Raw genomic sequence first — 131,770 nt, 5'->3', positions numbered from 1 at the left:
CATCCATCTTGCCTGGCATCAACGGAAGCTTTGGCATCGAATGGGACGTGGAAGACGGGACCGGGCGTGAAGGAGCCACTGGACTGGTGGAAAGTAGACTGGTGCATGATTTATAAAGTGAATGCTAGTATAATGAACACTTCAGCAATATGATAGTTTTACCTGTAGTCAAAACGTTGGGAAAGGTCATTCGACGTCGAACGAGTTGAAGCTGATGCTTGCTGGAAAATAGCTGGAAGTGTTAAATAAATATAATGATGTTTAAGGGTTGTTTGTGCAATCGGAAGAGCAATCCGTTTGTTACTCACGAACTTGAGTTTAAAGGCCATTTTATTGAGTATTTCAAAGATTTCCCTATTGACGTATCTAATTTAAGTTTGATGCTATTACTACGGGATTGAAAGGAATTGAGTGTATAACTTTGCGTAATTTTTTTATAGAATAAAATGCTTCAAAATTCTTAAAAAAAGAAGAGTAAAAGATATCGATTGAATTCATGGGCATGTTTAAAGACCCATATTTGACAAGAGTCAATGCTATAAAAAGTTCCCTGTGAATGAATTATAGCAAGTTAATAAAACCAATGTAAATAGAGCAGAACCACAAAGGACAAAAAATGGATTATAATCATGCTATTAATCTGCATAGACCAGTAAAAAAAACCAAATGTGTAAATTTACAACAAAACTAGCAATAAATTGCGAGTAGAACAGAGAGTATTAATGTAGCTGTTATTTAGTTAATTTATAGCAAAGGATTTATAAGAATGAACTACAAGAAGAGACCTAATTATTGTTAGTAAAAACATTAGCAAAAGAATTATAGGCTTTTTGCTATGGAAATAAATTACAATTTAAAATAAAGAGTTCCTCACAAAAAAGAGAATTCAAAACCCCCTCTTACAGAACCATCGTGTAAGACAGCTAAAGAGGAAAACAAAAATTGAGCTTACAATGGAAAGGAAAACAAAATTGAGCTGTCGTTTCATATTCAAATTAAACCCCTCATTTATTATTTTCTCTACACTTTTACTATGGACTTGCATCTACTTAGACTCCCAGCGCGTTACGTTGAAGGGTTCCCCCCGATGGGCAAAAAATGAACACAGTTTTCATCACACTTTTCTACACTTCCACCTAACAATCATAAAGCAGCAGCAGCAACAACATCATCATCATCAGGGGAGCAATAGTTACCAGCTCCCACCGGTGTACTGTACGCGGCACAGCCGGCATAAACAACATTGGGGCGTGTGTTGTGTGGCATTTTCCGTGTGGCCGGTATGTTGTCCTTGCATTGCCGTGTGTGTCTGTCGGTATGGTATTATTTGAATAATCTTCTCACCAGCTGTCAGCACCAGCGGGGTCTCGCACACACACCCACACACACGTACGCACACACCCTAGCCAGTCGTACCGGGCGGGGTCGGTACACGTAAAACTCGCACCGACAGCTTTGCACCTTAATCATTTATGAAAGCTTATGAGTGGCTGCTCGTCGCGCAAAGCGGCTCTCGAGCAGCCTCGCATTGAAATGTCTTAAGACAATGCGGCGGATCATGTGAAGACGCCGGGGTGCATAATGACGATACACTTCAGCCGGGCTCTCCCGGGTGCTGTATGTACACATGCTTGGGCGCACCTATTAGCGCAGACAAAAACCCGGAGCCAAACAAAAATGTGTGCAAAAATCCGTCCCCAGGGACACGGGCAGGACACGGGCAGGACACGGACAGGCCGTGTCGCAACCTGGTGAAACATTAGTCCTTCTTTTGCTTTATCGTGCCGGTCCTTCCTTCGCCCGAAGGAAGCGCACGAACATTAACCGGTGGAGAGCATCAGGATTATGTATTGTTCTGCCGGAGCAGCTGTTTTTCCTCATTTAACGATGATTTCCGGAGAAAATGCGCCAATGGAAGAGATCATGTTGGCATGTTCTGGTTATTCCGTCGCAGCATCACGAAGCTTCATAGCAAGGGAACGGGGTACGTTAAAAACAGTGCTCGGCAAAGAAAACAAAAGCAAAACCAAATGCCACCCATACTTGCTCATCCATCGATCTTGCGCTTGATCCACTGTGGTGCAAATCATCTCAAGCGTTCCGTGCGAGCGAATAAAAAGGGCTAACACATTGGCACGCAATCATGGCAAAAAGCTAAAAATCACCACGCAAAAGAAAGACAAAAAAGAACGCACACGGAACTGCCGACTGCCGGGTTTTTTGGCAGCCCCGGGTACAGATCCTTCCTATTCGTTCATTGTTCGACATAAAGGAACTCTGCACGGTGCACTGAGCACGAAAAGTCGTGATGCTGCCTGCTCATTTGACACACTGCTGGAAGGGATTTTATGATGTTTACAGTGCTGGGTATAAAGTTAGGTGTTGTACACATTTTATATGGATCAAGCTACTTCCGATAGAGTAAGGCAGGCTTCAGGAATGAATGCCGGAAAACTCGTTATAAGAATTTTTGACTTCGCTGTTCCACTCTCTCTCTCTTTCGAGGAAGCTCTCTCCTCTTTTTATATTTTTTTGTTGCTTCAAATTTGCCTGTTCCGCATTAATTACATCCTTCACCCTGTTTTTGCCATTTTTGTGAATTGTTTTTGTTAAGCCAGCTTTCTACTTTGATTTTCTTCTCTTTTTTCTTATTTATGTTTTTTCTTTCATTTTTATAATTTAGGTCTTATTTGTTTTCTATACGAGAAATCCTTCCTTTATTTCTGTTAGTCTTATTTTTATGTTTTTATTTTCTTTGCTATTGTTTTATCTTGTCACGCTTCCTTGTCAATAAGGTCAGTTATGTTTTACCTGATTTTGTTTCTTTTTAAGTTTCGCGATTTATACTATTATTTTTCTTATTTTCAATGCGAGCAGAGTGGCTATAAAATTCATTAAGAATTAATATAAAATGGTAAAAAAAATATATTTTATTAATTTTATTCAGTGAAGCTGAAACCCGATTTGAAATACAAATATGAAAAAGTGTTTAAGACCACCATAAAATTATTTAAATGTCATATTTACATATGTTTCGTAGCAAACCCATCCTCAAACATTTTTTCTCCTCCAAAGCCGTTCAGCAGCAACCTTACCTTATTGTTTACAATTCCGTTCAAACAAGAACATTTATTTCCGGTAGTGTATTTGCTTATCATCGGGGAATAGTTTAGCTCACATGCCTCTCTACAAGTTTCCCCAAAATCGTTCCAACACACAAGCGTTCAGAAGACTTGCATTTCCACCCGAACATCATTCTCATTGTTCCTTTGCTCCGGACAAATATCACGGCCGTCCTCAGTACGTCAATACGGAATATTCCAATTTCAAATATCGGGCGGGAAAAAGAAGAGAGGGAAAAATGAAAGACGAAAATCCTTCCTTGGTCCGGGGTTGATAACGGTCGATTTGGGAGCCGATTGGGAAGCAGGGAAAAGAAAAGTCTATCAAAATAAAAACATTACGCCCGATCGTGAAGAACGAGCTGGTTGTGGCTTCGACAGGTTTGACTTTCTTCGAAGACACTTGTGCACACACACATCAATTGCTTGGCCTCGGTACCCCAAAACGGCAAAGATCTGCTGGAAGGATGCTTTTGCTCCAAAAAAAAAACAAAGATTGGAATATTTTTCGCATATGAGCACAGAGTTCCTCGCGGTTGGTGAAGACTTTTCCCCAAAAACATGCCGCACGTTTCTTTTGCAACACACATAGACACCCTACCAGAGGGCTGCATTTTACTGCCGTTTGGCCTTTGATAAGCGGCGGAATGTGAGTGTGCTGCTGGTGTCGAGAAACGAACCCGAGGCTGCGAAATAGCATAACCGCCCAATGTTTATGGTGTTTATGGAGAGGTGGATGGGTGGCCCGTGGGTGGGTTGGGAGCAAAACAAAAAATCCGGCAACGGGTGTGCACGCGCGGCTACATGTCGGAAGTTCGCAAAGCACCGGAAGCTAGACGTGACTGGCGAACAAAACGCTTCACTTCCGGACCGTGGGTTATAGGGCACACAAACGTGTTGAGGCGTTCGCGCAACCAGCTGACTCAAACACACACACACACTCGCATGCTGCCGACAAACAAACACCTTCCAAACACACACACACACACACACTCACACCCACGTGTGAGGATGGTCTTTGCATCCTTGACGTACCAGTACACCAACTTTTAGTGAAGTTATCCTTTCTTCTTTGCTAACTCCTATCTGCTCTGCTGGTGTTTTTGTTGCTGCTGTGTTTGTCTTCTTCTTCCAGTGCACTTCTTGTTTCGTTCCTTTGTTGCCAACACTCTCAAGCTTGCTTGCCTCACGACGATGAACTGAAAGGGGGGGGGGGGGGGGGGGGGCGAAGATAAAAAAAGAAAAAAGCCGAAGGAACGATACTTCCAAAGCATGCTGAGAGCGAAGGTTGCCATGGTGAAAGTTGAGCTCAAAGTGCCTACATTGTTGAAGTTTTAATCGACGTAATAGTTCGCTTTTCTTTGGAATTCTGCACATAAACAAGCCTTTCTCGCACGGAGATCAGCGTCGGCTGCTTTGATCTTGCTCCTTGTGTTTGTACGTGTTGTTTTTCACCCACAGGCTTCGAGCGAGCGAGATGCAGGATGTTAAGGTTTTAAAGCCACACGCACGCATGCACGCACACCAAGAGCATAACTTTGATGGTCGTGGTAAGCTGAGCTGATGCTGAGAAGCGGGGCGAAAAGTTTGTTTTGCTGTTTAGTAGCAGAAGGATTAAACTATATTTTAACGTTTGCCGAGTTGATGATGGGTTAATAGAGAACAACAGCACGGATGTGCGGCGTATGTGGGATAAGATGAGGTGAGTAAATTTTCATGTTTTGAATTAAGCTTGTTATCCGTTTAATAATTTTGTGAGATTAAAGGATAGGTTTTTCTTAGGAGAGATGGCTACAAATGCAAAGTAATGTTCTTCGGGACTTGTTACATTCAACTCCCAGGAATGCGCTCAGTTTACATGGCAGTATTCGCCGAACGACGGTGGATGAAGTTTCTTCTCGAGTGGACCAATGGACTATGATGGAGGTCTTTATCAAATCTTCTTCAGGTACAAAGTTTTCAAAATATTTCGGAAGGAGTTAAAGAACTGGACTATGAGCTATAATATGTTGAAGTCGCCTATGCCTTGGTTAGTTCATGTAACCTATCGAAGAACCATTATCTACGGGTCAATCCAATAAGTTCGTATCCGACTAGTTCTGTCCTACGTTCGTTCTGACATCCTGACCAGTGGCTCTCGAGCTAAGCTACTGGGGAAAAGTTGAAGTACACCATGAGGTTCAGGTATCAATCTTCAGATAATCTTGTGAGATCTCAAAATGTAGCTTTATGTTTCTGAACCTTTGCCCTTGGCGAGATTATTCCAAATAAAGAAAGAATATCTTCGATCAAATCCCATTCGGACCGTTCCCGGGGTGAAGTAAGGTTCGAATCCCATTCAGGCCGTCTGTCCGTAGTGAGAAATGACTTTCCAACTATGTGGTATTTATAAGTCTAGTAAGCCAGAGAGGAGTTTCGTTAAGCCAAAAAGAAGAGGAAGATTCACCCTACAAAAAAATGAATAATATTTACAGATACTTGAAGCAATTCAAAATGATTAAGTAACCATTCATGCCGTTAAAAAAATCAAATGAGATAGTCACAATTTATTACTATGCTGATTGTACATCTATAATTTCGTTTCGAAATCAGATAACTTTTCCAATCAAACATCCTCCCTCCGTTTGGTACCATCTAATTTGCTTGTACACTGCACAACTACCTCCCATGCAATTATCATAAGCAAATGCACTTGTTCCACCCTTTCCAAAAAATCCCACCCTTCGGACAAAAGGGACACCCGCGCGATACGAACGATAGCTAAACTATCCATCAATTCCCAGCGGAGAATGGGAAAATTGTCCAAACCGTTGCACAGTAGTAACGGGCAGTGAAGTAGGTAAATTAATATTTCTCATTCTATCCTGTTATCCTTCCGATTTTCCCAGCATGGTCTATAAAAGCGAGGAAACCGTCCCAAGAGCGGAGAAACACTGCTGGCTCTGTGGCTTTTGTCCCATTTCGGACTAGTGGCACTCCTGCTGCACTAGATAGCCCATCATTTGTCAACAGATAATATACACTTCTCCTTCTCCCTCTCCCTCGGTCTCTCTCTCTCTCACGTCGTGCCGGACTTACCCCAGTTGCATTCGATATCTTTCCACCCTGCTGAGTTAAGCTCAGCTTCGGCCAGGGCTGACCTCAAGAATTGCCAAATGAAGCAGAATGAGGCAGCAAACGTGGATTTTATTTTGCCGAACTCTCCATTCCAGGGACGTTTGCTTGTTTGCGTTGGAAAGTTGCAAGTGTCCACTCTGGGCCCCTCATCTCACCGACCAAGCTGTGTGGGAAGAAGTGGTTTTCCGATGAAAATTACCATCCAAACCAACGGAGAGTTTGAGAAGAGGAAGAGAAGTTTACCGCAAAACGATACCAGCCACCCAGTCCGCTGGCAAAACGGGTGAGGAAAGAAAAGGAATGAAACAACCAACACCGAAAAGGTTGCTGCTAAATGGCGACATATTTGCCCAATAAATCAGTGAGAATTTAAATTCCAAGCTTTGTTTACCATTACCGCCGGCCGCGAGGACCAGATGCCCGGGGAGGCTTTGGTGGATTTCGGTGACCATTTGCTATTCGGGGTGGGTTTTCGTTCCTGTGTTTTTTTTCTTCTATTGCTCTGGCGTATAGAGATGTGGATTTAGGGGTTTTTCCTTCTTTACATACATTTCCCCCAAATGATTGTAGAACGTTCAAATGTGAACTCTAGTCCACCGAGCGCCGGGAGTGATTTGCTTCGGGCAGCAGTTTTCGTTCCACTTGCTTACTCCTTCCTTTTTTTGCTTTCTTTTTTTTTTGTCAAACCAATCAAAGCTGTTGACTCTCTTTTTTTGTTGGACCTCGGTGCGGTTTTTTGGAAGATTTATATAGCACAGATTCAAGCACGGGATAGATGTGTTTTTGTCGATTCGTATGTGCTCTGGCGGATAGAGCCAGCAGAAGGTCAACCCTTTAATCGAAAGGGAGTGACGCCGCTCGGTGCTGAAGTTCATTTTTGGGGAAGCGCACCAAAAAAACAGCCAAGCAAACATATGAGAACGAGCCTTTACGCTAACGATAATTCAACGAACGTTAATGTGACGGCACACAGACAAAAAAAAAGTTCCAAAAAACCAACAAACCATGCCAGATAGCGATGTCCTCATTGTGCAGTGCTATCGGGATATGCTCATCGGCGGTGGAAACTTCGCAACCGAACGGGATCATCCGGCCACGACGCTCAATTAGCCACGTGTCGAACATATGTTAATGGTTGGGCGCGGGCAGTGTGGTTGGGAGGTGGATGGTTTATTAATTATCGTGTGCCCCGCAGGCGCAGGACCGTGTGTGTGTGTGTGGCCACGCTACCGATGATAAGAGATTTTCTGCCACAGAAAGTTTTGCCATTCGGCTTTGCGGAGGGTGTGGGGATTCCGAATTCGGGGAAATAGGCCGGGCCGGGTGCGTAATGCCACAAGACACAAGTTTTACGTTTGCTTCATACATTAATGGGTGCGATAAAAATGGTACTTTGGGAAGAATATCGTTATCATGGTGGAATGGGGGTGGCGCATTAAAGGCGTTTGCATCTATTTCTGTGAGTTTTTGGGGCGATATTTTAGATGACAGATATCGGTTGCTTAAGATGCTGTGTTTATTGGGTTCATTGCACTTGATTTGCTTCGTGATGTAGACGTTAGACATTTGAATGTGTCTTGTGGCATTGAAAATGAAATATGATTCCCGTGTGTATCTTGTAAATGTTTAAATGAGTCTTGAGATGCTTCAAGGCGTCGCATAAATTTTTAATATCAAATGTTTTTGATTCATTACTTTTTGTTTAGTAATTGAGTCTATTGAGCACATGTTTTATTATTTAATAGAGGGTATATTAAGATGATACCTTAAAACAGTTAAATCTAATGATTTTTCTTCTTCCTTGGCGCTACAACCTTGAAAGGTCTCGGCCTGCAAATTCTGGCTTTCTGTGACTTGATTTTACCCGTAGTATAGTAGTGAGCCCTTCCTTCCGGGAGGCGGTATGGATTTGAACCCCGGTCTAGCCGTGTGACGACCGGCGCCACTGTCACCTCGGTTGCCGGAACGCCCCTCTAGTGATTTTAACAAAATTTCGGTCGCCCCATAAAATCCTCTCCTGAAATAGAGGAGAAATAATGCAAAAAAGGAGAAATACTTAGCTTGATAGATCTTTGTGTAATTAATAAACCGCAACGTTTGTTTTTAATTTAAGTTTGATATTATACGGAAATAATTAAAACACCTTAAAAATATAAAGCGTTAAAATAAAAACAGAAAATATAAGAGGGCAAAGTTTGGATGTGGAGAAATGTCAGATAAAAACAAAATCGCTTGCACAAGTGCTGCCGAGTATCTATTTCATATTTATTGCTTTTATCAAACTCAAGATTCAGCAAGATTCTATCGAACAGTGCCATACTTTGCTGACTTGCTAATGAGTCTCACACATTCGTACAATAAATCAGAACATCATAAAATGTTGCTACAGCATGCAGTCTCCCTTCCCGATCGGGTCGCTTTCGGGTCGTTTTAGTTACGGACGGGCGCTGTGATTTGTAGTCGCTTCAAACAAATGGATGTTTATCTTGCATCTTCATGAGGCGTGAAAAATCAATTTCATTTGTAATTTTCCTCGGCGAACAACGAAGTTCGAAGCGGACCGAACAGGAAAGAACCCTTCGCACCGCGTCTGGCGACAATTTACGTTAATTTACATAAAAATCAAATAACCACCAAATGTGACGCCTTTCGGGTCATTCTGTGTGAGGGGTGGTTGTGTTTGTCCCGATGTAGGTGGGTTTTTTTTTATTCTACGAGGCACTGGACTGGACGCCACGCCAGATCGTAAGAACAAGAAACTTGCTCTTCTAAAGCGGAAAACGATAAAGAAGAACGAAAATTCGAGGGTCGGGATAGAAACGAATGTGCGTGTGTGTGTGTGATGCACACACTTTCACCCGGAGTAAAGAGACCGAGAAAAACCTTAATCCCAAGCCACGGGAAGTTGCACGGAACATAAACAGCGTGTTCAACAAGCTACTTGAAAATTGAATAATCGAAAAATAATACCATTCACGGGGCGCAAACGGTGGGACGTCCTCGTTTTCCAGCTTTCCTTTGCGTTCTTTTTGCGTTCCGAAATCGCCCCTTCGCCATAAATAGGCGGAGAAGCTCCGGGAGAAGAGGAATACAGCGAGCCCGGTGCCAACTGCGAACAAGGGAACGAAACACGGGTCAGGGTGCGGTCCCTTGGGGGACGGCAATAGGGAAATCGAAAATAAATATTCCCCTAGGCGTCGAGGGAATGAGTCCCGGCTGGGATGGTTTGTAGCAGCAGTACTTGGTGATTTGTTGCAATTGAATCCTGCAAGCGTACACGGGCCATAAGGGATGGTCGGTTGAAACGGATCTTTCACACCGTAATGGAGCCACGAAAGAGTCCCGGCACTCATTCATGTGTTTTCCCTTCGATCGAGGGTGCATTTGGTTGGCTTCTTCGGACACTTTTCCAACCATGGTTTCGATAAGGGGAAGGTAATGATAAATTGTTTACCTTGTTTCGCTAAGCGTTTATGTGACTACAATTATCGACGAAATCATGATGGATTAGGTCGCGCAGGGTTTTCCCGGGCTGTGAAATAATGTATGGCGTCTTGCCGCTGTTTGATTTTCGCAAACACTTGGGTCGTGTGTTTTTAAAGAAACAAGGGGCAAACATGTATTAGTTTGTCATTTTTTAACTTCTACTTTGATGATTAATTATAGTTAGGTCGAGGTTTACAAGAATCCCTTAAATCATTTGTTTTGTTGGTATGTTTCTGCACATGTGTTTGCTATTTGGCATATCATCTATCAAAGAAATTGAATATCCAGTCCAGTTTTTCCATTCTACTGTAATGCTTTAAACATTTTCTTTGAGTTTTATTTTAACTTATCACATCTTAGTTTGGTTATGTTTTGTATTTTTTATTCATTTCTAGTTTTTTCTTCCATTCTCGTGTATTTTTTTATTCTATTTTTTATATTTTGATTTAAATATTTACTTTATTTTAATATTTATAACCTCTTTATTGCATTATTTTATTAAAAGGATCAATTTTCTATTATTTGTTTATTTTTATATTCAATGTATTTATTCTTCCTTGGAGAGTTTATCTTTTTTGTGGTGTGTTTTATCATTGTCGTAAGTTTTGTTACCTTTAGTTTATATTTATAAATGGCTTACTGATTCTTCTGGTTTTGGTTTCTGTTTTTGCCAGTTTCTTTTCTGTTTATTTGTTATTCATTCTTTTTTGCTCCTTTGAAATTTTTTAATACTATTTCTACTTTTATTTCGTTTGTTTAGTCTTTGTCTCAGTTTCGCCTGTTATGTTCTTTATCATTAAATTTTCTTTTTTGAAGATTTTTTCATTTGTTGAGCAGTTAGACTTTTTTCTCTCATTATTTACGCCTTATACATTTAAATGGGGTAGATTAAGAAAAAAAGGAAAATGATGCAATCTCACTCTGCTGTTAAATAATCTATTAGATTCACGTTTCAGAAACTCATAAAATTGCACCTCAAGCACCATTTTTTTGCCGTTCGTGATCATCAATTACTTCAATAGACCCCGGGGCATAAATAATTGTAACCAAGCAATTACGAAATTGCATCCACTTTATTAAATCCAAACCGCTTCCCGTCCGATGACTAACGCATTTGTCCACGAATTGAGCGCAATCATAAATTCTTTTAGGCGTTGATGCGAAAAACGGCCAGGAAAATCCAGGAAAAACCTCAAAAAGGGAAAAGAAATTCCAAGGCGTCTTGGCATGAATGCAACCCACCCATTGCCGTAAGAAACCAAAAAAATGTAAGAAATAGCAAAAGAACCACACACAAAAAACGGACAAAAAAAAATAAATGAACTGAACGAAATGGAAAGCAAATAAAGAAACGGTTGTTGCTTACCAGTGAAAGGGAAATATTAAAACATTAATGAATCACGAAATAGGAAAATGGAAAGCAAGAAAATGGATGCGGAGACAGGCGGGGAAACAACAAAAAAAGGGAAAGTGCAGCTCAATGGCCTGGCGTCCCGGAAGAAGCAAAACGTCGTCCTTCGTTGCGTCAAGGCCGGTCCGGTGACGTTGAATGGCAGCTCGGAAGGACGGCGGACTGACGACGATGCACAAAATCAGAACTGTCAGCTCTGGCTTTTCAATTTTGCACCCCTTGCGAGTGTTCCTTATCCGGGAGGGGTTGCGAATTTCCTTCCCGTTCAAACCCCCGCTTTTCACGCACCCAAATCCCAAAATGCGTATGAGTGTGCGTGTGTGTGTGGATCATGTTTCGACCCTCAACCGAATCGAGCGGGAAAGGATGATTTGTTTTGACGTGAGGGATAATGCGAACCGAGCGATTGTAGGAGAAATAGTTGTTCCAGCTGATATGGAGCGTATCGAGACCGTCTCGCTGGTTCGGGTTGAAATTGAAATTTATGATCGAATGTATGACAGTTTTATGCGTTCTTTGACGGAAATGTACCGGAAAGATGGTTGAGAAATTGTACCGGCGCCGGACGGTACGGTACGACGGGCATGCGACCGGGGCCAAACCGGGGCCGTTTCATCCCGTGCTGCCGTTTGGAAGCAGCAGCTACAGCAACAGCGACAACCGTTGGGAGATTCGATGCGGTAATTGATTGTTTATATATGGTTTGTAAAATTGTTATGAATTAGCAATGCCAGCATCCATGGGGATGGATATTTAAATTAGTTTGCTAGTACTTACGGGAAGAATACAATAAAGATTGAAGCCCTAGTAGTAAAGTTTACCGTAAAAGAGGTTCAATTTGTTACGAGAGTTGATCGAAATGGAGAGTTTATTTATTGTGCGCAGACACAGTGCGTAGAACCATTCATCATGTCTGGGCAAAAATGTCTCGCCAGTCATTTGTTCCAGTACGTAAATAAGTATCGAACAGGAGATGAGTCATTGTTCGAGGAGAATCGATAAACCTTTTGGCAAAGAAGTCGTATCTACTTTGTCCATCTCTTAAGGGAGTTTCCGGCAATCACATTACTACAAAAAAAGTTACACTCACGTATCATTTATTTCCCCCGTCTACAGTAGGTCTGTAAATCGATTTATTTTCTTGATGCTTATGAGATTGATTGAACTTCGTTAGCGTTTTATAAATCCTGAAGTATTTGTCCGCCTGGATGGGAATTGAACCACGGCCCTGTCGTGTGAAAACCGGTGCTGCTGTCGCATCGGCCACTGACCCTTTAGCATCGAAATGTAAGGTAAATTTCACAGCCGCAAAAAACCGTTGAATATATTCAAATTTATCTAAGACAACAACCCATGCCTGTCTAGCGCCATCTATTGGAATACAGTTGAAGCAAACGCACTTAGCAATGCGCATGCGCTACTAAATGGAGGGGAAGTTCCGGTGTTGAATGCTTTGTAGTTTACAGTTTAATTGCTGTTCGTTAATTATGGACCAGGAGTTCGAAAGGTAATTATCGAATAACGACTAATCGTAAAAATATACTTGTTTTTTATAATGCTTCGTTAAAAAATAATAAAAATATAACATTTGTGTTATTATACTGATGATCCCATCAAGGTTCGTAGCTCGAAAATACAATTTTAATTCTACTTTTGTAAAGAAGTAAAGTATCGGAATAATTTGATATGAGTCATCTAATGAGTTATTTTCTCAATGATCTTTTTCTATAAGCCTAAATATTATTATAAAAGTTGATTTATCTCTCTAACTAGCAACCATAACCGTAATCATGTCTCTGCCACATCAACAAGTTATATTAAACATTGCTCACCAAAATAAGACCACGGAACCATCTTCCTAAGCTTGTGATGCATGTTGATTGAAGCAAAAAATTCGCAAAGGCTACATCTGGCCACCGCCTGGCGATCGACCACTGACCCGTTAAAGAACACCATAATTTAACATCATTACCCGGCCCGGCTCTCCTCCCCCTTTCACGCTCCGCTCAGGTTTGTTGGTTATAATAATAATAATCGTTAATGTTTCGAACAAAGCGTATACGCGACTGTTCTACTCGTTGCATCTCGTAAAAGCGCAAATTATCCCGCCAAATACCTTCCAGTGTGTCTGGGTGTGTGTTGTTGCGAGAAAAAAAGGAAAAACAACAGGTCACAAAACAGCAACTGCAGCAGCCAGCAAATGAGCTTTCTCGGGAATCGAGGGGGATTTTTTGTTGTTGTTGCTGCTGTTCTGGCGGAAACAACCCAACACAGACCTGCTACCAGACGAGACCGCTCATGCCGCTTCCCCGGAAAATCCCCGGCAACGATTAATCATTTTCGCTACCATTTGTTATAAACACCTGGTGTCACTTCTGGGGGCCACGGTTACGGATCGGGTCCGGATCCAACACTCTCGCGCCGCGTGATGATGTTGCTTGTTAGCATTAACGGGTCCCGGTCTGGTTGTTTTTTGTTTGCCCTTACCTTTACCGGGTAACAAAGGCGGGAAAAAGGTAAACCACTCGAACCCTTTTTTCCACCTTGTGTCCCGTGTCCAGCTTTGTGGGGTCTAAAAGTCACTGCTACTTCATCCGAACCCCCATCCTCTCATGGACTCCGCATTTTAGGGGATGTTTGTTGGTCATCGGTTGGTTGTCGGATGGGACAGGCTTGGCCCGTGGAACGGTAGCAGCTTGTCGAGTGGGTACGATTAATTGGACAATTTACGTACCAACACTGGACCGGTGCTAAGCACCGTCGGGACCTAGGTGTCAAAACATTTTCGGCTTTCCCGTTGTCGAGCGACCGATTGCAGGTGCTCGCCAGTGCATTAGTAGTGAACCACGGAATAACCACAGCGCCCGAAGTGTGTGTGTGTTAGTGACAAGCTTGTTTCCCAGCTACACAAAATGCAAACACAATCAAGAACAAATTTTGAAGCGAGAAATGGAGTTGAAAGCGCCATGCTTAAACATGGCCAAATCGAGCCCGCCAGCTTCTTCGATCGATGGGCAAGAAAACAAATGCAAATCGCGCTTCCCAAACTCTTAAGCACAAGAATAGATCTGGACACTGAAAATGGCGCATTGTTTGTCCTCCCGTTTTATTGTCCCCCCTTTTGTTCCCCAAGAAGTTGCATCCATTCTTAACGAGTTACACTTTTCCCAGGCACCCTAGGTACTGGCGGGCGGGGGGTTTTGTCCCCCGAAAGGGTGGTGTGTAACGGGACAAATATTTGCCAAACGTTGCTTTATCCTTGGGAGTTTCTCCGGCTTGCTTTGTTTTTGTTGTCCTACCGGGTCCTACCGGCACAGCCCATATTTGTGCTGCGCAGTGTGTGTTTGCCTGTGTTTGCATGCTTATTTGATCACTGTTCACTAGCAAACTATGATGCCATTTTGATTGGACACAAAACCCAACCCGATGGAAGCGCTGGCTGAAGGGATCGGGAGGGCCGTCGAGGGTGAGGCTGGCTAGTAACACGGGATGTAGTAATATGCGGGGCCATCGTCGTTGTCGGTACGTCGCTGTCGAATTTCTCGGCTCAAAGACTTCTGAAGCGGAGCGAGAGAGAGAGAAAGAGAGCGAGAGCGAGCGAGAAGGACTCTTCGGGTGGCGCAGGATGTTTTATTGAATCAGGCAAAAATTCTTGGCTTTGAAATGCTGCCATGCAGGAAAATTTGAGCGATGCACAAGCGCCTGGTCGAGTGCGGTGTGAAGAAAAAGGGTAGAAAAATGGGCAAAGGGAGAGCGAGAAAAAGGTTCGAAACGATATGAAGCGGCTCAAGAAAATTCAGGAACTCGGTTCGGATCTGAACGGGAAAGCCGAGGCGAAGTGCTAAGGAAAGAAACGACCGTGTCCGTAAAAGGTGACACGCGGAGGTTGGTCGTATAACGAATGGAGTGATTTTCATCCGGAATGTGCCCTGGTCCCGGGGTTTCCGGGCTCTTTTTTTGTTGTTGTGTTCTCTCTCGCTTTTTCTCCGGCAAGGAAACCCCGTAGTGTGTAAGTGCATTTTGTCGGAGTTGCACACACTTCAACCAATCCGGCCCAGCAGCACATTACTACACGACATCAGCTGGTTCGGTAGCTTTTTTGTGCTGCACTTGTGACAAGTGAACTGCACCCTACTGCTGCGACTACTACTACCTACGGTAGCTTCAGCAACAAGCACCCTTCTGGAGGCGTCGGGAAAGCTATTGCGAACGCGTTCTGAGGCAGCAGTGGAGTGGTTGGAAAAATTCCTTTTTACCGTTTCGTGGGAAAAAAAAACCTTCCTCCTGTACCTGTACCTCCAAAACTGCACCGTGCGCCTGGCTGGCCATGAGGCGCAACTAACTGCTCGACTGCTCGGCTTCGGAAGTGTTGGAGCGGAAAAATCAAATTTTTCAAAAACCACCCCTTCCCCGTGGTTCACCGACCTCTTTCTTTCTCTCTCGCCACGGTTTGGTGGGCCATGGGCAAAGAAAACAAGAAGAAAGGGCGCAAAGTTTTCTTATTCTGATGACATTTCATTTTCGCCTTAGGTCGAAAGCTCATTTCCTATCGCTCGGGCGATCTTTCATTGCAACGCGCGCGTGTGTGTGTAGGAGTGTTTTTTTGCTTTTAAAGTTTTCTTAAACTCTTTTGTAAGGGTTTCCTTGAGAACGAAAAAAAAGAATGGCGGCAGGGAACATTAGATTTGGTTTATTTTAATATTTTGCCATAAAAGAGTTTTCTTTCGGTGATTTTTCCTCCGCTTCCGTATTCATGTGGGAAGTCAGTTTGCTGTGTGGGTAATGGTTGCAGGAATGGTATGGGAATGGCACTAAGGAGCTCCCCAGGACAAAACACAACAAAAAATAGCTTTTTAGTTTGTTTATTGTTGAAAGGTTTACTGAATTTTCGATTCACGTTTCAACTGATGATCATTGCTTATTTAAATGAAGTACTGGGCGCCTCCATACACTATTTTGCTGCAAGTGTCTATGGTATAATAAGCCAGCTTTTTATGGAATGAGTTTTGCCTTTTGGCTGATGAGATATTGTTAGCTGTTCACACACAATGACAGAACAAAAATTAGCCACCACTATAAAGTTCAAGCCTAATTTTTGTTTTGAAGTCTAAATCCAAAAATTATATTGGAGTAGGTGCTCAAAATCAACCAAACAAATTATTCTGCAAGCTCCTTGGAAAGTAATAATATCTTTGTAAAATATTGAAGAGTTTAAGGAACGATTACAATTAGAATTAAATTCAAAACACATTTATTATGTCATATTCAATCTGCAATTAACAAAATAAATTAGCACACACTGTCGGAATCGTATTTTCTTACTATTCGAGCTTATTTATTTTGCTTTAACTGCTGTTTATTTGGCCTTATATTTAACAGAAGCTAGCTATTTTTTCATATTTTCTAACTGAGGTCATCATAGACCTCAACTAATGATCATTTGAGTGAAGTACTGGGCGCCTCCAGCAAGTATTAGATAGACAAAATGTGTAAAAACTTTCTCAACTGAATGTTGCTTAAAAATCAATCCAAAATGAATTGCGTTTAATATAAGCGAGTATATCAAATAATAGAAATTAAAATACAAGAAAGTTGTCCACTCTTATCCTATAGTGACAAACTACGCGTGTAGCCACCGCTGTCACCACCACCGGCCAGGAATTCCAGCATCGTTGGAAAAATGCACCCATTTCACTGCACAATGCGCTTTGACGCCGACGCCGATATGCGCGAGGTGCTGGCCGCATTGCACGAACTTAATTAGCAAAGCGCACACTTGTATTAAAGCATAATTTCCTACTCTTGCAACAACATTTCAACCACAATTTCCACTGAGACATTTCCGGGCGGGGTTTTGGAGCGCGAAAGGGAGGAAAAAGCAGTACACACTCGTGGGTTTTTGCATCCACAGAATGCGTCGAGAACCGTCAAGAGAACTCGTGCTCTGAAAAGGGGAAAAAAGAAAACAAATCATAAAGATGGCACCATCTGCTGCTGGTGGTGCTGCTGCTTGCCGGCGCGTAACGCGGAACAACTCCGGGCTTGCCTTGGGACGGGCGAAAACTAGTGTAATATTCCCATTCAAATGTAGGTGATATTTCATCCACGGACCGACCAACCGACCGACCGACGGACCAACCGACTGGGCTTCAATGTTGCGGTTGTGAAGATTCAGTTGGAAAGTCCCTTCAGGGATGAGGGAAAAAGCACGGCAAAAGCACGAAAATAGGGGGGAGAGAGAGAGAACACGCGCAAAAACACAAGAAGTGAACCCATTTTCTATTCACTGCACTAGAAAAATGTCTTTTGCGTAAACTTGTCCACTTCTAATATTTTTCCCACCACCAAAGTGTGAGTGCGAATGTGTGTATGTGTGTGTGTCTTTATTTGTGGAGGAGTTCTTTTTTCCCGCCCTTCTTACTCGATGTCATCTCACCGCACTCACAATTCGGAGCAAAACGGTCTCTTTTCTATGCTGCCGAAGGCGGTGACAGCAGGACAGCTGGGCAGGCAGAGGCGTAGAATGTAATGCATCCTTCCACCCGGAAAGGGTCAAGGATTATACAAGTTTTGTAATAAATTTGCGGACGAAATGAGATGTTTTTTTTGCATCGCTCTCCCAGAACCACCGTTGATCTTTGGGAGTTGCAGTGCTTTTGTGGTTTTTGCAGAGTGTTGATGCACGAGCGCTTCGTTTCGTGGGCCTTCGGTTGGATGGGAGTTTGTGTGCAATTAATTATGTTCATTCCATTGCGTGTGGCTGTGCTTTGATGTGCTTTGGTTTGTGGATGGCATCAATTTTGAAGTTGGTTCCACTTTGAAGTTGATCCACTTGACGTTAAAGGTGAGCACAGCAACTTTGTGCACCGTGTGTTTGAAGGAAAAAAACGAGGATCATTCCGAATTATGCTAACCTCTGGGTGCTGGATTTGATGCTACAGCTGTTAGGAGGTTGAGCCAAATGACAAAGGATGATTAGAATGGAAGTTTCCCTATGGCAACGCCAACACATGACACGTGATTTGGGTGCGGGCTTTAAAGACGGTCACATATGGTGCAAAATGCTGGCAGCGTCGTGCTTGAAATATTACAAACATCACCTCTTCATGAACTTCTGTCGGGATTGGATATCATCGCCATGAATTGAATCAGGAAAACAAATCGCCAACAGTCCCTAAAGTTGTTCGATGTGTTTTCAAGAATATCTCAGCTTTTAGTATGATTTATCTGATTTTTTCACTGGAAGAATAAGGAACTCTCTCATATCAGGGAGATGACTTAAATGTCTCCAACTTATGATCAGTACATTCAACGATTTCAGGTCTTTTTGTCCACTTACTATCTAAGATAAGAATGGTCCTCTAGATCTAGATAGAGAACGCTGATTGTCGGTTAACAGTCAATTGACAGTAAACTCACTATTGTAGAGGTAATAGCTGAGACAATTCGGGATGCTCTGGTGGCAGGAAAACGATAACAGCACCAATCTTCACACGACAGGACCGAGGTTGAAATCCCATCCAGACCGCAAAAATGGCAGGCCGATACCTTTCGAGCTTGTACGAAGTTCCAAGGAAGAAATATGGCTGAGGCTTTTTTCAAAATGAAATAGTTTTGAGAAAGATATTGGAGTTGGAGTCCCCTGATTATCTCTTTAATGATCTGGCTACTCTCACTGAACTGTTTATCTTGCTTTTGCTCTAAAAACTGAAGAGGACTTTGCCTATGACTGGATAGCCAGTCTTGGCATGAGAAGGCTCTCCGGACAGGATTTGATACCCGATCCTGAATATTCTTGCGAAGACTGGCACAACAAGCATTGCAATCCTGAGTGATCCTTACCCGTCTGCAGCAAGGCACAGCAGATACCGGTCCAGGTGCTCAGCAGTTACTTGGGAGAAGAATGTCATTAATGGTGATTCCGGCTTCATAGTAGATCACCGTTGAAAACTGAAAGATTCTCATTAGCTCTTCAGTGACCGTGAAGCTAAGAAGCCGCCAACTCTCATCAAGTTGTTACAGCGCGACGCCGTAACGGATTGCTCATGTAAAAATCGTCTATACCATTCATTTCCTATTTCCTACCACCCCATATTTCCAATTTCAATCTGGGAATGTTTGCAGAAGTCTCGAGAAGTCAGTCAGTACGAATTTGGCAGTACCCAATCGGTGGCCCCATGGGTTTTTATGAAGATCACCTCGCAAATACAAAAGCACCTAACCTCCTCAACTTTAATAGGCTGTTTAAATCCCTATGGTGATAGCAAAGATCACATGCACAAATAGTCAATATCGGCCTTTCTTTCTACGATGGTTTGATTTCGGCATTAGATTCTTCAAGTTCTTAATCTTCTCTGTAGCTCTAAATTTTCATAGCTTTAACTAAGAAACTTAAACTCATATCTTTAACGTCCAATAAAGTCAAAAATGCATTATCGACACTGTTCTCAATCCTAATCCAGAAATCTTCAGGCTCAACTATCTAACCCGAAACCGCCCGCTAATGATAAAATAATCAGTCGCGTTTAATTAGTAGCCGTTAGTTCACCGAATTCACCGAAATTGCTTTCGATTTCCTCCCATCAAACTCCAAGCGTCGTTGAGCTCGCATCCAACCGAAAGCCGAAGCCATTATTATCAAACACAGTGCCAGCCTAGCCGACAAAGCCGGCAAATCATCGTCGTTTTTAATTATGTTTGAACGCTACTGGGATTACTTACGCGGGTGGTGGAAATTATTTTAAAATAATTGCTGTCCAGGCCGGGCGCATTCCGAAGGCCCGGAATTGAGTGAGTTTTTTCTCCCCTTTCCCTGTGTGTGTGTGTGTGTGTGTCGGCTGGTGCCGTATCTGTCTTCGAGTTATAATTTTTCATCCCTGCCTGCGTCTCGGGAAAGCGTATGCAGGGATTAATTTACTTGGCAAAGGATTTTTGTGACTTCCGCGTCTTTCAGCCTTGGCTTCGCGTTTAGTTTTGCCATGTTGATTTCGAATCTGCCTTTTTCATTATCTTTCCTCGTCGCTGTTTTTTTGTTTGTTTCGCTTTCCTTCTTTTGTCTTTCGTATTTTCGGTTGGAATTGCTTTCAAAACCTTTTCCTTTCTTCATCGATCATTTGTGATACTTTTTCGCCCTTTTTTCGGTTTGTGCCAGGTTTTTTGTTGTTGTATGAGGTTAATTTTTTTACACTCATCCCATTGAGCCGCGCGCACTTTCAATGGAGAGCGAAGGAAGAAAAAAGCGAAGAAGGAAAAAAGTGAAGTTTTCCATTTGCCTGCCCAGCCAACCCCGTCATACACATACATACATACGGAATGTTTTTTCGGGGAGAGTTTTCTTAAGAATTCTCCCTGCCCGCCTTGCTTTCTGTCGCCCTGTTTCTTCGTGTCCTTCACCGCTCACGCAACCCTTCACCTGACAGTCAGTTTTCCGGTGCCGCTCTTTTTGAGGGCTTATGCCAAAAACAATTTTCTTCAAATTTATTTGAAAAAGTTTTCCTCCCCACCTCGTCCAATGCAAGCCCGTACCAATCACCTTTTTCACACCGTCGCGCGCATTGCACGGTGGTGCCAGTCAGCAGACAGAAGGAGAGGGAGAGGGGAGGGGAGGGGGGAAACTGTGTCCCGTAACGGAGTGCCAAATGCAGGTTCGAGTTCCGGATTTCGACTTCACAAATGTTGGGGCGACTCTATTGCCTCGTGCGAACGGATTCCCTCAAAGCTCCAGTCGTCTTCCCGTATTCAGCCAGTCCCGACCGGCCCGATTCTTCGGGCGCCTTCTTTGCCTATGAATGGGCCTTTATTCGCCATAAGAATTTTTCGTTCGTTCGCATCATTTTTCCCTCATCCAAGCGCGGGGCGTTGGTGGCAGGTGAAGGGAACAGTTTTGCTCTATCAAAGTTATGAAGTTCGTCCGTTTCACTTACGGAATCTACCAATGAAAAGCGTTGCGAACGGTTTGGTCAGCTCGTGCGTTTTTTTTTGTGTGTGTGCCTGTTTTCTGTGTTGTTTTTCTTATCTCTCTCTGTGTCGGTACGCTTTGTCGAAGTTGGAAGTCTCTTCGGAAAGCTTTTTTTTTTGTCTTCGTTATTCACTTTCCACATTTTTTTGGATTGGAGAACCTACAGCATGCGCTTGGGAAACTCGGTGTGTGTGTGTGTGTGTGTGTGTGTGTGTGCAGGCCTGCAGGCAGCTCAAATAACAACCAGGCCCCGGAACCAAGGGCATGTGTTTGCCGGCACTCACTGTTCCATCGACACTGCTGTGGCACGTTGTAAAGGGTTTCCTTCCATCCTGGCATCCTAGGTACATGTGCATTTCCGTGCTTTCTTATCCTATGCCCTTCGTTTCTCCGGGCGCACAGTGGTCCTGCGCAGCCATTATGGACAGATGCATCATTTATTATATGGAAACATATTTAAGGCTTTTTACGGAGCCTCACATTCTTGGAGTTTATGGGTCATAATCAAATCATGTCCTGAGAGTCATCATGTACGTAAGTCTGAATCGTAATCAGTTATAGTGAAGTCTGGGAAGTAATGATAGGTCAAGATCTCTGAGAGTTCCAGAGGCAAAGAAAGAGAAGAAGTTATACGATTTAAGGTAGATCTGAATCATATTAAGCTTCTCTTGATTTGTTTCGATCGTCGAGACAGTTAAGTATCTCGAATGTCTGAACTCGTTCTATACAATTTTAACAGCTAATAAGGAAATATATAGGAATTTACATTCTCGCAAGAAACAAATAGACATAATCATGTGAATCTAACAGGTCTTTTTCTTCTTTCTTGGCACTAACAACCGGCGAGAGGTCTCGGCCTGCCATTTCTGGCTTTCTGTTACTTAATTTTACCCGTAGAAAAGTAGTCAGTCTTACGTACGGGGAGGCGGTCTTGATGGGATTTGAACCCCAGTCCTGCCGTGTGAAGGCCGGCGCCGCAGTTGCCTCGGCCACCGGACCGCCCCTCTAACAGGTGAGTAAGTGAAAAATGACTTCAAGAAGAGATATTCAAGGATTCGAGCGAGTATTCCTGAGTCCTGCCTCTTGAGAATGATCCATGAGCCATCATGGCCAATTTTCACCTGTTTCGATCATTGTCCAGCGTCCTGTCAGATCAGAAACTCGATAACTAAAATGGTTTATACATTACTTTTTCGGAGGTCCCAACACCGTGGATTTGCAACAGGATTGGAAACAAACACTGCTTCTTAAAATGGGAAAAGTCCTTGAACACAGCTATGACTTCAATTCAAAAGGCGATACCATTTCGGATAAAATTTGAAAATTCTAATAATGGAATAACTATCCCACCTTCAATTAATCGACCTGTTTCAACCAGCTTAGACTAGATTAAATTTTTCTATGTCCAGTGTCCACCTCATCGACCACTGTGCGTGGGTTCCGTTGATCCTGGTGAGGGATCGGTAACGACACGACTGACTAACTTTTACTCAAACATACGCATTGCCAAGCCAAAAGCATTCTTTGTCCTACTGGCCTTTCAGGCAGCATTTCCCCGCACTCGACCCCCGTTCTTTCCTCCTACTCCCACCTTGAGGATCTATCGTGGTCCATCGGCATTCTTTTTAACAAAACCTACGCCTGGAAAACTGTTTAAATGGTAGCGTTGAGCTGTTTGAACGAAGCGAAAGCAAATAAAGAGAGAAAAAAAACTTCCCGGAAAAAGTCAAACTACAGAGAGAGAGAGAGAGAGAGAGATAGAGGGAGAGAGAGTTTTCCTCGACGGTGGCACACCATCGTCTTCTTGCGTATGAGCTTTATCGACACTGGCGTAGGGTAAAAAGGATAACAATGAGGTAAAAAAGCCGTCTCCGGCAGGTGAACGGGTGGTTCCCGGGGCTGCGCTTGGTTGGGGAAAACTTTTTGAACTAACGCAACGATACCAAAGTCTAGTGATCGCTTTTACAATATTGAAGTTTTCGTTTCCGGTTTCCGGGGTAAGTTCTCGGTTTCCTTTTCCACCTCGCACTTCCCCGTCCTGCCATTTGAAAAACCAGTTGGCAACCAATTTTTCGACCCATTGTCGTGCGTACGCCGTGAAACAGGATGTGTGTGTGTGTGTGTGTGTGTGTGTGTGTGTGTGTGTGTGTGTGTTCGGCACTGTATCATCTGTTTTTTTTTGCTTCTCGTTTTTCTTTCCCTTTTTGAGAAATAGTACGAGTACGCCCAACACCCCAGTGCCCACCGTGGTGGCTTCGTGGTGATGCTTTGTTCAATTTTTAATTGATGGAACCCAGGTGAATGCGGCAGCAAATAAGAAAACGGAACTACCTCTCCCTCTCTCGCTTTTCTCTTCTCGCTGGAACCAACTTCTTGCGGAAAAAATCTTTCCACTTCCGTTGGCACGTTTAAGCTTTTCCTTTTCTTTTTTGTTAGTCGAAGACCGGGTTGAGTTTCCGGCCGTTTTCCCGAGACGTGACCGGGAGAGAGAGAGGGGTTGGGGGTGAGGCCGTGAGCACACTTTGCGCGGCCGGAAATGTAAGTTATGTGAATCATAAATTACGTCACCGTGAAATTACTCGCAGGTGAGATGGGATGCGAGGGACGATGGGGCCAACCAGACCAGACTTGTGTTGTGTTGCACGCCTTTGCAAGGGCTGCTGTCGTCGGGCGTAGGGTAGTAGTAAAAAGACAGAGTCCTCCGCTCCCGGTTTTTTTTTTTGCCAGCTTCTTCAACTCAACTCGCCCCGAAGAAATGAATGAACTTTCCCTTGTGCACCGAGATGATGATGCTCATCGGTTTCGAAGGATCCAAACGTTTCGAAGAAAAATTAATTTATCGCTGATGATTCAAGCCCGGTGTACGGGCGAGAGATAAAAGAAGTGTAAAAAACACACTGCCAAAGCAAAGGACGGACGGACGCGACGGATCGGTGGTGAAGCTGATGGAAAACAATTATTCTTAGCAGTAGCCGTGAAATATGAGCTGGGTTTTTTTTTGCCTGGTGGCTAGTTAGAGCGAATGTCTGCAATCGGACTTTACATGCAATTTAGTTAATCGTTCGTTTGACGTTATGATTTTGTGAAATTGGAAAAAAAGCGAGAGCCTCTTTTTCTACAAGATTTTTATTATTTTAATTAGCTAAAGGTTTTACTCGTGTAAAGAAAAATATATTCCAAAAACAAATACAGAACATTGGAGGGTTTTTTTTTTGCTGATGAAAACTCGCCCAGCTAGGACAGTTCCATTGAAACACTAATACGCAGTGCGCTGTTATGAATGTGATGGCACATACCGAGAAACACTAATAAATTTGATGTGTCCATGGAAGCAGGTATATAAGTCTGCTCTTTATGTGTGGTCGAAAAAAAAGTCGATGAAAAGCTCGTCGCAGTTCTGGAAATAAGATCACTGGAGGTGAGGTGTGTTCCCATTACTGGGTGCTGCCGTGATTTTAGTTTTAGGTAGGTCATGAGGGACGCTTTTTGTGTAGGACTTTGGTAGCAGAAATGGATTAAAATTACAAAAAGCCTTTCAGGTGTTAATTTCCGCTCTCACGTTGAGAAGCAAACCCTATAGCTAGGTTTAAAAATTGTGTTAGCTTGATTAATGTCTCTAATGGAAGCATTGACGGCAGATATTCAGTTCACAAAACTGGATAGTATGTTGGTCGAGTTTTACAGCAGTTGTTCCAGCTAAGAATATCTTCAAGTAGAACTGATGTCACAATCTTCGCCACAGTCAAAAAGCTTTCGCCGCCATTAAGAGATGTGAGAAAATCTAGACTTGAGCTCATAGAGGCTAATCGGGGATGCCAGAAAGAGATACATCTTGCATTTATTTTCTTGATACTGGAATGAGAAGGTTTAAGGAGAAAAGTTGCTCAAATGCTTTCCTCGAACTGTTGTGCTCTAAGCTACAAATATTTGTCAAGAGCACCACGATTTTTGCGCTAGTCGTCAAACTAAAGGACCCGTGTGGTGGTTGTGAATGCTTCGACGACAGATCACTACAGATGTAAATCCAATTCTACGGAATAGTAAGCGTGAGCTAAAACTATACAATTTATGACAGATGAGATCGTTGGAGGCATTCGCCGAACACATGGACAGTTGACACTGCTCCTCTTTCTTGAAGACATGGTCGATGACTTTCCCACGAGGAAATCGGTAGATGACTTTCTTGTGGAGGACATTGCAGATTTCCTCGATTTTGCAGTCTATTTTGAGTGCGACAAGGATTCATGACTTCAGGATATCTTCGTGGTTGAAATTATAATGATGTCTATCTTTAGCAGGACAAGTTTGAAAATGATTTCTCCTGCATATCGCGAATGATATCGTTCAGATTTAACGTGAGCTCTGCTGTGACGATATCTTACCATACGCTGCTTCTCTTGTCCTTGTTCTAGAACCACGTCTCCTCGAGTCTTGTGATCCACTGTTTTCATCATTGTTCGTAAATTATTTAATTAGTAACATTCAAATTATTGCGCACCTTTCAAAAAAACATTTATTCTTTCCTTTTCTAAATTTCAACAACAATTCCATGCGAATTTTCCTCCAACTTTTACACATCTATCAATGCCCAACCTCATCGCTTGTGTAATTTTTCATCCACAACACTCACCGAAAAAATTCAGCTTACTTCACAAACCAACCTTCGCATATTCTACCCCAAAACTGCATAGGTTAGCAGTTTCGGGTCCTTGGTTAACTTTCCTCGCTTTTCTTTCCTTGATCGTCGCTCGATTTATGTTTTTCCCCCTTAGCTGCTCGACTCACCGTCCTTTCAGCTCGGTTTACATCCCAACGGTTCAGGGATAATGCGCGCATTAATGAAAATAGCAAAGCGTTAACAATTTGTCGTAAATTTTCTACTAAACTACCTTCGCGAGGAACGCGCTGGCGCGAAGACCCCGGACCGCTGCTCAAGTCGTCGTCGTCGTCCTTCCTTCGGATGGGAAGCTGTCTTGTCGGAGGCTTACACACATTTCCATTTCACCGCACCGTACCAAATTTGTCACCGTTGAGAAATAAATCAAAATTCTACAGAGTACAATCCCGTGCAACCCCGTACCGAGCCAAATCCGGGTGGCGCCTTCATCTTGGCTCGTGCAGTCAAAGCGTTTAACTCACGCTTACGTGAGCGCTGGCAGTGATGAAAAGCTCGGGAAAAATTGTGCACTGTGCCTTAGCCCACGACCGGGGAGGATGGAAAACCATTCGGCTTGGTCTTGGCCCGCATGTGGGAAGGTCGCGGCGAACAACACCGGAACATGTCTGACAGAGAGAATAATGAATGAACAACCCCACCAAGCAGAGCCCCGGGCCCGACGGGTGGCCGACTCAAGCGCACGAGGGTAAATCTAAGATAGATCTAGCGCCGGCAAGCGCAAGAGACACAACACACGCCTTCGTTCGCCCGGGTTCGGTCCGTGGAGTGGAAATAAAGTGCCACATGCTAACACGCGGATGAAAATACATTTTGTGATTAATAATCGTCGACATTTTTCTTCATCTGCCGTGCAGTGGGAAAGCCTCGGGCCACCGGTCGGGGCAAAATTTTCTGCTTGCCGGGCACCCAACCGTGCCCGACCGGGATGCTGGAGGGACGCGTTTTTCGGGCTAAACGTTCAATCTGGGTTTGAGGGCGTTTTCGTCTTTCGGTGCTCGCTTTTTTTTCGGGAATGATAGCGTGACTTGAAGAAAGCTGGAGCCTGGATGGATTTTAGGGTCCTTCTTCTTTTTCGGCTTCTTCCTCTTGTAGGGTGGCTTGCTTGGTTCGTGTGGCTGTGTATTGCTCATGTCTCCATCAAACTCCGGGAGTGATCGGTGTTGTTGTTTATTGTGCGGTATATGTTACACCATTAGCTTCTTTCTTCGTGCGTCCTTGCCCAGTGCGCTGGATGGTCGTAGCTTATTGGTTGCTCAATTGATCCATTTTTCAGACGGATGCTTAATGCGGTGGTGAGATTTATTCGTGTCTTTAAGCACGGACGAACACACGAGCGTATGAGTTAAGCGAAGGTCTCTTTTTTCGGGATATACAGGCATGCAATTACAGGATATTAATAAAAGTTATGAATTTTGTGATTTTGTATAGTTTTATTCGGAGCTTTGAATGCTTTGAATGATTTCTTATGATTTATTATGATTTTATTGAATTATTTGATACTTATTATATTTAAGTTTAATTTTTCCGGATTAAATTCCTACATCATATGAGATTTCAGCTCATTAACACTTTTGTTTAAAGGTATTGGGGAATATTTTCCAGAAATTTTGTGACTATCGATCACTCAGTGAAAAATGCCTTGATTGAAATGTTTATGTTACGTCGAAAAATGTTGATACGCACATTGACTTTTGATTGTAATTGATTTTTAAGAAGGAGGTATTCCTTGTTTTTGTTTTTTGAGCATCCAGTATCGTGCAAATTGAAACTTGATGGACTACAGAACTTCGGTATCCCAATTCCTGGAAAGAAATGAAGGCATTACGATAACACTTTTCCAACAGCTCCAATGATGAGGCCCTCAGCGTCAATCGAAATTGGATTGTGATGGACAAGAATTTATTTTATTTTTATTTATACGCCCTATCCTTTGGCCTGGATTTTGCTCTTGATTATTTGTTGGTTTTTGTATTTTTTTTTATTCATAAAGAACGGCCTGGCCGTATTGCTATTGGTAATCAAAACAATTAATTCATCTAACGCAGAAACCCTCGAGTGACCTGTTATTATTAAGAACTTGATTGAAAGTTGCATTGAGTAAATTTATTACTTTTTTTTACAAAAATAAAGAAATGTCTCCTCATATACAGGTTTGAAGCTTCTGTAGCGTCTTAACGAGCTGTAAAGCAGCGTAGGGGTTCCATTTCTAGCTTTCCAGCTGTTCAGGTATAGCAACAGAAAACAATAGAGAAAGAAACAGATGCCAATCATGAAACTTAATGCATACATTTGTTTTACAGACCGTAAGAGCCGGTTTACGCAGACGAAAGCAGAAGATTTTCTTGCGATACATAAACTAAAAGAAAATAAATCCACTCGGCTAGCAAACGGAACGCTTCTAATACGCCTCGATTTAAGCGGAGTTCTCTGAAGAAAGTTTAACATTTCCTTCTTCTGCTATTTGCTCACTTGTCGTCCTCATTTTTCACTTCATCCCTTATTGTTTCACTTTGCCGGTTGGTTGTTGTTTTTTTTTTTGCACGGCTCGCTGCAAAATTAATGCTTGACAATGACAAGAACATGCCGGCTGACATTACATCAACCTTTGGAAGGCTAGTCTCTCCGCCGCTCCAACAAACACTCCAAACGTATTATTTTAGCGAAAAGTGAGCGACAGTTTTCGTTTTGTTGTTCCTCCCGCCGGCCAGTTGTTGCGTTCGGTAGCGTCGATAAATCTTCACCAGTGATAATATATCTTTCGCACCCGCGCGAAACCGACCGGCCGCCGCCGCCAGCCGGCACCATAAGGTACCGGAAGCTCATGTGGAGCCGGTCGGTGGCCGTAAATCAGCGATGGGTGGAACCCGTCACTTAGCTTTTGGGAGACCAGAAAATTCTGAACTCTTCATTGCGCGACAGCCGGGCAATTTCACTGTCTCCAGTGGCAAAAGCTGCAACTGCAGCAGCTTCCCCACAAAACTCAGGTTATATGCGACTGCTGTGTGTTTGTGTGTGTGAGAGAGTCTGCGAGAAAACTTTTCACACCGACACCTATTGACACCCGCACGACGGTACACAAGTTTATTAGTTTGCATATCTATGCGTCGATGCACCGGCCTTTCCCATTAACCACTGCTCCCGAAGTCCTGGAGTCTGTTGTGTTCTTGTGAAAATTGAGATGCTCCGATAAGTTGCAGATCCGCATATGAGTGTATCACGTGAGTGTGTGTGTGTTTGAAGGTTGTGGGGAAGGGAACGATTTTCCAACCGGCCAACCGAACCAACTTTTGCAATAAACTCCATCATATCCGTTCGAAGTCATCGTAAATTAATTCCCCAAAGCCGGGTTCTTGGCCCGGAGTTTCGGTATCGCTGCTCGTAATTTGGTGTGGCGAAACTTTTGCGCAATCGAGGGGTTCCCAAATTCCCAAGAATATTCACTTCACCGAAAGCCGGCGGAAGATGCACCCGCCCGGCACGATGAGAGGGGGGGATGGGAAGCAAATTTTCACACTCTCGTACACACTTTTGCTGGCCGGGTGGCAAAGGTATACATATGCTGGCTGACACACCCCACACGGGAGAGTCCCCGACCGGAACTCACCTAAACCGGTAAACACCGGTAGCATCCGTCTTGATTGAGGAAAGGAAAGGTTGGGAGGGGGAAAGACAGGTGGACGGGTGCTAAGACAGTCTGCTATCCTCTGGCCCCGCTTCCAACACACTATCTCCCTCCCAGCAATTTCTAAAAGATCCGGCGAGACTCCTTTACCCGGCACTCAAAGACGACGACATCCTCCATACGACGACGATGACGACGAACGAACGAAGCGGAGGAATTAGTTTTTCCGGCGCTCCATGGGCCGAAAATTTCGTACCAGTGAAAATTTATTCGTTGATGTTTTATAGTTTCGAAAATTGTTTTAATGCTGCCGTATAATTAAGTTTAATTATTATCCATAATTTATGCATGACGGAAACGAACGACTTTTGGGGCTTCGAAGGCTTTGGCGTTGAGGTTTGGAAGATAGATAGGGAGAGCGAGAGAGAGAGAGACACACACATAGAGAGAGAATTAAGAGATTTTCCCGCAGCTAAAGAGATTAGAAGTCGACCGGGAGGCATCCGGGAGTAGGAGAGTTCATAAAAGCAGACGTCGGATGCCTTCGGAAGAAACTTTCCTGACTTCCACCCCGGCCAGCGGTAAGGGTTGAAGGAGGCCTGGGAACATTCCTTTACCAGTGAGGTGAATCTTACCCATCCCATGTAAGGTTCGTCCATCACGCCATCCGGTGAAGAATTTGTGATGTAAAATAGGTGGTAAAAATATGCAAACACAACATTCGGGGGTGCCAAGGGAAGCCAGCGGAACGGCACCACCCGTGAAGGAGATTTATGATCCCTGGACAGGTTTTAATCCATGTACTGTGCCGGTAGGTGGTGGATAAAGTGGATTTGTATCATATCGGCACGATTTATCATCGCAGATCCATCGTCGGGTGGATTTTGTGCAGTGATTATGCGATGCATCGTTCAGAGTTGGAGGAACGATTTTGTAATTGTTTGGTGCTGGTTGTAGTGTTGTTAATACGAGGTTTTAAATATGTTGCAAGATTAATGTAAATTAAAATAACTTACTCTTAGCACAACTTCAATCGCCATCAACTGTCATCATGGGATATGATTTGCAGTCTCTTGCAGATCAACTGAAGAGATCGTTCGAATCCTTTGATTGAGCCATTGACAAAGTTGATATTTGCCAATTCTGAAGAGCATTGGGACATTGGGATTAACGATACAAGGTGTTGAACTTGGACTAGATTGCTTCATTGATATTGTGGTCAGTAAAGTAACTGGTTGAGGTCCGCCTTAAAAGAACAATTCCTTCTTAATAAAATTCTTCAAGATGAAGGACCCTGCTTCAAATTTTAAGTATCCAAATTGTTAATTGTGAGCCTCAGATAAATCCTTTGCAAAAACTTGGTGTTCAATAAGGATAGAAATGCTACTTGCTTCTATCACTAATAAGAAGTAGCCATATACCTTACAGTCTTTACCATCTAACACACGCAGGGATCGGCTTAGAAAGCGATCACTACACACATGCCTCGAAGCTACCTCTCTGACTTCCATGTCCCCTATTGAGTGTTCTTCAGTACATTTTCTTCATATTTTCCAGGATCTTCGTCACCATTTGCTCTCTTGCTCTAACACTCGGACCCTAGATTAATCCTCGTTTGAGTATTCTGTATATCAATGTCTTTCTAATGTCCAGGATCTTCTTCACCATTTGGACTGTTGCTCTAGCCTCAGGACCCAAGAAACGGCGTTGAAAGGAAACTAGAACCTTAGATTTCCTTAACCGTTTCTACGAAAGTTTAGGGTCTCAAAAGAAGTACTTCACAATGTAAAACTCATTCGTGAGAAAATACAGTTATTAATAGATCGCCTTACGAAGTCTTATGAGCTGTCATGATGCCTATTTCTATATCCAACCTCTAACAGGGCCTGACTTCTGAATCTCAAGAGCGAATTCAAACATGTTTCAGAGGACATGGTTTTACCGATAGACTTTAACTTCCCATCATTGATTGATTTCGATGAGGTTCTTCCATATCAGCATGGCTATTGTAACTATAGAAGCTACCTATTTGAGACTCACTATACTATTTCAACTTAGACTGATAGGAGCGATGCTCGCTTATCGAAAGAAGGAATAGGAAGAAGCACACAGTTTGAGAACTCCAGGATATTGACTGAAAGTGATGAAAACATGATCCCAAGATTTTTTGTGGGTATGACTCTACTGCTGAAGCAACCTTGAAGCTCTAGTTTTTCAGTGTTAATTCAAGCTCTGGAGACACCGATTAACTTAAATTAATCCTTAGCTACACTCAGGATAAGCTATAGTACAGCTTCATTGGATGCCATTTTTAATAAAATTGTCCTCAAAAATATTTTCTCCAATTGTAGAACTTATTTTCAAATGCAAATTTGATGTAAAATTCGTACCAAAGCTAATGTGAATAATTACTACCGAGAGTGTGTGTACCCACATCCTACCCAACATTATCCACTCCCGGTGTGTGTGTGGATTGCAATCCTTTTTCTTCCGCAACCATTAATCGTTCCCAAGGTTGTCATAATTTCTTGTCACACCAAAAACCAGTCCTCTTCTTCCACCTCCACCAGTATAAAAAGACTTCCTCCCCCCTCCGGCCGTGAACCCAGCTTCGAGGGAAAACATCTTGTTTTGTGTGTATGAAACGTGACACAGTTATCCTTCCACGGTGGCCATAATTCACTTTTCGCCTCACTGTGATCGAGGCGGAAAAAAAGCACAAACGCTCTATGTTGGACACCGGAAGGTGGGAACCAAGGAAATCAATTCCCTCGGGTCCTACAATCTCCGATTAGGTAATCATGTACGACCACATTTCGGTTGTAACCTGCAACAACCTGCCCACCATGGTTGCCGAAACAGGATGATGTTTCACATTCAACTACCTCCCCCCCCCAATTCCCGAGGGAGACTGGTGGGTAGTAGTCATCTTTTCTTCCCATCAAAGTGGTGGAGGGTTCTGTGGAGGAGGTGGAGGAGGCTTAAACTCACCCGTCATCTCCGTCGGCAGCTGCTTGTTTAACGTTCTGCCAAACTGTCACTCGCTCGGAACTGCAGCTCTAGTTTATTGTATTTGAAAAGGCCAGCCCCAAACACACACACACACGTAGGGTGGATTGTTATTCGGGGTGGCTCATCTGCGTTGCCTTTCTCCCCCCCCCCCCCTTTCTCTTTACCCTTCCACCCACTCCCCCTTGGGGGTCAGTATCGATGCCGTGTGGAGAGCAAATATCACTCCCCAGCATAATGCTACACTCATTATTTATGATTATGTCAGGCATGTTTATAACTTTTGCTGCTCCATCATCACACGGAGTCCCACACGGTACGGGCCCCTACCAGGCAGGCCGGCAGGCACATTGTTCGGCAGGCCGGCCATCAGACTGCCAGGGCGCACGGATTTGGCCTCGGTGGCCGTCGTACGGATGGGAGGAGTTGATGGAGGATGTTTGCTTAAATTTAAGACCATTTTAAAGTCACAGCGTTATCGGGCCCGGTCCCATCTGATGGGATCTCACTCAAAGCAGACGGCACAGATGGCTCATTTTAGAGTTGTAAAGGGATGTGTGTGTGTGTGTGTGTGTACGGTTTGGGGTGAGAGTTGGTGTGTCATTTGCCATGGGGATTAGGCAGAGGCAAAAGAAAAACTTCATCCAACGCCCCCAAATCAGGCACGAAGAAGCGAAATGGGAAGTAGGTTCCTTCACCAGACCAGACCAACGGGGGGGCTCTTGTGCATCCGTCCGATGCAGGTGACTTCACCCCAATCACAGCCCCATTCTCCCTGCACCGGGGCCGCTCCTTTTGTATGAGCGATTATGATTGTGTTTTGTGTGCTTCGCGGCAGCAATTTCGATTCCCTTTGTCCTGCCGGTCTTGGGGATTTTCCGCCCATCGACAAGAGGACTTGTTACACACACACCACCACCCAACTCCCTGCCCCAGTGTGGTATGCAAAAAAGCTTGTACTCCGGACAATGGGTTCCGGACTGCACTTCCGGGATGCGATGCGATCGAGCGGATGTTTTTAAAGCAGTTTTTTTCTTGCCTTCTCTCTCTCTCTCTCGCGCTCTCTCTCGCTTGTTATTCTGCTTTCGCTTCCGCTAAGCAAGCTTATCTGCTATCTTCGGGGTTTGGGTTTCGATTCGTCCGTTTTCCACTTACGGCAAAGGCGCTTCAAACCCATCACCATCAGCAGCAGCAGCGGGAACATGACGATGGCCGTTGCAATCATCATTCCCATGATTTGAGTAGCGGGCCCTGGCCCACCGGCACCGAAGTCATTTGCATTTTTGATTTATGTCACAATGCAGGCGGCGTTACTCGGCTGCTGCTGCTACAGTGCATAATGCACCGGCACTAAAACAACTTCCCCTGTCTTCCCCTCTTCCCCCCCCCTCGTCCTCCTCGTCCACTTACCAGCCTCTAGGGAGGGTCACCTTTTTAAAGTAGCTCGTTTGCGATGGCCGTACATCGACAAACCCCCACCGTACAGCGGTGGGTTAGTGGAAAGTTTCGCGAAGAAGGAAACGGTGTTTATGTTGCTGTTTTGATCCTGCTTCATACCGGGGCGGTGGGCGCACTGCAAAAACTTGCACCTTAAAGAACACGCGTTGCACGGACGCACAAGTTTGTCAAAAACATGAGTTTTCGGGGTAAGTAACTCGAGGGTTATGCTTTATTGTTTTTGATGTGGTTTTCGCTGGGCGTGGAGTAGCGGGGTTTTCCCACGCGGGTCGGTTTGATGCAACTGTTTTTGCACCATCGGTGAAAGAATCGATGCAAATCAGGTGGCCGGAAATGGGAGTTTAGTTGCAGGTGCAAACGTGGCTTCAGTCGGGTTGTAATAACAACTGTTGGGTCAATGATTTTAGGCTTTTAAAAAGGGTTGTAAAGCGCTTCAGTGGGAAAATTGTTGAAGAAGGGAGTACACTCTAATGTATTTGAAAGGTCACAGGGAAGTGGTCTTAAAGATGTTTGGTTGGGGAATAAATACTCAATTGCAAGTAAGAGAGAGATTTGTTAAGTCCTAGAAATATTACTCAAAGTAGAGTTTCTTCTTCATCTATCTTTGCCTAACGACCTCTTAGGTAATGTCTGCCATTTCTGGCTTACTAGACTCATTGATACCGGATTAGTTGAATAGTCAGTCCTCACTATGGTGGGATTTGAACCCCGGTCCTGCGGTGTGAAGACCAGTGCCGCCAGACGTCCCTTGAGTTTAGTTGTTTTATTACAGAACTAGAAGTGGTTTAATAGTTAAAAACTTGACAGCATCTGAGGGCCTAAGTCTTAGGGCTTAGGACCTACTTGGGATTAGCCAGATATGTTCCTGGATTATGTGCAGAATTTTGAAGAATTAGTTACTTGTCAGATCTACAATTAGCGAGAGGCTTCAATAGTAGTTGCTATCATGGGGTTGCCACCAAGCAATGATGAAGTCGGAAAAGCCATCAAGCCATGGTTCAAGCACAACAAGACAGTAGATGCTGACGAAACTGTACTACGATTCTGATTATAAATAGTGGCCCGCAGCTCCAAAACTAAGCCATGGGATAGTTGATGATCGTATGTATAACTTGGAGCCATACACAACATATCTTCAAAAATGGTAGCCCATAAATAGTTCTAATTGTTCTAGCAAAATTCCAATCCGAAAGGATCCATGGTTAGCAGGATTTTAAATTAACTACTGATCGATCGATCGATCGATGGATAACACTACGACTTTACTGTGCACTTTAAATATGGAATTGATTGAATTTTCTTCAGCCTTGCTCTACAAAGGATCATCCGATCATCAGAAGTTGTAGCTTCTGATTATTATTTTAATTTGAAATAATTTTGAAAATCCTCGAAACGAAGATCTCAATGGCTCTTATCAAGAATTCTGTGAGGAAAGATAGAGGACTGTATTCTTGAACATGTCTGTAATTTCTTCATTACCTTTGTCCTAATGTTAATACTAATAGCATTCAATCGATGATCAGGCTAAGGACATACAGATTTTTAGGAGTCCATAGTAATGAGGCTCTCTATCATAGATCATTAAACATATACCAAAGCTGGGGCAAACCATTTAGCCAAGAAAGACGCCTATATTATTAAAAAGTGAGTTAGGATGGTGACGATGAAGAAGAAGTAGTTATTTGTATGATCAAATAAAATGATATCAGAAAACACCGAGTGTGGAACCCTTTTAAGCATAGCCTTGCTTCAAAATAAGGCTCTAATTTCACTATGAGTTTTAAAGACTTTCCACCAGCACTCCAAACTAGAATCTCTTCATGTGTTATGTCTATTGCATGCTGTCAGTTCTGTCTGTTTTGTCAATTTGTTGTCCCAAAAGCGAATTGGTTTGACTTGGCGCAGAAATGAGTAAGCTCAAGAATTCTTTAAATTTATCAATTCTACTCCTTATTTGTATCAGAAAGTTCAATCAACAAAAATTTAAACCTACACCAAGCACACCCACACACTCATATACATTTGCCAAAGCGCTCCGGCCCTCGACTAACTTCCGAAAAACGAATGGGGGTTCGAAAATGGCGCGCCGTGCAGCTGCCATAAAACACATTCGCACACAATCGTAACCCGTAACGCAGCGTGACAGATGCTGCCTGATCAATTATTAATCAGTCTTATTAAAACCGCTGCCGGGACGCAGAAGCAGCCGTCTTGAAACATAAACCTTCCTTCGCTTGGAGCAGGCTGCTCGGTTGTTGATTGCATTTTCCACCGTCCAATCGTGCCACCGTGCTGACAAAAGCGTTCAGGAATTATTTTCCAGTCCGGTTGGCCGGGGTGACTCGGTGTAACTGTATCGCCCCGATTTTTCGACCGAACCATTGTCCAACGACGTCGAGCGAGAGAGAAAGCATTCCGTTTCCGGCGTCGTGTAAAAGCCATTTCGTTGCTCAATCCTTCTGGCAACCTGTAATTTTTGCGTGTTATTTAACTGACACGCTTTAGTGGGAATCGAAACGAACGGTTTTTTGCTGGGAAGGTCTTGGGAACCATCCCATTAAACGTCTTTATAGTCCGTGTACGTCAACGCGAACAAACACGCCATTTCTCAGGACGTGGCTCGTTGTTGGACCATCCCCCACACTCACGATTCGCCGTTATCTCAGGGTAAAGATGCGGAAGATACTTTACCATCGTTACTGTGCGCCAGCGGAGGAAAAAAAGAAACGCACGACGAGTTATAAAATAAAAACGTCGATGAGTTGGTTGACTTTAATGCGGTAATAATTCGCAACGGAATAGCACCGGCCTGAGAAGAGTTTTCTTCCCCTTTCGGAACGGCGAAACAGCGGAAAAACCCCATCACGTTTATGGTCCTAGTCCGAGGGTGGGAGAACTTGACGAAAGGGGGAACCGAATCGTTTCCGCCGTTCGTGCCGACCGACCTAGCACTGCCGGCTGGTGAGTTTGTAAATTATCATAAAACATACCCATCTCCTGCTTGGTTGGGATCTTAAATCCCAAGCACTTACTCAACTTCTTCCCAGCGCAGGAAGAGCTCGTGGGGGACGGAGGAGGTGCTTGTGGTTTTGGATGAAGGGAGGTTGGCAACACGGTCAGCAATGAGCACAAACAAAACAGACCATCACACAGAGAGAGAGAATAACGATTTTCGTTTCATTTTACTATCCTTGTTAGGTCATTCTCTGTCTGTGGGATACGGACAGGCCAGCTGTGCAGCGGCGTGCCAGTGACCATGCCGGCCCATGGAGACTGGCGGAAAACCGCTGAAAGTCGTTTATCGAGTTGTTGTCAAGCTCATCAAACGGGTGGTCAAGCTGGTGGCCATTGGGATGGGACAATATGACTTACTCTGGCAGCGGCAGTCAGAATGCTGAAAGTTCTACATTGTCATAGGGTAAGGCATTGAGCTTTAGGCAAATTTCGCAATAAATGTTGTATGCCATGCTATTGGACGAATGATTTAGTAAGAATTGCAAAAACATACTGTAAACTTATTATTTAAATGAAGCGCACAGGAAAAACAAATCTACCAGTTTATGGTTAAAGTTTTTTTCTTTCTTCGAATCAATTTCAGTGTTGGATGCTTTTGGTTCTAAGTAATTGACAGCACTGACAGCATGCATGCAATTGGTAGAAAAGGACAGCATCTTAGTATATGTTTAGAACGGTAGATCGATTTCTTCTCATCCCAATTTTGACCGGGTTTGCGTTAAACATTCTCTGAGGATCTCTTTGTGAATCCAAAATTATTAGACACGTGATGAAAATAAAACAGCAACGTTATTTATGAGTTTCAATGTCCACCATCCTATTCAAAGAGCTCATTAAATATTGGCCTTCTAAAACATCGAAGATAACTGAAAATCGAAGATCCTTGTTAACTTGAAATGCAACGTGGCTCAGCTCAAGGAATGGGTAGCTGATTAAGAGTTTATCGAGATTATCAGGAGCGTTGATCCAGATCAGACTCCTTGATAAAATAATTTTGACGATCTAAGAGATGTTTCACGCTGCCCAGGCGAGTAAAGATCAAACCTCAAGAAAAGTATTTCAAACTAGACCTACACAACTATCTGTCTAAAAAAGTAGAAAAACCGGAGAAGCTTTAAACAGGTTTTTTTGCGATCCTTTGCTTATAGAAGATCACTTCTTATTTCTATCTTCTGAAAAAGATTTCACTGACTAGAGTTGTACTTGACTTAACGATCTTATTGGCAATGCTGGACACATAATGGCTTACTAGACTTAATAATACCACGTAGTTAAATCGTCAGTCCTCTTTACAGGGAAAAGGCCCAGATGTGAATTAAACCCAGGGCCTGCCTTGTGAAGTTTTTGTGATGTTATTTTGATGTGTTAATCAACTGTAAGGTATGTCAGAGCTCATAATATTTTTCGTGACGATAAGTTGAGATTATAAAAATTGCTCAATGACTCAAGATTTTCTTCAATGGTCGCATCTTCTGAAGGTACTAATTCTAGATCCGTTCTCTGCAAGGTCTTTTGTAGGCAATCAGGAGTTTGATTATTTCAATATAAACAGTCGATGTCTTTGATATGATACAATACCTTTTCTTATCTTTTGCTACTGATGTCTAAATTACTGATGATGTCTTCGTTTAAAGCTTTCCGTCCAATTACTAACGCCAGGAATCAAATGTACCAATTCCATGTATTTATCCTCCCGAGATAAGGTTGAACATTGTAAACAGTAATGTTAAGGGACTTCCGCAACAAAACAACCTCTTTTTGAGCTTTTTTTTCAATCCACCAAAACCATTCACCGGAAATTCAAGCGAATGCTCCAATAAAACCTCCTGAAATAGTAATCTGTTCAGTTCTCATGTTTACACCCGTACCTCCCGGAAGCACCGTTTGGAGTCAAGTGCTCTGCTTTAACACACACACACACACACCCGCGCAGAGACCTGCTTGGAATGTAAATGATCCGAATTCGAAATCGAAATGACGAAATGAGGTGAGCGTACGCGCCAGGTAATCTTACACCACTCAATTTGTGGCCTGCACCGAATCACGTACCACCAGCCAGCCAACCAGCCAACCAACCAGCCAGCAGGGTACCGATGCACCACGAAAACCCCTTCCCAATGGAAGACTCCGGCCACACCGGTTGCAAGGGTGGCAGTCGCGTGGAAGTGTCTCTCGCTACCGCAACACCAACGCCGGGTGGTTTCGGCACGTGAATCCGTGACAAAACCACTCGGCACCGGCACCGACCAACACTAGGAAGTTCGAGGAAACGAGGATACCCGCTCAAAGATGCTGCTTCAGCAGCTCGTGGTTGTGCGTGCGTCCTCCGCTCTCCAAGCGGACTGTCTCCCCCTGGATGTCGTGCGGTGCGGTCGCTTCGAGACGACCTCATAAAAATGAATAATGGCGTCATATATCAGAAAACGATTTTATTTGCCATTGGCTTATGCGATGTGTGTGTGCGAGCGCGCGCTCCTTCTCGACGACGGTGGCCGGTATGCTCGTCGCCTTAATCGTCGTTTCCTTCCGCTCGATGGGCGAAAGTTGCTTCAGTGCGTCGGCTGGCACACCACGGGACCTTGCTTCCGGCCCACGGTCACATATTGGTGTCTGTATTTGTAGTGACATTTATTGCTTGGTTCCGGCGTGCGAACGTGACGCTGCGGCAACCGAAAGGGAAACGGGTCTGTGCTTGGCGGGCAGCACTGCCGGAATGCGGTTTCCGGTCGCAGCCGGCAGCAACAAGACCACGATCGCTAAGGTGATTTGGAAAATGGGTGGTCACTTTTCCGGCTGTACCTGGCCGGGAAGATGCACCACGGATTCGGAGGGAAATGCGAAAAGGAAGTCGAGCAAATGTTCATGCAAATGGATCGCTATTTTATGTGTGAGCGTAACGCTTCGATTTGTGATCTTGTGAGTATAATGTTTGGGATATAAATAAATACAAACTTATTCCAAGAATGTAAAGGAAAAGCATGTAGATTTGAAGCTGTCACTTTGACAGCTCTTAGTTACTCTACGATTACAGTGTACTAAAACAGTAAGAGACTAAAAAACTTATTAAGTGACAGATGTCACTTTGACAGCTACTTTTTTGTAAAAAAAATCTCGTAATGTAAAATTTAATTAAATCATTTTAAAAATTCAAAAAAGAAAAAAATAGGCTGCAAAATTCAAAAAAGAAAATAATAGTATTAAAACACTAACACCTTCAAAAATAAAATGAAAAGTGTCAGATGTCACTTTGACAGCTGCTTCTTCCCATATAAGAACCCCACAAAAAAAATAAAAAATAAAAATAAAGAATCAAAAAAATAGAGTTAAAACACTAAAAGCTAGGTGTTTTTAGTACAAAACATGAGAAACAAATAAAATTTGACAGATGTCACTTTGACAGCCACTCGTTACATCAGGCCAACAAATCTCTCAAAACAATCTAAATAAAAATATTTTTCAAACTTCAAAGTGAAATCCAGTAGCACTAAAACACTAATCTATTCGAATAAAAAAACAACAAGTGACATGTGTCCCTTTGACAGCTCTCAAAAGCGATTGTGGCTCAAACCTGCTTCTTAAAATCAAATCGACGAGCCGATCGTTCGAGCTGACGTGTACGCACAGCCTAACAGTATTTTGTTTGCCGAATGACGAGCAGCTTCAATTATTGGTTGTGAAAAGCTCGATTGATTGGGGATTAAATGATCGCGAGCGAGAGGGAGAAAGACGGAGCGTATTTATTTCGCTTGACAGGCACAAACAAAAATCAATCAAACTTTGTCATCCGGCCGTGCTAACGAAGGAATGAAACCGAAACCGGGGGCCGGCCAAGAATTGCTAATGATTGTACGATTGTTTATCAATCTTGCTCTAAGCCTTATTAAAGCTTGTCGCAAAGTAGCAATAGAACAAGTGCTCAAATCACAGCATCTCGCATCTGATATTCTGTCATTTAATAAGGGCGCCTTTTTGCCGAATGTGCTTTCATTTCTATTTTTCCACCGGAAGCGCGCACCGTTCTGTGCTTACCTTACAAACCCCCTCCGCCGCAGGAAACCCGGTCCACTGATCCAGTTTTGCTGCACACAAAACGTTTCCATAAATTATTTCCACCGGCGCACTTGCCGTCGAACATATTGCAGCACTTACGAGCTCGGTGTGGTTGTGCTGTACGTGAGAAGAAAAAAAAACAAACAAACAAACACACCGCCGGAAGTAGTTGGTGTATGATTGAACTTAAATATTTGATACGGGCACGCGACGGTGAATTATGCACTGGCACGGGCCAAAAATAAAAACGCCACCCGGTGACAAGGATGGTTTTTGCTCGCTTGCTTCACGTTTCCGTTTTCATGTGTTTCCACCGGTGTGGAAACGCTTGGACGGGGGTTTTCGATGGACCGGCGTGTTAATTCGAAAAGCGATTCAGAATCGGTGATAGGATTTTTCAACGTATCACGAATAAATTAATCAACTCATGATTTGTTTATTCGATGGCTTAGATGGGGAGGCTGGCGGTTGTATTTCGTGCTTTCTTGCACTTCCACACGTTCGGAAGCTACGTTCTGATTGATGGTGAAACATTGCCCGAAATCTGAAAGTTCCATCTAAGTTGATGAGTATTGATTGATTTGTCATCCGAGCTGTCCGGTGCTTTCGGGCCGTGTCGATCAACTCTATTAATTATCGAACCGGCCACACGAAGACAAGCCACACACGGATGGCTCAAAGTCGCAGCTGAAAAGTGGGAGGTAGTTGTCAAAGGGGATTGGTGTTTTGTGTGTTTAGTTTTCAAACATTGCACTTAGACTCCAATGTCCTTCAGCATTGGCTGGCAATTAAAATTTTAGTTTAGATCTTGTTTACTGTAGAAGAACTCTTTGAAATACTTTATGCCTCATATTGCTAACACTCGTATATTTTTTTAGAAAAGAGTTTTTGTCCTTAATAAGATGTTTTTAATCAAATTAATCGATTCTTCTTATCCTGAAGCCCATATGTGTAGTAACTGTTTTAAAGCCGTCCCCTTCTTCCAGTCGCGGGAGAAAATTTGAATAACGACAAGCCCTTCTCGACCTGTCTCTGTAGGCGATGTTTGTGTGACGCGAGCCACCGCGCTTGCTACGATTCGCGCCCAGATGATGATAAAGGTGGCTCAACTTTTCCCGCTGTCATCCGACGACTTCATAAAAGGGGGTAAGGGACACTCTCACATGATTTATGGGCGGTAAATTTTTCGTCCACATCGCTGGCCCGGCGTGAATGCACGAAGAAAAACATCTCCCATACTTAAAGTCCCAGCGTTTGAGCTTCCCACTGGAGAGCCTCTTTGCCAGCCCTCCCCGCCGAAAAAGGTTCGTATCATGGCAGCCGATAAGAGCCCATCTTGGAACCTGGAAAGCCTGACGACGGATATTGGTGTTTGCAGCTCAGGTTCGCTTGGCAGCGCTTGGCCATGCGATGGTTTGTTGTTTTATGGGCCCTGTTCGCTTGTTGTTTCGCTCGTAGGTCGGAAAAATTGAGTTTCCGCTCGAGCGTGCACCCGGTCGAGCTTCCGTTGATTTTCCGGTGACTTTTACATCGGTAAAAGGTTAAAAGGGGGGGTACCACCACCGCCACCATTTCCGATGGTCCACAGGGAAAAAGAAGGGGAGCGACGTCCAGACGAAACGCTGGGGAAAGCCACTCACACACACACACACACACACACACACACACACACACACACACAGACTGGCAGTTCCGGTGGAATTCGGGAAAACCCATTGAAACGACGGACGGATGGTTTGGAAGATAAACATCGTAAAATTTCATAAAACAATCATTTCTGGTGCGCGGCCCAGCGTGCTTCTTGGGAGTGTCCACGGGGAATTCGGCGTACTCGAGTTTGTTTCGGATTCGGTTTCGGTTTTTATCACCCTCCGGGCTTCCCGGCGATTGCGTGCATTCCCGTGACTGTCGGCGATAAGCTTGCTCGACGGCACCCGTTGCTCGCCGTAGGTTGTAGCTCTCTTCCGGGACTGGGAAAAGGTCGTCCAGGTCTCCAACTCCCGAGTGAATGAATACCGAGTGAGTGGTACTTCGGGTAAGGCCAAATTCCATGCATTTGTGTTGTGACGTGCAAGCATTTAATGGGGGGGAATTTGTCTCGAAACGTGGATAACGGGGTGGATGGATATGGAACGCATGGAAGGGTTACCAGGAAAAGTGGGTGTCACAATCATGTTTGGGTAAACAATCTGAACCTAGACGAGAGGAGTTTTGAAGTTTTTAAAAATCCAGCAACACATGCTGAGGTGTGTTTTAGCCTATGCTTCGATGGAACTGAAAAGCGAGGTGTAATTGACTTGTCTCAGTGGTGAAAGAGTAAGAGTTGATTGGATACTAAAGAAGGGATTTAAAATAAAGAAAGCGAGTCACTGATCATGCATGGGGTTACACAATCAATCAGTTTTCGTAAAGCGCCTGATTGTTTGATTTTAAATTGCCACCGAGGGAGGAATGAGAAAGAATTAAGAGAGAAATGATAGAAAATTAAGATAAAATCGAGAGCGAAATAAGGAAGAATCGAGATGAGAATGAGAGAGAATCGAGATGCAATCGAAATAAATGAGAAAGAAACGAGAGAGAGTCGAAAGCGAATTGAGAGATAAATTTTTCTCGCTCAATCTCTTATTTAAAAAAAATAAATAAAAATGAAGAAAAACAGGAGATAATCGAGAGAAAAATGAGAGAGAATCGATAGAGTATCTAGAGAAAAATGAGAGCAGATTGAGAGAGAATAATGATAGCAAATTCTAGAGAAAGAAAATGTTAGAGAAATGGGCGGTAATCGAAATAGAATTGAGAGGAATATTAGGTAAAATCGAGAAAATCCAGATGAAAATGAGAAAGAGATGAGAGAGAATCGAGAGGGAAATGGTAGAGAAAAATGAGGCAGAATCGAGCTGAAAACGAAAGAGGATTGAGAGAAAAATGAGTGAAAATCGCGAGAGTAAGAAGGGAGAATCGAGAGAGCAATCATTTATCTCATATCTTTTTCAATTCTCCTCGCAATTCTCCCTCATTTCTCTCGCGATTTTCGCTCATTTCTCTCAATTTTTACTCATTAATTTCTTCTTCTCTCTCATTCTCTCTCAATTCTCTCTCAATTTTCTCTCACTTCTTTGTTGATTTTCTCCTTACTCTCTCAGTTATCGCTCGAATCTCTCTCAGGATTTTCTCGTTTCTCTCGCAAGTTGTATTAATTTTTTTTCTCAGGCCTCGATTCCTTCTTATTTCCTTTTCGAACTGCTCACATCTCTCTCTCATTTATTTCTGTACTGTCTCAATTATCACTCATTTCTCTTTAATTTATCTTTAGATTCTCATTGATTCCTCTTTCCAAGCACTTTCATTTTTCTCTCGATTCTCTCTCATTCTGCAATCATTTATTTTCCCAATTCTTTCTCATTTCTCTCTGGAGTCTCTCGCTGTCTTCATTCAATTTTCTCTCGATTCTCTCGCTTTCATCACTCGATTATCTCTGAATTCTTTCATATTTCTCACCCATTTATCTTGATAAAAAATTGATCCTCTCTTGATTCTGTCTCAATTTTTGTTCAGTTATTTTTCGATTCTTTTTAATTTTTCGCTCAGTAGCAATGTGAAATTTTGTGAAAACATTCAGTCACTTTACGGTGACTCATTGCCTGTGTGAGTCCTGCAACATCCCTGATACCGTGATCTTCTATGCGGCTGCGACATCCCACAATTGCTATACATTAACAGCAGAGCGTTGAAGAAAAAATTTCATGTGATATCGTGCTAGTACCATGGCTAAAGTTTCTGAACTGAAGACGGTTGTGTCCGCCACAACGGATGAATACGTAAATCGATTTTATTACTCATTAAGTAATTCAACAATAGTTTTGCATGTTTCATAAGAAACCCATACAAATTAATTTTAACCACGAAAATACTTCTTCCACAAGAAATCACTTCTACAAACTGAACACATACAAAAAACATACATTCACAATCGATTATTTACCCAAAGGTTGGGCTTCGGCAAACCAGCTGCAGCTCAACTCACCGTTTGCAACAAAACAACCATTTGCGACCGATTTCACCGATCATTTGCCGATTACCTTGATAATTCATTGGGCCGCGCAACAACGGGATCAAACGGGGCCAAACCGGGCTATAATGTGCTGAAAATGTGCATCAAACATTTACAACGCCACATTTCAGCCATTTCCGGTCAGCCGTCTGCAATTCGAGGAACCAAAAAGCGAAAAAAAAAATGGAATCCGATAAATGTAATACGAAATTGTGCAACGGTGAAGTTAAACATGGTCCGAGCCGAGAGAGAGAGAGAAGAAGAAGGGGGTAGGCATGCGGTCAAACCACAACAGTTCGAAAAGCTCGTTCTTTAATTATTACCCGGTTGTTACATCAATTGAAATTATTTCTGATTAACCAAAAGCAATCATCCTTCGGTGCTGTGGAGTGCCAGCGGGACGGGAGGTATCGGTTGTTTTCGGTTACCGATATCCGGTGTGCTTAAATTGTTGTGACCCGTCCGACGGGATGATTGTGTCGCCATGGTACAAGCCTGGCCAATCAATTATGAATTTTTATTGGCATAATTTATCTAATTATTGAACACTGAGCGCTACCGAACGCGTTGGTCGCCGTGTGCTTAACTACGGATCAGGTGCATCAGAGAAGGCGGTGGTTTTGGTGTGGGTTGTCTGTGTGTGTGTGTGTGAGTGGTTTTTTTCTGGTCCTGCCCTTCTCGAATGCAATTTTATGTAAAATTTTATACCGCAGCCGCAGACTTCCTACGACGACCGATTCGTGGCTCAACCCTGCTACCCCTTGGGCGGTATTTATTTACAGTTATTAGCGTAACATAAAATTCATTTTATCACCGGGTAATCTTATGCTTCCTCGGTTAGCTGCTGCTGGGTGGGTTTTATTATGTGAATAAAACCGACTACAATCATTGCACTCGTTGCGGACGATGTTTTGTTGCGGTGATGTTCGACCCGGTTGGCATCAATTTTTCCGACATCAACAGCCGGTCCGGAACCGCTTCCCGAACCCAATGGCCGGCCAATGAAAATAATGGACCAGTGGCCAGAGCATCCCTCGAGATGATGCATGCTTTCTCTTGCTCGCACACAACGCCTAAAGCACCTTGCCATCAAAAATCTCATCGCTCGATCGTTTGCTTTCGTGCCGCCGGCGAATGCCGCTGTGGGAGGGAACAAGAAAAAGGCAGGCCAAACCCACCACCACCACCATGTTTGGAGGTGTTAGAAGCGCTTTGGTGCTTTATTTTGCGCTCATTTTCCACACCTATTAGCGTGTGCAAGCACCAGGCACCGCTGCTGGCAACTGAGCTTTAATTACACGGGACGTAATTTGCAAACCATAAATTATAGGCTGCAGGATAATCTACATCGTGTGGGCTGAGATGGGGTAAGGGAAGTCCTGTTGTTTTTTTTTCTTGCTCTAGATTTGCCACCGTGCGGCGGTTGACCGGTTCCGGCCGGGCCAATGGTGGCTAATCAACCCGGTAAGCTACACAAAATTACCTCCATCATCGCGTCATTGCCGGCAGGGCTGGGTTGAATACGAGCGCCAAGAGGATTTAATAGATACATCCCATTTTATGGGCTGGCCCGCCCAACTCACACACACACACATACACACACCCCCTCCGGAGCAAATGAATGTCATTAGGAAGTTTTTGAAAGCACAAACACCCAGACACAAAGCACCATGCGCCTCCATCCGGTGGGTAATCGGAGCGGTTTCGATCGGCAACGGCGAACCGGGTGGGCAAATGCGGTGCCGCGTGTCGATAGATGATGACTACATTGCTGCAACCTTTTGGGTGATGTGAATCTTTGCACGGGGCATATTAAAAACAAAACAGCATCCTAGCAAGGGGTGTTTTTTGTGTTGATGCTCTTGCCTCGCGAAACGAAGTTCGTAATAAAAATGGTAAAACATGGAGATTGGGTCCCGGGCGATATCTGCTCCCGTTTCGAAGGGATGAAGGGAGTGACTGGAAACCTTTGGTGGCATTGATTATTTTAGGAAACGGCAAAATGACGAAAAAACATTTTATTTTATTTTCAATTGACAGATATAAACAGTAAGGTCAGGCCGTTCTCTTTATCAAAACAAAAGAATATATGGAACTGATAGGGTTATAGATAAAACTACGGGGGAGTATACATTATAGCGTTACAGAATAAAACTTATTTATTAATATTTTTCTGTGGAAATCTACAAAAAGGATTAGCCTTAAATTGCCTGTATCGAACAACTTTAAATAAAAATAATCCATGCCTGTTTAAAAAAATATCGTTGATTATATTTACAAGTAATACATTTATCTAAAATTTTTTGCTAATTTGCGATTTTGCAAAATCTCGACCAACGCATAGGCGAATGGGCGGAATGCAGCATTGAATAGCCTACTTTCAGGCGTAATAAAAACTCGTTGTACAGAGAAACTTTTTATTTGGTATCAAAAATGAAATCCAATGCTCAAAAGGCTATATTTTTTTTGGAAGGCTTTTAAACTAAGCATTTCTTTTTTAAGGTTTTAAGGTTTATACTTTACTGTGTCTCTTTTGAAAAGCCATTCTTATTTGTGAACGAAAAAGAGACACAAATTTTTTTTTAAACGCCTAGAAGTATGCAAAGTTCTGTTCCATTACGGGATAAACTAACTAAATATTAATTTTAAATTAGCTTCCTTAGCGTGTTGTGAACTTATTGGATTATAAGTTAAATGAAAAAAGGAATCTACTTACCCGGTCCAACCCTGCCACAAGCTTTCTCCATCAAGTCGCCGGTGATATATTCTTGTAAGGACGTTGTTTCAGCCTTTCCCGTACATCAAAACCAATCGTTAGTATCTTCATTTATTTCTATTGGCTGTTACATTTTACACAAGTTTACGTTTACACCGGCTAGACGGGGTTTGGTTTTTTTTTATCCATCATTCACACTATAAGACTTTCGTCTTTTTTTTCTCTCACCATTCCTTTCCGATTTGCTTCTTTTTGTTTTGTCTTAACTTTCGCTTGACCTTTTCACCTTTCCAATGAGCGTTTCAATGAAGGCTAGCGCTACATTTAATATGTACAAAATTCTACCACCAACGATTCGGAATGGATCTCCGCTGCTCTTTTTCTCTATCTCTCTCTCTCTCTCTCTCTCTCTCTCTCTCTCTCTCTCTCGAATCGCTACACTACGAGACGTCTACTTACGTGTACTTACGGCTAAGTTCTAATGGTGCTGGTGATGGGGTTCGGGTAAAATCGCTGGTGCCTTACGATGGTTAGCAACGGGACAGGGAGATGAGATGATTCTACGATACTTGTTCTCACTTATGTACAGGCCGGCTGAGTCCTGAAACTGGACACAGTCCAATGTCAGCCACCACACACGCCGCCTTCTACTGGACTGGTTTCCTGGATGTGGATGAGTTCCACACTGAGCCAAATGTTTGATTTACGGCTTAGTGATGCCGGACGTACTAGCTTATGGTTGTAGTAAGTGGATCGTGTGTCCATGTATGTTCTTTTGAAGCGAGAAACGAGAAATTAGCCAATCTAATCTGCAAGCTGTTTTAGAAACTAGCTGGGCAAATTTAAGCTAACCAAACCATTGGAACTAAACACACTCCTCAAAAGCAGTTTTTCCCAACAATTTGACCGATAGAAATGATTCTGATCTCCACCATAAATGCTCTTGCCAACTCCGGATTCCCAGCCGAGCACCAATCACGAGTTGCCGCCGCCGCCACCACTGCCACCGACAAAAGCCATCTCGATCTATTCGTAGATAAGGCACTTTAGTGTTTTTAATCAAAGATTCATCATTTGCTTCGAGCATAAACTTTTGTCTCCGGCCGGGTTTGGGCAAGCGATTGGCTCCGGGGAATCCTCCAGCATTCTCTCCTTCCTTTTTCGCCCTTTTGAGCCGCTAAAGAAATGGAAAACAAAGCAAAAGAAGGATCCCGGATGGATTTTAAGATTTGACGAGGCCACATGGGTCTCAGCCGATCGGTAGCTTCGCTGGGAGAGGGCAAACACTTTAGCCAAAGCATTAACACTCTCACATTCACTTATCCCCTTTCTTTTTTTATGCCAGCGAGCTCTCTTCCTAGAACTCTGATTCTTTTCTTTCACCGTTTTTCACCCCCTAACCAACCACCCAACATCCTTGTGGAGGTTCCGGTGGCAGGTCACCACAACACCTATAGAAACTCCAAACTTTAGGCCCACCTCGACGTGTACGGTTCGGTAGCCATTTTTAAAAGCCTTCGAAGCGGGGGAAAAACTTTCGCCTCCAGAAAGCCATTTCCCCGCACAATGCCTTACGGCGGGACCAGGTGAAAAGAAGGTGGAAATCCATCATCCGGTTTTTTGGAAGAAGTTCGTCACAAACTCGTCTTCTCCTCCCGATCGACCACAACCCCGATGGCGGTGGGGTTCGTGGTTCGTGATATTGAACATCTTCGACCCGACCCGAACATTGGTGGTTGTAACTTTTGTTTTGTTCTGCCAGAGTTGGTTGTTGGCTTGTTCGCGCGCAAGGGTTACAACAACCATTCACCACCAGCGAACGCTCCGGTTAATAAAAGCTTCCGGACGTTGGGATTTTGATGATGAATTAAAAATTTACCTACACCTCGGGGACACCTTGGCACATCCATTACGGGATGCGAGCGCGCGCTTGCCACGTTGCCGATCCATCAAAGTCCATTAAGAAAGTCCACAGCCGAGGACTTTCTGAAGATCTGCGGATGGCCAGCAACGCGGGGCAAAAGGTTTAATAGCAGAAGCCACTAATGGATGCGCTCGGTCTTTTCCGTAAGGTCCGCTAATCACCTTCCCCAGCTTCAAAACCATCTATCGCGCATGATTTGGTATGAATGAAGTCTCTATGTACAGCTACTGTGGACAACGAAACAAACAAAAACAATCACTTGGCTTTCAGCTCACGCATTACATCCAATTCTAACGAGCTACAAGGATCGAATCCTTTCGAGTCCCTTCGGTTTTAGAAAACTTTTTTTCTCCCCACTGTCCCAATCGACATGGCCGCTTTTGCTATAATAATTCACAAAGATGAGTTTTTTTTCTCTTGTTTCTGCTCTCTCCTAAGGGATACGTTGATTATTCGTGGGCAATGAAGGAATTGGCTTCGATCTCCTCCTTCCGGTCTAGCTTATTTAGTAACGATACGCTCTCTTTCACATTGACTCACATAAAACACACGATACACCCGCTTACTGCTTTTTGTGTATACAGAGTTCATCCTACTTTCATACGAGTAATATTTTTTTTATCGAAGGGCTGCTTCACTGCTGAGAAGCCATACTTACTCGTTTACGCTATTCAAACTAATTTGCTTTGATGGACAAAAAGGGAGCCGGGACAATGGGGTAGGAATGGGGGTGGGGTCAAATCTAAACTCAGTGCATACGCTACTTAGCTTCCTATCGACTATATCACTTTTCTTTTCCTTTACTCGAGACGCATGATAGATTCCTTCGGCAAGATTTTCCATTTGTTAAAAGTGAAGGGAATCATTGTGATTCTAATTGTGGGTAATGATATCGCTTGTTTTTTACACATTTACGTTGAAAAACTATTTTACAGGTGCTTTTGGGTGGTTTTGAAGCCTTATACACGTACCGGGGTTGGGAAATTATTATAATTCACTAAGCTGGATGGAAACTGGTTGACAGACGACGGTCAACTTAACATCTTGCTAGGGAGAAACTTACGGCAATGAACGTAATGAAGCAAGTGAGAAGCATCTTCATGCTTGCCGGCTGGGAGAATGGTTTCCGGTGGCCACTGTTGGAGATGGAGCTCATCACGAATTCCAGCTCGTTCGGGGTTAGCTCAAAGTTGCGCGTGTAGAACTGATGGATGTCACTGATCTGGAAGATGGGAGAGAGGTAGACGTAAAATAATTTTTGGTAATATGGTATTTGATAGTTTATTCATCAAGCGATTCTGCACCAAACGATAGATCTCTTTTACTCTTTAGGTATTCTTAGGATATATATCCTTTTACTGGTGAGAGCCTGATAAAGGTATCTCATAAGTCATATTTTAGCTAAAGTTTTCTGATTTTTGCCTATCGCACACCTAAACAAATCCTTCCTGGAATCCATTTTTCAGCAAACAAATAGGTTAACGACGTCGTAGGAGGATTATTTTGAAGTCCTTCCAGAAATTCACTTCCGATCTTGTATGGAAGACTATACTTAGCAATTACAGTGATTTCTCGATTTTCAATTCCGCTTTCAAAACTTGTTGACTATTGTTGTATTCGTAGAAACCTAAAATTTTCGCTTGAAGAGCCAACATCAAAACATAGGCTAAAGCTCAAAGGCTCTTGGTAAGCAATTCGTTACTCAAAATGCTGTCAGTTTCCTTCAGAAGGAGCTGTCAGTATTGACAGCTTGTAGCGAGTACCTGCGGTCGTGCAGCTCTTGAACTAGCTCAAGCAACGGTTAATCAAGAACATAAGATTTTTTTAAACAATTTTATTTTATGTTATTATCTGCTATCAGAGAAAGCTGCCCTGCCCTAAAAGACTTCAAACAAATAGAGCTACTGAGCAAGCGTTTTGATAGTTTCACGGGAGTTTCAAAGTCTAATACAGTGACGAATCAACCTAAGAGCGGAACGAACGTCCGCTCGGAGCCTCATCGTCGACGAGGAAAGTCCTGTTGGTCTTACTCACAAACGAGTCATAATTGGAGGGCCTCAACTGCCATTCCGCTCGAACCCTCCCAAGACCTTGATCCGCCACTGGTTATATTAGACCAGGTCATCAGTATAAGTCTAATATAAGGACTGCAGAGAGAGAGCTCCTCCCAGAGAGAAAGTAGTGTCCTACGCGCCAAAAAAAAAAGGAAAAGGCTCTCCTAGTTCTTTGAGCCCCTTGAACCTACTCTGTGATTCATTTGACACAGCTCTCAATATGAACTCCTTTCCTGATGGACTCCAATAAAAAATCCCAACCCCCCAACAAAAGTTGACAAATGAGCTCACTACCACTGCAAAATCTTGATTGATGTACTTGAGTAGACGAGAACGACAGCCGAATAAAAAAAAAAACATTCCTCTCAACCCACATTCCCATTTGCCATACATAATCAACCGACTAATGGGCAAGGGGCACAAACGAACGGCCAATGAATCAACGAGTTAAAGATTCGATTAAGCGCGAGCTGGATCACACTCACCGCAACGATTCTAGTGGGACGCGTATGTGTGTATGTGTGTCGGCAGGGCAAAAGCGCACGCAAATCCGATTGTCGCTGGTGGCACGTCGGAGGCGAAATCGAATTAATCAATCCAATATACATATCGTTTATAATAGATATTTCACGCCTGTCTGAGAAACCATTATGCTCTACTTCTTCTGCCGTTTTCCTCTCGCAAGCCACTCTTCAGCAAACCCCACCGCCCCCACAACCGAACTTGGATTAATGCCAGACACGGCCTACTCCGATGATGGTGATGAGCAGAAATAATTAATTCAAGAGGATACTATTTCCAGCCCACCAGCCAACCGACCGGCCTCTTCTCCTGCTGCTGCGTATGCTGAGCAAATTCTGGCCCGCGGCACATCGACAGTACGGCGATTCGGATCGGATCGGATCGAGTTCGGTGGAAAACGGGAACCGCCACACCGAACCCAACCGAACTTCGGTGCTCGGCAAGGAGCTTCCCTTCCGGCAAAAGCTGTTTAGCCGGGCCGGGGCCGGTCGAGGCCTCCTAATGATAATCGGTTTAATAGTTGTTTAGCAGTGAACAATACGATTTAATCTATTGTGATGATGGAACAAGTTGAAATTAATGATCAGCTCCCAAAATTAAGTCTATTGTCGGCTCGGGGGCAGCAAAATGGTGTCTTGCGATAAGGCGGCCTCGACCCGGCTCTAGCTTTGGCGCTGAATATCCCACTGCCGTGAGCCGTACGTGGCAAACTTTTGCAAATAGTTTATCGCAGGGCAAATGCATTATGGATAATCTATTATTGGGTAGCGGTGGCATCAAGCTTAAAGCGCTGCTGGGAGGTCACCTTATACTTCGTTCGTGCACAAAAGATTTAGAAGGCTTGAAGCTGCATCAAACGAGCGGCTCTATAATTAGCTCTGCCAAGCACTTCCGAGCATGAACTTCATGTTCATGCCGCGGGAGAAACACCGAGCCATGGCGCATTAATCCATTAGACGGACCTATCCCAAGAACTGACAACTTCAAGAGGAAGCTGTTCTGTTCATTATTCCACACATTACAGCGCTATATTTAGATGGAAATGTATCTAGGTTTTTGTTTGTCTTTCCATTTTCCTTGCTACACTGATGGAGCCGCACGTACCCAAAAAGTCATTGGAGTCTGTTTTGGTATTCAACTCGCTTCCGCTTGTCGTGCTCCGAGACTGTGTAGAAATTTGAATTTTTCTTACAGTGAAAATTAATGAAAGTTTGTCTTGCGGACAACCTATTTTCGGTCCGTTTCACACCCCCCCAAAAAAAAGGTGGAATTGTTTTTATTCGTACAAGAAAACACTACGAACGAACGCAAAACTTGTTGGCCGGCATCTTAACGTGCTTAAGCTGTTCTTTGGCGAGAGAGCGAAAGAGCGAGCGAGAGAGAGAGAGAGAGAGAAGTGCCCTAACTTTTGAACTTTGACACCCGACGACTTCTTCCATCCGTGGCGTGGTATCAATCGGACGGAATGTTTATTATGATAATAAGCATTAGTAAACCATAAGCCACGCTGACCCACGATGCCCGTGGAGCGAACTGAGCAAAAGCTTGCCGGTTTATTTTTCTTGCCCCATGCTTGGTGGAGATGTTGAGCATCTTTAAGGGTGCTTAAATAATTTGTTACTCGAACTGAAACAGGCTCCATCTTACTTGTGAGTGATTCGCAACGTGTTCCTCGGCATTTCGGCCGGCCTCATTATGGAGTCCATTTTCCATTGTTTGAAATGACTCCACGATGAAATCTAATTTCAGCTAAAGCGATCCGGTTTGCCAAAAGCGAACCGTATAAATCAAACGCAACAAGCGAAAAGGGGGATACAGATCGCACAACTGGCAAGATTTATCGAACGAATTCGCACACGGGAAAAGAATGTGAAAACTCATGCTTATAAATCACGATGACGGGAAGGGTGCTGGCATTACTGGACTCGGCCTTGCCTCAAGCAAACAAACGCCATCGTCACTAAAATCTCCACACACACGCCAGAGATTCATTGCATCGCAGGAGAAATGAGCAACAAATGACCGTGCGGAAAAGCTGCCACCACATTCGGTTTCGGGGACGCCAAAACTCCACAAGAGGGTAGGAATATAATTTATACCTCAGAGCAGTACGCTTGCACATATTTAATGGAGTCTGACAAATGAAGCCGGTTGATGAATGAAATATAAGGCTGGCTGGTGTTTGATTTGATGAGCATTAAAAACTAATTTGCCCAAATGCATCACCATCGCGCGTTGGAGAAACGGTGATGCTCAGAGTTAGAGGCATGACACGTGGGTTCGCTTGACAAATCTTGGCGAGAACTTTGCGATTAAGTGACGCAGGGAATTCAATTTTAGCTCTTTTAGCAAGGGAAAGTGTTCTCCGCTGAATAACAGCGTTGACTTTAACAATTGTCTTTCTTGTCTGTCGTATTTAGACTCAGCAGGTAAGTTGTCAGTGACTTTGAAGAAGCTATCGAGCGAAAGAACTCGAACTGAATTATATTTGAAAAAAAGCTCTCACTTACTTACTTACTTACTCTCGTGAAGAAGTGAAAATTCATGTACCTCCTCCTCCTGGTACATCCTGATCATAAGTGCTGCTTCATTTGGGTGTAACTATATCCTGTCACTTCTGGAGGGAGATCAGATTTTCTAATAAGAACAAGAATCCTAAGGTAGTTCTTAGACTTTATTGCTCCACATATTGCGCTTACGAGTCAGATATCGTCTGAGGCATGATCAGCTATGGTTGTTTGTCGTCGTGGTCAGCACAGACCCAGAAATTGTTTTGGTAGCGTGAAGTGACCTTCCTCTTTGACTTCGACTTATAATACAAGCCTTGCCGTTTAATCATTCGGCCTCACAAAGTTCCTGGAGAAGATTTTCTCTGGGTTGTATTTTCTTTTCTCCTCAGGCCCTGATGTCCTACAGAGACAATTCTCGGAAGATGTAGTTTTCATATTGACTTCCTGTCTTCGCATCTTTTATCAGTAAACTTACACAACATTTTGATGAACATTTTATAAGAAAATCTTCTCCTCAAAAATATCCAAAAAGATCGCATCCATCATAAACAGTTGACTATAATAAAGAAGGACTACAATTTCAAAATCCAAACTTGAGAACAGACATCACTTTAGAAAAACATATTTAAAGTCTGTCCCAAACATTACTTCAATATTATCGCTGTTTATGCTCAGGCTGAAGCTTACGAGGAATCCCCGGTTCCAGTGATATGATTCTCAGAAAGTTCTACAGCAAACAACGAACTAATAATCTTAAGGAGCTGAGGGGTCATTGTTCTATATCGTACACAACAGTACATCCATGGAGTATAGATTTAGCCGAAGCATTGACAGCATCCTAATGGAACGTACATTAACTTTTAAATCCTTCTAGTCGAGTGTATCCAACACCTCGAAAACACACAACCCTCCAACGATGGATAGTTTCTTCCGCTGTATGTTGGCAGCAGTGGAACAACAATTTGCTTCCCGCCTGTCGATTAAGCTCCCAGGCAAAAACGCGAGCAAAACAGAGGAAGCATCTCAACTATTAAAAGCCACAGAAAAGCTTTTTCGCCTTCTAGACTTCAATGCCTTAATTTAACCATCCATCGCTACTACCTCTGCGAGCACTGGATTCCTTTCCTTTCCTTTGTTGTGCCGAGTCACCTATGTAGCTATGTGCCAGCTGTGTGAAGCTGTTTTCCCTTTCCCATTAGCCAGCGTCGGTAGATTATGGAGGACGATGTGACATATCTCACAAGCTGCTCGCAGAAGGGGACTGTGTGACGCAGCACGGAGAGTTTTGCAGCACGTGTAATGAAACAATTCATCAAAAGCAAACCGGAAGGATGAGGCTTTCAGCTCGAGCTCGTAAATCGCAAACGCTGAGATTTTAACCCCCCCCCCCCCCGCCCCGCGAAGCCGAGAGAGTAACAACGAGTACGACGACGGAGGAAAAAACCAGTATATAAATATATGGTTGACTGTGTGTGGGAAGCGAATGGAAAGAAAATGGCAGCGGAGGCTCGCTCAGGAAGCGTCCTGCCATTCACGTGCATTATACTGTGGCAGCGTGCCAGTTTTGTAATGGATCAACGGGAAAAACGTGGCAAGAGGCAGGCAAGCGGCAGCATTTTACATTGACAAAAGGCGACAACACTTACCTCGTTCCAGCCGTGCACGTTCCGCGCCTGGATCATTACCTCGTAGACGGAGTTCGGCGACAGGCCCCTTATCACATGCGACATAATAAAATGTGTAGGATCGGATCTGGTTAATGTTGGCACTAAAATGGTGTCCTCCCAGCTGCCCGGATGTTGATATGTTTCGTTCATCTGCAGTTTCGCCCGGGGATTCGGGTCGGGCCGGGCAGTGCAGTCGTTTGTTAGCGGTGTAGTACGTGCATTGTTGTGACATAAAAACACACATCATCATCGTCCGTGCAGTCATCAGCATGGTTGGTAGTCGGTACATCATCACCACCGTGATCATCATTCGCACATCGGGTGGACAAATGAACAGGGAAGCGAAGGAAGCAAAAAAAACGATTCACACAGTCCAACATCCAGCACGTCCCACGTTGAGATTTGCGTGACGATCCACCAGGTCCAAACATTGTCCGTCGAGGTTGGAACCCCGCCGTCGTTAGGTGTTGACCGATGATAAATGATTGGTGGACCGATCCATCCGTGGCGACCCAAACGGAGAGTATGAAAATTGAAGTGCAAATGGGGGAGGAAAAAAAACACAGACACCGTAAGTCCGTAAGATGTGATAATGGAAGTGGGAAATTTAATTTCTTGTGTTTTTATGCTGTTGGTGATGCTGGCTGAGTACTGGCGCTAGTAAACATTATGCTGGACATAAATATACCCGGCAGGTGTATTACGAGTGGTTAAACATATTAAGATAATTTTATATTTATTATCAATAAAGCAGTTTGATGTGACAGCGAAAGAATGATTTATTCACTCCAAAAAATGAAAATTAATTTGAAACGATGGTTTGCTACCCAGATTTTTCTTCGATGATTTATCAAAATTTTTAAGAATTTAATTTTCTAATAAAACTGTTCAAAACAAGAATATTCAAAGCAATTGTACACAAAAACACTAATTAAATCTTTTCCCATAAAGCTTACAGACCTTTCAATCCGAATCAATAATAAACACTCATGCCCTTCATATTGCCAACTTTGCGTCCGATTCTCAACCAATGGGCAGCTTTTAAAATGTCACTAGCATTAAAAATGTAACACACACCACAGTTTCTGTAGCGTCATGTTCAGCTTTCATCGAGCCTGCCAGACACATGATGTCCTTCTACCAGCTCCCAAGAGAGAGAGAGGGAGAGAGAGTTGGCAGTAGGGAAAATCGTTAAAAATTGATAAACTAATGTATCTTTTCAATTTCCCGCCCAGAACCCTCATAGGGCACTGCAACACAACAACACGACAAAACTGTATCGTAATCAACGACAATGCGATTATGCTCGTCTGTCGCTTTTAAGCTTGGACGCATGGGTTGATTGGACATTGCAGAGATGGACAGACCTGAGGGAATAGATTTTACTACGACGCTAGCTCGCAACGACCAACCGTGAGTGTGTAGCGAAACGAATCGAATAAGCCGATTTGCAGTTGGAGTAGAAATTGAAATTTTGTGTGCTGTTTTGATAATTTTCTTTGTATGATTAATATAACAAACTTCCAATTAAAGATTACAAAAAATCTATCTGAAAAACTCACGCTAGACTCGGCGATACCCACCATCAACTTTCGATAAAGTAGCTTGATCTCGTCCAGCGGTGGGATGGACTCTATCGTATAGGTGAGATTGTACCGGTCCAGATAGTTGCTGTACGCCGGCGACAGGAACGCAGCCGGCCCGGGACGCCCGGAAACTTCGATGTACTTTTTCGTCCGGCCCAAGGCATTGTCGGCAACGCAGCTAAACAGTGGGACGAGAGCAAAAAAAAAAGAAGAGAATAAAAAGCAACGATCATCATCAGCGAAATGAGCGAAAACTTTTGCACAACTTCACGAGCTGTTGGCTAGGGGAAAAAGAGGAAGAGCCCGAGTGTGAGAGAGAGAGAAACCTCGCCGGTATCCTAAGCCCTGAAGGCGTCATTAACACGAGCCGCGAGTTGTTGCGGCCCTGTACTTCGGTTACGGAACGCCAGCTTTACCGAGCGGCTGTGTGTGGGCTGGGTTTAATTCTACACCCTCTCCCAACTCCCCTTTTCGGCGCGCCGGCCCCTGTGCGCTAAGCACTTCGCGAACTCGTCTGAAGACTTCCTGCAATTTTCATGACCGTAAATCATAAAATTAAGACGAGATTTATTATCTACGAGCTGGTGTAACTGTCTGTCGTAGGGTGTAAACGGGACTCAATCCGGTATGGCCGTACCGTACCAGATTTAGGGCCGAGCTCGCCCATCTTCGTCGGAGAGATTTTTAACGCAGGCTTGTGGTTTTGTAATATTTTTTTTTGTGGGGTTTATTTTGCTCCATTTTATACACCGGTATTAGCATCATACTTTGCGGATGGGATCGAATGTCTTAACCCAGCGCAACGGAACAGGACCAAAGTTATCTTCATAAACCCATATTCTAGCCGATATTCTGCACCAGCGCTTGGAGGGTATTAAATCAAATTTTCATTGTTTTCAGATGAGATTTTTGTTTTGTTTTCGGCGCGTTGCCCTATCCGATAACCTGCCCCTGCTTCTCAAGCGGCTCAAGTCACAGCAGCAGCCGACCTCTGAAAGACTACCCCGAGGAAAAGCGTCGAGAACAATCGGTCCAATGGGAGAGAGGTATGAATTTGTCACGAACCAATTTTCGAGCCTAATTAATCCTATTATAAGAGTCAGATCCCAATTGCTTTTTGCAAGTTTGGTCCGTGCCACGCCACGCCATTATTCTTTTTCGCCCCATTCTGAGCCTCACAAAACATCGCAACGCAGGAAGGGTTTGTTGGGTGCACTCGGGTTCAATTAGTTTTTGCAGCGTGCAAGCACCATCCTCACGGCCTGAAATATTTCGATCCGACCGGTGTGGAGAATTCGTCGTCGCTAAGCGATCCGCCACACACACACATGCACACACACATCCCGGGTGGAAGGAAATTAGTTTCGATTTCGAAAGACGCAACCGAAACCGACACAACTCAGCCAGCCAGCAATGGTGGGGGGGGGATATCTTCTAGCACCTTTGTACGACACGCGTCACCTCATGGCCACAACCGGGTGTAGGTCCGAGAATAAATGGCCTTGCTCATTTCCTAAATCGGCCCTCAAAAACACAACCCCGGCCACGGCACGGAAATTGGGTTTTGCAAGCAAGGGCAAGGCTTATTCTGTGCGCTACCGTCGAGAGATAACGTTCTGCCGAAATCTCGACCGGCAATAGCGTTGGCAGCAATCGGTTCCTGCTGCTAAATCGTACGATGAAACGTGTTTTTTGTTTGTGCTGAAGGGGCAAGAGACTGAGACACGCTTGGAGGATGAGGCTTTGGGCGATGCGAGCAAAATTGTTTGTTAATATGCTGTAGCCCTTTTCGGGAAGTCGATCGTTTTCAAAAAACGATTTAGAGAGAAAATCACTAAAGCGTGTAGAGAGTGTATCTGACATCTATGTTAGATTTTATCGACAATTTAAGAGCTCAGTTGCAGTGCGTGTGTGTGTAGTGAAATGTTACCTTCCAGGACTTTACCTAGTCGTTGTATATCGATAACGAGAGAATTTCCTTCAGCAGAAAAACAAATCGAGCATACGAGAATCACCTCCTGAAAATCGAGATTTGAACTCAAGTCATACGGTGCTAATGGGTCGTACCTTACCATTGGATGCTATTAGAATGCCTCAGCTAGGCAACGTTACCTTTCAACAGAACGTTGTTGAGCTATTATCGTATAGTGTAGTAGGATATCGGGAGTACTAGTAAGGTTCGTTTGGTCTAAATAACAAACTCTGAGAAGAGTCCGTGTTGAAAATTACTTCGAATTTTATAACCATTTGAAGGTTTTTGTCAGAAGTTGATCAAATGGTTTTGGTTTTGTCAGAAGTAAATGTCAAATTTCTCACTCACTTGCCTGAGAGTCATAGAACTGATGGATTTTATATCAATAGAGCAAATACCAAATCCCATCTGGCGTTTTCCGCAGGACCAAAAGATAGCTAGACTAAGAACAAAAAGTACATTCTGCTCTTATAAATGGCAAGTCTCACTCCAGATTCTATAATGCTCAGATGTTAATTCTTCCGATTGTTTTCAAAGCTCAAAACAAGGCTCGATTCCAGTTCGCCATAATCCAAAGCGTCAACAACAACTTGGATATCCTCTGCTCAGCCAAACAGTCACTAACTCTGGCCTCCCAATAATTTAGCTCCAGTGACAACTCCTCTCACCCACACTCTCTCAAATTCCCATGCAAATTATGATGCACATTAAGATAAACAGCTACAAACACTGATGCGAGCTGGTTATGTCAACAATAGCGACTCGCACCTAACAGACTAACCGATTCATCACCGGACAATCGGAGTCGTTCAATCAACGGTTTTCATCAATCTTTGGCTTTCGCCCATTCACCACATCGTAAATCCGGCTTTTGCAAAAGTAACTTAGACAAACCTATTACTTAAGGATATTAATAATATCACCGGTATAGTGCTCATCATGCTCAACGTAACTCACGTTTGCCGGAACACACAAACACGATTCTCGCTCGAAAATCCAGCTCAAAGACATTGGTCCAACATCAGATGAACGAAGCAGTTGCGTCAGGGGTGAAGTAAAAGTTTGGAAAATGGTTTAACTTCCCGAAGAAAACCAGGACTTGAGGAGAGGACGAACGGATGGAAAAAGTTAGTCACTCCGGGTCGGGCAAGTCAGATGTCCGGTAAAAGCTGGCATGCTGGCCGAACCTGAAGATCCATGATGTGAGATGGATGATTAAAATGATTTAGATTTGAATTTTTAAACGGCTCTTTATGGCGCTCGTTGTAGGTTGAAGGTTCACCTTCTCCGGCAGGCCCCTTTTTCCAACCGAATGGATCATCATCTGCCATCGTGGGGTGCGGGGGTGGGTGGTTTGGCAGTGCCGAAAAGTCATTTATGGACGTGGTTTTCGGTTTTCGAAAAGCTGGCCCTTCGGAAATGGGCATAAAAGCTTAAAACTTTGATTATTTGAAGAGCGCAGAGGGAGGTCGTGCGGTTTTCCGAGCACTGTTTGCATACTGCCGACGGATACCATTGGGGTGGAGCGATATGACACGGGAAGCGGTTGACGGCGGTGTACCCGGTTGACAGGATAACGATCCAGCTCCACGGTACTCCACGCCACAAAACTTTCACCCAAATCACTTCCAACAAGTCGCCTGGGCTGGGCTGGGCGTCCGGTATCGCAAGGAGCTCGGCAGAGTTTTCTGTGTGTGTTTGATGTCTTATCGACCAACCAAACGCTGTGGCAACAGATGAAAGATGAAGTCATTCGGTTAATTGTTAACGAGGGGAAAGCTTTTCACGGTTCAGTTCGCACGCTTCGGGAAATGGGCCCGGGCTGTGATTATTTTGCGGAATGTGAAAACTTTCCTCGCTTTCTTCTTCATCTTCGGATCGGCTAATCGGTACATAATTTGGGGGAAACATTCCGAGCATTTGTTCTTGGAGGCTCGTAAGCTACACACATTAAAATCGAGCAGCGCACAAATGGCTGAAGCTATAAAAAGGCTATAATGGTGCGGTTTGCTTACCTGTAGTTTCCGAAATCCGATTGCTGGAAGTTTCTAATGTTGAGCGTGTACTTGTCACCCCGGGAGTACATCGAGCGACGATCGGTTGGATCTAGCAGAAAGGAGTTCTGGTACCAAAGCATCTGAAAACCCGAAAAAAAGAGAATGAGAATTGAGAAACACTAAACCTTACAGCTAAATAAAACATTTGTCTGCAGTCTAATTAATCGTGCACCAAGCATTGGGGGAGACCCGGGAGAGATAACATATTCATTACTCGTTATTAATTTTATTCCAACAATCAACGCGATACATTCCCGTGCGGCATACACTTTCCGTGGGGCTGGGCTTTTCACATTTAATTTCAAAATTGCAACACGAAGAAGATGGCAGAAAAACGAAGTACAAACACCATTGCCGAGAAGCAGAACTTTACGCCCCCCCACCCTCACTCTTTGGGGGGTTGGAATGGTGGCGATGAACATTGTCATCATAATACCTTTTGCACTGTTTGCAGTGAGCGAGTGAGAGCCTTATCCGGTAGGATTCCGTGTCCAGGGAGGGCAAAAAATGAACTTGCCTTGGCTAAAGTTTTAATTAATCTATGAAAGTTTCAAACTAATACGGCACACCGTGAGCTAGGAGGATGAAAGCCACTCACACACACACACTGTTCACTGCTGATATTTCCTGTGCCGAAGGACTTCCGGACTCCAGAGAAGACCTCGCAGCACTCGCTCGCTAGCTCGCCTATCCTGCGTATTGTGTGCGGATAAGATTTTTTATTCATTCTTTCATCCCGTTCTTTGGCTGCTTTTTCATTTCATCAGGCTTTGTTCGAGCGCTGCATTATTTTAAGAACTAATACTATCTTAGCGCAAGCGGCAGTAGCGTTAGTTTTACTCTCCTTTCTTCACCACACTTCGGAATGCAGTTTTCACTCCGACCTGTCATCGGTTTGGCTAGTTTTGTGGTTCAAACAGCGGTGCAAAAAAAACATAGGAAAACGACAAGATGTCACCTCCCTGCACAAACCACGCCACCCTCGGCGCGACAGGAAGAAGCGAAAGGATTAAAAGACAATTAAAAACGAAGCTCTCAAGCCTGAGACTGATCTATTTTATAGTCGCTCGGTTTTTTTTGCCTCATTTTTCTTCCTTCAACACAATCTAAACTGGGGGAAACGCCGTCGACGCTTTCTTGCATGCAAAAAAACTGGTTCATTAGAGTATGAAGCATCGAGAGGTATGAGTTAAAATAGAATCGATTTAAAGCACGAAGCTTTTGCTGGAGGATGAACACATTAAACCGAAGATAGGGAGCAACGATGGTGAAGCTAATGTAGAATTAAATTATCTATCTGTGCGAGAAGGAGCTAAAGAGAGTTTGAGGGTTATAGTTGGTAATTAACTAGATAAGACTTTGTGCTTTTTTTTCCTTGGCTGAGGGTTATTAGCACACTGTTTATTCCATACACTAACACTGATACTGGGGTCCATGAATCATTGAATTTAAACCGCCATCGGTTAACTAGTCGACTAGGTGGAATGATGGATTCCAAGCCAGGTTTTTACGCTTTTAATTTTGTTCTAGTGGTTTTCTACCTATTGAATATAACAAATGATTAGATGTACTCCCAGATTGTTCGAATTTATGATCATTCCTTCGTGGAGCATTCTTCTTTTGAAATTTTCAACTAGGTGCTTGAATCTCATTATAAGCCTTTTCGTTATAGGAAAAAAAATCCAATTTAAAAACAGTTCTTTTGTTCATGCAAGAACTAGATTTCAGCTTCTTACGTTGAAATAGCTCATGAAAAAACATTCTTAAAGCAAATAAATCCGTGCTGTTCTTGATCACACGGCTCTTGTACTGCGGATTGCCTACTCAAAGGCGCAAACTAGTATGGGTTACAATTAAATTTGATTTCACCGTTTAAATTCCAGTTTTCTTGAGTCAAACAAAACGCTTTATTATATTTCTTCGTCCACAACTAATATTCAGAAAAGGAACAAAACCAACTACTTTATTCAATTCCGTAAAAAACTTCTTTTAACCTGCCAACCAAATTCAAACTTTTGCAACGAAAAATCAACATCCGGCCCGTACCACCTTCGGCCTGCACCAGAAGGGTTGTAGTTTAAAACAAATACAACGGCAGGCAACAAAAAAAAGTCGTTTACAATTAACGTTTCCATTGCAATGTAAATAAATCGTTAGCATTCCACTTAAACAACTTTTCGGGACGTTGATTTACATCGCCGTACAGGCGCCCTAGCACCGACCGGACCAAGGTAAAAGTTGATCGCAAATGAATTACAAAGTTTGACGGTAAAGTTGTCGCCGTTTGCAGCAAAACTGCAACACACACCGGTGAGGGTAAGGAAATATCACATGTTCTCGTCGTCGGTTAAAATGTCTTGCCACCGAAAAGAAATTGTTGCACAAATAACAGTACAGCGTACATTCGCTTGTCGTTGGTCCCCAGTTTGGGGGGGTTGAAGTTTTCCCGAAGGAGAGTGGGGAGGAAGAAGGAAACCTCGTTTTAAATGCACCAGAGTAACGCTGTAACGTGATCCCGATCCCGGGTGGAAGACAATTTCGAATGACTGCAATGTTGATTTCGTTCGCATTATTTTGACTTTCATCGTCTCGGGATGGAACCACGACGTCTCGCAGCGACTGCACCGACGGTAAACTTATGTTTTCCGAGATCGAGAGAGAGTGAGAACGACTATGATTCTATGAGTCCTCCCAGTATTTAAGAGGACAGGTGAAGAATCTCGTCACGACAAAGTTTTCCATGTCTTTGCAAAACTGTCAGAAATCCTAACAATTAGTGGAATTTTTACTCGAGTTTACTTTTCACTTTCACGAGAACTCCAGGCGCCTGGATTCTGGGTCCAAGCCCCGACCGAGTGACACGGTGTAAAATGGTGCAGCTTGGTACAGGCGCCCGGTGGGAGTTTGAAAGTTTTAATGAGTGCTTACCTCCGAGTTCACGTCACCGTGCACGATGCATACGAGATCGATGTCGAAGCCCTCGCTGGCGTGGACCCACGTCTTCTCGACCGTAATGTCTGGTGGAGCTGATGGGGAAAGAGCCAAAAAAAAGAGGATAATGACAGTGGTTTAGTAAATGCAATCAATTTACAGCAAGATGCTCTTAACAGGTATATCAAACTATCAAAGTCATATAATTAGAGAGGATTTTACGGGTTCCTCTAGTACCGTCAGCTTTTATTCTGAGCCCAGCTACTATGCTATTAAGCACAACCTCTTGGAATTGCTTGCATACATCCCATAAAGTAGGCTATTGTTGGACTCCGAACAGAATAGTAACATTCCCAGGAAAAGCGAAAATTTCTCATGGAAAACATAAAAATGTACCCTTAATCGGGCTACACAAAGCAACGAAAACACAAATGCATACATTTATGCTCCCGAGTGTGTTTTCTATTTTCCCAACTACGCCCTCCATTCAAAGAAGGGAAATGGTTGCAACAAAATCCATACAAAACCATTTCCCCGAATGTTAAGTGTTTATGCAATTTTCGTGATCCACAATTCCTTGCACGCTAAGCAGAGGGAGAGCGTGCGCGCGCGAGAGCGAGACCGTTTGGTTGGGAGGGTTTTCCTTCGAAACGATCAGGCTCGTTACGAGCTGTTCGTAGGAACGTCCGCATCTCGAAACACGTTCCGGGCGAGATTTGCGAATGAGTCTCCGCTCCTTGTGCTTCGCATCCTCGCAGATCCTTCTATGCAACAAATTGAGGAATGCGGCAAATGCATTGAAATTTGAATAAAGGTAAACACTTTCACCCTCGCTTTTCTGCCCCCCCTCCAAACAGCCCCTTCAGTGGGGTGGTGACTTTATAAGGTGTTCTCTCCCAATACACCCACCAGCAGGCATTGAAGCGCTGTTCGAAACGGAGTCAAATATTATTGGCATGTGCACGATTCGAGTTTGTGCCCGGAACATGTCTTTGCCGCTGTTGCGGCTGATGCTTTCTTATGCTATTCATAGTGCCTCCCCCATTGCATGCATTCAATATCGCCCACCCTTGAAGCCAAACAATATGGAGCAAAATTTATCATATCAGAATTTTGCACCAATTGTGTGTGGATTCGTCGCCGGGACGCCAGGAATTTAACGCCCGCTCGCCCGAGGCACACAGGGAAGAATTTGTGTTCGTGTTCGGCGTGCGCCATAATGATCCCGCTTGTGTGAGTGGGAAGCGTTGGCGATGCCTCATGAAATCAAATTACTCGCCCTAGCGTATCAATGTATCGTGGCAAAAATATCGCGAAACCATACTCGGAATCATGTTCGACCAGAGCGATTCGCCTTTCGCCAGAAATCAATATCCAATTAGAAGCATTCTGAAAGGCGTGCACGGGGGTACATTCTTGAACGCTCGGCCCAACCATCGCTCAGAACTCTTTTCCACTCATCACCTTGTCAGGGTGAGTTCATTTTAGATTCATTCGAGTGAATATTAATATCTGTCAATCAAGATCGCAGACATTCTTTATCGCTGCTTCGAACAATGCTTGGGCGGGTGGGGGGGGGGGGGGGGGAGCCATTCTGGGCCGCAACATACTTGCACTTCCACCATCTTTAATTCATTCGTGGCTGAGGGCACACAAAACATTCGGCCCGGGTTCATAATTAAGCACCTCACTGAATGAAGTGGTAATGAACATAACGATCGCTTTCGAAGATCTACGCTTCGCGCCAACCTTGACCCGAATGAAACTTCACCGGCCTGTAATTGCGCGATCGTGCACGTGAACCACGCCAGTGAAGTGATTTAAAATTCCGCAGCGTCTTGACCGTAAACGAGGAAGCGTCACTGGCTCGTCGAAGAGCGAAAAGAAAAAACAGGGCAACACTGACGACGTTAACAATCTTCACCCTTCATCTCGATGGTGGACTGCATGATGAATCTTATTGTTTTCATTGCATAAGACACGCGGAGAGGCTCGCGTTTTTTTACGTTTCGCTTGTGTGGCGTGTTTGCGAAAACCTGTTCATACCGCTTCCAAGCTCCAAGAATCCATCATCGGAATCGGCGTGCCGGGCGACTCTTTGGCTGTCATCTCGGCTGTAAACGCCATCAGTCACGGTACGGCAGCGAATCGGTTCAGTTCGGTGTCCAGCTTGATTTGCTGTTCGTTTGTTGGGCTTTAAGTTTTCCTTTCGACAAGTTTCGACAAGGTTCGCACGAGCATAAGTGTCACATACAGCAACTCCCGAGGTGGTGCGGGGAACCGTTGCCGAAAATGTCAAGTGCGTACTAAACACACCCGAGATCGCCAACGGGGGTCTCGCAATTAATGCGTCGTGAAACCGTGACGGACCGATGGCGTGTGTGTCGTTTGTTGAGCTGGTGACGTGCCGTTGTTTATGTCGCCGAACCTCCAGAACGCTACGTCAAACCAATTAGTGCGGACGAGCGGCGAGAACATCAATTGAACTAAATCTGATTCCCGCACTTGAGTGTCTGTGCGTTCAAGTGTGCCCCGGCGATATCGCAGCCGATTCCGATCCAACCCCGAAAACGGTGGTGTGATTTTGCACGATCGATCAGTTTTAAAGTGTTGCTTAAAGGTGGCTGAAATCGTGGTTGTGTGCTTGTGGTCTGTTACCGGGGCAATCGTTTTGGGGAATCGTTGTGGAAAAGCTTTGTGGAGTTTGCGGCTGTGAGACGATGGAGAAGGAACCGGTGCCGGAAGGTGTGGAATTGCTGCCAGTGAAATTGGATGGAAGGTAAACGAATTGGTTGAGGTTAGAGTAAAATGCAAGTGTCGTTTAAAGTGTACAGTGGGTTAAGTCCTCCGTGTCCCGAATCACGTCATTCTCAAATTTAGCATCTTAAACCAATAACGAGAAGTTCGAGGAAAAAAAAAGACTTGTCAGTGTACCTGTTGGGCCACAAACCTAAATATCGTCTTTCGCTGTGTTCTCACGCTTCAAATAAGCTCTCTCGAATTTGAACTACTCGCTTGGAGCGTGCTTTGAGCTCGCTTTGAGCTTATGGCAGTGAGATGAAGTTAGAAACAATGATGAAGTCTGTATAAAGTATTTTATTTACAAACTCAAGTCTACTACACAAGCAATCGAGCTGAGAAGCTACAGTCAAATGCAATCAAGAATCTACGTACGATACCATCAGCGTCATCAGCGGGGAAGCTGATCCTGGACGATGTCTTCTCGATTCCGGAGAACTGACACTAAGCATATTGATATTTAATAAAATTTAAATCTCCCACTGGATCTTACTGACTTTGCCTAATGAACCCTTAAAAAGGTCAGAAATTCATTGTCCCGTAATTTAGGCCTTTTACTTCCAACAACGAGAGAAAGTTCAACTGAAACAGCTGGCTGAGAATATCAGATAGAAGAAAATTTTTGTTGTTAGTCTTGCTGAATATTAAACAGCGCTAGCGGGTCCGACACTTTTAGGAATAAAATCCGTAAAACCAATGCCATCAAGATGATTCTTGGATTCTCTTCAAGTTTTTGGTCTCTTCTTCAATCGAATTACCGGTATTTGTCAGTTTGAGGTTGAGGAATGGGTTGTTAGACTAGACAGTATCTGTGTTATGATTGAGAGTGACCGATGACTACATCGACTGTACAAAGTCGACTGCCTACTTACAATGACAACTCCTAATATTTCTTAACTAAAGACGGCGGAGTAGCTGATCGCTTAGGTAGCAAAAGAGATTCTACAAGTGAGGACCCAAAAAGTAAAAATAATAAAGGAAGACATGAGAAGGAACATAATGACAATCCCATCAAGGTCGTAAAGCTTCTTCTAACCCAAATCTTCCTCCACTCAAATTTACAGTCAAATTACACCCAGCGTTTATGACCCACACAAGTACAGAGATGTGCCGAATCCAACCTCGTAAGTATAAACGCTTCCCCGTTCAGCATAAACCTCCCTCTTTTAACTCTATCTTTCGCTCCACCCAAAGCACCTTGGGCACGTTCGTGCACGTCATGAAGTCGGCCCTCGGCATCGGAATCCTTTCGGTGCCGTACGCGTTCAAAAACGGTGGCCTCGTGTTTGGCGTGTTCGGTGCGTTCTTCTTCGCGATGCTCTGCTCCCACAGTGCGCACATATTGGTACGTACTCCGCCCCGCGCAAAAAAGAAGAAGAAAAACCCCGAATCAGTACCACTGTTTCCGTAAAATATCGCAATCACAATCCTTGCTCCGTTTCGCAGGTCAGCACGTCGTACAAGATATGCAAGAAGGAACGCATACCGGTGCTTGGATTTGCCGAAACGGTGGAAAAAGCTTGCGCCCAAGGTTCGGCCACCGTCCGGACGCTCGGCACAGCGCTACGGTCAGTGTGTTTTTGTTCTCAAGTCTCACGCCTAACGCCTAACGCGCCTCTTCTCCTTCGGCCATCAGGAACATCATCGATTGGTATCTGATGCTGACAACGGTCGTTGTGTTCATCGTGTTTGTCGGCACGACACTTCGCGAGGTGGTCAACTACCGGACCGGATGGGACTGGACCGAACGTACCTACATACTGCTGGTCGGTGTACCGATCCTGTTCATCACGCAGATCCGCGAGATCAAGTATCTGGTCCCGTTTTCGGCCATTGCCGGGTTTCTTATCCTCGCCAATATCGTCATTTCGCTGATCTTTATCTTTCAAGAGCCACTCACGCTGGAAAACCGACGCATGTTGCCGACCGCATCGACGGTCGCACCATACATGGGGTGAGCGAGTTTGGTTTTTTAAACACACCATCTGTCTAACACACACTGCCTAAGGGGGAGTCCTCGTTTTCTTTTTCTCTCTCACTCTCCCCCCCTCCCTAATGGTATGGTCTGTGTGTGATTGTGTCAAATTTCCAGCATCGTGTACTTCGCGCTGGACGCAACGTGTCTCATCTTTCCGCTGGAAAATCAGATGCGTCACCCGCAGCACTACCTCGGCTGTCCCGGCATCGTCAACCTCAACTACATCTGTCTGGCCGTCCTGTACAGCTTCTTCGGCGCCGTTGGCTACATCCGGTACGGTGATGACGTCGAAAGCTCCATCATACTCAACTTCCCCACCGAAAACGTGTAAGCAAGCATGTTCCCGGTGTCTGCATTTGATCGCCGGCCTTATCGACGGTCGTTTTTTCGCACCCACTTTTTCTCTTCTCTTCTTTTCTGATAATATCGTTCCCATCCCAATTGTTTTTCTCCCCTCCAAAACTGTAGGCTGGTTTCCTGCATCCAAGTGCTGTCCGCCGTTGCGGTACTCTTTTCCATTGGGCTGATTTTTTACGTGCCGACCGAGATTGCGTGGAAGAAATTGCACACCAAAGTACCGAAACAGTGGACCGGGCTCGCACAGAGCGGGCTACGATTGGCCATGCTGCTGGTAAACATTGCGGCCGCCTGTGGCATCCCGCATCTCGGCACATTTATGGGACTGCTCGGTGCAGTGCTGAACCCGATCCTGGCCCTCTGGATACCGCTAATCGTCGATACCGTGTATCGGTGGCCAAACGATTTCGGCCACTTACGATGGCGACTCGCAAAAAATGTAACGCTCGCCTGTTTCGGCCTATTTCTGCTCGTGACCGGTACGATTTCCAGCGTACGGAACATTATTGAACTGTACCAGTGACAGTGGAGCAGTGCAGGAAAATCAGATAAGTTGGACGAATACTTACACAGCACCGTAACTTCGATGTCGACGTGAACGGCTTCCCGGACGCCATTGTCGGCGGTACACTGGTACACGCCGGCATGATGCCGATCGACGCGTTCCAGCAGGAGTGTTGGGCTTTCGGAGAGATGTGACGATCCGCTGAATGCATCCTGTTGAAGCAATGGAGCAGAGTAATAAAATCTCATTACATCATTTTGTAGAAAAAATCTTGGGCTTGTGTGGTGATTGGTCTACTGGATTATACTAGCTCTATACTAGCTCACATTTCTAATTCCTTGAATCTGTTTTATGGAGCCTTTAATGCCTATGTGATGTACAGTTGTGTTCAAAATAATAGCATCGACGCTCGGAGTTCTTCAACTTTATGTCTCACCAAGTCTTCCATATCAATCACTTGTTTAGTAGGACGAGTAGGGCGATCCTTGAGATGTTTAACAGAAGATTCAGCTGCCATTGTTACTGTTTTGACCACAACTGTACCCTAACCAAACATGTTCGGTCTTCCGCAAAATTCTCGCACAATGCATTCATGCTAGTGCAGTCAGCTATCCGAACAGAAATTCAATACGGCACACGGTAGAAAGCATCCGATAGTGATGTTCGTTTTTCACTTCAATTCCTCCCCTCATGGCTCGCGCAGCATAATTTACAACTCCCATGGACCGGGCTCTCGATAATACACACTCTAACGCACCGTATTTACACACAGCCTTTGACTTCGATCGCTTCGTTTGTTTTCGATCGTCGCCTCAGGGTTTCTTGGCGGTCGTCGGACACACCGCAAGATGATGCAGAATTTGCAAGCGGAAGAAACTGACTTACCTTCTTGTGCCAGTAGATGGCCGGCACTGGGTTACCGGATGCCTTGCATTCCAACGTTACGGTGCTACCCTTCCGGGCCGTGATCTGTCGGTTCTGGGGAACGACTCGTATTGTTGGAGGTACTGCAAAATATCATTATTCGATTAGTGTGCTTTCAGGCATTCAACAACGTTGTTGCTGCCCTCTATTTGGCGAATGATTGGCGTGCTTCGACTGTCAAACACGGATATCGCTTTCAGAGTTGCCATCGCAACACACACACACACGCATGACACACTAGATGGTTTATTTGATACGATGATGACGACGTGACGTTGCGCTCTCGTCGTGTGCCGGAAGATGACATTTCCCGGACGAGAGAGAGAGAGAGAGAGAAAGAGAGACTCGGACACACCGACCAGACGACGAACAGTTTGTTCCGAGCTATTTGTTTTGCAACGGCCAATTCAAGCGCAGCATCGGGATTGATTTTCTTTCACTAATCGATTCCCAGCACGGTGCGATGCCAAAAGCAGACTCGACCCGTGGTGGACGCCGTTTCGCACCGCTTACTTACCCAGTATTTCCAGCGTGTGGACCTGATCCCGGCTTTCGTTATCACCGATCTGACAAATATAATCACCGGCGTCCTGGATTTTCACGTTCGCTATCTGCAGGTTGTAGCCCTCGACCAGCTTGAATCTTGGATCACGTGTCACCATTAAATTAGCTGCCGTAAGCACCGAGGTCCCCCGACGCCACAGCAGCACGTAGGACCCTGTTACGGGATGGCGAAAAGGGAGCGAAAGAGAGAGAGAGAGAGAGAGCATGAGTGCAAGCACATGAGCTACCAGGTCGATGCGTCGTCGTTGGCCATATGTTGGGATGAAAACCGCAGTGCCAAAACCACCCGGGGGACGCTCGCAACGCGTTCGCAACGAGGCTACACGTTGCCTGTTTTCACAGTTTTATGCCAGAACGCAAATAGAAGTCAACGTTACGGGCCTTCGGAGCAGGTCAGGGACAGGAGCATGCAGGAAGGCGAAGGACTGAGGGAGCATATAATAACAATAATGACAACGAGGCTCGAACGCTATCGAAAACTGGCAAGCAAACGAAGGACCATTAGCATGCAACCCGTACTGTGCGGCCCGTACCGAAACCCGGAACTGTCGATTCCAGGGGTTTGCTCTCGTTGTTCGGTCTGGTTAGGGGGCCAATTGAAGGTAGATTATTAAAAACACAAAGTACAGCGCAAATATTAAGCACATACACACACACACGAACGCAGGATAGGCCCTGTACGGCAAATGTGCGGTTTGGAAGTACCGTCTACTATTGAGTACTTATCGACGAGGCGGTCGGGCGTCCTACGACTTCCTGCTTTTCCTTGTTTGATGAATCGGAAAAGGAGCAATCTTGCTTACCCTTAAATGATTATGGGCTCCCGTTTAAAGCCCCGTTCGTTTTTTGGGGATTCTCTCGGAAGAGGGCGCTAATTTTATTGCTTTTTAATTTTATGTTCATTGGTTGAATATTTTTGAACCATAAATTGATGGAAATTCAACAAAAGAACTGATGAAAAATACCAAACAAACATCAGCCGTCCAGAACCGTATCGCCGACAATGGTCATCGACTAATTTGTAGTCTTCATTCCTAATAACCAGAACCACACCTCACATTAGGCGAGCTCTTTGTTCTGCATTTGCACCGCATTAAAGCCCAACTGGAAGGGTTAAAATAAGAGCCGCCTCATGCGAACGGATGACCATTCTGTCCTGCTAGCGCTCGTTTGCATATCTCGATTGCGGAGCCAGGAATGGGAAGATTCATGCAAGATCGCCCGAACCGTCGTAGAATCCCGTTGTCCGGTCTGGCATCGTCCAGCCCAGTACGTTCGTCTGGCCAGAAAAGCGAAACCCGATAAACAGACGGCTGTGTGGTCGAAAAAGCCCGGCCCGTACAGGCACCGACGCCGGCAAAAACCTTATTTACGTGCTGTGCGGGTAGCATACATTCAGGCGCTTACAGAAATTCACCACTCGCAGAGCACGGAGACATCCAAGGTTCGGCCGATTCCCCGGGTGGTTTTACAGCGATGAGAGGATTGCCAAGGGGTGGAGGTGAAGACCGGATGGCGTATACAGTGTACAGTATACACAATACTTACCCAGATCCTTTACTTTGCACGGCAGCTCGATCGAGTCGCCGATGATAGCCTTGTAGAGATGCCCTCGAGTCATAAATTTCGGTGCGACGGTTGGTGCGTCAGTATCAATTGTTGAAATAAATGGCTCCGGGAAGCTGTGGCTTAATCCTATTATCGGTCCAGAGTCCAAGACAAGCGGGCGACCGGGGCCCGTTTGGTTGTCGCGAGAGGCAAGTGCCGGTTCCAGTTATGAACGAGTGTGTGCGAAAGCGGCAGCAAGGGCGTTTGGGAAAGAAATATTTTGCAAAGAAATTGGTTAGTGGATGTTTTGCGGTCAGCTCAACTTAATCATGCGATAAATTCTTTAAGGGATGAAGTATATTTTTAGCCCACTGGAGGGAATAAATTGAAAAATAAACGATAAAATGAAATGATAATTTAAGAGTGATATATTTGGTACGATATTGATAAAAGAAGGGTCTTAATTGTATACTAAACAGACAAAATGTTCGATGAAGAAAAAGTTATTTACCAATAAACAATAATAGACAGACCTGCGTTATTTTTGCATTCTCGAACTAATCTAGCCCTAAGGAACTAAAGGTCCAAGTTGATCATGTAACTTGGCGGAATCTTGCAGTGAATTATATCAAAATGCTCGTTAAACATAAACAAAAAACACCAAAACGAAGCCTGCCAGTTTGCTAGGGATGATTTTAAACCATTATTTTCATGAGACGCAGCTTTACTGAAAATTGCGCCTAAAAGTATGCTAACTTCAATTATAATTACCATTGCGTCACTCGCCCACGGCACATGACAATTATTTTCTGTTCGGTGTTTTGAGAATCGTATTAAAAGTTTTCAGGCCAATAATGTAATCCACAGAACGAGACTAAAACAGGATGATTATGAATTTGACCCTTCATATTGTAAACAGTCTATCGGCACTCGTCGATAATTTCAAAGGGAATAATGGATTTAAAATTTCCGGTAAAAGCAAATGGGTATAGCTTGTGAAAATTATATGTAACAATGCAGATTAAATTTCGATTGTTAGTCAGCCTTGCAAATGCTATTTGTATCTGTTGCACAAAGATGGTTTTATTTGAAAAAATAATCAAATAAATTATTCGATAAAACTACGAAACCCCTCAACTTGATATGCTATAAAGCTTATTTTTTCATGTTTTAAAATACAATTGAACATAAAATTTATTCAATCTAGTTTTCTACATGAACTATTTCCAGTAACCACCTCGTTTGTCTGCACAATAGCATTAGGAAAGAGGAAGACCCTCATTCATACCCTCATTCAACCGGTGCTCTCTCATACACACACGGCCGCTTCCTCAACGCTAAATGACACTTTTTATAATTGCATTCCACGGGCACCCTTCAGCTAGTTTAATAAAACTTTTGCACGATTCCTGTCAGCAAACAATGCTGCTGCTGCTGCCGCTGCCACCGCTGCAGCCTGTCAGAAAGGTGTTACGTTACGTTACCTTCCTCGGTCGATGCGTGCCAGCCATGATTGCCAGCCCCACAAGTTCTGGCCATAAGTTTTTGACGCAAACCCGGTAAGGGCATATGCGTGTGATTTCGCAGCCCCGTCCGAAAAAGGGGTCACCGAAAGGTATCGGACCGGGGACGAACATGCACGAACGCCCCGGCATCAACAGTGTGTATCTTCGTGGCGTTGGCTAGAGCGTTCGTGAAGCCCGCAGCATGTACACGAGGACAAGACGTGTACAAGCTGTTTATGCACTCTCGGTGCATAACTCGGGCGTGTGTGGTTCCGGTCCGTATAAATGCTACTTCCTACCTTCCTTTGTCCCGGAAGCGCGAACGCCACCAGTGCCATGCTATCCAACACGTCTGACGCCACGGCCAGAACTCATTGTTTGGGGGGCTCGTGAGCAACAATAGACCAGCACCAATCCAAATTGATCCACACGAACGACCACCACCTTTAGGGAAGGGTGCTAATAAGAGCGTTCCAAAAGTGCACCCCTGGTTGTTGTTTCCTTTTTTTTTTGTTCTATTCGTGGCCACGGACGCCCCAGGTGAAGATGGAAATATAATTGATTAGTTGCGTGATTGGATTCAATTTGTGTATGAATTAATCACCATTTTCAGGATATAATAGTTGATTATTTTTCCATCGAAGCAAATCCGTCGATGTAACACATACACGCACACATACAAGCTCACCCATCAAGACCGGCGGGTTATGTAACCCGAACCTTACATTGTCCACCTCGGTATCAGCCTGTACGGCTGGTCGATGAAAAAGTTTTGGACAATGTCCTTCTCCGAATCGCGGGATCTAGCACCGAAAGGGGTTTTTTCTTCCCTTTTTTCCTGCTCCCATTATACGTTGCCGTTTCCGGTTTCGGGTGAAAATCATCAATTTCATCCCCATTTGATGTCGGTTCCAATCGTTTTAATAAATGACGAAATTTACGACCGAACCAAGTCTCGGTTCCGGCCCTCGCTAGAGATGGCGTCCTCAGATAAGCTGGATGAGTGGGAGGAAAGGGGGAGGCAAAAAAAATAACCACCCTCAACCCATCACACCCGCAGTGTGGAAACATAACGGATACACGGAGTTATTATTGGAAGGAGCGCATGAAACAGGGAGCAAACAATTGGAACAAGAAAACGCTCGGCTGAATGGAATCGAATCAAACGCTCAGGATCGGTTGCGGCAGCAGCACATTATGTTCGGTTGTTGTTTTGCTGTTTTGCGCTAGCTCTCTCTTTCTCTCTCGGTTTAGCCCTTGTTGGTGGTGTAGAATTATTTATTGTACGGCGACCGCGTGGCGATAAATATCGGAAAAATGAGGCTTTTCCTTGGCCCGCTGCCAGACAGGCTCGAATGTCAGTCATTAGCGAGGCCGCTCGGTTGATCATCGACAACGACAACGTTTGGTAAAAAAAAGGGATGGGGGTTGGGAGGGCTGAAAACGTGACGGAATGGGAACCGGGAAGATTTGGCGGATTTGTAGCTTAGCCTGGCGTAGAACAGCGCTTAATCGTTGGCCATGCTTTATGATTCATCGTTGTGGTTATTGAAACAGATGCTTGTATACAGGCACAGTCGATTCTCGCGACCGGCAAACCGTTGCATTATAGTAGCATTGCTTTAAGTTTCTTCCACTTTTACATTAAAAGCCAATTACGAGCTTCAAACTCCTGCCTAACTAGCAATGCAATTATTTGCATTTATTAATGCGACGGCAAATAATTAACGCAGCAAACCACTTCGATTCTAGCTCGACGCAACCTAACCCATAAACTTCCTTTTCCCCCATGCTCCCGCCCTACCCCTTGACCCGGATCCATTATTTACCCGGAAAAGCTCCAGAGTGATAACTTCCTTCATTATTCAACCATAAACTTCTGCACTAATGCATCGAGTATACGCCACGCGGTAACCACTGCTACCACTACCACGCCACCATCACCTTTTGCCCGTTGCTAGTTCGCATGTGATTGTAGTTCAGTTTGAATTTATTTCCTTTTCAATTATAATGCTATCTTTATTTCATTCGAACGAGGGAGGGAGTGGCAGCAGTGGGAGGAAGAGGGCGGGCTGGTCTCACGCGAATCGAAAACCAGTGCAGTGCAAAAGATTCGCACCATACCGTGTACCGCAAAGAGGTCGTTCGGCCGGCGATGGAGACGCCTGGTCGCCCGTAGGGTCTGGATGGAGACGCCCGGTCGCTCGTAGCGTTCGCACTCGCACAGCGCACTGGCCGGAACTAGCTTAGCGACGTGCATCCGGCTGCATCGCATGGAGTGGCTTTTTTATTTATTAAATTCGTATTGCACCGGGGTTTTTTGGGGTGGCCACTGCAGCCAGTAGGACGTAGTGCCGTGGGTTCTTCGGTGCACAAGGACGACCAAAACCCCGAACCGAACACTGTGCGGGCGGCAACTGTAGCGTGCGAAAACTCTCAAACTCATAGCAAATTATTATTTATGACACGCTATCTGTATATAAATGTGGCGTTTATTGGTGTGTCCAATAACGCTCGCGGAGGAGGGGTGAGCACAAATCGGAGCGACTGGAGTGCTAACAAACACACTCCCTGTTAGGTAAAAAAAAGCTCTTAAAAACCTCGGAATGCTTGTTTGTCTTGGCGAGCTGGTTTACGTTTAGAGCACGAGTGAAGGATCTGCAGTGTAAATATGGAAATTTGTGATGTTTTGCTGTACACTCAGTGGTACACATCTAGTGGGTGAAAATAGAACACACGACACGTCCTTCACGCGCGCACCCAACCGAACGCCATGGACGGAAATGGACGCGTGATACATTAGTTCTTGGTTTAATACTATTAAGTATCTCGCCCAAGTTCGCTCCCCCGATGCGGTGGTGGGCGTGTTTTATTCCTTATCCTTCGGTGTCCGAATTTCCCGAACCCTGCTAAGCCTTCCGTGCTAAGATTAGCAACGCACGGCGCTATCCCATCGCTTTCCATCGCTTTCACTTTAATCCACGTAAAACCCCAACATCAACAAACCATATCTCACTATCGAAAACCCACGACGACCTGCTCGTTCGTTACCAATCACCCCGACCGTCGCCCCGAATAGGGTCGGGGTCGGTTTGTGCAAGTTTATTGGTGCGTATTGTTCGCATGGGTTGCGCCACGCATCGGTGAATACAAATTCGCACGAAATTCCGCTTCCGGAGCCAGCGTTTCGCCAGCGCGACCGTGACGCAGACGCGCCGAGACCGAAAAAGGGGATTCTGTCTGGGCCGGCTGGTGTCTGCCTGGGGCGGTGGGGGGGAAGCGGTGCAGGGTGGAAAAATCTTTATCACTCACCCAATGTTTATTCGCTACACGGTGAATGTTTCACGCTTCGAACTTCGAAAGCACAGCGAAAGTGGCGCAACTCGGGCAACTCGGGGAGCGAACGTGACCACCTGCCCTGCCACCCAACAGCTCACACCCAAGTGCGTAAATATTAGACCAATAAATTGCTCTCCGGTCGAAATTAGCAGGTTGGTGCGACCCACACCCACACCGACCGCGCCGAGTTTGGGAAATTATTCCCGCGGGAGCACTTTCGCCACGTGGAGCTGATGGTGCTGTGCTGGGGAGGCAGCTGCCGCTGGTGGAAGTGGTGGATTAGAATTAATGATTGAATTTATCGCTTCGGCACTGGCGAGGGTAGCAAAGTGCCGCAATTACCCGGAAAGCGGCGTTTCGAGACGTTCGGCTTCCAGGTCTTGAAGTGCACCGGTTTCGAGCGCGAGTCGGCGAGGCGCGCTCTCGAAATCGGTGGCCATTAGTCTTCCGTATAGTCATCATTAGCACTTGCAGATGGTTTTTGAGATGCGCACCAGCGCAATGATGTATCGTATTGGGCTTGTCAGTTAATAATTCGTTGTGAAACATTCGCCAATACGTAGCAGAATCGTTTGGCGATGCTGTTGAGAAGTAATGCTTTTGATTAGGATTATAATTAAAGGGCTTAAGGTGGGCAGTTTACGCCTAGTAAGATCTGACATTAAAGTTCGTTTCGAATTTCTCACTAATATCCCCTCGCCTACAGTTGATTTGATAAGAATCCAAATGCTGATTATGGAGTGTAGCAACACGAATAAAACGATAAACACGGATTATCCAGCAGCCACAAAATCGATATCGAGCTGTCTGTTCATACTTCGGTGTTGCGTCCTTGAATCGTTATACAACAAACTTTTTAAATTTAATTTTAATTAAATACTCGATTGCTCTTTAATGCTTCTATAACGTTTCCAGGAAGAAGACTTAAAGCAATTTTATTTCATGGAAATTCTATTTCGATTCGCTCGTCCGCCCCCTAGACATTCATCTCTTTCAGTGTAGTTGATGTTATAAGTATGAGCATTTATTTTTGTAGTTTTACGAAATTATCTTAAGCTCACTTTTCTGACAGGCTTGAATTGATTTTGTTTTTGTTAGAATACAGAATAAACGGCTTATAAATAAGAAGCATATCGTAGGGCGCACATTAAATTCTTTCCATACTTATATTTCCATAACAATTATTCTAACTTTATCCTTAAAACACTTCAGAACCCATCACACACACGCATCTCCACTTATATAAATCAATTTATCCATCAATTTCACTCCTGTATTATTGAATAATCTCTCACAACGACCGTGCCGAGCACACATGCTCACTTTTAGCGTAACTAAAATCACCAAGCACTCGGCAACGCTGGAAACTAATAATAGAAACGCCCCAACCTGGACCGAACGCTGGACCGAAGAAGAAGGAACGTAATGTTATGAGTTATCCAGCTCCCCATCCGCTCCAAACCGGCGTATCAAGTGTTGGGAACACGGTGTACCGTGTGGAAGCATGAATTTTAATTAAACTCAAAACCTAATAAAAACCCTCGGCCCCATACAACGTGAAGCAATAAAAGGTGCTCGTTGCTGCCAGTTCCTGCTAAAGCACTTCACCTGTTCACCTGGGTTCCCCAGGAAATGGCCGCAGCAAAGCTACCGGCCAGCATTTATGAGACGCTCGGTGCCAAAGGGCTAACCGCCAAATGTGTGACTCAACTGGATGGAGCCACCCATGGCTGTCGGACCCGCACGGGAAGTAAACCATTAATATGCACTCCCGAGTGGAAGCGAGCGAGCCCGTTTGCACTGACGCGCATTTTCGCTCCACCGCTAATGGCAGTGAGCACGACGTTCTTAACACTACAGCACCCAACACCCAACACGAACAGTAACCAGTTCCAGTAACCCGGGTGCATGCAACTATAGTCACCGACTGCAGTTTGCATTTATTCGAACGTAAAAAAAACGCAAGGTGTAAAGTGGAACTCAGGTTTGCTTATTAACGGGATGGGGGTCCCAGCTAACGCTTTCCCCTGCCTTTGTCACGCAAACCGATGTTTATGTTGTATATATGTGTAAAACCATTTAAGATTATGTGCAAACAAATCGTAACAACAGCAAAAACGCAACCGCACTCTTATTAACTGATAAGCAATTGTTTTACTTTTACTTACGTTTATTAACACAACATATTTACGCTAAGGATGGGGAAAACAGCGAGAGAGAGACAAAGCGTCATGTAAACATCCCCTATTAGTATTATCTATTTCTTGTTTTCCCCCGAAACATGATTTCCTATTCATACATTCGAAATTCATGTTATTATTTGTGCGCTTGTGGTACCGTCGTCGTCGTCGTGCCGTCGTGGCTCCCAGGAGAAATAAAAACCGGGGAAGCCTGTCACGAGACGCGCTCTCGATACGCTTAACAAAACATGACGAAAAAATCTACTTATCGATAAACAAGTCACCGACTAGCAGCGAAAACAAAAAAAAACACACAAACACCCAGAGGAAAGTAAAGCGAGCGAGTGGCACGATAAAGCAAGAAAAGCCTCTGGAAAATGCTCTTAAAGACCGATGCCATGTCACAAGTCACAAGTAGCTGGTACAGTCAAGGCAGCAGAAGCGAATATGATTATGCTTTTTCTTCTTCTTTCTTCTTGTATGGTTCGTTCTTTACAGTTTATGATTTTTCCCATCCCCAAAACACACACACACAGCGAGGCTTGCCAGTGCTTTAGGCGGAACAAATGCCGGATAGACAAGTTTTTACAAGGCACCGTCACCATTCGGCCATCGGTTCACGGAGGGGTTCCGACGGTTTGTTTTACTTTGTGACAAGTACAACGACTCTTCTGCGCGAAGAGTTTGATGTTTGGCCCTTGCGGCAAAGCCGCTTGACATTTCATCTTTCTCGTTTTCCTGATGCTTTTCCTCTGTGTTTTTTTTTTCCTTCTATCACTCCACTTAGACACATAGATTCGCAGCCGATCGAAAGCCAACGGCGAACCAATCCTGTCAAATATTTGCGATAGATTCGTTGATTCCCTGTTGACTGTGTGCCTGAGTAGATGGGGGGAGGGGGAGGGGGGAGGGTGGTGGGCCAAAGTGAAATGTTACGGTTAATATATTCCACTCGCTCCGTATCGCAACCGCCTGGTGACTGATGATTCTTCTTCGCTTCTGCTTTTGCTGATTGGCTTGTTGTGTCGCTTGTTTTGCTCTTGCTCTTATCACCCGGGTCTCAGAAAAACACATCCAAAAGTTTTTTTTTCTTTCGTAGGGTTTTACTATCGTATTGAAGCTATATTAGGTGGTACAGACCCGGTAAAGTGCATAGGAATGTGGGCCGCGACTCGTTTATATCAACCCCATAAGGCTTAATGCACTTTTTATGTGTAAAGTTGGGTTAAGTATTCCGGCGAAACCGGGGAACCGAGCTAATGCTACCTGCTTTGCAATCACATTTCGCGAGCCACGGTTGATTGAAAAGTGAACTTGTGTCTTTAGTGCACATCACAGCAACCTGGGTGCCCTTAGAACCCCCTGCACACACACACACACGAACCGATGGAAGTATGTTATTAAAAGAAATTATCAAGAAAAACGGTCCCGAGATGCATTAAGTTGATTAATGTTGGCTGGTGGCGTGGATTTTACGACGACAAGGTTTTATTAGATGCTAAACAACTGTGGCACTCACACACACACACACACACACGTTGAGCCATAATTTCGGTGGGGGAAAAAATCACCATTTACTTTTATTATGTACCAGCTAATTTCATGCTTCTTCATTAAACGGTTTTATTGGTACTTTTTAGTGCGTGCGTGCGCGTGTATGGGTGATGTGTTGATTACGTTATAAACAGCGATATTATAAATTACAGAATTAATTACGGCGAATTGGTGTGGATTTTAATCATAAACATGATTTAGCTGATGATTTTTTTTTAATAAAATGCTTCTCTTCCTCAAAATAGAAATAAATAGGAGAAACTAGCTGAGAAGCTTTCCGGTGAAAAGGATTTTCATACGCTTCCGGCTTCTCACCCCGAAAGCCTAGATGAGCATTTCAGCTTAAAACCGTCGCCCATTGCAACTGAGTTTAGTACAATTTTTTCTGCTTTCGAGGAATTGCTTTTCCACCGCTGCTTTCCTTAAGATTTTCCTTCACAACATCTGTGAAAGACCGGGCCCAGGCTATGCAGGCTGCGTCCGAGTGACGCAGTGTTACATTTCAATTTTCTTCCCACCAACAACGTAGGAAGCAAAAGCATCACACAATGCCATTTGCCCGGGAGAAACCCATTGTATTTTTCCCAGTTTCCTTGTCTCTTTCGCTTTCTCTTTTCAATTCCGGCGAGACTTCTGAGACCGGTGAAATCGCTTCAGGTACCAGAAACCCAGGGACAGACAGCGCCGAAAATTAAAAAAGGCAATAGAATCATGTACGCTCGTCTGCACGGGAAAATTCACCGACCAGCGCTGTTGCCTTGACACCATAACCACCAACCTCGCACGGTACGCAGGGAAATGTGCGTTTCTGTTTCCCAATTTTCCTTCCGGTTTGATGATGGCAAAATATGGATTTCATTGTACTTTACGCTCACGGGTCGGCTTTCCGTGGCTGAAACATCATTTTCTTCACCCACTTTCGCGTGCTCATTTTCACGACAAATGCTCCCATGCTCTCGCTCCCTTGCTCGGTGTCTCCCATCTTCGGATTGAATTTTCCCTCCCCTTCTCGGCAACCTCAGCAACAACAACAAAAAAAAAACGAGCTTGAAAATCTAATTTTCCAAAAGGACTTTTTCTTTCTTGGGGTGCTTCTTCCCTTCTTCTTTTTGCTTCGCTCCAACCCACCGTCTGGGATCTGCTGGTTATGATTGTTTCTTCTCAAAGGTACTAGTGATTTAATTTAATTCAAAACAACTTTATTCGCACCGAGTGGTTACCTCACGCTTACGGTGAATGGAGCAAGCTTTGAAGAATCGCTGCTTTAGGGGGGGGGGGGGGGGGAAGCGACCAAACCAGCCGACGGAAAAAAAACCACTGAAAAAGGTTAGCGCTGACTGGAGGAGGTCTATGATTTTCTTTTATTTATTTTATGTTTGCGCAAAAGAGCAAGTGTGCAAGTGTGTTGTTATTAATTCAATATTAATTGGGTGTCTTTTAACAACAATAAAGTAACAACCGAACGTTTGATACAGGTGGCGCGCGACAACGGGCAAAGTGTGTTGTTGCTATGCAGGCTTTTAGGGCTAGCAAATTCAAGGAAAAACGAAACAATCAGGCTTATGCTTGAATTCAATCACTCTAGGAAACGATTGTAGGACACTTTAAAAGAAAAGGCAGCACCAAAAAGGGGTTTGATCACTTTATCAACTTCAACTTTAAACAAATAATAATTTGAAACATGTCGGCCCGACAGCAGATGCGTCAACGGCGCCGGTCTTCACGCGGCAGGACCAGGGTTCAAATCCTATCTGGGCCGTTCTCCCACAGTGGGAGCCGATTATACAACTATCTTCTTCTTCCATGGCACTACAACCTTGAGAGGTCTCGGCCTGCCATTTCTGGCTTTCTGTGACTTGGTTTTCACCGATAGCAAAGTAGTCAGCCCTGCGTACGGGGAGGCTGATTTGGATGGGATTTTAACCCCGGTCCTGCCGTGTGTAGATCGGCGCCGTTGTCGTCTCGGCTACCGGACCGCCTCTATACAACTATACAACTATACGGTAACAATAAAATCTAGTAAGCTAAAAATGGCAGACATGACCTAAGAAGTCGTTAGGCTAAAAAAGACAAACAAAATGTCTTTAGGCAAAATATAATAAGGGGAAAGTTCAGTGGCCCAGTCGTTGGCGGCATCTAACTTCTAACCGAATTGGACTAGGTAAAGAAATTCATCCGGATCAACTAGCTATCGGCTTACAGATCAGCACCTCAAAATTTTACTAATTAAAAAAGGTCAGGTCTTAAAAATTTTAAACACTTTGGACAACAAAATGAATTCAAATGAACGGTAATGAACTCCTCTCTCAAAAGTTATGATCGTTCAAGGAACAATTTCAAATATCCTAAGAACCGAAAGCTTAAACACTAATAGAAAAATCAAATATTATCTAGTCCTCCCGTACGCAATTCCTTTACAAATCCACACCAAACACTCTTAGCTATTTATTTAAACCCTTAAACAACATATTTTATTGGACCTTTTCCCCAGCGGTAAACAACGCCCGAACACCGACATACTCAACAAGTATTTGTGTGGGCTTCGCGTTTACCTCCCAGCGAAACCGGAACCACAATCATGCCCGTTATCTTATCGCTCTTATTACACTTTACTGAACTTTTCTACATTAGCGTCGACCCCCCCAACCCCCCCAACCCCCTTCCCCAAATCCAAGACCCGGCTGCGAAAAGTGGCAAACAAACGCTTGTGAAAATCCAAACCACCGGCTCAAGATGAAGATTTTCCTCACCCATTCTGCTGCTGCTCCACACCCACTCGAAACCACCCTAACAGTTCGTTCTCCTTCATTTCCCACGATCATAATTCATAATTTTTGTTGCCAAGTCATGGTTTCCCACGAGCGCACCACTTCAAGCGGTTTCCGTCGGTTTCCACCGGCGCCACCACGCCAAGACCGAAAACTTCGACCCCGAGTGTGACCTTTTGCGATTGGGAAAGGATGTGCGCGCGAGGGAGAGAGAGAGAGAGAGAGAGGGACAGGAATGTGCGGGAGTACGCGGTCGAACCACGCTCCCGCAAGTGAAGTCAAGTGTTTAATTCGCTCAACAAAGTACTACTACTTCGTTGATTTCGCGATTATGCTCCGGCACGCTACCGTCGCTTGCGCTTTCGCCCGATGATGACTTCCTTTTGATGGTGCGGTTCCATGTCCATTTCGCCGCATCGCCAGGCCCATAATTGAATACTCAATTTGGGTTCGGGGCCTGGAAAGTAGCAGATGGCCTTCGCGGGCCGAGTTTTCTGGGACGCGAGGCAAAAGGGAAATTACAGCTCGTTCAGGCCATCGCTAGCGATCGATGAAACGTCGAACGCTTGAACCACTTGTAGATTCTTGGTGCGTCCCCCGAATCGCGGGCTCCTTTTTCACACTCAGGCTCGCCCTAGAACCTGTTCGCTCGGAGATCCTTGTTGAACAGTGTCGGGGCGAACAAACACACCGGCCCTCCGTTCCCTATTCACCATTGTCACATTGTTGTGACGGTCGAGTCCGTTTATTGGTTCTTGATGTTGGGCCGGCAAACGGCTTTGATCCTACGCGTCATTTGATTGAATGCGATCGGCGACTCGGAACGATTGTTGGGTCGCCTTAACAAAAGAACCCAGCGGGAGAGGGAATATTTTATCAGCAAACCCCCAAGCACGCGGGTGTTCACGGGAGTTACACAATCCGTCCGCTTTGATGCAACTAATAACGACGTGCACAGGGAGGGAGTTCTCGGAGCAGAATCTAATCAGCCTTGTGAACCGAAGGTCAAGAGCATGACGAACATGACGCGTTACAACTCAATTATCCCAATCGAACGCTGGGTCCTAACACCCGTTACGGTTGGCCACCGTTTCAAATCAATTTCCACTTACAACGGCGTGGAACAACAGTACCTGTGATTGGAAAATGATTATCAATCGGTTCGGAAAATCACCAGCGCCCGTGATGCGGGGGGAGGGGGGAGTCGTTTGAATAATGATTATAATTGCAAATTAAGTGGCAGGATGCTCTCCAATCTGGCTGGCGTACGATCGAAGCGGGTATGCGCGTGTGGACAAGTTGCTGAATCGATGGACGTTTCCTTGACACGTTCGGCCGGATCAAAGCTAGGCATATTATGAGCGATGAATACTGCATACCGATCGAGCGAAAGAGGGAAATGGGTGGTTTAATTTGGCGATTGACCGATGGCGATGGTGGGAATATTGATTTTCAGTTTTCAGGGTAAGAGTGTGGTCTACAAGAAAGCTGTGATAACATTCATTATCAATTCGGCAGTACTCTTGCCGACATGACTGAGCTGTCCGTTTATGTTCGACATCAAATTTTTATCTGATTCTGGCAAGCAGAAAAGTCTACTCTGAGCTCGTATAAAATTGGCTTAAAACATTCAAAAATGACAACAGTCAATATTACTACTCGGCTGACCCAGATCGGACAGTTCAAAACCCCATTGAAAGGTTTTGCTGACCAATTTTAATTGCTTCTAAATGTACCACACGAGCAAGATAAAGCAATCAATCGATGTAAAAATTGTGTGTGAAAAGTTTCGTACTCCACCTACATCACAAACTTAGCTTAACGTGATTAAATCCCACATAAATGATCAAACTCTCATCCACCCAAATACGATCAATCCATCCGGAAAAGGTTCATCAAACGTCGTGGCACGCTGGCAGCTAGATTAAATTAAAACGCTGGCCAAAACCAACCTTTTTTCAATGCCCTTGACCGATTCCGGCCAACGGGTCCAAAAGGCAAGCAACATCAACATGAAAGGTAAGTTTTCGGTTCTGCGAAACTTCCCAATGCACCTGGTTTACTACACACAAAGTAACACTGCACTTAAGGGATTCCGGGTTGCAGTTTTCACTTAGCACAGAGAGGCAAAAATAAAATTCCTCAACACAACACACATGATACCACGACACACTTTGCTAACTTTCCGCTTTCACACAGACTCCCCCAGGCTGGTGAAATTCAATTTACCACTCAAAAGCTCACCAAAAGCATCGGCACCATGGATGCCGTATGCCGCAAAGTATGCCATGAAAACTACTCCTGTCAGCAAAACATGCCAATTACGATACATCAACATTCTATCCGGCTTGCTCCGGGGGGTTTTGTGCCTTTGTTTTTCCTACCCTTCCCCCACCAACCTCTTCGTACGCAGCCTTATCACTGTTTACTTTACCACCCCCGAGAAGATCCGGCCGGCCGAACACTGACCGAGGCACATCCGGCTAAAGCGATTCGTCGCTGGCATCGGTTTCGGTTCGGTCACGAGCACGCAGTAAACAACCGGGCTCGAAGGAGTCGAACCGGAAGGAATTGGCCCACCAGGAAAAAGCTGCTACAGCCCTTGCACCCCTCCCCCCCAAACATAAGATAGTGAGCACTAGCTGCCGATAAATCTCCGAACCATTGCCACCCATCCGGGGATTCGATTCTAGATTCGTTCGCTGACCAGCGCCTGGTCCATCCCATCATCAGCACCACGAGGTATTCGACCACGACTCACCGATAGTCGGACAAACAAGAGCGCGTGTGTGTGTGTGTGTGTGTTTGAGGCTGTCTCTGCACACTAATAGGGGGGAAGCCCAAGTCCTTAATGCTTTGTCACCAACTCCAAAGGGGGCTGTGTTGTGCTATTTCGGGGAAGGCTTTACGTGTACACCCGAAAATGGTAGCCCATTAGTGCTTCCCAACAAATATTCCGAAACCTGCGCCACACCACGCACCCAGGAACCGGAAGCAAAACAACCGAAAAACAACAAGCCTGGCATGGTCACCCGCCCACTTGTGACCCGCCCAGCGTTCTACTGATTTGTAGCGGGAGCGTTTTTACGATCAACAAATGTATTTTTTCCGTCCTTCGCGAGCGCTCCCCCACACACACACACACACATACACACAGGAGCGTTCCCTCAAATGTCAAGAGCCACGGCAAACAATCAACCGTCGAAAGGGGGAAGACCGACTACAGTCGTTTTTCCTTATCGGTTTCGTTACTTTCGTTGCGAACCCGGCCGATTCCTTACAAAAACGCTACAAACGGCAACAAGAAGCTCGCGCGCTTTTTTTTCCTTTGCTGTGCCGTGTGTCTGTTGCTACCTTCCCAGCAAGACGCACCGAAAGACCCGACAAAACCGATCCGCTTCCACCTCGCATTGATGCTTTTTCTTTCTGCTCGTCTTGCTGTCCGTGTTTGTTTCGACGGCCCGTAAATTTCATGGGGCTGTTTTCATTTAGCCTTTCGTGCTTTCTTTTTCTTCTCCCTTCGGTGGGCTGGAAATATCGAGTTGCCTACCGTTGTTGTTATCCATTGCCTCCTCTCCCACTGAATGCGAGAGAGTGAGGGAAGGAAAGGCAAAAGGCAACTCGTACGCGAAACAGGCTCTTACACATACGCCTCCGGCGTCCCGTTGGCGTGCGGGGTTGCATTCAGTCGGATTCCCGCTTTGAAGGACATCACCACAAATAATGGAAAAGCTTTTATCATGATAATGAAATGGCGTATTTATACATTGTTTCATATTCATTTCGCTTTTCATTCCGCTGTTCAAGATACAACAAGCAAACACACACACACACACACTCGAAACCTCGACCAGACACACGGACACCGGGGTTTTCATGCCGGTTTTTCGTACAAGGCGTGTTACTTTATCGGCTGGCATTCAACCGCACCTTTCTCTGATTGACGACAGACGGCAAACTAAAACACGCGGGGGATCGATTTACAGTGCGAAGCGAATGGATTGGAGAGTGAAATAGGGGGGAGGTTAGATAAAGAGCGGGAAACTATTACATCCACAATGGAATGCTTTTTTATCTCTACAGATAGCTCGGAGACAATAAAGAAGTTGAGGAGCATAAAGAACACATTAAAAAACCTCGAAGCAGGTTGATTTAATGTTCTACAAGAATGATAATGGAAATAGAAATAGAAATAGAATAGAAATAGAGTAGAAAACTTCAATTACATTTATATAAAATGAAGTAAAGGATTTCTTGGGGCGGTCCGGTGGCCGAGGCAATAACGGCGCCGGTCTTCACACGGCATTGCTGGGGTTCAAATCCCATCCAGACTGCCTGCTCACACATAGGGCTGACTACTTTACTCTGGGTTAAATTAAGTCACAAAAAGCCAGAAATGGTAGGCCGAGATCCCTCGTGGTTGTAGTGTCAAGGAAGAAGAAGAAGGGACTTCTTTATCGATAGCCCAAGACCTATCCTATAGCCCTCTAAAGGTTGTAGAGCCACAGAGCTAATGTTCGGCAAATTCATGAGCTGGTGGACAAAACATCATGCGATTTCATGTAGTCTGTTCTATCAAATGCGAGGCTCGATCCATATGAGAGAGATCAGCTTATCAGCTAGTATACTTGCTTGACATTCCTATTTGCTTCGCTCAGCTCAGTAGGAAACAACGGTTTGACCTGCAGAATTTATTTTAAGCATGTTACAGACCAGTATAGGCCTTTGAAAAACTTAACCAGAAGAGGTTCTATTAACGATCAGCGATGTGGTAAACCAAACACTAGACTATAATCCCTTTTAGGAATAAATTAACACCATTCCTTTTTATTAGGCCAATAGACGGCTAATTTTGACTAGCTTCGATATTAACAATAAATCTGCGCCGAATAGCTCCACATACATTTGTGAATCGTCAAATCTCTCAATCAGATGTTATAATCCATCCAGCTTACAGAACTCTATGCGTACCATTATATCCGTTTTATTACAAACTCCAACATCAACCATCGCAACGTCCATTGATGGATGTACCATCGAAATCACCATCCCCATTGTAGGTCACCATTCTGCCACGCGCATTACTGCTCATCAAAAATATTGCCCACGGGCACACGGGTGTCTAGGGCATTCTTCTAGCCCTTTTGCAAACGATCGAACCGCACCACACTTAACAGCGTTTCTTTGCGTCGGAATCATTTCGTACCCGTAGTTTATGGTCGCTTTGCTCGTGATAAATTTGGATCCATTTAAATTGAAATTGATAAATTGTTCACTGGTGTTATTTTTCACACTGGTGTCGGTGAAAGTGTTCCACGTCGTCAAGAGAGAGAGAGAGCGGGGGAGAGGCACACGAAGGTCACCCTTCCCCGGGTGGCCTCCCTTATCGAACCAGAATAGGGCGGCATGTACGGCTCATTTCTCGCGCCGGAAAGCAGCACAAAGCAAGTTCTGAAGTAGTTCCAATAAAAACATCAGTGCGACACGACGACGATGATGATGATGATGACGATGATGATGACGATGATAACAGCGACAAAGTGAATAGCGCCCGGCCCGAAGTGGCGTAAGAAAAATGTCCCCAGCGAACCACTCGCATTCACCTCCTTTGCCGACCACCGAAGCCTCACGCAGAACTATCAACTTCACAATCTGACGTTTATTTATGCTATGCGGGGAAAGTGATTTCCGCACCCGTATCGCTTGGCCGGTGCCATTTTCAGCACCCATTTTATGCAGCTATGTCAACGCCACGTCTTTCCCCCTTTTCCCTTCCTCCTGACCACCAAGCATCCATTGGAGCACGTCCCGCCGAAGAAAACCCGAAGCGTGATAGGAAGTCAAACGTGCGGCAAAGAAAAACATCGCCACGGATGACTTAAAAGGGTTGAAAGTGCTACCTTCTTTTTGTGTGTGTGTCTCTCTCTCCTTCTCCTATTTTTTCGTCACGTTGAGTGAGAAATGATCTTTGACAGTGAAATGAGACACCGACACGACACGACGAATGTGGTCCTATGGCAGCTAGCTCGGTCTGGGGAAGACGAAATAGATAGACGCAGCAGACGAAATGATGAAAAAAAAACAGTGCACATATTCTACAATGGGACGAAAAAGGTTTGATGATGATTGATGTAGATCAGAAGCTGCATTCATTGCCGGTATGCACTCAGGACGGCTGACGGCTTTAATGACCACCGTGCGATGAATGTAACCCCCTTGAATGATCTTGTCATTATGACGAGGTAAATGGGTTGGGAAAAAAGGGTGCCGATAAAATTGTTCGAGGGTTTCAGTCGAGAGCAAGGTGAAACTATGAGGCCAAGAAAGAAAAGGCGAGATGGTTTTGATAGTTGAAGAATTTTCCAACAGTTTTAAAACTCTGACATGCAGAGGGCGTAAATTTTAGTATTTGGTACAGGAAGCAATTTAAATTTTAATTCAAAACTAACACTTTCATAGGACGTTTACAATCTCTGCACTAAAAATAAATTTGTCTTTCTGCGGGAAAAATAAACTTCACTTGATGCATAGTCAGATAAACAGTAGTTATAATAGTGAAGGATCTCTCTCTTTAAAAAAGCTTAATATGTAGTATATATTTTTGTTGAAATAGAAAGGCCTGACCTTATTGTTACCATTTTGATACGTAATTCAAATTTTGAATTGTTCACTTGTTCAACAGGCTTCATAATAAGGTTTACGAAACTTCTTGCATAGCTTAGTAAAGTACTGGGCGCCCCCATTGGGTTGTTACTTAAGAATTATAAATATGGGTTTCGTCTACAATTATTTTCTTTTACACAGGATAGCAAATTATGCATTATCTTTGAGAATATCCTTATCGGAATCTTAAAAAATCGGAATCTTCTTCCTTTTTATTAAAAATGCATCCAAAACAGTTTGCTAAGGTTCTTCCAAAAGATTCCTGTAATTGCCAAGCACTTTCCCTTAAAAATTATTTTCTTGTTGAGAAAAATGGAGTAAAACATACCTTTTCTATGACTATACAAATAACCTAAACAAATAAAAAAATGTCAATATTCCACTGAATCACCCACATTTCCTACACAAGCAAAAGAAAATCAATTTTCAGTCCGAAAAGGGGCCCACAAATCAATCCCTTCAATTAGTGACAATAGATAAGGTTAATTGAAATCCTGTCCTTTCGGGCCCCGAAAAAAAAAACAGCCACTTCCTAGCGCTAGAACAAGGGCCTTCGACGGCACATTACCAAGCAGAAAAAAAAAGAAAACGTAAGAAGGAAATATCCATTCCGGTGGCACATTCCTACGCTCAGCATGGCCATCACTTTTATTAGCCCCAGCGTCACCGACGACTGTCCTTCCTTATTTTTTCCCCCCTTTGAAGGCAGTCTCATTTTTCACCTGCCCATAAATATCAGCACCCTCCTTCAATGCGCGCGAAGGAGCCACGGGAAAGAAAATAGGTGCCGCTCGTTAGACATGCCATTCGACCGAGCCAGGTCACAACAGAAGCGCAATGCCATTTACGTTCGTTAAGGGGGCGAGCGAGCGAACCGATGGGATGGCACGAAAGGGCGAAACTCCTTCCTGGGCAGAAAGAAAACGCGCGGCGAAGACATAAATGCCAACACGTTGCTGGCCCGACCGTGCTGGCTTGAAGTGCAGGAAAGAGAAAAGCCCCGGAAAGCCCTTTTTCTTGTGCATTAAGGGACTCGCCTGCTGACACGACAGTCGCGCGACAGGTACGGCTTCCCGGTCGGAGCATATATAGTTAATAAATTTTTACGATTATTATTTGTGCAGTGCCGACCGGGGCAGGGCGGCGAGGGCTGGCAGTGCACCGTTATCAATTCTTTATTCTTCACTTTAAGCGGTTCGCTGTCATGGTGAATGTAACGAATGTTGTGTTCCCTGCTCGTTCGCTTAATGATGATGTACCGTGTACGATTGGCCCAAAAACAAAACATTAAAAGCGCCCTCGACGGATGACATTTCAGTCAATGGCACAGTTTTGAGGGCGAATTTATCGGTTTGTCGGTGTGCTTTGATGTACAAAAAGCAGTTTTCCAAACCTCTTTACAACAAAGAAAGAAAACGCTCATTTTTCGATCTCATAATGCGACAAGGAAGAAAGGCTTAATGTTTGAGCAGATGTTGGGAGTCCCAGAAAGGAAAAAAAATCAGCTCGATAGGAACCCATTGTTTGTTGTGGTGTAGTGGTGAAAAGACTCACTAAACCCCAACTGTGTAACCACGACACTACTGGGGCCAGCACCGGCAACCAAACGGTCATATTTCGCTTTTAAAACCCTGCCATACCCACTTCAATCCACCGAAGAGGGAGATCATTACAAAACTGCTTCGGACCATTTCCAGCAGCATGTGTGAGTGTCATCGTTTAAAGTACCTCCCTCAGGGGACCGGTTGTTCGATGGGAAATCGATTTTCCCTCCCGCACGAAAGGCTCGCCCTGTGATGCGAGAATCAACCCGCAGGATTACGGAAAAAAGCGAAGCCCGAGACGGGAGAAAAAAAAAACATTAGAAACATCTTAGTTTTCCTTCGTGTTTATTTTCCTCCCACCTCCATCACAACCGGACACATCCTGGAGAAGGTCTGTGGACCGACCGACACCCAACCGGATCGTATCGAGTTCGGCTGGCCCGAAAAACGCCTCTCGGGTGATTTCACAATTTTATTTATCCAAATCGGACACTTTTCCCTTACGACTGTGAACATATTCGATTTAATTTTATGTCTCTGCCTGGGAAACTCCCTCGAGGGTGGGGGGGGGGGGGTGGTTGGTAGAAGCTTTCCTCCGGGTGGGGCCGAATATCTATCACGTTGTAGTTTCTGCCAGTGCTGCTGCCTGCCGATGAAAGCTTAGCTCCGTTTTCCACCTCATTTCATCTTGCTCGATTGCCTCGGATGGGGAAATATATATCGTCTCCGGGTTCGACCGGTGTCCCGAGTAGTATCAAAACTCGTCTCGATGTGCCATTTGTGCCACGTCTTGTGATGGACCTTTTTGCCGTTCCCCGAACAACACCAACAAGTACTGTTGGCGACAGTTTCAGGGTGAAAATCTTTCGCTCAAGGGCTTGGAGTTATTTTGTTGTTGCTGCCGTTGCTGTTGTGCCTCGGATTCCTGGGGTTACCTTTGCAGAGCAATTGGTTTCGATAATGGACTCCACTCGGGTAAAGGACGAGAATTTATGAAAGCAAATAGACTGCTCGGTTGTTCGATTTTGTTGATGCTTTGTCGGGCACGATCGTCTGCTGTGAAAGGGCAGCTCAACTACCGGGATAGGTTACGCTTGGACGTACTCCGTGTAATGATTGCTCCTGCGAAAACCTCCCTGTTACCGCAACTATCGAAACTATCGCTTTCATGCTGTCAATTTTCTGCCAGTAAAATAAGAATGTTTGCACGTAAAATAGGCAGCGTGTTTCAATTTTAACATCCGATTGCCTATCTTCAGGCGCAAAGTATGAGCAACGAAATAGAGACGGTTTTTGAAAACAACTAACCTTAACGATCGCTAGCCCAGCACAAATGTTCCACCTTTTCCTCAACATCAACGCTGCGACAACCTTTCAGGAGCTTTAACCTTGGTTTGTCTTTATTGACCCCTTGACTTTGTTTGTCCACAGGCAGGGGGAAAAAAGGTTCAGATGGGACAAGTACCAAACTTGTCCTGTCATGTCAAACGGCCGACACCAATACCAGTGTTACCACCGAGCAGGCATCCAAAAATGAGGATTTAAGTGGGGAAAAATAAAAAGCAAAGTTTAATCCCCACGAGATAATTCAATAACTGACAAGTTTCGAAGTTCTGATTACTAAAAAGGGAGTTGTTTAACATTTTGTATCGTACTCTGTTAACTAATTTACTATAAGAATTTGTTCACAATAAATTAATGCTGAGAATAGAAAATTTATCAAACGCTTCCCCGTAGGGTGCAAGCCAATAAGAAGAGAATAAATTCCTCGCCTTACAACTTCCAAGGTAAGGATGCCAGGCCAATCAGCCAGAGCTATTATATTGAATTTCAAATGATTTTTCTAATATTTTTAACATATGACACCTTTCTGAAGCAACTAATTTTAAAAGAAATTTATCTACAAAAACAATCAAGATACTACATGACTTAATACTGTGATACTGTGACTTAATTTAAAGGCCTAGAAAAGTCCCTTTTCCAGGGAAGAATACAGTTCATCTGTGCCATTGTAATACGATGGCACTCATAGCAAAAGTATCGAGTTCTCTTGAGACTCCACAGGGTCTTGTGTATTCTGCTCTCCAGTAGTTATAAAAAAATATTTGCTAAGTAACCACTATTTGCTCTAGAGTGCAGAGTGTCTTCCCAGGGCACTCAATTCGTTTTGTATTTCAAAATCTTCTCCAGTAAAGCTTGGTTGTCGTTTAAACGATAAAAATTGTATATCAAACATTTTTCCAAACATCCTACCAAACATCGTATCAAAACTGCTTGATGCTTCTTAATATTTCAAACGATTTATGCACAGCAAGGACCCTCCCTACGCTTCAAGGTCAGCTCAGCGTTCGGAATGTAATCTTCCCCCCATTCACCACCGCTGAATAATTGATAACAATGTCAGTTTCAATTGCACGTTTCATTTTTCTACACTTCTAAAATTATACTTCCTTCCTTCTTCCAACCACCCGACCCGAATGAGATCGCTTATCAATGGCTCAATTCGAGACGCAGACTTACCGCAGCTCAGAAGCAGCACGAGCAGGCACACCAGCAATGTCCAGCTGGCCGAACACCTTGCATCATTCCCCATTGCGATGGTTTTCCCCTGCCGTGTAAGGTCCAAGCGGCCACCGTTACGCTGCACGCCGTTGTATCTGTAACGAGGAAAGAAAACAAAAACACTATCAAGCGAAAGCAAACACACAGCACACAGTACACATGGCCGCAGTTGTGACGCAATGTTTGATAAAAACCCCGACCAATCGCACCCGACCGCTGCAGATGGAACGAAGCTCGGATACGATCGTGTACTTCTTGCGCGTGGTGGAGTGGCGCGCCGGCGGAAGAAAATACCAAAGGAAATGAAAAAGCCTTCGTAGAAAGTCCGGGCACGAACCACCTGAACGCCCGGGCTAAGCTGTCGCCCGGAGTAATCATGTAAGGAATCGTAATTAATTAATGAGCCAAATAATGCCCCCGAGGCGGTAATATGCCGTCGGTGTTTGTTTTCGCTCCTTTTGTTGAGACACAAGCATTCCGCTGTACGCCAGCGATGGAATGCTTTCTTCTCACTCGCTCGCTCCACATTCCACCGCTTTGAAAGAAGGGATTTGGCAACAATTTTGAAGATTTTCATTTATTTTGCCCAGCAGGCAGTCGGGCTTCGGCGTCGTGTGTTGGCTTCCCCGGGGTTCGACCGTCGGGAGAAACCCTTCCAGAACTCGCTTGACAAACGATATCGAAGGTTTCAGCACCCTTTTCAACCTCCTGGTTGGTTCCTTGGCAAAAGCAAAACAGAACCAACAACAACAAAAAACGCTCTACTTCTCTATCCGCTTCCGGGGTTTGGCTGGTTTGTCGGGGGCGAAACCGTTCAAATTCATTCCAATTTTATTTCGCCTCTGCGTGAGGTAGGCATCATTAATTAGAAGAAACTTTTGCACACACACACACACCCGCGTAGAGGAAGCTGCACAAACTTTTTGGCGACTAAATTTTCATATTGAAAAAGTTTCCACGGGTTCGGCTTTAACCCGCCGGGACGCTGGGGCGGCAAAATTGCAACGAAAAAGTTTACCCAACTAGCGGCGGCGGCTCAAGAAGGAACCGGTAAAAGAGAGATGGATCCTAATCGTTAAACGCTAATTATTGGAGTAACTAGGGTTTAAATTAGTGGGCAATAGATATGGCTTCTGGGTGGTGGTGGTTCTTCTTCGCTTTAAAATTGAAGGGAAAACTCCCTTTCAGGGAGCGTAGAAGCACTTTAATTTTCACCGAGTCGGATTCAATAGGGTTCGTGGTCATGTTAATAGCAGTAGTATTAGTTGTAGAACTGTTAGTAGTAAAAGCAGTAACAGTGGAAGAAGTAGCAGCAATCCAAGAAATTCGTTGATATTAATGTAAAAAAATAAATTAAAATTTAAGTAAAAACATTACCTAGGTCATAACTAGGGTTGAGTCAAGTAGCTCTTTTTAAAGAGAAGACGGTAACTGCTCACTAACATGTGCGAGGTGAACCCTCCCAGTAGCTCCGCACTCACTCGCTCAGAGTTCTCATTTTATTGAGGTGAGCCCACCCGGTAGCTCTCGAGCTCACTACCCAACACTACTATTAACGCATTTACCGATACCTTATATTCTGACAGCTGTCAAATTTATCGATACTTGTTCTGAAGGTGTAAACCAAAGTGAGTTGAGAGGAGGTGTCGTAAAAAGCCCGTTTTGACACATGGAAAGAAGTAGAAGACCAGCACCAGTTTGACGTTTACTTGACCGCATCGATTCAGCTGGTTATATGTGTTGTTTATGATGCTCGATGCAATAACATTATTAAATGATTTGTTTTCTTCTATTTTGCTGTTCAATATCGTTCGGAAAGCTTAGATCAAGTGAAGAAATCAGGATATTGTAGTGTGTCAGTGCTATCTGAGGTGATTCTGTTTTATATTTATTACTGTTTGAGTTGGTAACGATTCAGCGCCTATATGGACACGGCAACTTTGACTGTATCAGCGTCACAGGCCGTGCCGGTTTGCATCCCCGAACTATTGGTTGATCCGAGATAAAGGATCGTTCCACTTTTTTGCCGATCTGCAAGCAAAAAATAGAATCCAGATACATGCTGGATATCTTGCATGCAGAATGGGTGCAACTATTCATGAAGTTTGTGCAGAACGTATAAAACCGTACTGGATTTGACGGAATCGTTTTGTGCATCACCGTGCTCCGTTTTGGTCACTATACATTAGGATTGTGTGTGTGTTATACGTTCGATTAAACACATTAATGATTAATTTTCATCAAGAGCACAGCAGATCGAACTTCATCAATGTATGCTAGAGCTCGCTTGTCCAACAAAGAATGCTTGACCGCAGCTTGTTTACATTTCAGTCAAGTAAACGTCAATTTTTTTTTCAAAATGTTCGACCGAGAAATCGCTATTCCGACACCTCCTCTCAACTCACTTTAGTGTAAACTTAGAGAAAATCTTCTGGAGTGAATTCTACTAGCACCTTCTATGTGTGTGAGTACTGAAACTTATCTTGCTATCTGTTATCTCTTACATGAATATTCATCTGACCCACATTAGAAAAATCTTATTCCGAGTTTTTCATCTCCTTTTGTTTGGAATTACATGCTTGAGGCTTTCTAGACTTTATGTCATCGAAATGGAGAATAATATGCTGTGTTTGTTCCCTAATAATACCCTCCTTGGCAGTTGTTTAACTACTTTACGATTGAAGCGATAGTGTCATCATCGGGTTCAATCAATTAATTCCAACTGATGAGAATTTCCTATCAATGGTTATGGCTTTCCTCAACGGGTGTTAATATTGTACTGCTCTTTTACTTCCTATCCTCATTGTTTCAACTCAACTCTCAACAATAGAACGCCTCATGAACTCTTCCCACCCATCAAAACACGTGCGCCTTCAATGCGAACTGTACCTACAATTGATCTCCTCAGCACAATGAACAACCTATATCTATTCACCATTGTGTGCTGTTCATTTAATTAATTTCTTGTCATCAAAACGTCAAAAACCACCAACCACCGTTGAAAGTAATGCTGCTCGACACAAAAGTACACAACCGTGGCAGTATGTCGGGACGTGTTTGCGTCCTTCAATAGCGTATTGTCGTGTCGTGACTACCCAGAATCCCGATCCAATTCATTACCACCATGCCTGGTAGTGGTAGCAGTAGTTTGTTCGGTAATAATTTGAATCCAAAATGAAAGACTGACGAGCCGACGGACTTCAATTCATGCGTCTTGCGAAGAAACCGGAAGAATACAGCCAGCAGCAAATTCCGCTACCGGATTCTAATAGCGGCACCGACATCGACCGCACAACAACAACGCCGCCGCGACCGCACGCATCAATAAGCCACCAAAGGTGTGCGAGCACGAGGGCGCAATTTCTGCAACGAGATTATGTGATTCAATTCACTAATGAAATTACTATTCCGAATAAATTCCACACAATTCACGCGTTCGCCATCACCGCAAGGACGGTGAACTACTCTCATGGTTCGCCGATGTGGATGAGATAAGTTCGCGTAGCTCCTTCCACGCAGGTACGCTTGGCTGTGCGAGTGGAAAATTAAGGTACAACCGGTGAACCATCCACGGAATCTGGTTGTGACCTTTAGCCGGAGGGGTTTTGTAAAATCTTCCCCCCCCCCCCCCCCTTTCTTCAATGCTTAAGAATGAAAAAGCAAAAGCCCCTTCCCGGCTCCTGGAAGACTTGGCTGCCTGGTGGATATTATTCATGACTTTCGCGCGGTTGCTCGAATCGGTGCTCGATTTTGCGGAATTCCAGGACCGAGCGCTGAAGGCATCCTTTTTCCGGGATAAGGACCAACTTCATCATCCGAGCGCTGGACTGCCGGACCGGTAGCCGTCTAAGACGTTGGACACGTACAAGACGGTGCAGCTGTTGGCAGAACGGCGACCCGACACTTCTGCCCGAGCAAGATGGAAAGGTTAATCATTGCGCAAGGGCGCCTAGACGACTACCCGGGGTGTGGACCTTTTCCTTCCATCATAATCGTCGTCGGTCGTCGGGCGCGCTTGCCGTGCAGCTGGCAGAGATCACAGAAGTGAAAGATTGTTAATTAACTTCTCAAAACGTTCATTTCTGGTGAGCCGTAAAGATAATTTCGTAGTGTATGAATAAATTAAGCTTATTCAATTTTCGGTCCTAATTCACAACTTCAAAGTTGGTTGTGTGTGTCTGGGCCGGAAGATGGAAAACTTCTCGTTGGACGAGGCCCCCGGTGTCTTGCACAGCGACAGCCGCTTTTCCCGGTTGCCGCAATATGGGCCCTGAATGGAACTACCCGGCCGCGAACTACGTGGCAGTTAAAATGTAATTTAACGGTTGCTTTGATTTGAACAGAAATTATAATTTCATTGTCTGGTAGCGAAATGGCATTTCTTAAGCGCAGTAGGCAACAGCCGACCAAAGGCGCGCCCTGGTGGGAAACAACAGAAGTAGATAAAAATTCGAGAAGGAAACGATATAAACGCATCTCACACACAGACAAACCTTTATTTCCAATTTGTTTCTTAGTATCAAGTCGGTTTTAAAACTCGGCTAACATATCTCTCGCTTTCTTCGTTACAACTACCACATTGTAGCAACATTGTCCCACAAGAGCTGTCCCATTTGAAGTGTGTTTTGCTTCACATACAAACAGCGCACTATTATTCTCCTAACTGGGACGAGCACTGGTAAGCAGCGGCATCAAGCACCAAGGCACCGAACAGCTTCAGCTCATGCTTTGTTAACCGTTTTGTAAGCAGCATGCTCGGAAAGCGGGAAATCCTCCTAGACCCCGATAAGCCTTATCCGCTCGTTTAGCAGATTCTTGTTTATTATGTAACGCACGTTATTAAAATGATAACGTACTGTGGGTACCCCGGGCCGGAGTCTTTACCGTGGTCGGTACGAGCTGGCCGTGCTGGCAACTAACCTTGGTTTGTAGTTAGTAGCGCCTTGTTCTTCGAATGACAACGAAAACTTTAACGATTTAAGCATGGAGCACTAATAATTCTTGGTTGCGAGAACAACATGGCCCTTTAGCAACTCGGCAGTATTGTGAGGTTACGTTAGTTGTTGTTCCAAGACGTATAGTTTTTATTAAAAAATGAAGCTCCATGTTAACGACATTGTGCCTTTTACTTCTTCGTTCGACCTACTTTCCCAGAAGAAAATCAAACGAACAGATAATCCTTCACCACAACCACTGTAAATCAGTCCGAACAGATGGAAAAGCCTGTTGGACATCTCGACTCTTGGTTCGTTACTGTATCCTCGAGCTTTTCTGTTATCGCTTCTGTTGCCATGAACAATTTCATCCATGCAAATTACTATTCCACTCAAACTCATGTGCTATTACTTCATGCCTTTCCGAACTGCATTTCAGCTTTTTCTACCAATAGTGTCTTTTACATGCACCTAAAATGGAATCTAAAATGCTCTTGCCGTGCTAGAATCGTTCTTTCTCCTTTAAGCCTCGCTACTTCTGCTGCTCTTTGGTGTAACAAAGCACCATGTGAGGCAGCGCCACTAATACAGCCCACCACAGGACTCCCGCCGTCGCTCTGTTTGTTGACGACGTCCAATGGGGTACAAAATTAAACACTCTCCATCACGCTAAGGCTCCCACCTTTGGTTTCTATCATAATTTTGCACTCAGTAGTGTACTGCTCCCAGTACTGCTCATTTCAACGAGTAATACATACCCGATTCGCTATACAGCCGGATGCTGCACAAAATTATGGCTTCCGGGTATAGGATTAAAGACGATTATACTACTGAATTGCTCTCTCCAAACATGAGAGTATTTTTAATTTCGGGACTTTTGTCTCTCCATTTCTCGTGCCTTCATATTCACCAGCACAGGTAAATCCTGTTCTACAAATCGCACGAGACAAGCATTCATGCACGTTTAATTTGTTCCCCAGCATGTGTTGGGCCTGGGTATCCGAGATTTCTTATTTAATTAGAAGAATTGTATGATGTTACAATTGTTGTTGTAAAACTTTAAGCTTTATAATTTTGCTCAACTTAAAAAAACCTTTTGTACTGAAATATCCATTAAAAACGAATGTTCCAAGCTTAGCTCCTCCTACTTAATCCTGGTCACGGCACCAAGCACTTAAAAATCGAAGCCCCTGCACACTTGGATTACATTTTTAAATGCAGGTCAAACCTTTTCCGATCCGAATCAACCAGGAGCACCAGGAGTGCTCCATGGTTTTCATAAGAATAGCTGGGCGTGAAATGAAGTGTGAGGGATGATAGTAAAAGCTTTTAAATACTTCACACGCTAATAAAAAGCTTTCACAGCTGCATTGAAAACCATTTTTCACTTCATGGGTAGCGTTGTGATCGTATTTAAATCGGAATAGAGCAGCTTTGGTGATTTATTGTTACACCACTAGTACATTTTTTCATATAAAAGTTTTAAATTTCTTCTACACAAGTTTATGGATTTTTATTAAATGGATTAAAAATTCATTTCCAACATTTTCCCCCCCGGAAACAATTGTAACACAATTCTTTACCGAAGATTCATGGTGAAATCCAAGGAAGCTGCACAATTTAAATTTATCTCCCACACATCAACCCACCCCCCCTCCACCTTCATCCCACGCCATGCGCTTACGCCCGACCGCCTTCAAATGCTTTCATGTTTTTAAAAAGCGAAACCCAAAACCCGTGCTCCGTGCGGAAAAGAGCTGCGTTTTCGTGAATAAAATTCTGTGTGCTCCTTCCTTTCCCAGTCTACTTTTTTTTTTTGCTCATTCTTCTTCGCTGGGAAAACCATCGAGCACCCGGTTCGTCTCACGGCAGCGAAACACGAGATGCCACTCACCTGTGACATTTATTTGATGTTCCGCCGCTTTGAAGCAATAAGACTCGAAACCGTGAAGCCGTTGCGCCCGGTTCCGGCGCGGAAAACAAAACACCCGATCTCCAGCTTCTTGTGGCCGTGGTCTTCCATGAGCGCGGTACGGCCGCATCCTTTCGATATTTCCACCGCCTGTTTTTGTTCTGCTGCGTGCGACATTTACGCACACGGAAAGCGCGCGCGAGCTTAACACACACACATTCACCTTTGCCCGAGTGTCAGAAAATAATGCCACCACCCGAAAACAATTCAAAAGCATAAAGTTGGTTAGCTGTGCCTGACACATACTTGGCCGATGGGAGGTTTGTTTTTTTATTTGGCCCTCCTCTGCTGAAGCAATGACTTCTCCTCACTCGAGGATGTGATTAGCATAAGAGGCAGATCCATGATGGCGCTCAGAGAAGTAAGCGCCCCGTTTTTATTTCGGCAAGAATTTAAAGAGCTGAAAGGTAAACAGTGTCACTCCGGGGTGATTACGCACGTGGGTAAGAGCGCGAGTTTTAATTACTTTTCTGGGTGCTGGTGCTTCACGCAAACACCTTGTGTACGGGGTTGCTTTTTTTGCAAATTACCACTCGTAGATGGAAGGCATGAAGAATTATCAGCTGTAGCTCACGACAGTCTGCTTCATTATATGTTTTATGGGTAACTTACACAGTCATTTAACAAAAGTGAGAGTCGTTTGAGAGTAATATTGGAAAGGATACAGACGGTTTTTCAATACTTTCTACTTAAAGTAAACGAACAAAGAATATTTTTTGTTAGTATGATTACTAAAAAATTAAACACCGATCGAAATTCCCATAAACATTAGGAGAGAGCACATGATAATGCTTCAAACATATAGTATAAACAGAATTGAATCAATCATTAAATGAATTATAGCAAGATGAATGATACGAATGAACATTATCTTCTATCACCTGAAATTGAAGTATGAACTCTCTCCTTTAAACTCCTCAAGGACGAATATTTTATACTTTATTTGATTTTATACCTTTCTAGTAGGAAAATAAAATAAAATATTAGGACAATCGTTGTCCATCGTACAGAATAAGAACATCACACTAGTCAACAATTCATTATAGCAAATATATTATTGGAATGTGGTACAAGTTAATCTTGTTACAAATACAATCTTGCTGGGCATATTGCAAAATCTCCTGCTTCGAAATCTCGCCACCTGAAAGACTAATCACCACAGTCACCGAGCAGCACCATTGTTCTTTCCAGCCAGCAAAACCAATCAGAACTTAAATCACTCTACATTACGCAAATCATACTTCATGCAGTATGACTGCACTAATGCAAAGCCCTTTCTCGCAAATACCACCGTAGCCATTTTCCATTAGAGCATACCTTCCGCCTAAACCTAATCTTAACCACAAACCAAATGAGTCTGGACCCATCTGAACCCAGATTCCAGATTCCATCGGCCTGATTTGCTGCTCACGCTGCTTTACCGAGTGACACACACATGAATGTGTGTGTGTGTGTGTAATCAATGGTTTTGTCAGTTCGACACGTGTAATTACATTCATTTGGAAAATGTACCCACCGTACCAGTGCACACACCAGGCACACACGCACACACCATCCTTGTCTAGAACCAACATCAAAGTGTCCCATAACTGCCAGAAAAATTCTTCCACCACGAACGCACGCACGCACGCACTGGCCGCGAGCCCGGGGAAATGAGTTCAAGTTGTGTGGCTTCCGGGCTGGAGGAAATGAAATTGAGCTAACTTTTACCTTTTACCTTAACGGTGTACGGTACGGCTGATTGTAAGGGGTCGTGCATTTTTCGGTACCAGCCAGACGTGCCTGCATGTTAAAAACTTTACGCTACACTTTTACTCGAACGATTTTCCGTGAATGCGAAACACACTCACACGCCGAAACCACCGACCACCCTCTGCAGGCAAGGAAAAGAGGGCGAGCTTCCCGGTGTCATTGCTTCAACCGAAGTGGATTTTCTGCGTCAACTTAAGTTTTTCCGGGGTGGCATCTTGCTTTTGATCCACCGTGGCTGATTTGTTGTGAGTTTCTTGTCGGGTTGTTAGAAGGTGAAAGAAACACCAGTTTCGATTGGAGGACCGAGCTGTAAAACTGCTGTCATATTCGAACTCGGTGGAAGTAATCGATAAGCAATAGGTAAAAGCTTTTAAAAACACTACAGGAGAAAGTTTTCCATTTCTTGTTTTGAGTAAAATTCTTTGCTTCTGGTTCGGTGTGCTATTCGAATCAAGCTAATGGACGTATGGCTTTAAAAAGGAGCCTTAAAGAGGCGCCAAAATACAATCCTGTCTGGTGACAAGATTTAACACAAGTTTGAGAAAGTTCTTAAGATTCGTTCCTACTCTCCAATTTCGATTGCATTTGCTTTTCACTTACTGAAATATTATCAACGTACGAAGAAATATTTTCCCTCCATACATCCTTTCTCACCCAGCTTGATAAATCAATTTTTCAGCATCAGTGACTCCTCAGAAAAATGAACGACTCCCTCACACCAGTCAACAATCAAACCTCCGAACCCTCGAACATGCCACCGTACGTGCCACGGCACGGGCTCTAGCACAATCTTCCAAATGACACCCAAAGTGTTCCGACGAATTATTTTGACATGCAGGAGTGTTTGAAAGATTCATTTCAAAACAGCCGGTCGGCGCACCGTACCGGGCGACGTTTAGCTAAAAGCAAACTCTCGTCTACACGTCCGTTTTGGTGCACACTCACGCTAAAAAGGGCTCGGTACACATTCCCACTCACCTGGCACACATCATACGCGCCCGGGCCATATGTGCGTTAATAGAGGTGAAAATATCACCATCCAATCTATGCGGTCGGTCTCACCCCGTGTGTGTGTGTGTGTGTGAGTTGCCAGGTGTTGGTTGGGGTTGCCCGTAGAGTAACCTGCTAGCAAAAGGTGCCTCAACCGGGTGAAAGGATGAAAATGTTTTCTCCATTTTAGCTCCGATAACAATAGCGCCCGCAGCCCTCTGCATCGCTCGGGCTCTTGCACGTTCTCGGAAAGGTGAGTAATGCGTGTGCTGGTGCGCCAGTACGTACGGAAAACATCAGGCACCAGCAGCAGCGTGGTTTCGCACTGCACGTGACTAGCTTTGGTTTGGTTGGCGGAGATTTTAATTTCTTTCATAAACATGTTTGCAAGACGGCTACAGCTTCACTTGGGGTCGTCACCAGATGGCTTTTGAATAAAATTATTTAAAAAATGGAAACATCGATGCGCATGGTGCTTTGCTCTCGGTGCAATGTCAAGGTATGCTTAAGGAACTGATTGAACAATTTAAATAGTACTACTTGAAGGTATAAAAGCGTTTTGAAATGATGTTTGTAAAGAAATTGCTAGCGTAAGGATGTTATTCACCTCAGCAAGTGGTGAGTTTGATTGACCGAGCCTGGGCGTATGCAATCTGGTGTTTAAATATTAGTTTAAATTCTGTATAAGGCTGTGAAGGGAGTTAATGATAAACTCATATTCTGAGACTGTGAGAATCATAGCTTTTAAAGCACCAAACATTAAAAAGAGCTCTTACAAGACTTTAACAGTACTCTAATTACCTTTAACGACAAGGCCTCCTGGCAGATGAGCCCTTCGGAGAAAGGTCTCTTAGTACGCGAAGCTCCTTGGACTGCGAGGAGGCCATACATTACAGCTGGCAGAGGACCGGATTTCTTGTTTGTTACAAGAGGTAAGCTTAACTACAAGGTCCTACGAGATGAGACCCTGCCACCCAATGAAGCGCCTTAGTACACAGAGCTACCGGGATCACATCTTTGAAACTTGTAAAATACACTATATTTAAGGCAACTTATGTTAAAACATACAAGATAAACAGCTCTAATATCTCTCGAGTTGAAGCACATAAATCCTTTTCCCATTTCGCTAATCTCCTTATCCTTAGTTATGAAACAACTGAAGTCGCTTAGACGTGTGTTTCAATTTGCGTCACTTTAAGCTCAGACAGCTAACCATGATGCATCGCCATACACCATCCACCGTCCCAGGAACACAACCACACACACACACACAGCGACACCGTTAGGCCTTAGGCTAGCAAGTACAAGAGCTTGGTAAAAATAAATGTTGTTTGAATTGGCTTCACTCGCTTCACAAGACAGAGGTAGAATGGAGGAAAGAAAGAAACGCCCAACAACGAATGCATCCTAGCGCCACAAGCTGGACACACGACCGGCCGGGCCGGCCCCGTGTGGAACCTTCATTTTTCACCACGCTACCCTCTAAAGTGTACGGGGACGGATTCTTGTTATGACATCGAGGACCGTTGTTTATTTCATCGCCTTCAACATCCTTTCCAAAACACTTCACCACAATATCATTCATCACATGCTCACAAGTACCGTCGGGCAGGGCGGGACATGCGACTTGCGGGCCATTCTTGTTGATCCTTCGGCGATGGATCGTTCGGTCGAGGTAAAACGGTTTACGGAGCCGGGTAACTTTCACTTGTTTGAAGATAAATTGCACTTTTATTGCCACTGCCGCCTTTTCTTGTCCCTGGCTCGCCCTCCCCAATCCAAACGGGTGGTTGTAGGTAGGCAAACAAAACAAAAAACCCACAACACCAAAACGTGGGCACAACATGGAACGTGCGAAAGAAAAATCAGCCACGAAGGAACGGTGTAAAAAAACGTCCCACTTCCAACTAGCACGAAAGACCGTACCTGTCTCCGAGCGACGCACACCCGATACGGTGGTCAGGACGGACACGGAACAGGCAGTAGGAAAAACAATGTTCACCAAACAGATTTTTCTCTGTCACTTTGCACTTTCGTTACGGTGCCCACGGACCCCTGCAGCAGGAAAACTGATTGCTCCTGGGAAACGGTCCGAACGGTGAAGGAAAAACACGAGAAACCTGCTCAACTAGATGGAGTAGACTAGAGGCAAAGTTTTCGAATAAAATTTAACGAATCATCGAATTTACGAAATAATGATCAGCATGACACGCAACGGCAGATCATGAAAAGATAGACTCTCTACCTGAATAAAATGCGGAAGCGGACGGGGAAACAAGGAACATGCAGCTCTGTACACACAGTCACTTACCTTTTTGGGGCGGAAAACAGCAAAAGCTCCATTTTGTCGTGATTAAGTGGTCAATGAGGGGGGGGGGACGAAAAACAAAAAGCAAACAAACGACGAAAAGGCAACAGCAACAGACGCACATAAACACGCTGCTTAACGTATTCCTTCCACCAGTCCGACATGATTCAGCATTAAGTGGTTCTAAAATACTCTTAAATAAAACACCTCCACAGAATAATCTACCGCTCGAGCGGGGCCGGGCAACGCTTTAAGGCGGTCTGTGGATTAAAGTGTGCGGTGGATCCATTATTTATGTCGATGGCGAAAATCACGGCAGCAGCAGCGGCAGCTAGTGCGACAGTGCTAATTTCCATCCCGACCTGTACCGATGACGTGCGAAAATGAAAGAAAATCAACGCTTTACCGTGCGCGCCGCACAAACCACAAGATTGATTAATAAATCAATAGTCGGGTGCCGACGAACCGGCGATGAAGCGTTTGAAGTGGTCGGAAGCTCCTTCTCACGGAACCGCAAACACACGCACACGCACACGGCCACGCATTAGTGTGCTAAGGGTGGCAGTAATTTAATGCACACCCAAACACCCTCTTATATCGTTGTTACATATTTCAGCAGCACGTAGAGCGGTGGATTAAGTGCTGGAAGGAGTTGCTAAGTAAACTAGCAGGGTTGGATGAGGAAAATATGAGGAAAAAAGTGCATAGTGAAATCACTGATCGCTGCTTGGGAGTCAAATGATTGACAGCTGGCAGCCAACTCGTAAAATGTCCATGAGACAGTTTCTGTTGTCTTCAGATGCAGCGACTTTCAAATCTCGACTAGAGACTCAAATCAAATCATTGTATTAGCTGAACGTGTTCCCACAGATCCTTTTCCATATCCTATAGTAAATTACCCAGAATCGGTTCCTCGATGACACAGGACATTAGAACTGCCTCAGCATTTTCGTGGGACCATTTGGTCATATTTATCAGAAAGTGCAGTACTTATCCAACGACATATAAGATCTCTTGAATTTCAACAAAAATGCTAGTCAAAACGGTTCCGAAACGCATTAGATGAAACCCTTAAAATCTCGAAGGGGGTTGCAAAACAGAAATCTTCACCATGTCAACAATACATCCTGCTTCCTCTACCAAAGAATCTGCCTTGTTTTGAGTTCTCAACAATCGAAGATCCAGTCTTTCACTCGACTTTACATAAACCTTACTTAACCCAGCGTAGGGTAATATCTAGCCATGGCAATCCAAGGCCCATTTAAATTGTAGTGAATAAGAAGAAAAAAACAAACTTGGCAGTTAGATTGCAACAAAATCACTTTTTAAAGAAATAAGAATAAAATAAAATTACTGATTGTAAAACATAAGCAACAGACCAGGAACAGAGAGGATATTTATTTATTGAAACAAGCACATATAAATCGAACAGAAGCTAATAAAAACGATCATCTAACAAAAAAATAATGCAAAATGATAAAATAACTAATTAAAGAAACAAACAATACAGAAAAGTTTAAGAGCAATATAAAAAAAGCATCAAACGATACAATTTAATAAAATAAATAAACACGCACAAAAACAGTTCACATTGCTCGTTGAAGGACTCCCTTCAACTCAGCACCATTTGTAGCTTTAAGCACTTGCTCTGTAAAACTGCATTCACACCCACTTCCTGCCAATCCCACTCAAACCACTAATTAGTTTGCGTAAGATTGCTGGCGGCTCTTCAGGCCGGCACACCGGGCGCCGGACGGGATACCGTGTTGAAGTGTATCAGTTGTGGTTACGCATTCTTTTGACCGCCCGGAACCGCCTTTCGCCAACGGTGTTCTGGCCAAATTCCCTCCAGAATGCATCCCAAAACCACAACCCAAAGCCGCAAACACCTTTTGAAATCGGGAAACCACCAGCACCACCACCATAAGAGCCACGCTGTTCCGTGCTTGAGCGGTTTGGCCGGTCCGGGACGCGTCAGGACGCTACTTGACGCTTAACACATTTCCCAACAATTGCTCCCCGGAGCCCAACCGTTGTGTTGGGGTCTTGCTGTACCGACCCCCCTTTGCTGCTCGAGCAGAAAAAGCACGATAAAAAGAAACATTACGATGTAGTTGCACGCTGAAAGATGGTCCGATGACGGCGTCCCCGGTGGCCCTCGCGATAAGGATGGCTACAGCGACGGCTTGCAGAGAGCCAACCAACCGAGCAGCACTGCAACCGTTTGCGTAGCCTGGGGAATTTTGAAATCTAGCATGCAATTAACAGAAGGCCAACACGACCCGAACCAAGCCCCGGCCACTGTTATCATCAACTGGCTCGGCGTGTACTGTTACGGGTTTGTTGATGTTACGCTTGGCGTTTCGGTTGCGTTACGCAGCGCCATCTGTGAATGAAGCTCCCGACGATGATGGTGGCGGTTGTATATCTTTCCATCGGCTTCATTGTTGTTCATCCGGCTGCTTGCGAGGTGGGGTTTTGCTTCGGTAGCTTATGCTTCCGTTTGCAAAACGGGTGTACCGTTACGACTAGACAGCGGACGATAAGTTATGACTTCCATCTTACAAAGCGTACATAAATTGTTGCTTCTGGAGCGTATGCACTGAGGTGTTTTACGTTCTCCTAGCCAGCCGTTGAAGCGCATTGGGTTTGAGCTTGAAAACCTTTCCGATATTATTTCCAACGGCTCACCAAACTCTTAACAATCATAGAACCCCACGAACCATGTGGCACAAATTAATTTAAATCCTAGTTCCTATTTTTCGAACGCATTCTCCCTCAAGCAGCTGTACTCTGAAACCCTTCCACACCAGCACTGTGGCGCACGGAAGCTCGACAAACAACAACGTTTCCGGCTGCCAGGCAATCCACAAATTCTGACATCTGTCGCCCGATACGATACGGATGCGAAGCGACAGAAAGAAAATACGTGTAGAGCCAGCCAGCGCTCCAGACAAAAGGCGTATGAAAAACAGATAAGTACAGCCACAAAAGAACTGGTGGATCGCTAGATGTGCTTGAAGGTACATCGAGCACACAAATCCCGGCGCAGACGTCTCAAAAACAATCATATTCCAAACGCCGGCAAAGCTATCTCGTTCATGGCAGTTGTTGTTTTTAGCATTTAAAAAACCCGATCCCTCGGACCGCCCCTCAGCCCGGGACGCCGTGCCACCGCCCGCACGGAATTAATGTGCTAAAGTTTTTCCATAAATGTAGATGGTTCCCCTGGAACGGACTGGTTGACATTTGAAATAACAAAACAAACAGCGTTGAAACAGGGATGAGGCGGGAAAGGAACGGATTCAGACTGAATTGGTGGCCCGTCATATATGGTGAGAAGCATAGAGCAGCACTAAACCGAAATACTGTTATAAGAGCAATCGGTTTGCTCGAGAAGAAAAGGGAACCCAATAATTGTTTCCTTTATGGTTTTATATGTTGTATGATAAATTTTAAAGCTTTTTTCAGCACTCTCTCTTGGCCTTCTTTTCGTGTGGACACATTGCAACGGAATGTCTAGCCCTCTCGTGCCCGGTATGGTTTTGACAAATAAATTGAAAATTGCTTATCCCCCAGTGGAGCTGTCAGTTTGACCACGTGACAATCAGTTAATAAACTGCAGGAAGGCGATCTCTCCAGCCGGCCGAAATACGAAAACAATTGATTAGACTGTATTCTTGTGACAATTTTGACAGGTCGTAGATTTTTTCCCCCTCGGATAAACCTATACGCCCTCGACTTCTACGTCTAACGATTCGGGATTTTTAGAAAACGTCTATCGGGCAGAAGTAGCTCACATTTCGGATGGTTCTTTCTTGCTTTCCTTTCTGCTCTTCCTTTCTGTCAACACTGGCAACATATCAGTGGGGCGACATCAGCTGCAAGTGAAATCAGAGCAAATCAAATTAAAGGCAAAAAAGCACTCTCAAGCGCAGACACGTGGGGTGTCGCGCGTGGGAAAAAGCAATACACTGGCACGCTGGCGGTGGTGTTGCCATGGCCAGGGCCAGGAAATATAGGAGTGTACTTCACACAGCAGTACTGGTGGTTAAATTCGTTTTCAACCTATCGGAATAGTATTTTTACCCACTCTTTTTTGTGCCTTAACACACACACACACGGCCAAACACTCCGAAAGCCCGACCGATACGTCTCGGGTGACTATTATATTCGAATCAGGCACCAAGGAGGACTTGCGGCATTCATTTTTCTAGACCACTTCCATCCTGCAGCGAAAATCTGGATACGTGTCACACCGGATACAAGCAATGGAAGCTGCCGTTTTGCTCCAAATCAATTAACCCCGCAGCTCTGGGGTACGAGCATTCGCAAAACGCATTGCGACAATGTCATGTTGTGGAGTGCCGGACCTGCCGTGTATGTTTCGGAAGGTAGTTCTTTCCGGCACAACCGCAATCGCGGTACGGCGTGATGACACAGGCCACAAAAAAAAACCTCCAGCACCACTCGACAAGATATACTATACAGTTCAAGTTTGGAATTGCAAGTTCCGAAAGAACGCTGCGTAACACAAACATTCACCACCACAACCGCCACTGGATGCCTGCTCGATGACGGGGTGTGGTCCGGATTTCCACCGAGCGGCCACACACACACGCACCCTCAAGGACCGGTGCAACCGCGAACCAAGCGTTTTTTCGCTTTCATGTTTCTTTTTTTTTTGCTGCCGTCGATCGGTGGAATCCACGGACACACAAGCGGAATGTATCATATTCGCCCCGATACGTTTCCAATCCAATGCCAAGTACTTCGAGTGTAAGCTTTGAAGAGCTTTACGGTGGGGGCACACATTTTTGCGTCATATTATCGCGGCCTCTCACCGGTGAGAGATATTTGTGGGCGAAATGATTCCTGGAAAGAGGCCGCCGCCGGGTGATCGGTGAATGTGAACATGTTTGCCCCGGTACATTAAAGAGCAGCTTTGGAGCTTAATTTTATGGCCATGAAAACTGTTTCTACATTCCATAACAAACTGCTTTCTTTCTACTTTTTTCTTCCCCCGAAACCCACACGAAGAGAGTAGATCAATCGTATGCTAAATGCAGATCCATTATCAATTTCTCAATAGCACGTGGAGCACCATCGACCAAACCCAAAGACCGCTGGCAGATCAGGATGCCGGTAGATGGCGCTCGGGCGGAGCACAAGAAGAAGGATTAAATTTCCATTAACACTGCACTCATCGCCATCTGTGTGCTCTGTAATTGGATTATGATGGCATTAGACGCTGCTGACGCTCCGACTGCAGCCTCTTCGGGATCCTCTTCAAGTTCCGAAAATTGCTCTTTGATGAGCTACGCTTGTTGTTTTGCCCCGGATCGAACCGAACTGCGTGTGTCGTCGAGCGCCCATGTCAACAAGTTTCAGACCAACTTTCCGCCCGGGCTCCCGGCCTAATTGCATCGTGTCCTCCATCCAGACTGCCGGAGGAAGCCGGTGACCTCGTTCCGGGAGAAATATACTTATATTTTATAAATACATGTGTTGATTGTGTGTGGAGCTTCTTTAATGAACTAATGATCGCTTTAAATCCATTCTAATCCACAGCACGCAACACACTTCTCGATGGGGACTGACTAATTAATTTTCGATCTTTCACATCTTGACTGCGGAAATGTTGGGTTTTCTCCCCGATTCGGAGCTCATGTTCCCCGCAGGCTTATTACACACAAATTTCTTCAACTTCAGCGAAAGACCTAGATCGGTGAGCGTTCTACTCATCATCAAAGGAGCGCAGGCAGACAGGCAGACAACAATACCGATTCGTCATAATGAAAATGCTTAACCGATCATATCAAGTACCTGCCTGGCGGTGACTTCAGTGTCCAATTAGAGGCGACCCGATTTAGCAGCCGGCCAGTGCATCCCATCGAACTGTGCGCTACACCATTTTCCAGTCGACTTGATAAACGTACAAAGCGATTACGGAAGATGTCGTCCGTCGGTGGTGTGCGTCGCAAACCCTTCCGCAGCAGCACCGCCCGTTTGAAGTGATAGGTCGTGCGGGCATAATTAAAACCTCTTCACGTGGCTAACGAAGACTTCGGTTGCATCGTCATGGTAGCGACCGCAGCAGCGCAATGCAGACGCCCAACCAAACTTCTCAACTGAAGGCGCCGCAACCGAAGCGTACAGAATGCAAGATGCAGTGCAAGCAAGCTGCACACATTTCAGCCAATCAGTCATCAAAGCAGAAGCGAGCATGCGAAACATGGCCAGCACATTCCCGTCACGTTCATGCATTCGACCTTTTGGGTGCTTTCGTAAGAAGGAATCTTATCAATTATTGCTCGGCCCGGTCCAGGCACGGCGGACGACGAGTGCGACAACTGCACGAGCTGCACAAGCGGACAGCGGTTCATCGGTAGTCGGTGTTGTCCTATCATGTGTCACTTGACTGGTTTTTGGGCGTACAAGCGTTCACCTCTCTCTCTCTCTCTTTTTGTAACTGACTTCAATAGAGCTGATTAGATGGACTTTGCTTGAAGGAAAAACGAATCTCTATCTTCTCAGACCTCATCGCCCTCCGAAAGACGATTGATGATTCCTGCTGTCTCTTTAATGCTATAGTTTATGAATTTCTCATCATCCCTTTAACATTTAATAGCATCTCGCTATTGTAACGGCCGCTCTTTTGCTGTCAAATTAACGAGATAAGACGCTAAGGATTATCGGCCGGAATCTCATCGAACAAATAATCCCTTTCGAATTTCTCAATCGTTCCGGCAACCGTTTCCTTTCCCGTTTGGTGTGCTCTGTCACTGTCTGTCTGTGTGTCGGCCATGTTCCGGTGATGCTGATGATGATAGGAATCGTTAGATTTATAACGATTCTGATCCTAACCTTGAAAGGACCTAATCTTCACGCTCACAATCGGGGTTTTCGGCTAGCGTCTCGCATCTTTGTAGCGGGCTCGCAACCGAACCGAAAAAGGCTGCCCGGCTCACCCACATTTCCTCTTTTCCGACGCTAAGGAAGACTTTTGATTTGATTGCATTCAGAAGCGTGGCTTGGCGAAGGAAGAACAACAAACAGCTTCACGACCACGGCGCTCCGGTTTCGGCTGCCCATTGTCCGACTGGTCGTTTCGCCATTCGAAGGAATGGTGATAACATTGTTATTGACAAACATGATGCTCCACACACAACCGGGCTGACCTTCTTCTGGTGAACCACTCTCATGCAATACGGTTTGGTCATCCGTTTATCCCGTCGGTCTTCTTCAACCACGCATCCCCGGCCATTAATAGAATCGGGGGTGGGGGGGGTGTTTGGGGTTTCTTCATCCCACCCTTCCCTCAACGGATTCCTGTCCGGTCCAGCCTACACGAACTGGAGTGGATTTTGTTTTTTCATGTCTGAATTTTATTCGATTAGAATTCAACCCTTAGCCGACCTTTTCGATGCCGGCCGAGGACTTCTGTCACAAATCTTGCTACCCCACTTTGATCGACACCGGAATTCGATTGTGCGTCTGAAAGAGCGCCCGGGAACACTTTGGCGATGACCATTCCACGTCAACTGTCTCGTCCAACTCTTGGTCTCGCACTTGATAGCTGTTTTTCCGTGGTGGAATTGTTTGCTTTACATTACCACGGGACGGGATTTTATCTGCGTGTAAAGCGAATGTTTTCAAACTTCTGCTGTTTTATGTCTTGCATTTGTATCTCTTTGATATTTTCACATCGGAATTGTAGATAAACTAGACCACCTGATAAATGCTTTTAATTTATTTGAAGACACTTTGACGACCGATATTCCCTAAAGTTAGTAGCAGATTGATCAAATGAATATTTGCACGGGTCCACCAATGACTGAGTATGTGTTTGGATGGAGTCATGTTCATGTCTATCAATATCAAGTTCAAGCCTTAATAGGCAACGAGTTCCAGAGATTGATCGAGGTCTTCGATCGTCATTGACCCTTAAACTTCCCATATCACTGATGGATATCTCATACTTCGAACGAAGAACGATTGGGACCTTTTAGACAGCAAGGTATCTCGGTAGACGAGACCTCTTAAAATGCTAGAACCTTTGGAAAAAGACTCTTTATCCTTGAACACCGAGGAGTCCTGGTAGATGAAGGCCAGGACTTCATCCGCCAGTGTTAGTCCAAAATCTCTAACAGATTTATACTATGAAGTTACGCTCGATAATGTTGGTGCAACATGTGGGGCGGTCCTGTGGCCGAGGCGATAACGGCGCCGGTCTTCACACGGCAGGACCGGTGATTAAATCCCATCCAGACCGCCTCAATGTACGCAGGACTGACTACTTTGCTATGGGTGAAAACTAAGTCACAGAAAGCCAGAAACGACAGACCGAGGCCTCTCGATGTTGTAGTGCCAAGGAATAAGACGTGTTCCAAGTCTTTTAAGCTGAGTGCGATTTGCGAGTGCTAGTGAAAATCGCTCATGTTAAATCTAACCTAGAAATTATATGTACATTTGTCGAGGTCCGCCAAACGCAATTCGCAAGATGAATTCACAGGAAAAATGGATAGTGCGAATGAATCTATTTCTCAATAATACAAGGACAATAAATGTTTGAAAAAAAAAACTTTCCAAATGAATTTGCATATGAAATTCTGAAAGTTTATCATTTTAGATTAGGCGTAAAAGTCTACCCAGAACAGTACTTATAACATTGGATATTGCCCATCAATACAACGGTGATGGGAAATTCTAAGAGAAGCCTACACATGGATCCACAGTTTTCCAGAAAACATCAATCGCTATCTCAACTAAAGCATCACATTTCCCGGACTAAAAATCTAACCACCGTTTCGCACGAAAGCGCCGAAATTGATTAAAAAACTGAAATAATAAGCAAACGCCCTTTATTATTTCGTAGCATTAGAGGCGAACGCTTATCAACGCATATTTGCACACTGATTAGCAACAAACCGACTGTGCCAAAAACTAATCCCCTCCAATCTATCAAGCAAGCTAGCAAGCCAAGCGTGGGGAGAATATCCCTCTGCTCTGATTAAAAATTAGTCACAACATCAAAGACATGCACTCATTACGTGCCCTCCCGTGGCTACAAGCGACCCAGAACGCCTTCTTGTTGTGCCATACCGGGCCAATCTATTTCAATCAATAAAGGTTTGTGTTGATTTCAAAATTCATACTCATACCCACTACCCCGACCAACGGATACACTGGCCAACGAAGCGAGGGAAGCAAACAGCAGCAGCAGCAGCAGCAAAAAAATCCCCTTTTTCGCGCAACACCGCGATTTGGTATGCGAATAATTTCGGTTCGGCTACGAAAACCCCCCCCCCCCCCCCCCCCAACCCTGGGTGCTTTCATTATTTCGGCTAACCTTTCGAGAAACGCCACCATCACCCAGATACGTCCAATCGGATACCGAATTGTTCGATAAAAATATTCAAAGCAAAACTGTGTACTACGGGGTGGAATGTTTTTCTCTTTTCTCTCCCTTGTATCGCAGTCACCCAGTCGCGAAGCATGTGGAATGTGGCGTGAAAAATCGCTGAATCGGTTCGGCAAAGCGCTTCACTCAATAACGCGACCGGAGCTGTGCGTTCCCACCACTACCGTGGCTGCTGCGCTGGGTGACGAATTTTTCCTTCGCAAAACTTTACGGCTCAATAGCATAGCGCAAACATCCGCCTTTTATCATGTAAATTTGATTGGATTTACTCGCGAATATTCTGCCAGAGCCGCCCGAAAGCAGAAGCGCCTCCTAAGCCGGCGGCCCCACTTGTGCGCTCGGGCATCGATTGATGGAGAAGTCATGCTGCGAGAAGTGCTGAGTGATACCAGCTACCTCGAACCTCCACCGATCAGTGTGGTGTGGCAGGCGTAGTGTGGCAGGCGTGGTAATCTTCGACGAGGTTTTCAGCCCACTTCAATGGAATTGATTTTCGGTGTGATGAAATTTGGATTTACTTTTCATGCGCCACATTATAAATCACAACAAAACCTTATTCGGAGGCATTTTTTGCTGGCTTTCACTTTTTCTTGTCCTTCATGCAGTATGTAGATTCCGTATTTTTTCTCCCCTTTTAAAACGTCTTTTCGATTCTTGTCTGCAGACGGCTTTTACCGGTGTTTGCATTGTTGGAGCCGACTCCTGTTTTTTTTTTTTTGCTCGCTGCCATTTGACACACTTACGAACCAATTGATCCTGCCAGCGATTGAAAAGGGATACAATATTGATCTTGCCGAGGGCAGATACTGGGTGTAAGTTTATTAAAATATGCTTTTCCCTTTTCCAATTTCCTAGCAAAATGCTAATGCAGGTAATGGGTTCGAATGGAAAAGAATACCATAGAAAGGAGAACCATACAGCGATAGGTGAAACTGTTTATAGCTAACGCTTCTGAGCTGACAGTTACATACAAGCGAGCTCTCGCTTGATCAAGGCCTTCAGGTGTCAGGCAAAGTTTGACGTTTACTTAATAGTTTTTAAATAGCTACTCGTCCCGAAACCGTTTCGTCACTTTTCCCACAACTACCGGTATTGCGTGTAGACATGTACTGAGCAGCAATACATTTTGCATGAGCACACTCACGACCCGCTTAACGACTGTCGAGCATGATTGAAGTGTATAAATCATCACACTTTAAAAGTCACTTGCCGCAGCACACGGACCCGTTTTGGGATGGCGGCGGACACACAAGACACGGTTCGTGCGGCGAAAAAAAAACCGGGCGCCATCGTTTGAAATCAATTACACTTCCTTTATCTTTATCGAAAAATTGATTTAAAGTGCATGTAACCATGAACCTGGCCACCTTCTCGTACGCTAAAAGCATACATTTTCCTTCGATACTTTCCATGCACCGAAAGTGGGTGCTCCATGTTGGAACCCTTTCGCATGCGAGGCCCGTCCTTCGTGGGGCAAAATAAACGGGGCAGAGCAGTGTTTACCGATGTTGGAGTGGTTCATGTTCTGTAAGCCGGCTCTCGACCATCACCGCCACCGCCCCGTCATCGCCATCGTCGTGAGGATAATCGACATGTCGTGTGTACGGCTTTTTGCCGTTGTACTACAACGGTTCGGGTGCGATTATGGCGTAAAAGAGGGGTCGGATCACACACACACACAGCATTGAGGTAAAAGCAACAGTACTTTCCACGTCATTGCTTTTTTTTTTTTTGTTCGTGATGCCTTGTTTCCCATTTCTAAGTAAATGTACAGCAACTAAACAGCAACAACGACGAAACAAAACGAAAAAAAAAACCGGGACTTGATGGTCGATTTTTTGTCTTTCTCCACGACAATCGGGTGCACAAGGGATAGAACAATGTGTGCACGGTGCTACCGCTACTACCTTCTGCTCGTTTCGGAAAAAATAGAGCCAATTGAATGTAAATGTCGCTTTCAGCGATCAGTAAGAAGATTGGGGATACCTAAACGATGATAGTGTATGGAAAACCTGGAACCATGGGGATGGCAAATCCCACTTTGTGGATGTCTTTGGCCTTTAAGTCTTTTGTACAGCGCAGTCGGGAATGAAATACATGCTGCTCCCGTGGAGGAAAAAAAAACCGGGGGATCAAACAAAAGACCAAAAAATTCAATAACATTAAAAGGACTGCACGAAACCGCTTGGAGGGAGGACCAGCCATCCCTGTAAGCAAACGATGTGATGAAAAGTGGTGCCATGTTGGGGCGGGGGAAAGCGGGAAACAAGGGAAAAAATATATCCCCCGACGTATCCGGTAAAATACCTTGTTAACAAAATTATGGCACGAAATGGGGCATAAGCCCGTCGGCAGGGAGGAACAGAGTTTAGTCACGCGCCCACTCGATAACGCAACATGCAACATGAGAATGCGAGTATGTTAAAGATGGTTTGGGAAGGAGGCAAAGAGGGTGTCGAAGGCCTTGGACGAAAGAATAAAGAAATGAAAAAAAAAACAAAGAAAATTTCAAAAAGACACAAATAAAAATATAAATAGAATAGAAAAGTATATGAATAACCATATCAATCATGAAGGATACAACACAAGCAAAAAATGGTCGAATTAAATTAAAGTAATAAGATTCTAATAATAAGAGTAAGGGATCTAATTTAATTTTATGGTAGAAAGCAAAAAACAAAAAAAGTCATACAATCTATTCTAAATATAAATGTAATCGAAAGTTTACAAAACAGCTGAGTATTTTAAAAATTAAAAAAATAACAAAAAAGGAGAAATAAATGAAAAAAACAGAAATAAATAAACAAACAAAAACAAAAATTATAAGCTATAATAAACAACTATGGGCGACCCGGTGATAGAAGTGACAGCAGCGCCAATCTTCAGTTATCAGAACCTGGGTTCAAATCTCATCTGGCCCGTTCCCCCCTAGTGAGCACTGACTATCCAACTAAGCGGTATCAACAAGTCTAGTGGGCCAGAAATGCCAGACATTACCTAAGAGGTTGTTAGGCCAAGAAATAAGAAGAAGAAAGTAAATGTAAAAAATAAGTAATTCATGAGATACATTTTTGATCACTAATAATCAATAAAGAAAATTTAATTCTTAAATTATCAAAATTATTAGTATTTATTAAAATTGTCTGTAGAGATTTTACCGGTTGTGAAAAGGAGTATACTTGTCTTGTTTGGGAGTGTGTGGCGAATAGATGGAAATCGTTTGGAAGTTGCTTTTGTAATATTTATTCAACTGTCAATTTACAAATTCAAATTACCACAGTTCATTTTTCAAACATAGGCGTCTGGTTTATACTATATATTCCTAGTGTTGCCAAGTGTTCGTTCTATTTCATGTAATACAAATTCGAATTTAAATATTTTCATGTAACATCTAACTGATAATTTCTATTTATAATATTCCCATCCAACAGGCTAAAACAATTATTTCAAACCAATATTTTAATTGGAAGCAAGTTATTCATCACATGCAAATTACATAAGGGTACCAAGTCCGATCTTCACACGCCAAGTCTTGACATCGGGCTTTGAATCCCATCTAAACCGTACCCCAGTAGTGAGGGCTGACTATCCAGGCTTCGTAGAATCAACAAAGTCGAGAGCTCCATAAAATGACCGTCATGACCAGGCAGCTTGTATAGCCAAGAAGAAGATGATTCATAGTGTTAACATGTTGAACACTCTCAATAGCAGATAATTTTTCATTGTTGATTTTTTTTTTCTGTCTTTCAAAAATCTCGATCGCTTTTGTGAGAGTAAGATCCGTTCACTTTACGTGAGAGAGAATTCTTAAACAATGCTTATGGCAGTCAACGTACTAAACCATCCTAAAAACATGTGTTGATACAGCTATGCATGATCATCCTTTCTAGCGTTGTCTCTTTTCGTCAAACGTGAATTACGCAGAGGCCTACATGAACAGTGTAATGCTTAAAATATCTACACGAAAAATTACAAAACAGAAATGTTATACACATCGCAACATCCTATAAACATGAGCTCAGCATTGTACGCTCCCTGCAATCACCTTGACTAAGAGCGTCCTATTCCGACTGGCTGTTTATCATAGGTGAATTATACAAAGCCGTACATGAACCACGCCGCCAACTACCCGGAGGGCACTCACGTTTACATCCATTCGTTGACAGGTACAAACCGTGTAGGCGAGCGAACGACTACACCGTTTCATTTGCTGTTGCAGTATGCATTTTGCAAGGGCATGCGATTTACCCCAAAACACACCACTTCCCGGACGACACACGGTCATCACTGTTTGCACTGGTAAATACTAGCAAACAAATCATGTAAAATGTACCAGCTATGTGATGAATCCCGGGCTACGAGCTGCGGCATTCCGCCATACTTTACCTTGCGCCGAATAAATGGTGTGGTCAACAAAAATGTTTTCCTATTACTTTTTTACGTCCTCTGTTCTCTGTCAGCGGCTCGCTCTGCTGACACGGATGCTTGCTGTTGGCGCGAAATGGAAATGCTAGGCGTGCAATTTATGTTTATGTGACTTTGTGTGTTTTTTTATTCGCATGGACAGTTGTGAATAATTTGAAACTGCGACATGAAATTGTAGAATGAAAAAGTTATGAAACTAAGGAACTGCTCGCTATTGAATGTGTTTAGTAAATATTAGTTTCCTTCCAATTTACAACAGTTTACTTGCCTGTTTTGTGCTGTGTAAACATTTTGGCCCGTAAGCTCCCCCCTGGCGGGTGTAGAATTTCCGATGCTCATAGAAACACTTATCGATTAACCGCCCAGGCATGCCCGGGCATAGGGCCGTCGAGCAAGAGCACACAATTTGTGGTCTACGGTTAGGTTACGGCTGCCCCTGAACCGGGGAGCAGTCCCGCTTGAACTTTATCCACTCGGTTCGCACCTCGATTTGTTAGGATAGGATTTTATTTCCAGCGTTCGGTTACAAATGCCTTCCGGTTGCTGAGATTCTTTACCTTCGCCCACCGCACCAGACGAGGGAGGGTTCGAGGACCTTCAAATACCTCCGCTGCAAGAAACTGTAGGCTACCGATGGAGGTTTGGCTCCCTTCTAACTCGCTCTCACCCTTATCCAACCCCAACCTCACCCCTCCCTCCCCTCCCCAGCACCAAATAAAGACGGAACTGAAAATCTGAGACATTATCGCACCTTCAATTTTCCAATAACCTTTTCGCTTATTGGTCGTCCGTGCTGTGGCCTCCGTCCGTGTGTGTGTGTGTGTGTGTGTTGGCAATGGCTTTTCCGTCCATATGTGTAGGAAGATGTATGCCGGGAATGTTCGGGCAACCGGAACGGTAGAACGTAAAACATCCTATAGACATATGCAACCAAGCCGCAGCACACAACAAAGCCATTTGAATCCTTCACCGACAGCTCCCACTTCCCAGAGTTCCACCGTACTGGCAACCCAGCGCAACCGAACGCAGCAACATAACCAACAACTTAAGGTACCAACATTTATCAGTGTCAGCCAATGAGGTATAACTTCCTGCCAGCGCCAAGTAATTCGCCAAGTCTGCCGAGAGCCGAGCAAGGCACGCATCCGTGAAGTGGCTGCCAAGCCTTTGCGCCGACGGGTGGAAAATTCCTTTCCGGCTGTGCTGTATCGTACCGAACGGCCACGGGCAACGGAATTTCTTTTCAACACCCCTTTACGCGGTTCGGTAGCATCCCAACACAAGTGCCTTGGCCTGCCAACAAGGATGCTTCAAGACGCTGTAAAACGACGCACGGTTTCGTCAGTCGCTTCGGCCCGCACAGATGGCTCGCTGACGCAAATGAAGCGAAGCCAAGCCGCAGATCCGGTTAGGTCCCCGTTGGGCAAAATGCAACCGATTGGCCGACCGGGGTGTCGGAATGATGCACGGTTCCGATTTTCACGGTGGTTTGGTACGTGCCAGCCGTACATGCACCCGAGCAAAACCATGCCAGCTGGCTCGTTCCGTCCCGTGCCGTAAGGGAGGAAAATCTGTTTTTTCGCCTCCAAGAACGGAGATACGTCTTGCGATTGCTTCGCAGCAGAACCGTTGAAGGGAAAAGCGTTGTAATGTGTGGTAAATGTATTAAAATGTGTATCATTTGCTTGTTCGGCTTATGGCCATGTCGGAATCAATATGTTAATAACGAATCGGTACTATTTTATTGCATTTTATTTAAAAGTTTATAAAATGCATTGTACAGAGTGTTCTCAATTGATTTGTCAAATTGAACTATCAAAATTACCAGTCAAAATCTACATGTCCTAGAAGTATCGTTAACTTTAGAGCTTTTCTTTAGTAGCCCAACGACTGAAAAGCTTCCTTCGCTAGAGTCTTACTTGTAACAGTCGGCTTGAAGCTTCTAATTGATCCATTGCTAGCAATATTTGACCAATTAAATTTTTCCCCCGAAACGATGCAGCAACCCATTGACACCGAGAATGAATGTTCCTGCCGGGATTAACACGCATTACCAATTTCAATCAAAATGCTAATGATTTTACTTAGTGCACTCAATTTAGCCGATATGTGTTCGGTAGCAAGTTAAGAAGCAGGGCAAACTTCACTGTGAATCACACACCCGGCCCGACCATTTCTCCCCCCTCTTCCCTTCCTCCTAACCCCTTTCAACCACACCGAAATGCATGTGATAAATTAAAAACAAATAGAACTATCGTTAAATCACTGCCCGCCTTCTCGCACTCGGCCGAACTTTGGCTGCTGCTGGTGGAGCCCGGTGGCAATAAAACTTCATGAGCCCCGGTACATGCACCGGCGCAAAACTTTCGTTGGACAGCAGCGCTAGTGCTCCCGGGCGCATGTACGACCTGCCCGGGCGTATGTTGCACACTCAATCACTCACTACGGCCACCTGCCACAAGCCGTCCAACTGCATTTCGGGCGAAACATTCGACGGTTAGGCAGCGTTCACGCGCGCATATATATCCTTCCCATTAGACTTTCCGCCGGACCGGGGTGGGTCGGATCTATAATGGCTTTTGTGTTATCTACCACCCACACTTTAAAACGTCGGGAGGGTCAAAACCTTCCGGCGTACTCTTTCAATTTCTGCTCCCCATGCGTTTGCCAGCTACCGCGTCGGTCGGATACTTGCCAGCTATCAACTGAGAAGGTGAGAAGCTCGTTTCCGTTCTTTTCACACTCCGGAATTTGCACCTCCAGCCGGGGTGGGTGAGTAGCCCTTTTTTACCCGTAGCCCCCATAAACCATTTAACGATTCGCTTCCAAAACATTCAACCCGTACGACGTAACCGGTGTACGGCAGAAGCTGGAAGCACTTAAATACTTCAACCTGCAACCACGAGGGCGATCGTATTGCGGACGTTATTTTATACTACAACAACAGGCTGTGCGGAAGCAGAGTGTGTTTTTGTATGGCGTAGCGTAAAATGGGATTAGAAGCGCTTTCGCAGGCTTCGTTGGGGAGTTCAGCAGTTTAAACGGAAGATCTGGCTTAGCGAAGAACTGTCCGTTTCGTGTCCAAAGGTATCTAATATGAAGACTATTTTTTAACGGAATGATGGATTAACTAGCTACGGTTGGAGTCAATCGTTCCGGGAGAGTTTTAACCATACGTGTTCATTTTTCGGTAATTTTCACGCCAAAGGAGACGTTCTGAAAATTTAATGTTCACATTACAGCTACATGTGTTCATTGACAAGCGTGTTTTGTGCAGAAGAGCGTAAAATGGAACATGAGGCGAATTTCAAAATCTGATAGAGGCACAGATATCGGTGATAGTAGCAATGAGACTTGATGTTCCTGTTAAGCAATAAGCCTACATCTTCTTCTTTTTTCTTGGCCTTGGCCTAAATCGTCTAATTTATTTTGTACATTCGTTATAATTTCATGGCATCTTTATGGAACACTTACTAAATTAAAGCTGAAAACACCTGTTAGTGTTTGCACATACAGATTTCATCGAACAGTCCCAAAGTTTAAAATAATAATTCAAAGCAAAGAGCGCTCTCTTGGAACGATCGAAAACGTTTCGAAAAACAACCCGCTTCGTATCTGTTAGTCTTGAGCTTCGGTTCGGTTGCCTAGAAATCACTAAACGCTTCCAAAAACATAGAGCAAAATCAATTTAGCACTGCAAGCGAAATAAACCAAACAAGCATAGCTAAATTAAATCAAAGCACCATCAAATCAACATTTCTGCACCACAACCGCACCACAAACGGTAAGTGAAATAATTCCAAAAAAATCCATCCAACATGGCCAACTTGGCAGGATGACGTCTCTGCTTTTACACAGACGTGCTGGAATTTAATTTTAGACCAATCCAACCTGTTTTTATCCCTAGAAAAACACACGCAGTTCAACCTGAACCTACCCGATATCATTTCATCACCTCAATACAGTGATGTGCGTATTTACATTACCTCACATTGAAGCAACATGAATTGATTTTTACCGACACGCACACACAAGCTCAATAACCGTTTTCAAAACAAATAAGAAAATTAATTCCATTCAATGGCAAAGGTCTGCCGCCGTTTGGGTCAGATAAAAGCGAGAGAGCAGCAAAATAATTACTGGACCATGTACCAACACACACGCATACACACATGGTGGAGTTTTTTTTTTTTTGTTGGCTCACACGGTTTCCCAATTTCCCCCAACGTTGACCTACAAAACTATGCTCTTTTTTCCTGCTTGTTTTGTGTGAAGCGTACATACATCGCAATCAAAGCGTAAGGTTCACTTTTTGAAGCCGAACCGTGTCCTTGTATGCATACACACACACATACACATGCGACCGAAAAACTTCGCCCCATCATCATCGTCAAAAGGAGCGGAACAAAAACAACCGAAAGGATAACATCAAGCTCATAAGCGGGCCTGGTCTGGCTGGGTCTGGCTTGGCTTGGCCCGGCCTGCCCGCTCGGCTCGGTTACGTATCGAGCGTCCTAAACACAACATAAGGAATATATAGTAAAATATTAGATACGGTACCTTGTTTGCTCAGAATCGGTTACGCTCGCTCGAACAACCTCGGTCGTCGTCCGGACCGAAAATGGACGTCGTCGTCGTCGTCTTTTCGACTCTGCACCCGGTGAGGTCGAACGGTGAGGTCCTTCTCCAGACTAAGCACACACTCACACACACATACACGCACGCACTCACGCCAACCGCTCAAGAAACTCGTAGCGACCCGAGCACCACCGCCAGCAGCCGACCAGCAATATAGCACTGGCAGAGAAAATTTAATTACTATTCCGTTTTTCCCTGACCTAACCGGAGCCCACCAGCCGTCGTCGTCGTCGTCGTCGTCGGCCCACGGATTGAGCTATGCCACTGTAATGCTGCCGCTGCGGACCATCCGAAAGATCCGGGGTTTTATTTTTCCCACCGACAACACAATCCAGCTTACAACACAATCACTTCCCTTTTGGGGGATGGCGCGCACACACACACACAGAACGCGGAACACCGAGGAACTGCTTTACACTTATCTTTTCACTGCGTTCTTTAGCGTCTATTATTTCCGGTGGATTGGTTTTTCTACGAAATGAAGGGGCAAGCGGAACCGTTACGTACACGTTTAAAATGGCGCATTTTCAATTATGTTAAATGGCGGGACTCTCGAGCGTTTGATAAACTTGATGGATTTAGTTTAAACCTAAAGGCTCTTAATGGAAAAGCTGCAATTTTCCTATACTGTTTTAAAGCACTATAGAGCTTACAGCTCAAAACACCCAAATCAGCTGCTAGGCGCAAGTAAAACACCTGCAGAATAATGTTATTATCGGCTAATGGGAAATATTGCCTGTGCTATTTTTTTATTCCTCTTCCTCTCAAAATCTAATTATTTCTCACTCAATTTGACGCATCGACACACCGTTTTACACGAAGCTCGACAGTTTGGCTCGAGCAAAACAAACCAGACGGGCAACAAATAGCAAACAAAAAAGTACGATACGCTAAAACAATTATTAATACAGTGAAGAAAAATGTGGGGAGAGTAAACACACGTCAGGCAGGTATATGGGCGCACGGTGCGTATTTGACCGGGGACAGAAAAAAAATCCTTCCCGGTCAGCCCTTTTATCAGGCGAGCGAACCTTCGGACGAGTACCTCCTGCTGGCAACGTGCTGGTTTGAAAGTGTTTTATTGCATTACGTTTGGCCAATGCAAACGTCGCTTTCCGCCCCTTTTTTTGCCCCGGAAATGCCGGACTGAACTGGAGTGGAAAAATTCGTACACACTTTCTTCTGTGTGTGTGTGTGGACGGGAAAATCTCACCCGAAAAACCGCCATAATTGCGATTAGCGCTGAGCCCCCAACGCACGTCGGCACGCACCGGACACCGAGGGGTTTGTTATTATTTGCTTCTTTTCTCCCTCCCCAACCCTTTCGGGAAAATTCACGCCAACTCTTTAACTGAAAGGGGAAGGACGGATGGGTCAGGAAAAACTCATCCGGCACTCGGTCCGTCTCGCCCTGTGAAATGGCGAAACGCAATAAAATACACAATTTATCTCACCCCTTGTGACGAGGAAAAACGGAGTGGGGAAATGTAGTGGGACAGTATAAGGAGGGAAACAAAAAAACAAGCCCAGTGGCCACGCGTTTTTGTTTGAAGCGCCACGTGAGCGTGTGAAACGGTTTATTTTCCCGTGGAACTTAATTTCGTTCGCCGGACGTGAACTGAAAAAGCAGATCGCTGCACGGCAGCAATAAACAGCAGCAACTCCAGTGCAGAAAAAGCTCCCTCACACACACACACACACCCGGAACGCTGCCACGTACAGCCGCGCGCATCAGTAAAGGCAGCTGTTGGGAAAAAGCTGACCGACTGAAGAGTCGAGTGGTAGCGGCCCGAGGTCCGAAAAGCATAAAATTGGCCGAAAAATACTTGCTAATTGATTTCAATCATTTTTTAGGACTTTCAACCCCTCGCGAGGAAAAGCCCACCCACCCCGAACTTGCAACGGCGGGAGTGCAGGCGTTTTTCTTCTTCTCTCCATCTTCCATTGGCCACTTCACATCGTTGATCGTTTCGAGCGATGTTTTATCTTTTCGTCTCGTTTTTTTTTTTTGGTTGATTTTTCTTTTATTTTTAAGTTGTTTTTCCTCTCTTTCCCCCGTTTTCTCTGCTCTTATTTATTATGTTGCGAAACCACTCAGATTCAACTACGGAAGCTGGCCTGGAGGCCATCTATCTTTACCGCGCGCGTACGGGTCACCACCCAAACCCAATGGTCATTAAGTGGGGGGTGGATGATTTTATTTCTGTTGGTTTGTGCCTCTTTTTCCGAGGGCTTTTCCGTGCGGATTTTTTTTTCGTCTTCTTTTCGCTTCTCTCTCTTTCCTCTATGAAGCGTTTATGAGAGACAGTACAAATAAAATAGGCACCCCTACGGAGCCTAACAAGGGATGTTTTATTTTCCTTCACCGTTCACGCCCAATGGTGGTCTTGTTTGTGGAAACCGCTTTACAGCTTTTCCTACCTCACCAATTTTCTTCTATTCTTTTTTTCTTCTTTTTTTCTGTAAATGTGTGTGTCATTTCAGCATTTCGTACACCGAAACCTAATTACAAGCCGATTCCGCCGTCATGGTGATACGCTTGCGTTTCGCTTAATTTGCACCGCTATCAATTGCTTTCTCTACCCGTCTGGTAGTGTTTATGGGGCAGGGAAAAGAGGCGAAAAAAAAAATCCACAACAAACACCAACAGGAAATGCTAGGTATTAAACTAGCTCCGGGCGATCCCAAGTATCAAGCGAGCGAGCGTGAGAGGGTGTCTTAAAGCAAACCAACAGAACACTTCATCAACCTAACCAAGGAGCAATTAGGAAAAAAAGGCGATTAATTAAAACACCTGTTAACAACGGTGTGTCAAACGTGAGTTTTCTTCTTTGATTTTTTACTTTGGTGTTTTTTCCTTGAAGTTGGAACACAATTTTTTCCCTTTTTGTATCGTCCTAAAACCCTGCTAAATTTTTTACTTTGATTTTTATCTTTTTTTTCTAAAACATGTATGAAAGGAAGCTTTCAATATTTGTTTGATTTGTTTTCTTCATTTTTTCCTTTTTGTTCTTAGCTCCCCATGACGTTCACATTTAAAGAGCAAAAATATTGTTATTCTCCTTTTGTTTTTGTCTACTTACTCCACCTCAAAGCGTTTTACTATTCTGTTTGAGGATATTTGTCTTTTCCTATTTTGTTCTAATCCTTAGCTTTTGTTTTCAAATATTTTAAAAAGATTTCAAGATTATTTGGGCCATTTCCAAGAGCAAAACTGCCTTTTATTTTCTTTTGGTTTTTTTTCTTGTTTGCTTCATTAGAAACCTTTTCACTTTTTTGTTCTTTATACATGCCTTTTTCTATTTTTTCCTTCCATTTTCCTTATCAAAGATATTTCAAGGAAGGATTTAAATGTTTTCCTTATTTATGTTACGTGTTTTATACTTTTTTCCTAGAAACTTAATTTCACAAAAAACACTTCCAGGTACACGAACGTTTTTAATTTCCTTTTTTCCCCCATTTTTCTAACATTCACCACTAAAACCATTTCGCTACACACCTCTAAACCGGGCAAAAGAAAAAAGCCAACCGTTTCTCTGCTCGTCTGTTATTTTAACGCTACGCTGGAATGCATTCCATCACCAGGGAGGGAAAAAAAACACGCGCACAAACACGCTGTACGTTCATGATGGAATGTAGCCGCTTACACAATTCTTGTTAATCTTAATTAAAATGTCTCCCAGACACTAAGACCAGCCGGCCCGACCACCCTACCCAGTACCGGGCGCCCAGCTCCGAAAAAGTCTTCGGATCATCACCGTCCGACTCGACGCTACGCTCGGCGTGTAACGTTAGCAACTGCTGACGCGACTAATCCTTCCTTCGACTGTCCGTGCCAACGGACCACGGCACACACACACAAACCGGAAGACGAAGGTAAACCACCCGGCGGTCCAGCGACTGTGTTTCAGCCCGTGTTAAGGTGTCGTCGGGAGTAATTTTTACGCTAATCCTTACGCACACAACTGGAGTCCACCGGCCCGAGTTTCACCCAAGCTTCATCGTTTCACCCTTCTTCCGAGGGCTGGAAGTTAACGGCTACACTATGACCGCACTCGCACTCCGGCGCACGGTAGTGGCCGGTTCCTTCCGGTGAATTTATTGCTATCGGTAAATCACTCACGGTAGTCGCGTCCACGTGATGTCATTTTTATAGCGTACCACCCCAAAGGTATTATCACTTAGTCCAGTGCCACCACCACCAGCACCAGGTTTCGGTGACGTCCGGTGACAGGCCTGCTGATCGGGAACGTCCGATAGCCGTCCGTCAGTTTGGGCCGGATATCCGTGATCACTGTCCCTTCGCGCGTTTTGATGGACACATCACACGTCCCGTACCTGACAGCTATCACGACACAGCAAGACGCGTCGTCGCCCTGTGTGTGTGTTTGTGTATCCTTATGAACTGTGTGCAGAAACTCGCGAGCCAGACTTCGCACAATTCGGACACGCTAACACGGGGTTTATTGTTGGACACGGCAAACACTGTTCGCAGCTCAGCAGCACAGCACGGCTAATCCCGACCAAGTGCAACTTGGAACTGACGTGCGTCCGTTGCGAGGATGGATGTTCTAAAAACGACAGCCACGACAGCTAGCCGAGTTGTGTGTGGCTCTCTCGCAATTCACTGGCTCTCCGTATGTTGATGAGACGCTCTCTTAGTAATACTTTTTGACGGGGAAATTGTACAACTTTTGTTGACAACTTCGGACTTACTGACTTCATTAGAAAACCTAATCTGATCTTCAATTTAGATAGAAGTTTGTTGATTCTGTTATCACCGATATTGTTGAAAGAGGTCTCCTTACTTTTCATTTACTTTTCCTTTCCTTTTTTTACAGCATAAAAAGGAGTTCGCTTATCAATTTTATAGGGCTTCAATATTCTTGAAGATAAAAATGCTATCAACACAGAACTGATGCATCTTCCCACAAATTAAAACATAAGATTTACTGCCTTACTAATTCCCCTGGTGAGGACCTCATAAATCATAGTGTCTCATCACCGTAGAATAAAGCAATGAGACACACGTGGGGCATATTGCTAGCGTCGTAAAGCTGTAAACGACAATAATCAAACACAGAGCTTCTTCACCAAACAAACAAACTCGGTTTGCCGGTTGCTGGACCGTGGGAACCTTCGAACATTTCGCACTCGGGACTTCATTCAATTCTCCAGCTTATTCTCTCTGCAAGAAATGCGTTATGCTGTTGGGATTTCCCCAACCGTTTCCCTTTTTCGCGCATGCGTTACACAGCCAGTTTGATTCTCCTTCGATAGGAGAGCAGAATAGCGCCGACGAGCATGTTGCGCGACATGGAAGCAAGTTGTTGCGAGGACGCAGCCAGACTCCTTGGCAACCGTCACTACGGTCGTCTGCTATCTTTAGCTGCAGCAGCACGCTACTCTTATCCTTTCGCAAAAGAGCAAAGGACAAGAAAAGCTTAAGAAATCGGCTGGAATTTAATTAACCGTAGTGTATGGGGTTTGCAGCTAAGGTTGTGTCTGGCTAGACGATACTAATTATTTATTCTTGCTCTGAGAAAAGGTTCAAATGCTTTTTTTAAGACAACTTCAGGAGGTCAATTATGCACTGAACCAATAAACTGCTTACTCTTGTA

At 44.4% G+C, this 131,770-nt stretch overlaps 2 protein-coding genes across 3 annotated transcripts; one reads left to right on the top strand and one right to left on the bottom strand.

Moving 5' to 3' along the window:
* Positions 1 to 47,774: 47,774 nt before the first annotated feature.
* Positions 47,775 to 130,677, bottom strand: LOC118508221 (limbic system-associated membrane protein). 2 transcript variants are annotated; one of them, XM_036047810.1, is made up of 12 exons: positions 130,273 to 130,677; positions 126,072 to 126,620; positions 95,665 to 95,801; positions 73,592 to 73,738; positions 71,997 to 72,197; positions 71,441 to 71,562; positions 70,620 to 70,767; positions 64,914 to 65,011; positions 61,944 to 62,065; positions 57,954 to 58,134; positions 56,350 to 56,520; positions 47,775 to 50,839 (listed from the first exon to the last, which is right to left on the bottom strand). In XM_036047810.1, exons 3-12 carry the CDS (start codon positions 95,735 to 95,737, stop codon positions 50,654 to 50,656), a joined length of 1,449 nt encoding a protein of 482 aa, XP_035903703.1. In that variant the 5' UTR covers positions 95,738 to 95,801; positions 126,072 to 126,620; positions 130,273 to 130,677; the 3' UTR covers positions 47,775 to 50,653. The 2 variants fall into 2 exon arrangements, with proteins under 2 accessions (XP_035903703.1, XP_035903702.1); XM_036047809.1 differs by having other exon boundaries at positions 130,488 to 130,677.
* On the top strand, positions 67,037 to 70,824 carry LOC118508222 (proton-coupled amino acid transporter-like protein pathetic). The gene is made up of 7 exons (XM_036047811.1): positions 67,037 to 67,695; positions 68,780 to 68,839; positions 68,910 to 69,060; positions 69,162 to 69,283; positions 69,352 to 69,669; positions 69,808 to 70,020; positions 70,162 to 70,824. Exons 1-7 carry the CDS (start codon positions 67,637 to 67,639, stop codon positions 70,571 to 70,573), a joined length of 1,335 nt encoding a protein of 444 aa, XP_035903704.1. The 5' UTR covers positions 67,037 to 67,636; the 3' UTR covers positions 70,574 to 70,824.
* Positions 130,678 to 131,770: the final 1,093 nt, after the last annotated feature.

The sequence above is a fragment of the Anopheles stephensi genome, chromosome 2 (assembly GCF_013141755.1).
Source record: "Anopheles stephensi strain Indian chromosome 2, UCI_ANSTEP_V1.0, whole genome shotgun sequence".
Taxonomy (NCBI): domain Eukaryota; kingdom Metazoa; phylum Arthropoda; class Insecta; order Diptera; family Culicidae; genus Anopheles; species Anopheles stephensi.
Note: the sequence above shows the minus strand (reverse complement) of the source record. Positions and strands in the feature narration are given on the sequence as shown.

Coding starts and splice junctions, on each gene's coding strand:
- LOC118508221 (XM_036047810.1), bottom strand. CDS start 95,737: ATGGGGAATGATGCAAGGTGTTCGGCCAGCTGGACATTGCTGGTGTGC. Junction 72,198..73,591: donor GTGCAAAGTAAAGGATCTGG/GTAAGTATTGTG, acceptor ATCCCGTAACAG/GGTCCTACGTGCTGCTGTGG. Junction 50,840..56,349: donor ACGTGCACGGCTGGAACGAG/GTAAGTGTTGTC, acceptor CCCATCTTCCAG/ATCAGTGACATCCATCAGTT.
- LOC118508222 (XM_036047811.1), top strand. CDS start 67,637: ATGGAGAAGGAACCGGTGCCGGAAGGTGTGGAATTGCTGCCAGTGAAA. Junction 69,670..69,807: donor ACGGTCGCACCATACATGGG/GTGAGCGAGTTT, acceptor TCAAATTTCCAG/CATCGTGTACTTCGCGCTGG. Junction 70,021..70,161: donor AACTTCCCCACCGAAAACGT/GTAAGCAAGCAT, acceptor CCAAAACTGTAG/GCTGGTTTCCTGCATCCAAG.